This window comes from Microtus oregoni, unplaced genomic scaffold, assembly GCF_018167655.1.
Source record: "Microtus oregoni isolate MIOR12 unplaced genomic scaffold, Mior012 000008F_ref0000371, whole genome shotgun sequence".
Taxonomy (NCBI): domain Eukaryota; kingdom Metazoa; phylum Chordata; class Mammalia; order Rodentia; family Cricetidae; genus Microtus; species Microtus oregoni.
Window position 1 is genome coordinate 37,366,259 of NW_024543067.1, and position 139,806 is coordinate 37,506,064.

The 139,806-nt window shown below is 49.7% G+C and overlaps 7 protein-coding genes and 3 non-coding genes across 12 annotated transcripts; 5 read left to right on the forward strand and 5 right to left on the reverse strand.

The window, feature by feature from the left end:
* Positions 1–27,264: 27,264 nt before the first annotated feature.
* Positions 27,265–34,012, forward strand: Shfl (shiftless antiviral inhibitor of ribosomal frameshifting). Of its 3 annotated transcripts, none has more exons than XM_041657549.1 (9): positions 27,265–27,429; positions 27,803–27,926; positions 28,067–28,116; positions 29,920–29,958; positions 30,089–30,238; positions 31,343–31,446; positions 31,568–31,722; positions 32,058–32,309; positions 33,885–34,012. In XM_041657549.1, exons 1-8 carry the CDS (start codon positions 27,409–27,411, stop codon positions 32,273–32,275), a joined length of 861 nt encoding a protein of 286 aa, XP_041513483.1. In that variant the 5' UTR covers positions 27,265–27,408; the 3' UTR covers positions 32,276–32,309; positions 33,885–34,012. The 3 variants fall into 3 exon arrangements, with proteins under 3 accessions (XP_041513483.1, XP_041513482.1, XP_041513484.1); XM_041657548.1 differs by lacking the exon at positions 33,885–34,012 and adding an exon at positions 32,865–33,543; XM_041657550.1 differs by lacking the exon at positions 33,885–34,012 and having other exon boundaries at positions 27,289–27,429; positions 27,675–27,926; positions 32,058–32,275.
* Angptl6 (angiopoietin like 6) lies at positions 32,387–43,377 on the reverse strand. Its single transcript, XM_041657547.1, has 6 exons — positions 43,346–43,377; positions 42,050–42,595; positions 34,733–34,901; positions 33,878–34,065; positions 33,529–33,799; positions 32,387–32,577 (listed from the first exon to the last, which is right to left on the reverse strand). Exons 2-6 carry the CDS (start codon positions 42,587–42,589, stop codon positions 32,387–32,389), a joined length of 1,359 nt encoding a protein of 452 aa, XP_041513481.1. The 5' UTR covers positions 42,590–42,595; positions 43,346–43,377.
* Positions 43,378–48,243: 4,866 nt separating this feature from the next.
* LOC121451693 (suppressor of SWI4 1 homolog) lies at positions 48,244–52,037 on the forward strand. The gene is made up of 12 exons (XM_041657401.1): positions 48,244–48,342; positions 48,432–48,602; positions 49,177–49,278; positions 49,464–49,514; positions 49,613–49,783; positions 50,431–50,507; positions 50,691–50,798; positions 50,888–51,011; positions 51,098–51,176; positions 51,260–51,389; positions 51,465–51,631; positions 51,711–52,037. The coding sequence occupies exons 1-12, from the start codon at positions 48,325–48,327 to the stop codon at positions 51,908–51,910; spliced, it is 1,398 nt and encodes a 465-aa protein (XP_041513335.1). The 5' UTR covers positions 48,244–48,324; the 3' UTR covers positions 51,911–52,037.
* On the forward strand, positions 49,320–49,403 carry LOC121452023. Its single transcript, XR_005974765.1, has one exon. It is a non-coding gene; the product is annotated as a small nucleolar RNA SNORD105 (small nucleolar RNA).
* LOC121452027 lies at positions 50,542–50,620 on the forward strand. The gene has a single exon (XR_005974769.1). It is a non-coding gene; the product is annotated as a small nucleolar RNA U105B (small nucleolar RNA).
* A 673-nt stretch (positions 52,038–52,710) lies between the features above and the next one.
* On the forward strand, positions 52,711–53,802 carry P2ry11 (purinergic receptor P2Y11). Its single transcript, XM_041656823.1, has one exon. It carries the CDS (start codon positions 52,711–52,713, stop codon positions 53,800–53,802), a length of 1,092 nt encoding a protein of 363 aa, XP_041512757.1.
* Positions 53,803–53,981: 179 nt separating this feature from the next.
* Positions 53,982–57,657, reverse strand: Eif3g (eukaryotic translation initiation factor 3 subunit G). The gene is made up of 11 exons (XM_041657527.1): positions 57,568–57,657; positions 57,404–57,450; positions 57,189–57,272; positions 56,994–57,082; positions 56,801–56,860; positions 55,700–55,804; positions 55,416–55,605; positions 54,776–54,883; positions 54,513–54,649; positions 54,309–54,415; positions 53,982–54,074 (listed from the first exon to the last, which is right to left on the reverse strand). Exons 1-11 carry the CDS (start codon positions 57,585–57,587, stop codon positions 54,059–54,061), a joined length of 963 nt encoding a protein of 320 aa, XP_041513461.1. The 5' UTR covers positions 57,588–57,657; the 3' UTR covers positions 53,982–54,058.
* Positions 57,658–66,020: 8,363 nt separating this feature from the next.
* Positions 66,021–114,261, reverse strand: Dnmt1 (DNA methyltransferase 1). Its single transcript, XM_041657222.1, has 39 exons — positions 114,121–114,261; positions 103,470–103,506; positions 102,755–102,862; positions 102,460–102,664; positions 101,542–101,617; positions 98,907–98,982; positions 97,881–97,912; positions 97,442–97,520; positions 95,403–95,440; positions 93,022–93,109; positions 90,955–90,995; positions 90,576–90,654; positions 86,307–86,341; positions 85,982–86,027; positions 85,809–85,889; positions 85,623–85,732; positions 84,407–84,525; positions 84,068–84,160; positions 83,227–83,378; positions 82,707–82,894; positions 82,432–82,615; positions 80,342–80,439; positions 80,094–80,241; positions 78,328–78,443; positions 77,989–78,190; positions 77,775–77,914; positions 76,674–76,847; positions 75,128–75,346; positions 73,606–73,798; positions 71,758–71,842; positions 71,378–71,506; positions 70,992–71,274; positions 70,711–70,852; positions 69,299–69,465; positions 68,875–69,052; positions 67,887–68,082; positions 67,241–67,524; positions 66,540–66,630; positions 66,021–66,338 (listed from the first exon to the last, which is right to left on the reverse strand). Exons 1-39 carry the CDS (start codon positions 114,198–114,200, stop codon positions 66,301–66,303), a joined length of 4,830 nt encoding a protein of 1,609 aa, XP_041513156.1. The 5' UTR covers positions 114,201–114,261; the 3' UTR covers positions 66,021–66,300.
* Positions 114,262–127,008: 12,747 nt separating this feature from the next.
* Positions 127,009–127,112, reverse strand: LOC121452061. The gene has a single exon (XR_005974797.1). It is a non-coding gene; the product is annotated as a U6 spliceosomal RNA (small nuclear RNA).
* Positions 127,113–129,146: 2,034 nt separating this feature from the next.
* S1pr2 (sphingosine-1-phosphate receptor 2) lies at positions 129,147–139,128 on the reverse strand. The gene is made up of 2 exons (XM_041657328.1): positions 138,967–139,128; positions 129,147–131,745 (listed from the first exon to the last, which is right to left on the reverse strand). The coding sequence occupies exon 2, from the start codon at positions 131,703–131,705 to the stop codon at positions 130,647–130,649; it is 1,059 nt and encodes a 352-aa protein (XP_041513262.1). The 5' UTR covers positions 131,706–131,745; positions 138,967–139,128; the 3' UTR covers positions 129,147–130,646.
* Positions 139,129–139,806: the final 678 nt, after the last annotated feature.

Below are 139,806 nucleotides of genomic sequence, written 5' to 3' on the forward strand. Positions count from 1 at the left end.
CCTAAGTAAATAACCATCTATTATTCTCAGTTCCGAGCTAGTGTGGGATTTCTCTTAAGCGTCCATCTTTATCTAACCACCAAGCCTGTGGTTCAGTTGTTTCCATCAACGCAGAAGGCCCGTAACAGCCATGGAGATACTCCAGGGAAGCCAGCATGAAGACAGCAGCCCTTCAGGGTAGAGGCGAGCTTCAGAATGCTCACGCAGCAATACCGAAGGCAAAAATCCAAGCCAAGTTATCTCATGAACTCTGGCACTCGTGTGAAATGATGTGTTCATTCTAATGTTTATATAACAGCAAAAAAGCACCCTGGAGACAACCCATTGATCCGTCAGTAGCAAACCAGCCCCAGAAATGATTAGATAAGACGGAATGCATTGCAGGTTTGAAAGAGAATGAGGAAGCCCTGTTCGGGCTTCTGCAGAAAATGCTCCAAGATGCACAGTCAGGAAAAGAACTCAGCAGACTAGCAAGATGGCTTAGCAGGTAAAGGCACTCTCCACCGAGCCTGAGAGCCTGGGCTCAGTTCCTCGGACTCACACTGCAAATGGAGACAGCCAGCTCCTGCAGCTGCCCTATGACTGCGGTAGTCAAGGTGTAGCAGGCTCGCAGCCGCCTGCCCCCCACGCTAATAAACACACGTTTAAAAAGAAAAACACTGGTCTACAAGAGCTAGTTCCAGGACAGGAACCAAAAAGCTACAGAGAAACCCTGTCTCGAAAATCAAAAAAAAATAAAAAGAAAAACAAAGAAAGAAATTAAGTTCCAAACTCGGTGTATGGCATGCTGCTCTCAGTGAAAGGGTTTAAAAGAATGTATTTTTTCTTTCTTTTTTTTAAATATTTATTTATTATTTATACAATTTTCTGTCTGTGTGTATGTCTGCAGGCTAGAAGAGGGCACCAGACCCCATTACAGACGGTTGTGAGCCACCATGTGGTTGCTGGGAATTGAACTCAGGACCTTTGGAAGAGCAGGCGATGCTCTTAACCTCTGAGCCACCTCTCCAGCACCAAAAATGTATTTTTTCCATTAAAACATTCTCTCTTAATAATTCTGAAAATATGATAAAATATTCACAATGTAAAATTTACCCTCTTAATTTTCTTTTCTGAGTTCAGAGTCTCACGTAACTGAGGCTGGTCTCTAACCCCTGATCCTCCCACCCCTAGCTATATGTGCTAGGATTATAGGCCTGGGCTACCACACCCAGCTTTAGTCATTTTTTAAAAAGTGATTTATTTCTGTGTGCTGGTGTTTTGCCTGCATGTATGTCTGCATGATGGTATCTGATCCTGATCCCCGACAATGGAGTTACAGACAGTTGTAAGCTGCCACGTAGATGCTGGGAATTGAACCCAGGTCCTCTGGAAGAGCAGTCCGTGCTCTTAACTGGTGAGTCATCTCTCCAGTCCCCAGCTTTAGTCATTTGTAAAATTAAAAACAAAAGCTGGCGGTTAAAGCACTCATTGCTCTTACAGAAGACCAAGGTTGGTTTCCAAACACCCACGTTAGGCAACTCGGGATCATCTGTAATTTTAGCTTCAAGGGGACAGCACCACATGTATACACACTCAAACACACACACACACACACACATACACACTCACTCACTCACACACCACACACACACAGCCACACATACACAAATAAAAGAATCTTTTCTAAAAAAAAAAAAAGAATATCACAGAGTACAGTTACTTTCATTTATTTAGTTTTGGTTTTTGGTTGTGTGTAGTGATAGTTCATTTGTAATTTAATAAATAAAGCTTGCCTTAAGATTAGAGAGTAAGCACACGTCTTTAATCTCAGCACTAGGGAGGTAGAGGCAGGCGGATCTCTGTGAGTTCGAGGCCAACCTGGTCTACAAGAGCTAGTTCCAGGACAGGCTCCAAAGCTACAGAGAAACCTTGACTCGAAGAGAAAAAAAAAAGATTAGAGAGTTAGAGAGTAAAACAGCCACCCTGGTCAGCCTTACAGACCAGACAGTGGTGACACACACCTTTAAACCCAATAGCCACACTAGTTTGCCAAAGAAACAGGGTGGTAGTAATGCATGCTTTTAATCCCAGCCCTAGAAAGGAATATAAAATGGAGGAGACAGCTCTCCCTCACTCTCATTCTGAGATACCAGGAGGCAGAATCACCATTTCAGACTGAGGTCCAGGTAAGAGCTGGTGGCTGACTGTTTTGCTTTTCTGACCTTCAGGTTGAACCCCAATTTCTGTCTCTGGGTTTTTACTAATTGTGCTATAGGGGTGTGTGTGTGTGTATGTGTGTGTGTGTGTATGTGTGTGTGTGTGTGTGTGTGTGTGTCCTTATGCATGTGGAGGTCTCTCCTCTATTTCTGTCTTGTTGCTGTGGTGCTGCATACTCCCCGCTAGCTGCTCCTTGAACTTCTGGGCAATTCTCTAGTCTCCTCCGCCTTCCACCTCCATAGCCATACTGAGATGACAGATGAGCACCACCGTGTCTGGCTTTTCACAGGAACTCCGGGGACTGAACTTACTCTCTAGGCTTGTATGGCAAGTGCTTTTGCCCATGGAAGTATCTCCCTGGCCCTAGGGTTTTGGTTTTGGTTTGGTCTGGGTTTTTCTTTGGGGGGAGGTGTTTTCTGTTTTTGTTTTTTGAGAGAGTTTCTCTGTGTAACAGACCTGGTTGTCCTGGAACTCAGTTCAAGACTGGCCTTGAGCTCAGGGATGTGCTCCACCTCCCAAGGGCTGGGATTAAAGTGTGCACCACAAGGCTCAGCTTTTTTTTTTCTTTTGGCCTTAGGTTTGTTGGTGTTTGTTTGTCCATAGCCCAGGATGGCCTTGAAATGACTATATAGCTGAAGATGACCTTCCTGTCTCCATCTCCTAAGCGCCAGATCTAAGGTGGGCACGACCATGCCCGGTTTATTGAATACTATGAATAGAACCCGTTTTTTCAGATACACCAAGCAAGCACTCTGCCAACTAAGCCCCAGCCCCAGCTGTTCTAAGGCAGAGAGTCTCACTACGGATCTCAGGCTGGCCTCATTCTCATGGTGACCCACTCCAGCCTTTGCTCAAGTCTTTCCATTGGCAGTTACCTCAGTGAAATAAGAGCATCTTTCATCCCTCGCCAATGCCGTCGTTCCTTCAGTTGACACACATGTTAGCTTTTTAGCCTTTGTATGTATAAATGTGTGTGTATGTGTGTGTGTGCATTGTGTGTGTGTGTGTGTGTGTGTGTGTGTGTGTGTGTGTGTGTGGACTCCCAAGCACCACAACACACATGTGGAGGTCACTAGACAATCTTGGGTATCAGTCATCAGTTCCCATCTTGTTTGGGACAGTCTCTTGTTCACCACTGCCAATACCAGGCTGGCTCACCCTTGAGCCCCAGGGTTCCCCTGTCTCTAGCTCCACTTGGTATAGGAGTGCTGGCTACGGATAAGCTGGCTTCTTGTCGGTTCTGAGGGTCCAAGCTCAGGTCCTCACACCTGTGTGGCAAGCACTTCCCCATAAGCATCTCCTCATCCCTGAGATGTCTCCCAGCCCCCCAGCCCTCCTACCTTTTTTGGGGGGAGGGGGTGACAAGGCTTGTCTTGTGCATGTTGTCTAGGTTAGCCTCGGCCTTCCCAGAGAGCTCATGTGTGTCACTTGGCCTGCTGACCACTGTCTGATCCCAGCCTAAATGCTGCTTCCCCCAAGAGGTCTTTCTTGACTACCCAAGGTGCACCGAGCTGGCAGGCCCCTCCTGTTCCCACCGCTTTGTCCTCTGTCATCCTGACAGGTGTTCACACCCAGAAGGACAAAAGCTAGACAAAGTCAGTTCTGAATCTTCCGTCTCTCTCTCGGCAGCAGGTCAGTGTCCGCAGAGGTGAGGCAGCCAGACCAGCAGGCAAAGCCTTGAGAAAATTAAAGATGGTGATCAGATGCCCTCCGGGAACTGTGTGAGTTTGTGTTATCCCAGCAGTGGGAGCTGAGGCAGGAAGATTGTGAACCTGAAACCAGTCTGGGCTCCATAGTGAGTGTAAGGCCAGCCTAGACTACAAAATAAAAACAGAGCCATGGGGATGGCTCAGTGAGCATTTGCTGGAATCCCAGAGACCGGTGTGTAGAGCCCTGAACTCACACGATGCGGACACAGTAGGAGCAGAAACAACTGCAGTTCAGGGATGAAGCAAGCACAGGGGTCCATCCCAATACTCAGGAAGTAAAGGCAGGAGGGTCAGGAGTTCAGGGTCATCTTCAGCTAACAGAATGTCCTTGGAACCCACAGAGCATTCTTAATGGGGTCCACCTGGCAGAAACCATTCGCTGGGCAGTGGTGGCTCACGCCTTTAATCCCAGCACTCGGGAGGCAGAGGCAGGCGGATCTCTGTGAGTTCAAGGCCAGCCTGGTCTACAAGAGCTAGTTCTAGGACAGCCTCGAAAGCTACAGAGGAACCCTGTCTCAAAAAAAAAAAAAAAAAAAGACAAAATAAAATAAAATAAAAAGAAACCATGCCTTTCTGGCTTGCCTCAGTTCCTTATCTATAAGCTCAAGGCCTTGCAGGAAAGACTGAACCGGCTAGGTGGTTATCAGCCCTTGCCAATAACACGGATACTGGTAATATCTTCTGGCCTCCTGAAGCCTGCCTAGCCTTTTCCTGGGAAGCCCTGGGCTGAGCGCCCTGGAGGAGGCAGGCGGCCCCGGGTCACTCCCGTCTGCTCAGATAAATCCTTGCAAGGCCAATCCCCAGGTCCAGGGAGGGGAAGGCGAGCTGCAAGGCAGTCGCAGCAAGCAGCTGCTCAGGGCAGGAGGCCAGCACCGCCTCGCTCGCCAGCAGCATTCCTGCGGGATGCGGGAGCGAGGAGCCCTGCCAGTCATCGGCCCGCTCGCGCCCCCTCGTGGCCAGATGTGGACTTGACCATTTATAACTAGACCCCACCGCCAGTGGAGAGGTTGAGGCAGGAGGACTACTGCGAGTTCCAGTTCAGCTACCTAATGAGGCCTTGTCTCAAAAATCAAAACACCAGCAGTGGTGGCGCATGCCTTTAATCCCAGCACTTGGAAGGCAGACAGGCGGATCTCTGTGAGTTCGAGGCCAGCCCGGTCTACAAGAGCTAGTTCCAGGACAGGCTCCAAAGCCACAGAGAAACACTGTCTCGAAAACCAAAAAACAAAAAACAAAAAAAAAACAAAAAAAATCAATCAAAACACCAGCGAGTAGGTGTAGGGCTGTGACTCGGTTGGTAGGCAGCCTGCCTAGCAGGCCCGAAGTCCTGGGTTCCATGCCCAACGTCACATAAACAGCCTGGCGGCGCCAACCTGAAAATCCAGCATTTTCAGGTGAAGGCGAGGGGGGATCCGGAGTATAAGGCTAGCTTAAAATACATAAGACATATAGTGAGTTTGAGGACTCACATGGACTCTGTTTCAAAACAAAAACAAAAGCTGGTGAGTGGCCAAGGGGTGAGAGTGTCTACTGCCAGGCCTGAGGACCCGGGTTTGATCTCTGAAAGAAACAACTCCTGGATGCGCGTGCGTGTGCACGCACACATACACACACCAGGCAATTCTATACCAGCCCACAGCCCGGATTTCAAAATGACCCAGAGGAGCTACACCTTCCCCTCCCCTCCCCTGTGTGCGTCCCTGCCACCACCACCCCCCCCCCACCTCCCCAGCCCCCATCCCTCCCCCCATGTGCGTTCCCATCATGACGGACTGTACACTGTAAGAGTAAATAAACCCTTTGCTCCCGAAGTTGTTTTTGGTCCTGGTGACAGAAAACAAAGTAGGGCACCTGCCCACCTCGACTCTGTTCCCTCTTCAACCCAGGATCGGTAAGGATGCTGTGTGGCTCTGGGCATGATGATCAATCTGTCTGTGCCTTGTTCTTACATGCACAATTTATAGCAAATACTTTCTCTATTCTGGGACTCAGTTTTTCCTCATCTGTAAAATGGGTGAGTAACGATGTCCCCATTCATTAAGTTGCTGAAACAACTAAAAATGGAAAAATTAAAAGAGGGAGCCACGTCTGTGTCAGAAATACACAAGACCTGGTATTTCTGTCCTGTTCAGTGCTGTCCAATGATTCAAGGTTAGGTCTTGCTCACTTTTCCCATTGCTGTGATGAAACATCTGACAGGAACTGTCTGTCCTCTCTGTGCCTGTGTGAAGACATCACGACCAGACAGGGACTGTCTGTCACCTTTCTGTGGCCGTGTGAAGACATCACGACCAAGGCAATGGACAGAAGAGTTTGTTAGGGCCTCACAGTTCCAGTCCAGGACCACAACGGTGGAGTTAGCAATGCAGCAGACAGTAGCTGACAACTTACATTCCTAAGCACAAGGTGTGGTTCTTGAAACCTCAAAGCCTGCCCCCAATGACACACCCTTCCAGCAAGGCCACGCCCTTAATCCTCTCTAACTTTCTATCAGTTGTCAACCAAGCATTCAAATGAGGAAGGAGGGTTTACCTTGGCTCCAGCTCACAGAGACAGTCCATCAAGGCAGAGGGCGTGGCTCACAGAGACAGTCCATCAAGGCAGAGGGCGTGGCTCACAGAGATAGTCCATCAAGGCAGAGGGCGTGGCTCACAGATACAGCCCATCAAAGCAAAGGGCGTGGCTCACAGCTCACAGAGACAGTCCGTCAAGGCAGAGGGCGTGGCTGCAGAAGTAGGCGGCTGGTCACACTGCCCCCACAGTCAGGAAGTGGAGAGAGATGGGTGCTGATGCTGTTTGTCTCCTGACTGGGCTTGAACTCACAGAGTCCACCTGCCTCTGCCTCCTAAATCTCCTAAATGCTGGGATTAAAGGCCTGAGGCACCACTGCCCAGGGGTTTGTCTCCTCTTTTGTTCATTCTTAGCTCATGAAACGGTTCTGCCCACACTCAGCGTGGGCCTTCCCACCTCAGCAAGCCCAGTCTAGAAACTTTCTCAAGGTAGTGCCCAGAAGCTTATCTCCTAAATGATTCCAAATCCTGTCACAATGGGCTGACGAGGTGGTTCAGTAAATGGTGAGCCAAGTTTAACCCCCAGTTCCCACTTAAAGAGCTAGGCATGATGGTGCATGTTGTAACCCCAGCCTGGGGAAGCAGCGACAGGCAGTATTTGGCTGGCTGAGTTCTTGCCTACTTGGACAGGTGAGCCCCAGGCTAGTGAGAGACCCTGCCTCAAAGAGTAACGTGGAGACGAAAGGCGTGATGGTGGACACCTTTAACCTAGCTGGTTTTGTGTCATCAGAGAGGAAGGAGGCTCAGCTGAGGAAATGCCACCATGAGAGTCAGCTAAAGGAATTTTCTCAATTGGTGATCAGTGGGGGAGCGTCCATCCCATTGTGGGTGGTGCCATCCCTGGGCTGGTGGTCCTGGGTTCTATAAGAAAGCAGCCTGAGCAAGCCATAAGGAGCAAACCAATAAGCAGCACCCTCCATGGGCTCTGCATCATTTCCTGCTTCCAGGCTCCTGCCCTGCTTGAGTTCCTGTCCTGACTTCTTCATGATGAACAGCAATGTGGAGGTGTGAGCTGAATAAACTCTTTCCTCCCCTACTTGCTTTAGTCATGGTGTTTCATCACAGCAGAGAAAACCCTAACTAAACTGGGCATTGGTGAGCATGCCTTTAATCCCAGCACTCGGGAAGCAGAGTCAGGTGGATCTCTGTGAGTTTGAAGCCAGCCTGGTCTACAGAGCAAATTCAGGCCAGGCTCCAAAGCTACAGTAAAACCCTGTCTCAAAATTAAAAAATAAAAACAAAAAGAAACCCTAACTAAGGCACCAAGGGTAATTCCTTGAGAGCCTAGGACTGTCTGTCAATGGACACCAATGTTCTATAACCTTCCAGAGTAGAGTTTGACGTGCTTCAAACAATAAACAGTGCTCAAAATCCATGCGGAAGGAGAGAATGGGCCCCAGCCAGCTGTTCCCTGACCTGTACATGCATCAGGGGGGGGGGGAGAGAGAGAGAGAGAGAGACAGACAGAGAGACAGAGAGACAGAGAGACAGAGAGACAGAGAGAGCGCGCTAGCTCTGTGTGATAGCTCTCGCCTTTAATCCCAGCATCCAGAAGCCTGGAGTCGGAGGATCCTGAGCTGAAGGCCAGCCTGCTAGAGTCCACCTGGCTTCTTAGGATCTAACTTGCTGTGAAGATGTAATTTGGCAGAGAGCTGTTGAACCCCAGTTTCCCAAAGCTGCAGTTTGCTAGTTCATCTGTGCTGTCTCTGTGGAGTGTGCAGGAGTGTGCAGGTGTGTGCAGGTGTGTGCAGGTGTGTGCACATGTGCATCTATGTGGAGACCTGAAGAGACCAGAGGTTCCCAAATTGCACTCTGCTTTATTTTAAAGCTACATTTCTGCATGTGTTTATTTAGCATGCACACCTGGTGGAATTCGGCGGGCAGTTTGTGGGAGAGAGCTAAGGCTGTCAGTCTCGGCAGCAAACACCTCTACCCCTGAGCCTTATGATGGCCCACAACCACATGGAGATGAGAGAGGTACCTTCAAGAGCTGATTCTCTCCTTTCACCTCATGGGTCCCAGGGATCAAGTTCTTTAGTCTTGCTGACAAGTGGCTTTACCTATGAACCACCTCATTGGCCCTGGCCCAGCTTCTTCTTTTTTTTGTTTTTTTGTTTTTCGAGACAGGGTTTCACTGTAGATTTAGAGCCTGTCCTAGAACTTGCACTTGTAGACCAGCTGGCCTCGAACTCACAGAGATCCGCCTGCCTCTGCTTCCTGAGTGCTATGAATAAAGATGTGGGCCACACACAGCCCTGTCTGTCTGTCTGTTTCTTTGTTTTTAAAGAGGGACTTATGCAGCCCAGACTGGTCTTCTGTCTCTAGCTCCAGCGAGTGCTAGGATTATGGGCTTTTTTTTTTCCATATCAGCTCACTGTGAACTGTAAGATTTAAGGAGGAAAAATACATACCTTGGGCTTTTAAGTTCTCAAGAGATGTCCACACTCACAGGCGTGATTTCATTTGTCACATTCATGGCTGCATTCCTGTTGTGCTAAGCAGATCCAGAACCAAGAGAAAATTCTTCTGGGCAAATGTACACTAGAATTGTTTATGGCCATCAGACGCCATGCAAGAGGCAAGGCTGTTGGAGCTGAGACTGAGCCGACCCTCGGTTGGTAGTGACCCCCCCACCGTGCAGGGTTCCGCCCCCACCATGCGGGGTTCCGCCCCCTGCACTACATCAACCCTTTGTAGTGGACATGCCTGTAATCCCAGCACTTGGGATCAGGAGTTTAGGGTCATCCTTGGTTACATAGAGATTTCAAGAGTAGCCTGAGCTACATGATAGACGGTCTTAAAACTAAAATAATAATAATTTGTCCAAGCTGGCAGACAACACCTCAGAATTTCTCTGCAACTCCAGTTGTGTCCAAGTCAGATCAGTGAGGGTCTGGGTGTGGCTCAGTGGTAGAGCCCCTGCCTAGAATCCCCCAGTGAGGGGCTGGGGTGTGGCTCAGTGGCAGATGCCCTGTCTAGAATCTCCCAGTGAAGGGCTGGGGTGTGGCTCAGTGGTAGAGCCCCTGACTAGAATCCCCCAGTGAGGGGCTGGGAACACGGTTCTGAGATCCAGCACTTGACTAGTATGATGTTCTGGGTCTCATCCTGAGCACCATCAAATGAAAAAGGGGAAATAAAAATAAAAAATAAAAAGTTTCCATGTGAGAAAGACAGAAATGAAGAAACTCCGGGTTGGGGAAACAATCAAAGGCCTCTACCCCGTGAGGGCTTTTCTTTCCTCCATACTGACCTTTCCCTCAGTTCTAAGCTGAGGACGAACTACAGATCAAGGCCAGTGGCAGAGGCAAAGACACATCACCGCCATGTGATACCGCCACCCCTCAGAGTGCTCACTGCCATAGAGTGACCGTGATCTGAAGGTGAGCTCAGCACCACATACGTGCCCCAAATCCCTAGTGCACCCTGAAAGGCCTGCCTAACATTCATGAAGGCAACAAAGCAAAAACAACCCAACAAAACTGTCATAAACTTAGGAGGGTCGTTAACAGATCAGCATTCTCTTTAACACACACACACACCAGCCAGACTTTCTGAGCCAGAGCTCGGCTTCCAGGAGCGTGTCAAGTGTGCTCTCTTTTCCTCCCTGCCTTTAACATACATCATTCCCTTTCTGGGAAAGGAGGCTGACATAGGTCAGGAACAATGGACCTGATTTACCAAGAGCAGCCATTGCCCACAAGGAGGGGGAGCCTAGTGGACGCTTGTGGGTGCAGAAATTGAAGGCCAGCTCCGCAAGGGGCTGTGGGTGCACATGCATGCGCATAGACTTATGCCCTCTCTCCACCCTACTCTTTTTTGTGACAGCGTTTTTCTGTAGCCCTGGCTGTCCTGGAACTTTCTTGGTAGACCAAGCTGGTCTCAAACTCAGAGATCCGTCTGCTCAGATCTGGATTTCAGGATTATAATATGGCCTTTCTCATCAAGGATGATTTTACACCTTTAAAAGGTAGACCTGGAAGTTGGAGCTGCATCCCTCGAAAGGCCTACTAGAATTGATTTGATAGTGCTTCTTTTTCTTTTTTTTTTTAAATTTTCTTTTCTTTTTTTTTTATAAATATTTATTTATTTATTATGTATACAATATTCTGTGTGTATGCCTGAAGGCCAGAAGAGGGCGCCAGACCTCTTTACAGATGGTTGTGAGCCACCATGTGGTTGCTGGGAATTGAACTCAGGACCTTTGGTAGAGCAGGCAATGCTCTTAACCTCTGAGCCATCTCTCCAGCCCAGTGCTTCTTTTTCAAGACAGGATTCTTCTCTGTGTAGCAGCCCTAGCTGTCCTGGCACTAGCTCTGTAGAGCAGGCTGGCAATGAACTCAAAGAGATCCACCTGCCTCTGCCTCCCGAGTGCTGGTATTAAAGGCGTGTGCTACCACTCAGCAAGATAGGATAGTTAATGGGGTATTTTCTCTAAATTTGCCAAATATAAATAGACTGAACATTGTGAATGTAATTCTTACCTGATATTAATTATTCTTATTGTATATAGTTGTGCTATATTAGAGTTAAAATCTTTCCTTTTATCTAGGAAAAGGGGGGAAATGTGGAATAATATTTTTGTACAATGTGAAGATATAACTCTGATTAGTTTAATAAAAAGCTGAACAGCCAATAGTGAGGCAGGACTTCCAGGCATGGAAGACGCTGGAAGAAGGTGGAGTCACAAGTGGATGCAGAGGGAACAGACCTGCGGAAGGAGAAGTAAAAGCCACGAGTCACGTGACAATGTGTAGATGAGTAGAAATGGGTTTATTTAAGTTATAAGAGCTGGTGGGACAAGCTAAGCTATAGGCTGAGCTTTCATAATTAATAATAAGTGTCCACGTCATGATTTGGGAGCTGACTGACTGGCGGGACAGAGAAAGACCCAATACACCTTGGCCTTTCTCAAGGCTGCACTGCTACCAGGCAGCCTCCTGCCTCTACCACTCGAGTGCCGGAGTCACAGGCTCCTGCCTGTGCTGGTGAAGAATCCTAAGACTCCAAGCCTGCTAGACAAGTATGCCACCCACAGAGCCATATCCCAGTCCCAGGCTCATGTTCTGAATGGAGTGAGGTCCAAACATCACCCTCTGAAATCATGAGATCATAGGTCTCTCCAAGCCATCAAGAGATGATCTCCAGGTATGTCTTCAACAAGCCAGTGTATGGGCAGGAGCTGGCCATCTTCAGGGTCCGAGTGGATTCCCAGCAGATTCCACCCAGAGCTCTCTCTGAGGGTGGAAGTGACTGAGTCCTGACCTTCTCTGCCTCTATCTCATCTCAGCTCTTTAGCCATAGACCCTCTTCTCCCTGTCCTGACAGGCCAGGAGGCATGGGCTGACCCCTTGTAGGAGGACATACTGATTGCTGTGTTCCACGGTCCCAAAAAGAACTCCATCTGGGCTGGACAGTGATGGCTCACACCTTTAATCCCAGCTGGGTGTGAGGGCTAAAGCTGTAACTAAAGAGTTTGAAGCCTGAATTCTCCATGTACAAACTGTATTGAGCTTTGGTTCTTTAACCCTCAATTTCCTTATCAGATGTTGTTTTTTTTAATATTTATTTATTATTTATTGTGTATACAATATTCTGTGTGTATGCCTGCAGGCCAGAAGAGGGCACCAGACCCCAATACAGATGGTTGTGAGCCACCATGTGGTTGCTGGGAATTGAACTCAGGACCTTTGGAAGAGCAGGCAATGCTCTTAACCTCTGAGCCATCTCTCCAGCCCCCTCAGATGTTGTTTTGGGGAAGCTGTGAGACTGGATAGAGAGCTAGGGAGGAACCCAGGACCTCTACACATACTAGGTGTGGCAGTTTGAAAGAATATGACCCCCATGGGCTGGAGAGATGGCTCAGTGGTTAAGAGCCCTGACTGCTCTTCCAGAGGTCCTGAGTTCAATTCCCAGCAACCACATGGTGGCTCACAACCATCTGTAATGAGATCTGGTGCCCTCTTCTTGCCTGCAGGCAGGATACTGTATATGTAAATAAATAAATCTTTTTTTTTATTTTTTTTAATATTTATTTATTATGTATACAATATTCTGTCTGTATGCCTGAAGGCCAGAAGAGGGCGCCAGACCTCTTTACAGATGGTTGTGAGCCACCACGTGGTTGCTGGGAATTGAACTCAGAACCTTTGGAAGAGCAGGCAATGCTCTTAACCACTGAGCCATCTCTCCAGCCCCAATCTTTTTTTAAAAAAAAAAAAAAGAATATGACCCCCAAAGGGAGTGGCACTATTAGGAGGTGTGCCTTCATTGGAATAGGTATGGCCTTGTTGGAGGAAGTAAGACACTATTGGCAGTAGGCTTTGAGGTCTATGAGTAAGCTATGTCCAGTGATTCTGTTCATTTCTATTACCTGCAGATCAATATGTAGAACTCTCAGCTCCTTCTCCAGCACCATGTCCGCCTGCACACCACCATGTCCCACCAAGATGATAATGGACTAAACCTCTGAACTGTAAGCCACCCAACTAAATGCTTTTCTTTATAAGAATTACTATGATAGTCAGGCAGTGGGGGCACACATATTTAACCACAGCACTCGGAAGGCAGAGACAGGCAGATCTCTGTGAGTTCGAGGCCAGGCTGGACTGCAAGAGTTAGTTCCAGGAGAGGATCCAAAGCCACACAGCAAAACCCTGTCTCGAAAAAACAAAACAGCAATAAAAATCCTAACTAAAACAGAAGTTGGCACCAGGGACTGGGGTATTACTGTGATAGGCCTGACCATGATTTTATTTGAAGGAATATGGGCCTTGGGTCTGTAGATTAGAAAAGCAGTTGAAGCTGGGCAGTGGTGACGCACACCCTTAATCCCAGCACTCAGGAGGCAGGTGCAGGTGGATCTCCATGAGTTCAAGGCCAGCCTGGTCTACAAGAGCTAGTTCCAGGACAGGCTCCAAAAACTACAAAAAAAAAAAAAAACTGTCTCGAAAATTAAAAAAAAAAGCAGTTGAATGTCTTAAATGCTATTTATGGGACATCCTTGTAGGAGCATGCAAAACAGTGGTATTGAATAAGATTTGATGAACTGTGGGAGGGATTGCTAAAGACATCTCAGAGAAGGAGAATTTTTTTAGTATGTTGCCTAGAGATTGTTCTTGTGGTACTTTTTTTTGTTTTTGTTTTCAAGACAGGGTTTCTCTATAGCTTTGGAGCCTGTCCTGGAACTAGCTCTTGTAGACCAGGCTGGCCTCGAACTCACAGACATTCACCTGCCTCTGCCTCCCGAGTGCTGGTATTAAAGGCATGCGCCACCACCCATTGGGATAGCTCTAACTTCTTATTGGCTAACTCTTACATATTAGTTTAACCCATCTCCATTAATTTGTGTATCGCCACATGGCTGTGGCTTACTGGAGATTCTAACCAGCGTCCATCTCAGGCAGAGGATCCATGGCTTCTTTCTGACTCTGCCTTTCTTCCTACCCAGCATTCAGTTGTTTTCTCAGCCTACCTAAGTTCCTCCCTATCAACTAGGCCAAGACAGTTTCTTTATTCATTAACCAATGAAAGCAACACACAAACAGAAGGAACTCCTACACCAGGTTCTGGCTTTAAGGACAGAAGAAAGGGGGTATGGAAGATTCCTCCGCAGCTAAGGAAAGTTGCTGAGACCAGACATGTGTCAGGAGTGTCCCTGAATGGAGGCCTAGAGAGACAGACCATTGCATGGAGCTGTGAAGTTGAAGCCTGTATTACCTTGGAGAACCAAAGAAGCGGGAGATGCCAGAGTTGTGGGATACCTGCCAAGGAGAGTTGCAAACAGGACGTGGAACCAGCCCAAGAGAAAGAAGTGTGCTGCAGTCAACAAAGATGAAAAGAGTCGGAGATCTGAAGAGCGTTTCAACATCAGACGTGAAGATGCAAAGTTTGGAGTTAGCCCAGCTGGTTTTTGGTTCAGTATTTCCTCACTATGTTCCCTTTTCCACCTTTTGGAATGGCGATGTATATCCTGTGCCATTATATGTTGTAAGTATGTGATATTTTTTTACTTTGATTTTATAGGGGATTACAGTTAAGAGATTGCATGAAGCTTTAAAATATTTTTGAGGCTATTATAGACTATGGGGACTTTTGAAGTTGGACTGGATGCATCTTTACATTATGTTATGGCCACAAGTCTTTTGGGTCCAGGGAGTCAAATGTGGTGGTTTGAAATAAAATGGCTCCCAAAGAGAGTGGCACTATTAGGTGTGGCTTTGTTGGAGTAGGTGTGACCTTGTTGGAGGAAGTGTGTCACTGTGAAGGCAAGTTTTGAGGTCTCAGTTCACTTCCTATTGCCTGTGGGATCAAGATGTAAGAACTCTCGGCTCCTTCTCCAGCATCATGCGTGTCTGCCTGCATGTCCCTATGTCCCACCATGATAATGGACTGAACCTCTAAATTGTAAGGCATCCAATGAAATGCTTTCCTTTATAAGAGTTGCCATGGTCATGGTGTCACAGCAACAGAAAAAAACCCAAGACACTAGGCAAGTGCTCACCACTGAGCTACACATGCGTCAGCCATCAGCACTTTACTTAGAATACAGACCCCACCCAGACACACTCTGAGCAGCCCCTCTTCTTCTCTCCCTCCTTTTCTTCCCCTCTCACCATTTTGCCTCCAGTTATCCCATCCCAGCCCCATCTGGTGCCTGAGAACATTTCAAACTTCAGGTAAGCGTCTCTGGAATGCTCCAGGGACCACGTGTAAATCTCCACACACAGAAGGGATACCAAGGCTCAGAAGCAGACATGTCTCTCACAGCCTTCATTCTGATGGCCCTGAATGAAGGGATCAATTTGTGTGCCCAAAGATGGTGTAGGTGCAGATACTAGCCCCTCTGGGCCTTCTTTTCCCCTTGAGGGATCTCTTCTAACCTCCTCTTTCTGACTCTCTAGAATTTGATTGGCAGCATCCAAAGAGCCCATGGCTTCCTGGAGACACAGCTCCCCACCATTCCGATGGTATTTACTGCAGCTATAACCTCGTTCACACTGGTGCTCATCTACAATATCCCAGCCAACTACCACTTGGACGGCTTCACCAGCCGTATGGATGACTGACCACGCTAAAAGTCAACAGGGTGTGTACAAACATGGCCTCAAATACAGCAGAATGTGAGCTGCCAGTGTTTAGTGAGAAACTGATATGTGCCAACTCTTGAGCTCAGATGCCGAGAGACAAAGACGAGCAAGATAAGGGACTCGCCTACACACTAATGCAGGAGCTGCAGCTGAGTCTGCACAGTGAGACAAATGTTATCGTAGAGCAGTTGATTGACAAGCGGGAGCTAAGAGGTAGCTTTGCCAGGGACTGGGAATTAACCAAGGTGTTGACACACGCAGACTCGCGGCAAGGCGCAAGAGCTGTCCGAGGTCCTGAGTAAAGTCGCAAAGTGAGTGTTAAGGCAAGGTGCCCCGTGGGAGCTGTCCGTAGTGCTGACAATGATATTGAGAAAGAGGGACTAGCACACCCAGCCTTAACCTGAAGGAAGTTGCCCACAGTTCTGTACAGGACACTGAGTGGGGGCCTAGAGGAGCCTGGCTTTGGACACTGACAACCCGGCGGGGATCCATGTGCTGAGGACCTTGAGGAGAGGGGCAGGGTATGGTAGTGCTGGTGTATCTCGAAACTCACATGACTGTCTGTAGTGCTGAATGTGGCTTTGGGAAGTGGGGTTGAAGTTGCCAAACTGCTGAGGTTCCCAGTCCAATGCAAGGGTGTCTCTCCATGGTGCTGAACTGGGGAGCGCTAATATGGTGCTCATGTGACCCCAGGCCCAATACACACTGAGCCCTTGAGGATGCCTGAAAGAGGCATGGTAGGATGGGTCACTGTGGTACTGAGCAGCTGCCTGTGCTCCAACACTCAGACCCCCATGATGGTCCCTGAGGCCTTGATCCACTTCAGACAAGCTGTCCCCTTTGAAGGTGCTGAAATCAATGTCGGTGTCGAAATCAATGTCCCCAACAGAACCTTAAATGCTCAGTGGACCACTGATCACAAAAACTTCTACCAGCAGTGTTCTGGGGGATGAACATGCGCTCCACGAAAAGGTGGTACGGGATGGGGTGGGACAAGAGCAATGTCGCTGCCATCCTTCTACAATAAGAGGACAAACCATGTGCAATTTGACCACCTGTCAATATGTCAGTCACATCATGCACCCTGGTGGCACTTTCTGAGGCTCTGCTAAAGCCCTAATTTTGAAAATTCCCACAGCCCTTGCCAGCACAGAACATCCAACCTAGAAAGGCATTACAGTCCATTGTTAATAGATTCTATCTGAAGCATTCTGAACACAAGAACACGGGAATACGTGTGTAAAGGAGGAAATCATGTGGGTACAGGGAATAAGAGCACTTCCATGATCTGATTCCATGAAGCCTCAGCCATTGCCCAGTCTGGTGACAGGCCTGTCATCCCACCTATTTGGGAGACTGAGACAAAAGCATCACAAGTTCCAAGCCAGTCTTGGGTTCAAAGTGAGTTCAAGGCAACCCTGGGCAACTCAGTAAGACCTTGCTTCAAAATAAAAGAAGCTGGGGTGTGGCTCAGTGGTGGAGCCCCTGCCTAGTGAGGGACTGGGCTTTGGCTCAGTGGTAGAGCCCCTGTCTAGAATCCTGAAGTAATAGGGGCGGTGGGGCTTCGTCCACAGCACCCCGGCCGCCTGCTCGGCTAGCTTATGCCCCGAAATAACAACACACAAACTGTATTCATTTAATCACTGCTTGGCCCATTCTCTTCTAGGCTAATTCTCACATATTAATTTAGCCCATTTCTAATCATCTGTGTATGGCACAACAAGGTGCGCTTACCGGGGAGATTCTAGCCTATGTCCATCCTGGGTCGGAGCTTCATCCCGGGAGTGGGGCATGGTGTCTCTCTCAGGCGTCTGCTCCCGAGAGGAGAGCTGTCGAGACTCTGCGCTCACTTCCTCTTCCTCCCAGCGTTCTGTCCTGTTTTCTCCTCCCACCTATCCTCTAACCAATAAAATGGGCCAGGGCTGTGCCTTTATTAGCCAATGACCTTTCTCCATCAGAATCCCCCAGTGAGGGGCTGGGGTGTGGCTCAGTAATAGAGCCCCTGCCTAGAATCCCCCAGTGAGGGACTGGGGTGCGGCTCAGTGGTAGAGCCCCTGCCTAGAATCCCCCAGTGAGGGACTGGGGTGCAGCTCAGTGGTAGAGCCCCTGCCTAGAATCCCCCAGTGAGGGGCTGGGGTGCGGTTCAGTGGTAGAGCCCCTGCCTAGAATCCCCCAGTGAGGGACTGGGGTGCAGCTCAGTGGTAGAGCCCCTGCCTAGAATCCCCCAGTGAGGGACTGGGAACATGGTTCTGAAATCCAGCACTTGACTAGTATGATGTCCTGGGTCTGATCCTGAGCACCATCAAATGAAAAAGGGGAAATAAAAATAAAAACTAAAAAGTTTCCATGTGAGAAAGACAAAAATGAAGAAACTCCAGGTTGGGGAAACAATCAAAGGTCTCTACCCAGTGAGGGCTTTTCTTTCCTCCATACCTACCTTCCTTCAGTTCTAAGCTGAGGACGAACTACAGATCAAGGCCGGTGGCAGGGCAAAGACACATCACCGTCATGTGATACCGCCACCCCTCAGAGTGCTCACTGCCATAGAGTGACCGTGATCTGAAGGTGAGCTCAGCACCACATACGTGCCCCAAATCCCTAGTGCACCCTGAAAGGCCTGCCTAACATTCATGAAGGCAACAAAGCAAAAAACAACCAAACAAAACTGTCATAAACTTAGGAGGGTCGTTAACAGCAGGGTCTGTCCCCACTGTTCTGTAACAGGAGACCAAGCTGCAGGCATTGGCAGTCAGTACCTGTAAGGGTTTGCTCCTTCCTTCATAGATGCCTTCATTTTCTTTTCTTTTCTTTTTATCTTTTGATTTTTTTTTCCAGACAGGGTCTCATTATGTAGATTTGACTAGAACTTTCTCTGTAGTCTAGGCTGGCCTCAAGCTCACAGAGATCCTCCTGCCTCTGCCTCCCGAGTGCTGGGATTAAAGGTGTGTGCCACCATGTCTGGCTTTTTTTTCTCATATTCTTTTACTTTTTAGTATTTTACACGTGTGTGTGTGCGCGTTCACACATTTAGAGGTCAGAGTACAACTTCATGGAATTGGTTCTCTCCTTCCACCGTGTGAATTCCACAGATCAAATAGGTTTATGAGACTTGGTGGCAACACCATTATCCACTGAGCCTTCTCGCTGCCCCTGTATGGGTCTTCTGGATAATAGAGACTCTTGTAAGCTAGGGCTTGAGAGGAGCAGACTTTGAATCCCCACATGACTACAAACATGGGAAGTCAGGGAGGAAAGACAGTGAGCGAGGAACCTGACCCCTTCTGGCTGGTGGATCCTGACCATGGACTGTGCATACTCGGAGGCCTGGAAGGAGATGTGTGACCTGTTCTGGCCATGTTTGTCTCTGCGTCATGCCCCTGCCAGTGAGCTGTGGCCCCAGCATCCAGCTGCTGCTTTATTAGTTAACTGCTTCCCACTAGGCATAACCACAACTTTGCTCAGCCATTCAACCCACATTTATGAGCACAGGTTACGTGTTGGGCCATTTCTTGGTCATAGGAGCATGTCCGTGAGACAGAAAAATACCCCTCCTCATTGGACATGTTGTATGAGACACACACACACACGTAACTCACTCTGGAAGGGAACTAATGGCAGACCAAAGTAACAGTTTCACCAGGGTTATAACAGGAGTTTCGGTGAGAGGATACTCATATGGAACAGAAATGACTCAAACCAGCTACATCACCAACAACCCAACCCAACACAGCAATGGCTCTCGGTCGCTGCATCTGTGGAGCCCTGCACAATGTGCAGGCTGCTGCACAGGCCTGACAATCTTTTTTTCTGCTGCTTTGCTAGCTGGTCTCCTCCCCCAGCAGGTGTGTGCCACTTCCATGCCTTTGGAAGGACCCTCGTAAACCATGTACGTTTAATTTTTCCTAAATATGTGGTTTGTCTGCCCCTCCCCTGCCTGGAGGGGTAACTTCAGGTCAGGGGACACTGCTCTGCAGCATCACAGGGCAAATACCTGCAATTCCAGGTTGAAGCAGGGGGATCACTGAGAGTTCAGGCCAGCCTGAGCTGCATAGCGAGAGATCCTGTTTCAGCTGACAAGGGCTGTGCCACACAGCATGGCTGAGAGTCCACCCAGCCGCCATGTCACTGGCTTTCTTCTGTTGCAGAAAAGAAAAAACGTCCCACCTCTGGATAGAGACCAAGCTGGAGCCTGACCTGGGGCTGGCAAAAGGATTCCAAGATCTGCTACCCACCATCCTCCACCTTCCCCAGGTACTAAGAAGCAGGTGGAGTCCTGCAAATCTGCCTGCCCCACCCCTGTGCCCTCACCCTGCTTCTCCATCACAGCCGGTGTGCCTCATAGCCTCTCAGCCCCTGCTCCGGCAGCTCTTCCCTTGCTCTCCCGCAGCACATGCTCCTTCCCCCTCCAGATCTTCGTAGATTCCTCTCTTCCTCATGAGGTATCCTCATGAATACCTCAGAATGATCTCCAAAACATGCCCACTTCCCTGCCCAGTTCTTTCATCTTTAGTAGGAGTGCCATTCTTTTCTTTCTTTTCTTTTCTTTTTTTTTCTTTTCTTTTCTTTTTTTTTTTTTTTTTGAGACAGGGTTTCGCTGTAGTTTTGGAGCCTGTCCTGGAACTAGCTCTTGTAGACCAGGCTGGCCTCGAACTCACAGAAATCCACCTGCCTCTGCCTCCCAAGTGCTGGGATTAAAGGCGTGTGCCACCACCGCCCAGCTGGAGTGGCAGTCTTACTGTGTGCTGCAGTGCAGTGTGGAGGTCAGAGGTCAGCCCTGTGGAGTCAGTTCTCTTCCACCCTCACTGGGTTCCATCACTCAAAGCCATCTTGGCAACCTTGCTACAAGTGACTTTACCCACTGAAGTGTATTGATGGCCTCTCCGTGTTCTTCCTTGTCCAAGTCTGATCCCAAAGAAACATATGTTAAGAACCTACTGAATACCAGGCTCTGTCCTGTTCTAAGTGAGGCTCACTGCCTATCAGGAGAGAAAGGGACTGGGGTTGGGTCCTGGGGCTCACTTGGCAGAGCACTTGTCTAGCATGCCAAAACGCCATGGGTTACACCCCAGCACCAGATAAGCAGGGCATGATAGGCAGTGCACCCCTGACACCCTAGCACTTGTGAGGTGGAGGCAGAGAGATCAGAAACTCAAGGTCACCCTCAGCTACATAGTGAGTTCAATGCCAGCCTGTGCTCCATGAGGTCAAAAAGAAAAATGGGAGTGAGCCTTGCACAGCAATGGCCAGATCCGAAGATCTGAGAAGCAACGTGATTGGAAATGTGTAGAGAAGATGCAGAGGTGTGGGAGGAGGCCCTCCAGCCTGCCTGAGGAAGGGTGACAGCGATGTTTGGAGGAGCTCAGGTGGCTGCACGTGAGGTAAGAGCACACTTTGGTGAGTGTGGGTGGGCAGTATGACACAAACAGGCTCCCACCAGGCTCCCGCCTGCTGGCCAGACAGCAAAACCGTTCACCACTCTGTGCCTTTCCCTAGAGCAAAGGTCAAGTTGGAGGCTATGGAGACCCCTGCCTTGAACCCCTACATCTCTACATACTACAGCTCCAAGCCGTCCTCAATGCAAGTAGGTCCCACGTGATCCCCGTGTGGAGAGGACCATGCCAGCACTGTGTCCTGTCCAGGAGCAGAACTTGTCATGCCACGCCACCGGGAGAAATTCATCACTTCCGCCACCTGCGGGGGATCCCTAGGATTGCAGGAACAGGGCCTGCCATCACTTCAGTGGGAAAGCCAATCCCAGCCTGTAAAGGGCTTCCCTTCCCCAGCCCAGTCCTCAGTTCCATCTGTCAGCCACTGGACTGGGGTGCCAGTTCTGCCTGAAGTGCAGGCATAGGCTGTGCACTGGACAGCTCCAGGGGATCTCACACTGGTGGAGATGGTGTGTGGGTTAGGACTCAGTTATCCAGTAGAGAACAGTGAACAGGCAAAAGGGGGCATTTCCCCCAGATCTCCAGTCATAGGGGGTAGTAGCTGGGAGACCAAAGAGACCTTATAGTGGACATACTCCATGGGTGAGTTTCCTGTGTGCGTGTGTGTTTACACGTGTGTGGATCCCTGGAGCGGGGAGTACATGTGTCTTTGGAGGCCAGATGTCTATTCCTCTCCACTGGTACTCAGAGGTGGGACCTTACTGGTCCTGGCTAGTCCAGCGGGCCAACTTGTCCCCAGGATCCTACCCCTGCCTTCTGAGTTCTGAGATTCAAGGCAGCTGCCATGCCTACTTCACTTTTGAGTGGGTTGTGGGGATCCAGCCCTACAGTTTCCATGCCTACTTGACAAGCCTTTTACTGAGGGAGTAACCACTTCAGCCCACAGAGAAGCGGGACAGATTATCAGGGTGCAAAGGCCATCACGCTCTCCTTGCCTGCTCTCCCATCTCCCTGTCTCCCACCCACAGGTGCATTTACTTCTTGGACAAGAAGTTAATTCCTCACGCATTGGTCAACAAAGGGGATGCGGGACAGAGGCACTGTGGACCATCTCAGAATATGTGACCATGACAGAGGAAAATGGGGTCTCTCTTTGAGGCTCTTAGTCTCATTAATAAAAGAAAATTAAGGGGGCTGGAGAGATGGCTCAGTGGTTAAGAGCATTGCCTGTTCTTCCAAAGGTCCTGAGTTCAATTCCCGGAAACCACATGGTGGCTCACAACCATCTGTAATGAGATCTGGCGCCCTCTTCTGGTCTGTAGGCATACAGACAGAACATTGTATACTAAATAAATAAATATTTAAAAAAAAAAGAAGAAAAAAAAAGAAAATTAAGAGCTGGGCAGTGGGGCTGGAGAGATGGCTCAGAGGTTAAGAGCACTGGCTGCTCTTCCAGAGGTCCTAAGTTCAGTTCCCAGCAACCACATGGTGGCTCACAACCATCTATGATGAGATCTGGTGCCCTTATCTGGTGCGTGTGCAGGCATGCAGGCTTAAAAAAAAAAAAGCTGGGCAGTGGTAGTGTACACCTTTAATCTCAGCACTAGGGAAACAGAGGCAGGTGGATCTCTGTGAGTTCAAAGCCAGCCTGGTCTACAGAGTGATTCCCAGGACAGCCAGGATTGTGACACAGAAAAAACCTGTCTCAAAAAAAAAAAAGCAAAAAAAGGGGGGGGGGATTTAAGAATGGGCTCAAATGGGAGCCCAGGGCAGTTTGTGGGGAGAAGAACCCAGTGACAGTCAGCTGTGGCTCAGAGGAGGAGGCTGGAGGAGAGAGGAGGGAGCCTCAGAGGAAGTAAGGAAGATGCAAATATTGAGGGGAAACTCCAAGGTTCAGAAAAGCGTGTTGAGAAAAGACATAGAAGAAAGGTTACGGGCTGGAGAGATGGCTCAGAGGTTAAGAGCACTGACTGTTCTTCCAGAGATCCTGAGTTCAGTTCCCAGCAACCACATGGTGGCTCATGGCCATCTGTAATGAGATCTGGTGTCCTCTTCTGGCCAGCAAGTATACAGACAGAACACTGTATACATAATAAATAAATATTTTTTTTAAAAAAAAAAAGAAGAAAGGTTACATTTTTTGGAATAATCTAGAAAAATGGTGTCTTGATCACTGTTCTCTGGCTATGAAGAGACACCACGACCACGGCATCTCTCATGAAAGAAATCATTTTACTGGGGCTGGCTTCCAGCTTCAGAGCTTTAGTCTCTTCTCATCATGGTGGGGAGGGTGGCAGTGTACAGGTAGGCATGGTACTGGAGAAGTGGTCTCATCCTTAGGCAGAAGACAGAGACAGCAACACTGGGCCTGGCAGGGCCTTCTGAAACCTCAAAGCCCACCCCCAGAGACACACCTCCTCCTTCCCAAGAGCCCACTGGGAACAAAACAGGCAAATACATGAGCCTATGGGAACCAATATCACTCAAAGGGCCACAGCCGGCAGACTTGGGACCCTACGTGACTGCCTACATGAGCCCTAGCGGAAGGGATCCTGGGAAGGAAAAGTACTACCTGTCCCACGCACCTCTCTAGTGAGCCCACCTTCCTAGGTGTGGTCCCTCAGCCAAAGTGACTGAACCAAAGCAGCTGAAGTATTAGGTCTCCACCGAGGCCAGACTCTAATCCTGAGTCCTGAGACCAGGGAGGGAGGAGGAATTGGCTTGACCTTAAATAAAGAACACAACTGATACCACCCAGGGCAGACAGTCCACCCTGCCCCAGTTTTCAGTGGGTGTCAGGGATGGTGTGCCTGTCACCCACCTCTGTCTCACACCATCTGGACTTACCAGCCTCCTCTGTGTCCTTCCATCACCCCTATTGATTTCAGCCACAAACCCTTGCACTCACTGTCCCTCTGCCAGGTACACTTCTCAGCCCATTGCATCAGTGGGACTCTGCTCGAAGATCACCATGTCAAAGTCCTCTCTCCCTTTAAAATCTAGGGCCTCCGTGGTAGAGCCCCTGCCTAGAATCCCCCAGTGAAGGGCTGGGGTGTGGCTCAGTGGTAGAGCCCTACCTAGAATCCCCCAGTGAGGGGCTGGTGCATGGCTTACTACCTATGTAGCCTTTGTGAGGTCCTGGGTTTATACCCAGCCCTTTAAAGAAAATATAGGCCACACACACACACGGCATTCTTCCTCTCTGACACTGGATGTCTTGTGTGTTTTCTGCTGCTGATAACTCACTGGCAGAGACTTTCTAAGTTAGACCACAGATTTATTTTGGCATGGAGGTTCTGGTCCAAGGTCAAAGAGCAGGTGCCCATCTGGTGATGGACTCTCTGCTGGCTGGATTCCCTGGTGGCTGGGGCATGAACATGTGAGAGACAGCAAGAGGGCTTGGCAGGTAAAACTCCTCTGCCGGCCAGCCTGAGCACCTACACTCGAACCCTGAACCCCATGTGGTCCCCCAAGACATCCAGAGTCTCATACTCCTGCCATGGCACACTCACAACACAGTCAATGTTGAAAACAAAAACAAAAAACCTGGGTGATATGGCACACGTCTTTAATCCCAGCGCTCAGGAGGCAGAGGCAGGAGGATCTCTGTGAGTTTGAGGCCAGCCTGATCTACAGAGCAAGTTCCAGGACAGCCAGAGCTACACAGAGAAAACCCTATCTCAAAAAACAAAAAACAAAACAAAAAGACCACACATCAGAGACCAATTGATTCAAATACCTCACCTGCTATAAAATAACCCATTAATTCACACACTAATCCATGAAGATCATAAAAAGATTGTCCCACAGGGCCCTGATCCCTCCATCTTCTTCTCGTCCTTCCCAAAGATAAAGATTCTCACTGAGCAGGCTAGTTTTAAATGCTCCCCCCTCCCACTCAGACAGTTCAGTGCTGGGATGGGACCCAGGGCTCCATGCTACGCAAGGACTTCCCCACTGAGCCCAGTCCCAGCCTGAAGTTTCCATGTTCACCAAATTTACCTGAGGCCTGAACAGGTTCCTCCATCTCTGCCTGGAGATGCATTCTGAGAAAAGTTCGATGGAACAGAGTTGGCAAAATCCAAACCACAGATCTGTGTGCTACCAAGGTCATTTGGTGTGTGTCTAGTTCCCAAATCTAGTGTATTCTCTGAGGAACACAAATTAGATCCCTCCTTGGTTACTCCTCACCTCGTAAGCGTCATGGTCATAACATCATACTTGCTAATTTTCTCCTTTTTTTTTCCCTTTCTTTTATTTTTTGTTCTTATTTTTGTTTTTGTTTGTTTTTCGAGACAGGGTTTCTCTGTAGCCCTGGATGTTCTGGAACTCACTCTGTAGACCAGGTTGGCCTCAAATTCACAGAGATTCCTCTGCCTCTGCCTCTGCCTCCAGAGTGCCGGAATTAAAGACATGCTCAGCTAACCACTGCTCGGCTGATACTTGCTAATTCAAAAACCACTTGGATTTGTCTCATTGAGTTGTGCTAGCTCCAAACCGAGGAATGTCACGCAGAAGTCAGCTGACAGACATGTGCAGTGTGTGACTGGTGTGGCAATTCGTGCCTTGAGATCCCAGCACTGTGGAGGTGAGGCAGTAGGATGGGTGTTCAAGACTATCCTCTGCTACAGAGGGATGTCAAGGCCATCCCGGCTTACATGACACCCTGTCTCAAAGAAAAATAAAGACATAAAAATAAAATTTAAAAGATCATAAACTCAGCTGGGCAGTGGTGGCTTTAGTCCCAGCACTCGGGAGGCAGAGGCAGGTGGATCTCTGTGAGTTCGGGGTCAACCTGGTCTACAGAGTGAGTTTCAGGATGTCCAGGGCTACATAGAGAAACTCTGTCATGCAAAAAAAAATAAAATATTAAAAATAAAAGATCATGAGCTCCAAAAAGCAGAAAGAGTGATTGTTTTGAGACAAGCCCTCACCGTACAGCCTAGGGATCTCCAAATAAACAACACCCCTTATCCAAGGCACGGAGCTGTGACAGCCACCTGTGAGCCAATTATACTAATGTGTTGTGACTGCCTTGTTTATCACTTTTGTTTTTTTCTAGACAGGGTTTCTCTGTGTAGCCCCGGCTGTACTGGAACTCTCTCTATAAACCAAGGTGGCCTCAAACTCTGCCCCCTGAGTGCTGGGAGTAAAGGTGTGCACCACCGTCTGACTCTGATTTTTGTTTCTGACTGGCACATGACTCATATTTCTTGGGCTACAGCATAACGTTTTACCACCGTGAGTATAGACTAAGGATAGAAATGGAGTTCTAGCTTCACAACAAACAGATGTTTCTTCCTGTGAGTCTGTAGCCTCTTAGCTATTTTGAAACAGTAGTCAGCACGCTGGAATTTACTATGGCATGCTAAGGGCAACACTGTAACCCATCACCACTGCCCCCCTAGCTACAGTGTCTAGATCATTTCTTCAGCCTCCACTGACTGAACTCCAAGAGCTGATATACTTTGACATAATGTCCACCAGTCTTGTCCCTATTACAGCAAATAATAAGGCTTCCTCTTTTTTATGGGTGAGTAATATTCCATGGTGTGCACAAACCACATTTTCTTTACCCTTTACCTATTAATGGACATGTAGGTGGATTCCATATCATGGCTCTTGTGTTGTGAACAATGCCACAACACACACAGAAACAAGCATCGGGCTTGGGGGGGGGTGAGATCCAACCCCTGTACTAAAAAAGGCACAGAAGAGGGTTGCCGGAAGGAAGGGGTTTGAACCTGGGAAAAACCCAGGCTTCTCAAATCTGGGGCCCATTCTCTGCTCCAGAAGTCCATAAAGCTTGACAAAAAAGTTTGTTTTGTCCTGGGATATTTCCTTTTTTTGAAACAGGGTCCACGTGGGCCAGGACAGTCTTGAACTCCTGATCTTCCTCCCCCACCTTCCAAATGCTAGGGTGACAGGTGTGTGTCACCATGCCGGGCTTGCATGCCCATTGTACAGAGGAGGAAACTGAGGCTTGGGGGGAACCTAGGGAGAGACGCTGCAGGGGTCAGAGCTTCTGAGGAGAGCATAAGCGCCGCCGAGGTCCTAAGAAGCTTTGGATTCCGAGTGGGAGGAGCATCTTGGGAGCACCAAGACCCGCGTCCACGCAGTGCGGCCCCGCCCCCACGGGGGACGTGAAGACGCGGACCCCGCGCAGCGTGGGGACATGTGACCGACTGCAGAGGCCGCGCGCTGCATCCCCGGCCCGGTCGCGCTGCTGCGCAGGACGCGGGGAGGCGCGCGCCGAGGCCTGGGAGCACCGCCCGGGAGCACCGCGGGGCGCGCGAGCAGACGCACAGCCGGACGGCCGGGGCGGGGTCCCCGCGGGGTCCCCAGCTTCGCGCAGAAACGAAACCGAAAGAGGGGACCGAAGGAGGCGGAGCCGCGCCGGCGCCACCCAGCCCTGTGGGGCCCGGACCCGGGCGCGGCCAGGTGTGCAGCGGCCACCATGGCTCAGGACGGCGTGGAGGTAGGACAGCCGCGCCACCGGCGACAGGCCGCGCGGGGAGGGCTCCGGGGACACCCCGACCTCCCGGGCTGCCTCCCTCCTTCATCCCGGGCACAGCGGGGCTGCAGGGTCAGAGGTCAGAAGGAAAAGGGGTAACCTGGCCTGCATCCCGCCGGACCCCAGATTCGTACCCGGGAGTCTGGGACGCGCTGCAGTCCCCACCATCCCCCTACCCCCAATGCCTGGAGAACTTTGGATTTTTCCAGGAAATGGATTAAAGGGGGGGGGATGGGGATGCGGAGGCCAGAAGCCTGGGTCAAGTTGAGGAGAATGAAGGGACGGGCGCTGCTCCCCCGTCGCTCCGCACACCAGAGTTCACCCCCATCCGCCCCAGTTGGAGAAGAGCGTCAGGCGCCTCCGGGAGAAGTTTCATGGAAAAGTGTCCCCCAAGAAGGCAGGGGCTCTTATGAGGAAGTTTGGCAGCGACCACACCGGAGTAGGGCGCTCTATCGTGTACGGTGAGTCAACCCAAGGGAGAATACTGAGTGGGTGTGGTTTAAGAATCGCTGTAGCGACCCTGGCCCCCTAGACAGGAGGCTCTCCACCGCCTGGAACTCCTATACACCCTTCAAGAGACCCTCCCATATTTTCCCACTAGGTGTCAAGCAGAAAGACGGACAAGAGCTGAGCAACGATTTGGACGCTCAGGTAACCTGTCCTCCCTCTCTCCCCCACAGGAAGGGGAGAATCCCTTTTCTCTGCAGCAGAAGGAACAAAACCACAGCTGTGAGAACCCACCTCGCTATGTAGGCTCCTTCCTTTTCCCAAGCAGTAGGTGCTCATTCTGTGCGGGTTATCTCAAATGGAGGAGACTGGACAGTCAGAAAAGGAGATCCTGGCTGCTGAGGAAGGCTCAAGGGAACTCTGCCTTGCTCTAGAAGAAAGGCTGGGCCGGGCTGGGGAGGAAAGAGGCCCTGATGGAGAAGGGATGAACGGACAACTGAATCCACGCAGTCGCTTCCGTGGCTGGTATTCCGTGTATGAACTTGCTCGAAAGACATACTAGAGTTTTGTTTTGTTTGAGACAGGGTCTCACGATGAAGCCCAGGACACTGTCCTGAAACTCACTTTATAGGTTAGACTGGCTTTTCACTCACTGAGATCCACCTGCCTCTGCCTTCCAAGCTGGTAATCAAAGACCTGCACCACCATGCTGGGCACCTAAAAGTGTCTGACAGATCACATTCTTTAAGCTTCGGTCTATAAGCAATATGACATATTAATAATACTAGAAGGAAGTCACCTTCACGGAGAGTGCCCGAGGGACGGACCTCCAGGTTTTGGTTCATCCTCCTACCTCTCTGTCTTTCAGGGTCCCTGGAGGCAATCCTATTACACAGGGACAGCTCAGGGTCATGACTTTCACCAGGGTCTGGGGACCAGCATTTGGCTTCAGGGATTCAAACTCTATCCATGTGTAATGAAGTTTGGGCCCCAAGAGGCCCCTCTGTGAGGATCCACGAAGAGACCCATCTGGGAGCAAAAGAGCAGCCATTCAGACCTGCAGCCACGTGTCTGCAAGCCCCCAAACCCAGAACCTTCTAAAGCCTTGTGGCCAAGGAGCTGAGAGGTGGCTCAGCTGTTAAGAGCACTTGCTCTCTCACACAGGGGACTCTAGTTCCATTCCCAGCACTCACATGGACGGCTCACAACTTCTTCAGGTCCAGGGGACCTGACACCCTCTTCTGACCTCCATGGGGCACTGCACATGTGTCTATGTACACAGGGAGACACACATACATATTTAAAAACTTGAATCTTTAAAGCCAGGTGGCATCAGAGGTCAGGTGTCACGTGTGGCCTCTGCAGATCGAGGAGTCATACAGGGCTCTGAGTTGCATGGGCCACGATCACTGATTTCAGATTCTGGGCCATCTCAGAAATGAGACCAGCAAAAGTATTCACTTTTTTTTAAAAGATTTATTTATTATATATACAGTATTCTGCCTGCATGTGTGCCTGCAGGCCAAAAGAGGGCACCAGATCTTATTAAAATGGTTTTAATCCACCGTGTGGTTGCTGAGAATTGAACTCAGGACCTCTGGAAGAGCAGCCAGTGTGCTCTTAACCACTGAGCCATCTCTCCAGCCCCAAGTATTTACTTCTTAAGGATATTTGGGACATTGTTTGTGCTTTTGTCTAGGCTTCCTCTTGGGCCTTCATGCATTGTAGGCAATACTGAGCTATGCCCCAGCCTTCGATTACCTGTGGTTCTCCTTCCTTACCTTCCCAAGAACTTGAATGACTGGATTGTGCCACCAGACCCAGCTCCAGTGGCACAGAAAAGCTCTCAACACAGGCAATAATGTTTCATGTTGGCTGCATCTATATAGAGCCAGGATCCTGTCTCCGGTCCAGGAGCCCCATGCAGGCTCCTCCCCCATTAAACATGGGGATAGCACCCTGAGAGCCTTTCCAGTTTCTGCAGTCCCCTTCCGTGTCTCCCCTCAGGACCCGCCCGAGGACATGAAGCAAGACCGAGATATCCAGGTGCGTCGGTGGCTGGGCTGAGGCAGGGTGTGGACAGGGAGATGCTAGCTACCCATGGTGCAGCAGGGTGTTCACAGTGAGCTCCAGAGGCACAGGTGACCCTGTTTGTCCCCACTCATCCTTGTTGCAGGCAGTGGCCACCTCTCTGTTGCCCCTGACAGAAGCCAATCTTCGAATGTTCCAAAGAGCCCAAGACGACCTCATCCCTGCCGTGGACCGACAGTTTGCCTGCTCCTCCTGCGACCACGTGTGGTGGCGCCGTGTGCCCCAGAGGAAGGAGGTGCTGCCCAGACTTACCTTGATTCCCTCCTGATCTGTCCAGAAATGTGTGTGTGTGTGTGTGTGTGTGTGCCTGTCGAGACCAGAGTTTGGTGGTGGTGTCTTTCTCTGCTGCTCCACCCTATTTTTTGAGACAGGGTCTCTCAGTGAGCCCTGCGGCTCACCAGTCTGTTAAGGGGTTTGCTGCACGGCCCAGGAAGCCTCCTGTCTCAGCCTCCCCAGCACTAGGGTTGTGTGCATGCAGTTAGCCGTGCTGCCTCTTACATGGGTGCTGTGGGTTTGAACTCACGGGTAAAGCTCCACCTACTGAGCCAAATCTCCACCTTTTGCCTTCATTTTTAGTATTTTAGGTTTATTTTATGCATACTAGTATTTTGTTCACATATGTGTCCATGCACCACAGTGACACATGGGTGCTGGGAACTGAACCCGAGTCCTCTGCAGAAATAACAAATGCTCCTGACCGTTGAAGCACCTCCCAGCCCCCTTTTCTGCTCGTTGAGAGGGTCTCATGTAGCCCAGGCTGGTCTCAGACTCAGTGTGTAGCTAAGGATGACCTTGAATTCCTCACCCTCCTGCCTCCATACCTGGTTCACGCGGGGCTGGGGGCAGAACCAGGGGCATCACGCATGCTAGACAAGCCCAACTTCAATATCCCACTGAACTCATTCGAGTCATTGACTTGAGAAGTCAAACGTTTGACTTTGACAGCTGGGGCAGAAATCAACCCCAAATCTGGTTTCCTAACCTCTTTTCTTTTTTTCTGTAGACAGGGTCTCTCCATGTAGTTCTGGCTGGCCTGGAACTCTCACGACCCACCTGCCTCTGCCCAAGTGCTAGGATTAAAGGTGTGCACCACCACCATGCCCAGCTTGGCTTCCTAATATCTTGATTATTAGTATGCTTCTGATAAGGGCTGAGCTGCGGCTCCAGTAGTCTGAGCACTAGCAGCGCACTCCTGAAGCCCACGTACCAGACACAGGGATGCAGCCTGGCATTCCAGCTCTTGAGCGATGGAGACAGGAGGGTCAGGAGTTCAAAGCTAGCCTGGGCCACGTGAGACCCTGTCTCAGCCCTGCACGTTGGCCCTTCCCTGCCTTCTCAGGTGTCAAGGTGTCGCAAGTGTCGGAAACGTTATGACCCAGTGCCAGCCGATAAGATGTGGGGCCTGGCCGAGTTCCACTGCCCAAAGTGTCGACACAACTTCCGGTGAGGACCCTGTCCCACCCCAGCCCACCCTCGGCCCAGTCCCAGCCTCGTCCCTTCCTCCTGTCCCCTGGGGGAGGGCCCAGCTGGCCCCTCAGCCCCTCACGGCCCTGCTGGCCCCCAGGGGCTGGGCACAGATGGGGTCCCCATCACCCTGCTACGGGTGCGGCTTCCCTGTGTATCCCACTCGGATCCTGCCCCCACGCTGGGACCGTGACCTGGATCGGCGCAGCACACACACCCACTCCTGCTCAGCCGCAGATTGCTACAATCGGAGAGGTGAGGCCCTGGTGCTCGGCCTACATTCTGCGTCCCCTGTGCGCCAACCCCTGGCTGCTCCCTCCTTCCCTGGGTCCCCCATGGCTCCCTAGAGCTGACTGCTCCCCGACTCCACCCGTGGAGTTCCCAGCGGCTCCATAGTGCCCAGCCTATGAGTCCCATGGTCCCCACGACCTGTGAGTCTGTCTTTGTGGCCACATTCCCACCTCCCTAAAGAGTTTGAACACCTGTAAATTTTATGACGTCTGATCCCTGTGTCATACGGCCCCAGTGGGTCCCTGCAGAGCCACAGACCCCTCCCACCTCCAGAATCTCAGCAACTCTCCTTCCTCTAGAGCCCCATGTGCCTGGGACTTCCTGTGCCCACCCCAAAAGCCGTAAGCAGAACCACCTCCCCAGAGTGCTGCACCCCAGCAACCCCCACATCAGCAGCGGCTCCACGGTGGCCACGTGCCTGAGCCAAGGCGGCCTCCTGGATGACCTGGACCATCTCATCCTGGAAGACCTGAAGGAGGAGGAGGAGGACGAGGAGGATGGTGGGCCCCGAGAGTGACCCTGACCGGACGCACACAGGAACGACAGACACGGTGTGTGGACACCTTGTGTTGCTATAAGATACTGTCTCAAGGAGATAGAAATACCCTTGGGGGTACTAAAGGGACAGTCACAACCGCACAAGCCGGGTCAGCATAACAGCCTTCTTCAGAGAGTACGCCCCACCGCGGAACTCGGCCCAGTAGACCCCGTCCTGGTAGCGGCTCCGATAGTGACCTCCATGGTACCACACACCATTAAGGTTGGAGTGGGCACAGGCGTGGTACCACCAGCCCCCACGATGGTACAGGGCACAGTTACCTGAGGGTAGAGACAGAGTTTGTGTTCCCACCAAAATAAAAGTCTCTACCAGCACTTCTTTGTGCAAAGCTTTTGCAAGCATCCCTCAACCTTCCCTATCTTATTGAATAGAAGCCCTAATCCTCTATCTCCTCACCAAAATAAAAGGCTCTGGATTCTCACTTTCTTCTTCAGAGTAACAGCCTTAATTCCCTATCTCCTTACCAAAATAAGAGGCATGCTTTTCCCATATATTTTGCAAAGTAATCTGTTATTCATTCCTTTTGTGGGGGGGCTTCTGTTTCCAGATGGTTTATCCCAGGTGGACTGGCACACACCTGTAATCTCAACATGTGGGAGCCGAAGGAAGAGGGTCTAGAGTTTCAGACCAGCCTAGGCTCCACAGTGAGATCGTATCTCAAATGTGGACTAGGATATAGCTCAGTGGTAGTGTGCTTAGATTGCGGGGCGGGGGGAAGAGGGAGCAGCTCTGTCCCACTCCCCCCCCCAAAGAAGCTTAGCTTTCACTCAGCCCTTCTCACAGTGCAAGGTCCCTAGGTCTTAGTTAGCAGAGAAGGAATCGGGGCTCCCTGTGCCCCTGGTCTCCTTATGCTGAAGAACTTACCTTAGGGCACCCTGTAGCCCAGGCTGGCCTTGAACTCCCGCCCCTCTGGCCTCCATCTGCTAGAGCTGGGACTCCAGGCCTGTGCCACCACACCCAGCTCACCAGAAGGAAACCTGACACTTAGGTTTAGTGTAGGTACCCACAGAGGCTCGAAGTATGGATCCCCTGGGACTAGAGCTACCCAGTGTGGGTGCTGAGAACCGAAACCTGGAGGAATAGTTTGTGCTTCCAACTGCTGAGCCGTCTGCACCTCTCAGAAGGGAAAATTTGACTTTACCGCTTTTCACCCTAACCAGATTAGCGATCCCATCTTCCTGCCCTCCCACCAGAATAAAAATGCTCCCTACCAGAATAGGAGTCTCGGTCCCTGTCCACAGTGCTGAAAGGTTTGTCGTTGTGCCAGGAGAGGGAATCTCCGGCATCGCCGTGGTACTGGCCAAGCCGCAGACGGTAGTGGTCACTCTCAGGCTCCAAGGAGAAGCTGTCATAGTGGGCGCGTGCCCCACGGCCCCCCCAGTCCTCTAGGAGTACCAGCAGCTCATGGTCCCCACGGCTGGTCACCTGATGCACGGGTTCCAAGCCCAGCCAGTATTCCCCGTCTGGCCGCCCAAAGCCTGCCTGGAAGGGCGGGAGGAACAGGAGGTCAGGATGGGGTATCCTCAGCCAGCCTCCGGCACCCCCGCCACAAGCACCCACCTTGTAGTGCTGCCAGTTGGTGAAGAAATTGACTGAGCCATCTTGCCGCCGCTGGATAACAGTCCAGCCTCCACCTTCCCGCTGCTGCTCACACCACACAGACACCAGGCGACGGCCCAGCCGCAGCTCATACACTCCGCTCTGCCTGTGACCTGCCCTGTGAGCCTCTGCGCAGTCCCTCCATGGACCTGTGACAAGGTACAGCCTGAGCTACCCAGGCCCTTGCTGGATCAGGGCCCTGACTCACCAGTTCCCTTTCCCAGATAAAAGCCATCTTCTGTCTCCCTCTGAGGAAGAGCCATTTCTTACCGTTTCTTCTCTCAAAAGTCATGGTCCTATGAGCCAACTCCTCACCAAAGCAGAGTCCTAACCCGCATGCCCTCATAGAATACGTACCCATGCCTATTTTCTCTTCTTCCAATTTCTCACTATATTAGGAGGACTGGTTGGGGCTGGAGAGGTGGCTCAGTGGTTAAGAGCACTGGCTGCTCTTCCAGAGAACCCAGGTTCAATTCCCAGAACCCACGTGGCAGCTCACAACTGTCTGTGACTCCGAGATCTGACACCTTGACCCAGACATGCGTGCAGACAAAACACCAATAAACATAAAAAATAAATTGATTTTAAAAAAAAAGAGGACTGGTCTTGTTTTGTTTTCGTACTGCCAGGAGGCCATGGAAGACCTTGGTGCTCTGCCGGTGAGCCTCATCTCCCGGCTGTTGTTGTCACAGACTAGTTTCCTGTCCCCTCATCTCCCCTGGTCCCCACTACTCTAGAATTTCCATCTACCCAGATGGCACCGGAAGCCCTGGGTCATCATCTCACACACATCCCAGCAGGCCTGCCTCGACTTACCCACTGGCCTGGTGGAAACAGCAAGGTGCCCAGTAGGTGGGGGAGGAGACAGGAGCTCCTGCTGCCTCAAGTTCTGATCTCTCCAGTTCTCTGGGGTTCCGTCCAGCCTCCTGCTGGTGTTGCCAGCACTGCCCACTAGATTCAGAGGAACCAAAGGCAATGGCAGGACCTGGGACCATACAGTCAGACATAATTAACCCCTCAGCTGAGGAGGCCAGGCATCCCCTGGCATGGGGAGTCGGGGGACAGGCAGGGTCAGAAGAACAAATCTCCCACCCAGATAAACAAAATCAGGCAGGGCAGTGCCTCAGATTTATCACCGCCTACCAAAAGCCTAACTCTGGACTTCTGCTGGTGAGGCATATGCGCAAAACATGGAGGGCAGAGAAGGGCACTGGTCTCCTGTTCCATCATTCCCCCTGTTCCCTAGAGATGGGGTCTCTCACTGCACTTGAGTTGGCCTGGCATCCATCAAGCCCCAGTAAACCTTCATCTGCCCACAGCCCTGGGGCACACACACAGGCAGGCCCACCACAGCCCTGGAGCACACACACACATACACAGGCAGGCCCACCACAGCCCTGGAGCACACACACACATACACAGGCAGGCCCACCACAGCCCTGGAGCACACACACACATACACAGGCAGGCCCACCACAGCCCTGGAGCACACACACACATACACAGGCAGGCCCACCACAGCCCTGGGGCACACACACACACACATGCAGGCCCACCACAGCCCTGGAGCACACACACACATACACAGGCAGGCCCACCACAGCCCTGGAGCACACACACACATACACAGGCAGGCCCACCACAGCCCTGGAGCACACACACACATACACAGGCAGGCCCACCACAGCCCTGGGGCACACACACACACACATGCAGGCCCACCACAGTCCTGGGGCACACACATGCATGATGGAGGTGGGTCTTGTATCTTATCTGTTGCTTTTTTTTTTTTTTTTTTTTTGGTTTTTTTCGAGACAGGGTTTCTCTGTGGCTTTGGAGCCTGTCCTGGAACTAGCTCTGTAGACCAGGGTGGTCTCGAACTCACAGAGATCCGCCTGCCTCTGCCTCCCGAGTGCTGGGATTAAAGGCGTGCGCCACCATCGCCCAGCTTATCTGTTGCTTTCATTGGTTAACTAATAAAGAAAACTGCCTGGCCCAAATAGGACAGAAAATTAGGTAGGCGGAGTAGAAAGAAGCCGAGTCAGTGAGTCGCCATGATTCTCCCACTCCAGAAAGATGCAAGTTAAGATCTTTCCTGGTAAGCCAGCTTGTGGTGCTACACAGAATATTAGAAATGGGTTAGATCAATATGTAAGAGCTAGCCAATAAGAGGTTAAAACTAATGGGCCAAGCAGTGTTTAAAAGAATACAGTTTCTGTGTAATTATTTCTGTAAAGCTAGTAGTGCGGGCAGCCGGGTGCCAGGAACGTAGCCTGCTGCTCCTATTACAACAGAGTGGCACTCAACGTGATGGACTAAATCCACTTATAAACCTGAGAAGGCTTAAAAATAAGGAAAAGAGCCGGGCGGTGGTGGCGCACGCTTTTAATCCCAGCACTCGGGAGGCAGAGGCAGGCGGATCTCTGTGAGTTCGAGGCCAGCCTGGTCTACAAGAGCTAGTTCCAGGACAGGAACCAAAAGCTACGGAGAAACCCTGTCTCGAAAAATAAAAATAAAAAAAAATAAAATAAAAATAAGGAAAAGAGAGTTTAATGCAGCTTTTTGCTGTTTGTGGGTGGCGTGCAGCAGAGAGAAATTGCCCTGACTCAGCAGCAGGAAAAAACTGGCTGTTTTAAAATGCCGGCTTTCTGGGCTGTGCCACCATCGCGATCTCTGTCTGGCTCCTGCGGGAGACAGAGCTTTTGAATGGAGCATTTGGAGTAAAGTGTTACGATTTGTTTGATGGCAACTAGACTCGCTGTGTGCCCAAAAGAAGTCATTGCATGCTGCAGCTCAGAGGCACAAGCAGCTCCACCACGCTACTGGTGCAATGTGCAAGGATCAGAGGCACAAGCGGCTCCGCCATGTTGGACCGGGCGGGACAAGCAGGCAGTACCTGTTTTTGACCTAGGAATGTCACAGCTTAGATTCTTAAGAGCTCGTAGCGATTTAAAGGTGCAAATCAAAAGTACTCCTGGATAGTAAAAAATTACACATTCGCAATATTACAGATTCAGACCACTAAATGGATCACAATGTTGGATGATTGTATGTAGGCTTGAGAAAAAAAATAAAGAGAATAAAGTTAATGCCCTAAAAAAAAAGGGTAAAGTTTTTAAAGAGACAGAGTACAGATAGTTAAGAGATTAAAAGAAATAAAGAAAAATAAGCCACGTAACAATGGAAAATTCACAGAGAGTCTGGATTATGTACATTGTGTTTTCTTTAAATTTTTTGACTGTAAAGGAGCTAAGTACAGAGAGACATTTCATTATATGGGCTGCCAAGAATGGATATCATAAGGGTATTATGATTTCAGAATTTGGGTCTAAGGATATGATGCTTTGGAAAGGAGTTTCTTCTTTTGTTTTCACAGAGGATGAGACCCTGTGGATTTCTTCTATCCCAATATGGAATGATTGACCGCGCCCTCCTGAAAGGTTGTTGTGCTCAGCAGAGGAACTTCAAATGGCCAAAAGACACTTAAGGTCATGCTCAACTTCCTTAGCGATCAGGGAAATGCAAATCAAGACAACTTTAAGATACCATCTTACACCTGTCAGAATGGCTAAAATAAAAAACACCAATGATAGCCTTTGCTGGAGAGGTTGTGGAGAAAGGGGTACACTCATCCATTGCTGGTGGGAATGCAAACTTGTGCAACCACTTTGGAAAGCAGTGTGGCTGTTTCTCAGGAAATTAGGGATCAACTTACCCCTGGACCCAGCAATACCACTCTTGGGAATATACCCAAGAGAGGCCCTATCATACAACAAAAGTATATGCTCAACTATGTTCATAGCAGCATTGTTTGTAATAGCCAGAACCTGGAAACAACCGAGATGCCCTTCAATGGAAGAATGGATGAAGAAAGTATGGAATATATACATATTAGAGTATTACTCAGCAGTAAAAAACAAGGACTTCTTGAATTTTGCGTACAAATGGATGGAAATAGAAAACACTATCCTGAGTGAGGTAAGCCAGACCCAAAAAGAGGAACATGGGGTGTACTCACTCATATTTGGTTTCTAGCCATAAATAAAGGACATTGAGCTTATAATTCGCAATCCTAGAGAAGCTAAAGAAGAAGGTGAATCCAAAGACAAACATATAGGCATCCTCCTGAATATTAACCTTCATCAGCGATGAAAGGAGACAGAGACAGAGACCCACATTGGAGCACCAGACTGAAATCTCAAGGTCCAAATCAGGAGCAGAAGGAGAGGGAGCACGAGCAAGGAACTCAGGACTGCGAGGGGTACACCCACACACTGAGACAATGGGGATGTTCTATCAGGAATTCACCAAGGCCAGCTGGCCTGGGTCTGAAAAAGCATGGGATAAAACCGGACTTGCTGAACATAGCAGACAATGAGGACTACTGAGAACTCAAGAACAATGGCAGTGGGTTTTTGATCCTACTGCATGTACTGGCTTTGGGGGAGCCTAGGCAGTTTGGATGCTCACCTTACTAAACCTGGATGGAGGTGGGCGGTCCTTGGACTTCCCACAGGTCAGGGAACCCTGATTGCTCTTCAAGCTGATGAGGGAGAGGGACTTGATCGGGGGAGGGGGAGGGAAATGGGAGGCGGTGGCGGCGAGGAGGCAGAAATCCTTAATAAATAAATAAATTTAAATAAAAAAAACAAATAAAACAAATTTAAATTGAAAAAAAAAAAGAAAGGTTGCTGTGAACACCTTCAAAAAATTACTTCGCTCAACTGCCAACTGAGATGAACCTAGCACACAGGTTACACCATGAAAGATCTAAATAACGGTGCCCCCATTCAGCAGGAAGCAGTTTGAAGAAAAATAACTGTGCCCATATTACCAAATATTGTTTATAAAAGTTCTTTTACATTTAAAGGGGGATATGATATAGATATGAATAATTTGCATTTGTATGGATTATAAGGTCAATTTTGTTATATGTATATGTATTTCTGATATTAATAAGGTATTGTGGTTGTGTAGTTCATTTAAAAATGTAACGTATATAGGTTGTTAATGGATAATCATCAATAATAGTCAAGCTTGTAGTCATGTTAGTTAGATTTTCTAGATGTGCATAGATATAGTTCAGTAAGATAGGCATTCTTCATATCTTTCAAAGACTACAGAATATGGCATTTAATGTTTTAATAACTTAGGGTTTTTTATGACAATGAGACACGTCTGCTCCTGGCAGCACCAGCTACTTCAAGAGGAAGATGGGCATCGAAGAGGCTCCTTATGGAGTTGGTTAGCAATTTGGGCAAGAAACTGCTCTTGCCTGGACTGTCATGAAAGAGTATGTGAGACATTCTGCAGGACATAGCAGAAAATGACTGAACTGTCTTTGGAATTTCCTGCTTCATGGAAATGTCTGCTAGATACTATGGGCCTGTAGGCCGAAGATGGATGCCCCAACGGTACAGAGAAACTTTGGGTGACTGTCCAGGCAATGAGTTGTCTCTGTCATTTCTAGAGCTTTGGATTTCTTGTTTGCATAGGTAATATTATATCCTTCTGGAGTCTTTTTTTTAATATTTATTTATTTACTTATTATGTATACAGTGTTCTGTCTGCGTGTATGCCTGCAGGCCAGAAGAGGGCACCAGACCTCATTACAGATGGTTGTGAGCCACCATGTGGTTGCTGGGAATTGAACTCAGGACCTTTGGAAGAGCAGGCAATGCTCTTAACCACTGAGCCATCTCTCCAGCCCTCCTTCTGGAGTCTTTGATGGAGTTGAAGAATGAATAGATAGTTATAGTTTTCCTTAGTTATAAGAGATAAAATAGATATAAATATTGTAACTGTAATTCTTACTTAATAACTGTTTTGTTATATGTAATTTTACTATGTTAAAGTTAAAGCCTTTCTTTTTTGTTTAAACAGAAAAAGGGGAAATGATGGAGGTGGGTCTTGTATTTATCTGTTGCTTTCATTGGTTAATTAATAAAGAAAACTGCCTGGCCCTAATAGGACAGAAAATTAGGTAGGCAGAGTAAACAGAACAGAATTCTGGGAGAAAGAAGCTGAGTCAGTGAGTCGCCATGAGTCAGTGAGTGGCCATGATTCTCCCACTCCAGAAAGACGCAGGTTAAGATCTTTCCTGGTAAGCCAGCTTGTGGTGCTACACAGAATATTAGAAATGGGTTAGATCAATATGTAAGAGCTAGCCAATAAGAGGTTAAAACTAATGGGCCAAGCAGTGTTTAAAAGAATACAGTTTCCGTGTAATTATTTCTGTAAAGCTAGCCGTGCGGGCAGCTGGGTGCCAGGAATGCCCGCCACTCCTATTACAACACATGCAGGCCCACCACAGCCCTGGGGCACACACACACACACACACACAGGCAGGCCCCCACAGCCCTGGGGCACACACACAAGCCCACCACAGCCCTGGGGCACACACACACACAGACAGGCCCCCACAGCCCTGGGGCACACACACAGGCCCACGACAGCCTTGGGGCACACACACACACACACACACACGCCCCCACAGCCCTGGGGCACACATAGGCAGGCTCACCACAGCCCTGGGGTGTGCACACACACACACACACACACACACACAGGCAGGCCCCCACAGCCCTGGGGCACACACACAGGCCCACCACAGCCTTGGGGCACACACACACACACACACACACAGGCAGGCCCCCACAGCCCTGGGGCACACGCACAGGCCCACCACAGCCTTGGGGCACACACACACGCAGGCCCTCACAGACCTGGGACACATACACACACACACACACACACACATACGCAGGCCCTCTCAGACCTGGGGCACATACACACACACACACACACACACACACACACACAGGCAGGCCCAGGCTTTCTGTGGTTCTGAGGATGGGAGCTCAGGTGTGCATGCTCGCACAAAGCACTCTTCTGAACTGTTTCCCAATCCTGCTTTGTTGTGTTTTGGGTTTTGTTTCAGAAAGGGTCTCACTCCAACTGGCTGGCCTGGGACTTGCGACACCCTCTGAGTCCTGTCCTAGGGACAGCCCTCCAGCCTCCTGTTCTAGGGGTTACAGCTGTGTCCCACGCCTGCCTTTCCTCTGTGCTATTTCACTCAGAGAAAGCTGGACGAGTCCCACTCTGCTGTCGGTCACAGCTTCACTGCACAGATCTGCAGAGTTCCAGCACATGGACCCTAAACAATGTAGGAAAATCTGCAGAACCATCACGAATCCAAAATTGAGGGCCAAGTCTGGGGGTGTGGTTGGTTCAACTGTAGAGCAGTAAGTAGCCTCACGTGCAGGAGGCCGTGGACACAACAAAACCACCAGGAATGAAAACACAGCCCAAGCCAGGCCTGTGGTCAAACGTTTGTCAATCCAGCACTTAGGCGGGACATCCTCAGCTACCAAGAAGTTAGAACCCAGTCTGGGCTATGTCCATCTCACTTGATCTTAGCCAAAAGGCTGAGAAGCGATGAGAGTCCATCTCAAAAAAAGAAAAAAGAAAAGAAAAACAAAAAATCCTGATGACAGAAATAGCCCAAAGTTCAGAAGCCTCAAATAGTTACAGGAATATATTGTCTTGGGGGCTGGACGCTGGCTCAGCAGTTAAGAGCACTCGCTGCTCTTCCAGGGGACCCAGGTTCAATTCCCTGCACCCACATAGTGACTCACAGCTGTCTGTAACTCCAGTTCCAGATCACTTCTGGCCTGTCTGGACACTACACATCCCCACACGTGGTGCAGACATACATATGTGCAGGCAAAACACCCACACACATTAAAATGGAAATCTTTAAAAACAAGATCGGAAAAAAAAGGATCAAAAGCTAGGCGGTGGTGGCACACGCCTTTATTCCCAGCACTCGGGAGGGCACTCGGGAGGCAGAGGCAGGTGGATCTCTGTGAATTTGAGCCCAGCCTGGTCTACAGAGCGAGTTCCAGAACACACAGGGAGGGCTATGCAAAGAAATCCTGCCTCGGAAAACAAAACAAAACAAAACAATATGCTCTCCTTGTGTATGGTGACAGTGAGCATGAGCCTTAGCTCCTGCCAATATCTTTCTGTGGGGCGGAGGAGGCTCTCCCCAGCCGTTAGCCCGGAAAAGCAGTGGGTGGCGCCACAGGCACCGGTTCAGATTTAGGACCAGTGATCGCGCTCCGGAGGTACCTGCTGCTGGCCCCGATCCGGGTCGGCGCACGCGCGCTGCAGGCGGCCCAGGAGGCGGCTATGCTGGCTCACGAGCTGCGCATGCTCGCGGAGCTGCGCGTCCAGCTGCTGCAGGAGCGCCGCCGTCCGGCGCGCCTCGGCCTCGGCGTGCAGCGCGCGCTGCGCGAGCAGACTGAGCGCGGCAGCAGGCTCCGCCTCCGGGTCAGGCTCCGCCTCCGGCTGCAGTTGCGCGCGCAGCTGGCCCAGGCGCGCGTTCAGGCCGTGGCTCTGCTCACGCAGCGCGCGCACCTCGCCCGCGAGCGCGCCTCCCTCGGCCGCGCGCCTCTGCAGCGCGCGCAGCAGCTCCTCCTGGCGGCCCACGCGCATGCGCAGCGCGGCCAGCTCGCCGTCGTGGGAGGCGTCGGCGTTCCCGCAGACCGCGCCCGTCGCCTTCTGCGGGGACAGTACCAGTGTGACGCGACATCGCGCGGCACCTCCACGTGCCCGCCAAGCGCCCAGCAGGAGTAGCAGCTGCAGCATGCGCAGCCTGGCAGTGCCCATAGCCACCTGCAACGGAGAGGGAGGAGGCCTTTGTATTTTAGCCCAGACTGGTCCCAAAGCTCCCATGTACCGAGGAGGACCATGAAGTCCTGATCCCCGAGCCTCACCTCCCACGGTAGTGTGTGTGTGTAACCCTAGGCCTCACTCAGGCTGGGCAGCTCATTCCTAATTTGAGATGTAATATCACTATGTAGCCAAAGCTGGTTCCGAACTCGTTAGATGGCTGGTGTGTGCCGCCATGCCACGCTCCACACCGTGTCCACACCAGGTTAATATTCATGGCTCCCCATTCCTGCCCTGCAGAGCGCACACCAAGGTCCCCACGCAACCTCCCAAACACTGTCACACACACTTGCACCTGCTCAGAAGGTAGCAAGAGTGCAAAGACACTGGGGTTGGACCTCGTTTTCGATGCTCTGAAAAGAACACATCTCAAGGAGGCCTGTGAGGGTGGCATAGAAGGGAAAGAGAGTGAACAGGAAGCCGGAAAGCCGGGAGTGAAAGGCCTTGCTCTAAAGCACTGGGAAGAATGGAGTTTCTGAGCTAGAAACTGGGTGCCTGTGCTAGCTACAGCCCCTCATCATTCAGGAGCTCCTAAGCACTGGCCAGGGTCTTCTCTTTGTCTGGTACATGTGGCTACCTTCTCAGGCAAGCCTAGAGTTAAACAAGAGGCTGGGGACCCCCCACCCCATATCCACATCAAAACCAGGAGTCCAGACAAACAGCTACCCCTTACCGCTTCTACCCCGCTCTCACCTCTCACAACCCAGACGCTGACTTCAGTGAGGTCTGCAGCAAGCCCACAACATCTGAGAAGACCTGAACGACTAGGAGGACCTCTGAGCTGTGTGGATAGAGGAGGCTGGAGGGACAGAAGAGAAGGCTTGGAAACCACCCAGCCCCCAAGTCCAGGAGCACAACGAGTGTAAATATTTAGTATTTGTAGTGTGAGAACCCAGACAGAAAAGCCAGATCCCCTTGCCCAGGCCTCCAGAGTGTGATAACAGGGGCCACTGCCCTCCATGAATTTCCTCTTTTCAGAGGCTCACAGAGCATGGGAGGCCCTACACCCCAGTAGACCTGTGGGATCCAGACTCAAACAGCTATGACATACTAAAATGACAGCGATGGATATCAGTGAGCAACCTGCCTGGTGTTGGGGACACCCTTAGAGGATAAAGCTTGTTCCTCATTTAATCCTAGCAGCCAGGGTTGGGGTGTGACTCAACTGTAGAGCCCCTGCCTAGACTTGCCCAGTGAGGGGCTAGGGTGTGGCTCAGTGGTAGAGCCCCTGCCTAGAATCCCCAGTGAGGGGCTGGAGTGTGGCTCAGTGGTAGAGCCCTTGCCTAGAATCCCCCAGTGGGGCTGGGTGTGGCTCAGTGGTAGAGCCCCTGCCTAGAATCCCCAGTGAGGGGCTGGAGTGTGGCTCAGTGGTAGAGCCCCTGCCTAGACATGCCCAGTGAGGGACTGGGGTATGGCTCAGTGGTAGAGCGCTTGTAAGGTCCTGGGTTGGTACCCAGTACTGCAAGAAAGCAGAACCTCAAGATGCGGTCAGTGGGGCTTCATCAGTTTACGTGGGAGGCAGAGGCAGTTGGGTATCTGTGGGTTCCAAGCTGGTCAATGAGCCCCTATCTAAAAAAAGGGGAGGTGGATGTCAGGTCAGGATTGATGTGAGCCCAAAAGAAAGAGGAGGCCAGCCTCCATAGAAGCACACTGCCCTTACTGCGGAAGTGGAGGTTGCCAGGGGACAGGGGCTTGGGGTTTGGAGGCAGAGGAAAGACATAAGTTTTATCTGTGTTTGTAGTCTCGGGCCGAGAGATGCCAGCAGACGTTTATATCATGTGCTGACCTTGTCAGGTTTCTCCTGGCTCCTGACTGCAGATGTTCTCATCACTATGTAGGCTTTCTTGTCAGGCAAGGTGCTCTTACGGGTATGTGCAGTGAGCTCCCGGTGCTGTTATCGGTCTGAGCAGGGAATGTGTAAGCAATCTGGGGCTCTTTGCTTTAGATCATTGTCTATGAAGAGACACCATGACCAAGGCACTTACATAAGAAAGCATCTAATTGGAGGTTTGCTTACAGTTTCAGAGGCTGAGCCCATCATCATGGCAGGGAGCATGGTACCAGTCAGAGAGACATGATCCTGGAGCAGTAGCTAAGAACTCACACCTGGTTCACAAGCAGGAGTAGAGAGAAAAACACTGGGCCTAGAGCAGCCTTTTAAAACCTCAAAGCCCAGCCCCAGTGACACACCTTTTCCAACAAGGCCACACCTCCTAATCCTTCCCAAACTGTTCCAGTAACTGGGTACCAAACTTCAAATATATGAGCCTTATTCAAACCACCAATCATAAACTGGGCGGTGGTGGCGCATGCCTTTAATCCCAGCACTCGGGAGGCAGAGGCAGGCGGATCTATGTGAGTTTGAGGCCAGCCTGGTCTAAAAGAGCTAGTTCCAGGACAGGAACCAAAAGCTACGGAGAAACCCTGTCTCGAAAAATCCAAAAAAAAAAAAAAAACCCACCAATCATTAACTATTCACTGGGTGTGGTGGCACAAGTCTTTTATCCCACCACTCCAGAGGCTGTCAGGTGGATCTCTGTGTGTTCCAGGGTAGTCAGGTCCACATAGTGAGTGAAACCCTGTCTCAAAAAATAAAAAGAGAAGGATAGAATCACTCACACTCCTGCCCACACTGCACACCTTAAAAAGAAAATAGCGCCAGGAGGTGATGGTGCATACCTTTAATCCCAGCACTCAGGAGGCAGAGGCAGGCGGATCTCTGTAAGTTCCAGAACATCCTGGTCTACAGAGCGAGTTCCAGGATAGCTAGGGCTGTTACACAGAGAAACGCTGTCTCAGAGAGAGGAAGGAAGGAAGGAAGGAAGGAAGGAAGGAAGGGGAAGGGGAAGGGGAAGGGAAGGGAAGGGAAGGGAAGGAGGGAGGGAGGGAAGGAAGGAGACAGAAAATAGCTTGGGCCTGTGTAGCCGCACTTGCCTTAGTGCCATCCAGTCCAACACACACACTGCACAGCGCACACTGCACAACACACACTGCACAGTGCACACACTGAACAGCACACACACTGCGCAGCGCACACTGCACAGCGCACACTGCACAGCGCACACACTGAACAGCACACACACTGCACAGCGCACACTGCACAACACACACTGCACAGTGCACACACTGAACAGCACACACACTGCACAGCGCACGCACAGCACACACTGCACAGTGCACACACTGAACAGCACACACACTGCACAGCGCACACTGCACAGCGCACACACTGAACAGCACACATTGCACAGCGCACAATGCACAACACACACTGCACAGCGCACACACTGAACAGCACACACTGCACAGCGCATGCACAGCACACACTGCACAGAGCACACTGCACAGTGCACACTGCACAGCGCACACTGAACAGCGCATGCACAGCACACACTGCACAGAGCACACTGCACAGTGCACACTGCACAGCGCACACTGAACAGCACACACAGCACAGCACACACACTGCACAGTACAGACACTGCACAGCGCACACACTGAACAGCACACACTGCACAGCGCATGCACAGCACACACGCTGCACAGAGCACACTGCACAGTGCACACTGCACAGTGCACACTGAACAGCACACACAGCACAGCACACACACTGAACAGTACAGACACTGCACAGCGCACACACTAAACAGCACACACTGCACAGCGCACACTGCACAACACACACTGCACAGCACACACACTGAACAGCACACACTGCACAGCACACATGGCACAGCACACACACTGCACAGTACAGACACTGCACAGTGTTCACACTTCTCACTCCTACTACAAATTCTGTTTTTCTCTCACACAGTCACATATTCATGTCAAGCCATGCAGTGACAGACCAAGAGCAAAAAATCTACATGGTCAGTTTCTAGAGACAGATTCTACAGTCAGGACCCAGGATCCCCCACCAGACCCCCACTGAGCTAAGTGGCCTCTCCTTGCTTAGCAAGGTCCTAAGCTATCCCAACTGAGCACACTCCAGGGTCAAGAGAGGAAAAGACTGTTCCACACTAGAAAGCACCAGTCAGTTCTGGGCTACAGCAGGAACTGCACAGCCTCTTTGCTTCTCCATTACCAACAGAGAGAAGAAACCTCTGGAGTCACAGGAAAGGGGTAAAGGACCAGAGAGCTGAGGAGGCAGCAACAGGGCTGAGATGGATGGAGACAGGGACAGGAGAAAGAGGGAAATTTAGAGAAAATGAAAAGGGACAGTTGGCGATGCTGTTGTAAGGGGACGGGTAAAAATAGGACGCTGGATGAAGTGGAGAGGGAGAGCTAGATGCAGGTGCCTGGGAGAAGACAAGATGCTAAGCCTTAGGGTGAGTGTCCCTCCCTTCACTGAAAGGTTATTTGGGGACAAAGAGGAAGAAGTCAGAATCCCGAGGCTAAGATGGGGTGGGGGTAAAAATGGGGAGAGGGGCTGATCGAGATTCAGAATGCTTGGCTTCCAAAGGAAGCTTCCACACTTCCACCCATCTGCAGGGAGCAGAGGTGGCCCTCAGGATCTAGGAGACAGATGAGGGACCACTCAGTGCTCAATCCATTGACTGACTGAGCCCCACATGCTAGGGACCAGTATGCCAGGATCAGTATCGTATCTTTCTTTATTGAGGGCAGGGAGAGAGGACACTTAGTTAGGGGTCTGTTCGGAGCCTCGGAGTAGAGGAAATGGTTGTTAAAATACAACGGATGGGGAGATGGATGCCAGCAAGATGCCTTACTTGCAGGAGGATGCTGAGTGCAAGGCTAACTTGGGTTGCATGCTGAAAGAATGTGGAGGAGAAAGGAGAGACGGGAAGGAAGGAAATGGAGGAGGGAAGAAAGAGAAAATGAGGGAAGAGCCAACCTAAAGATGTAAGAAAAACCATAAGGGGATTAAGGCATGTACCACCACCACCCAGTTCACTTGTTCTTTTAGAGGATGCAGGTTCAATTCCCAGCACCCACATGGCAGTTCCCTCTTCAGGACGCCCTCTTCTGGCCTCCCCAGGTACCAACATGGAAATGGTACACAAACCTCAAATATGCCGGCAAAATGTCCATACACATAAAATAATAATAATTTAAAAGATTTTTAGCGATCTGGCAAGAGGACTCTGTGAGTAGAGGATCTCCACCAAGTCTGAATACCTGAATTCCATGTCCAGGCCTCACATGGTGGAAGAAGAGAACCAACTGTTACTAGTTACCCTCTGACCTCCCAATGTGCGCCTTGGCATATGTACCACCACAGGTAAATAAATGCAATGTATTTGGGAATGGAGCGGACATGGTGGCATACGCCATTAATCCCGGTGTTTGAAAGACAGAGGTCGGCGGACCTGTGTGAGTTGCTCGGCAGAGGCAAGCGGATCCAGAAGGAGGTAAAAAGAGAGAGAGTCGCACACCTGCAGAAACTTGCAAGATTGGGATTCGAACCCTAAATGCGGTCCCGCCCCGGCATGGTATCCCTATAGCCATCCACGTAAAGATTTCTGTCTTAACTCCCCTAAGAGACCTAGTACTAAAGCCCGGAGTGACGTCACCGGCGGGAGCGCCGGAAGTGGGAAGATACGAGCCACGCGGCGCCGGAAGTGGAACACACAGAGCGTCCCGCGTCGGAAGTGAGCAGTGTGCGCAGGAAGCAGCTTCAGAAGCAACCTCGTGGAGGAGCAGGCAGCATGGGGCAGTCGGGGCGGGTGAGACGCCGCGGCCCCGGCGGGCATGGGGCGCAGGTGGGGTCGCGACCGAGGCCGGAGCGCTCACCGCCCGCCTGTCGCCCCTGCAGTCCCGGCACCAGAAGCGCGCTCGCGCCCAGGCCCAGCTCCGCAACCTCGAGGCCTACGCCGCACAGCCGCACTCGTTCGTGTTCACGCGAGGCCGGGCGGGTCGCAGTGTCCAGCAGCTCAGCCTGGATGTGCGGCGGGTCATGGAGCCGCTCACCGCCTCTCGTCTACAGGTCTGCATCCCCTAGCTCTCCACACTCCAGTCCCGGGGTTCGACTTCGCGGCGGCCGGAGGTTGATAGTTAAATTCAGTGGCAGAATGCCTGCCTTCCACGTGGGAGGCCTCGGCTGTATCCCCAGCACCGCTTGAACAGGGCATGATGCACAGCCGAAAGCGCAGCGCTTGGGAAGAGAAGCGAGGGGGATCTTTCGTTGGAGGCCAGCCGTGGGTGTATAGTGAGGTCTAGTGTGTAAAAAACAAAGGTACAAGGCGTGGGGGCGCAGTCGAGAAATAACTCGGCAGCAAGGGGCTTGCTGCTAAGTCTGAGTTCGGGCCGCCTGACTCACGTGGTGAAGTGGGTGAACCAACTCCCGAAGGTTATCCTCCTGGCTCCACCTTTGCGCCCCTACACGATTGCACACAAAATAATACTTTTTAAAGTTATTTAAGTGCTGGGCTCAGGGATACAGTCAAGGCTCGGTACCCCTGGAAAGTTGGAGGTGTCAGAAATAACATCTTATAAGCCCCAGTTTAAGCTTCTTTGCTCCATAAGAACTATCTGTATCCATTCCTTTTTGTAATTATCAGGTTCGAAAGAAGAACTCACTGAAGGACTGTGTGGCAGTGGCCGGCCCCCTCGGGGTCACACACTTCCTTGTCTTGAGCAAAACAGACAACAGTGTGTACTTGGTGAGTGGACACCATGCCTTTCCCTCCCTTGGCCCCAGCTGCTCCTGTCTCGTGATGAACCCCCCTGCCCTGAGCAGTAGTGATGCTGGCTTCAAAGTAAACGCTCTGAAGCAATGGAGCAAGGCTTCTCCCTTGCCCTACCCCGAGCCAGAACCCTCCACCCTCACCTGTCCTTTCTCCGACAGAAGCTGATGCGCCTCCCAGGAGGCCCCACTTTGACCTTCCAGATCAACAAGGTGAGAGGGGTAGAGGTGTTAGGTGAGCTCAGCCTACCCGGGAGGGCCTTGGTCACACAGCACAGACGATCCTCAGCCTCTCTCTACTCTCCCTTCAGTACACACTGGTGCGGGATGTCATCTCCTCCCTGCGCCGCCACCGGATGCATGAGCAGCAGTTTAACCACCCACCCCTTCTGGTGCTCAACAGCTTTGGCGTCCAGGGCATGCACATCAAGCTCATGGCCACCATGTTCCAGAACCTGTTCCCGTCCCTCAACGTGCACACGGTGGGCCAGATCTGGGGCAGCTGCTGGGGGTGGGCAGTTGGGTGGGAAGACTCACTAACATGAAGTGACTAACTTTATCGTAAATTCAAAGGCAGAGCTGGGGTTGGAGTAAATCTGTTACTGAGACACAGGATCTTCTGTGTCTCAGGCTGGACTTGAACTTCTGGCCCTCCATCTCTTGCATGTACACCTTGAGTGATGTACAACTGGCTTTGGGTGTTGGTGATCAAACTTGGGCTTAGTGTATGGTAGGCAAGCACTCTACCAACTGAGCCACATCTTTGCCCATTTTTCTTAACACAAGGTCCTGTGTTAACTCAGGCTGGGCTTAGACTTGTAATCTTACTGCCTGAGCCGCCGAGCCAGCAGGGCTAGAGTTTCAGCTGCTAAGCCCTGGCCCCGGTGGGTCTCAGATTAAGTTCATTATAAGGTCCACTTAGAAATCTGAAGGTTGGTTTTGATGGCTCATGCACCCTTGACTTTCAGCCAGTGCTCCAGTCTGTAGACCCTAGTTACAGCCTCTAACACCTAGGGGCATCCCTGGTACTTGCCCTAAGTAACAGGCTGCTGGGGGGAATCAGTACTTGTTCCTGGCTGTAGCACTTGGCCCACGGGCAGCTCAGAGGTCCCCTCTCCCTGGCCCCCAGGTCAACCTCAACACCATTAAGCGCTGCCTCCTCATCAATTACAACCCGGACTCCCAAGAGCTGGACTTCCGGCACTAGTGAGTGGGGGGGGGGGGGACTCGCAGTGGGACACCCCATGCACCTGATGAGAGCTCTGCTGCTGAGACCTGTGATTGCTCAGACTCAAAGTAAACGCCCTGATGCATGCCAGCAGGGAGAGGGCAAGGAGCTGGCCTTGGACCCTGTGACCCTTCGCTCCTCCCTCTGTTCTCCCACTGCAGCAGCATCAAAGTGGTGCCTGTGGGTGCCAGCCGGGGCATGAAGAAGCTCTTACAGGAGAAGTTTCCCAACATGAGCCGCTTGCAGGATATCAGTGAGCTGCTGGCTACGTGAGAAAGGCTCTGGGTGGGTGGCAGTTTCAGCCCAGGGGTTTTAGAGCCGGCCTGTAGAGCACTCGAGGTAACCTGCTGTCGCACAGGGGTGTGGCGCTGTCGGAGAGTGAGGTGGAGCCAGATGGTGAGCACAATATCACAGAACTACCCCAGGCTGTGGCTGGCCGTGGCAACATGCAGGCTCAGCAGAGTGCCGTCCGACTCACAGAGGTGAGGAACAGCTCATGGCAGCTCCTACAGACACAGCCCTCGGTCTTGAGGCCAGCCGCCTGACTCTCCCATGCATGTATCTCCAGATTGGGCCCCGGATGACCCTGCAGCTCATTAAGATCCAGGAGGGTGTTGGGAACGGCAATGTCCTCTTCCACAGTTTTGGTAAGGGACAGGGTGAGGCCAGCCTTTGGGAGCAGTGCTCGGTCCCATTCTTATCTTGACACAATGTCTGGTCTTCCTCGCAGTGCACAAGACTGAGGCAGAACTGCAGGCCATCTTGGCAGCAAAGGAGGAGAAGCTACGACTCAAGGCCCAGCGTCAGAACCAGCAGGCTGAGAACTTACAACGCAAGCAGGAACTGCGCGAGGCCCACAAGTATGCAAAGGCCGTGGGCATAACGGTGGGTGGGCACCTGAGCAAGCCTAAACCCTTGTCACTTTTGTCCTCCAGGAAGAAGAGCCTGGCAGGCATGAAGCGAGCCCGGGCAGGGGCCGAAGGAGACAGCGATGCTGAGGACCCTGGGGCACCTCCAGAGGCAGCAGGAGCAAGCCGGAATGAGGAGGAGGAGGATGACGCCGAGTATTTTCGCCAAGCTGTGGGCGAGGAGCCTGACGAGGGTATGTGCAGGGGCCGTGCTGGGGACACCTGAGGCCCCTTATTTCTTGTTGACGACCCTGACAGTTTCTCTCTCTACAGACATGTTCCCCAGAGTGGGCAAGCGGAGGCGCCTGGGAGGACCTCTGGGCAAGAAGCAGCGAGGGAAGGAGCAGAGGCCTGGTTCAGGCAAGGGTCAGGGTGGCAACTGGCGGCCTCCGAAACCAAAGGGTAGATTCCAAGGAGTCAAGACCAAGCTGGGAGCCAGACGCCAGGACACGGGTCGACCATCAAGAACCTGAGGCTGCTTGGCAGTGGATGATCCATAGATGCCCCAGATTGGGGCCCGAGAGCTGCCCTGGGCTCCAGTGTAGCCCGGTTTCCTTTCATAAAGGAGCTATCCAGTTCTTACTTCCAATAAACTTGAACTTGGCACTTTTTGAGTCCACTTTCTGGTTAGGGTGGGGACAGGGCTAACAGTACTTAGTTGTGACTGGCCAAGAGACAGGCCCAGCCCAGATGGTACAAGGAGGAAGTGGGCTAGGTGGGAGGTGTCACCCTGACTGGCTGTGCAAGTTGAGATGGACCAGTGGCCACACTGCTGGGAACCCAGGAGGTGGCTGTGTAACCCAGAGCTGCTGCTGTGAGGACCATGGCTTCCCTCTCAGGTAAGCTAGCACTGGGCCACTTAAGAGACAGGTCTTTAAGCAATCGGGGTCTGCGGTAGGAGTTTGGGGTGGCACTGAGTATTTGAAGAGGCTGAGTGTGCAGGAACAGTGCAAGGCTCTGGGATTGGGCGGAGTTATTGGGAGATGGTAAAGCCGAGTGCAGCCCCTGACCAGGATCTGGGTACCCTCTGGTTGAACCACAGCTGGTTGGTGCCAGCAGGGCATTGTGAGAACAGCCCTGGGTGGTGATGGCAGGCTTCTGTGCAGACTCGGTACAGGTTCTTGGGGCTGCCCCAGTTTGTCTCAAAACCAGACTGAGCGTGACCCTGACCCATTCCACCTGAAGCTAGGCTGGCCCTTCCAGGTGGCTACAGGAACCTGCCAGGCTGCATTTGACAGTAGGCCCACACCTGCTTGCATCGGAACTGGTATGCATGCAAATGTTACTTCTGCCTACAGATACCAAGCCCTGCCTGGACAAATATGTGGAAGCTGCCGACCAACAGTACAGGCGCTTTCAGGAGGGCTACCTCTGGGCCATCCTGATGGCAGAGTTCCTGGTGGCGGCAGGGGGCAATGGCCTGGCCCTGTACCGCTTTATCACCAAAGAGCAAAGGCCCTGGCACCCAGCTGTGGTGTTCTCTGTACAGCTGGCAGTCAGCAACCTGTGCTATGCACTCACACTGCCTCCTCTGGCAGCCTACTTTTACCCACCAAAAAACTGGAGCTTCGGGGAGGTGGCCTGCCGTCTGGAGCGCTTTGTCTTCACCTGCAACCTGCTGGGGGGCATCTTCTTCATCACTTGCATCAGCCTCAGCAGATACATGGTGGTGGTACACCCTTTCTTTACACGGAGACACCTGCGACCCAAGCACGCCTGGGTTGTCACTGCTGCCAGCTGGGCCATGGCCATCCTGCTGGCGGCCCCTATGCTTGGCTTCTCCCACCAGAAGGAGCCCCAGTCAGACCTTGGGACATGTAGTAGGCTCAATCCTGAGGCCTGTGTCAAGTGCCTGGGGATGATGGAGGACAGCCAGCTAGGGGCCTTCAGAACCTACAGCTTGGTGCTGGCATGCCTGGGAGGCATCCTGCCTCTGCTGCTCACACTAATGGCCTACGGTGCACTGGGGTGGGTGGTACTGCGCAGCCCCGGTATGACCACAGCCCAGAAGCTGCATGTGGTAGTGCTGGTGACCAGTGGTGTGGCTCTCTATGCATGCTCCTATGTGCCCTACCACATCACACGAGTGATCCATGTGGACGCCATGTTGCACTGGACGGCTCGCTGCCCCAACTTTACCAGTGTGTCACAGGCTGTGGCGGAGCTGGACCTGAGGGCCTTCTTTGGCTACCAGACAACACGCATCCTTGTGCCCCTGGCTACATGCATGCACCCCCTGCTCTACATGGCAGTGGCACCCAGCCTGGACTGCCACCCATGCCACCGGAACCCTGAGGACAAGAGCCCTCGCCAAGACTTGCCTATAGCAAGTACAACCACTCCCCAAGGCCAGCTGAGCCCATGACCCATCTAACTGAAGCCTCCTCACCAGAAGATGGTTGCGACAACAGCCCTGAAGTAGCAAGGGTCCCCCCACAACCTCACCAGTGGAGGCTGCCTCCCACCCCTTTACAAGACCACAGCCTGAAGGAGGGGTGAGCTCCCCCCCACACACACAGAAGACCCATGAAAACAAGCAAGACATAGTGTGTTTGGTGTCTTTAATGGAAGCTTTCTGTCCCTGAGGGTCCGGGCAACAGCAGCAGGCAACAGGTGTCTTATTAGTTTGTTGATGGCCTGGAAAGAAGGGAGGTGGTAAGGATGCAGGTGGGGACCTGAGACTCCACACTCACACCAGGGAAGCCCAGGCCTTGCCCACCTAGGAACAGTTGCATCAAGTCTGGCAAAGTGTTTTCCCAGAGCACAATAAAGACCTTCCTTCAGACAGGCCTGGCAACCACATAACTAGGGCAGGACCCACAGTGGCTAAGGAGGATGTGGGAGCGGGGAGGGGCAGGGAGGATGTCTTACTTGGCCCATTCGACATTGAGGATGAGGTGGTCGTAGCCAAAGCCAGACACCCCTGCAATGGCGCGGGCAGCATCTTCCCGACGGTGAAAGCTGATAAAAGCAAAACCCTGGGGGCCAGGGGCAGAGAGTTGGGGGAGGAGGGTAAGAAGTGGGTCCCAGGACCCCTACTGTCCAGCTACCCATTCCCCAGACCAGTCCACCCACCTTAGACTGGCCAGTGGTCTTGTCCTTGGCCAAGTATATGCGAGAGATGGAGCCAAAAGGCCGGAAGAGTTCCTGGAGGTCAGTCTCACGTGTGTCCTCAGACAGGTTAGTAACACGAATGGTGGCATTGTCGTCGGCTTTGTGGGCAGGGCAGGGTGAGGTGGCAGTGAGAAGCATGCCATTAGACCCCACGCCCACAAGGCAGGATAATTACAGGGTGTCTCGTTGTCTACTTGCTACCCAGGCTATTCCTAGCCTCTTACCTCTGCGGTTCGGCTGCATGGACTCCCCACGGCGACTGGCCCCATCCCGGAGACTTGGGGGTACATACTTCCCGGTCTTATTCTGGGCGGCCTGCACAGGCTCCAGCTCTGGAAAGCAGTGGACCAAGTCACATTCACCCCAGCCCCAAGCTATAAGCATCCAGTCATCCTTTGGTGACCCAAAGGTTGCAGCCAGGAAGCTAGCAGCCTTCCAAGTCTCTGCTGACTGCATGGGTAAAGTGAACAAGCTGCAGGGCAGACGTGTTCCTGGCACCCACAGCCCAGCACTGCAGGCCTCGCTGCACAGACTGCAAGCTGATGGGACACAGACAAGAGAGCTCCATGCAAGTCACAGAGGCAGTTACTCAGACACATCAGATTTCAACCTCCAGAGTCACACTGAACCCAGCACATGGGTACTGCCTACACACACACACACACACACACACACACACACACACACACACACTGGCTAGAGTAAGTCACCAGCTGCACCTACATAGGAACACCATGCCCCAAGCAAACAAGATGTCTATGAGGGCGCCCAGACACAGGCTGCTAAAACCTGACCACGGAGAAAGAACATAGCATACTACAGAAGGAGTAGCTGAAGCCCCTCCCAGGTGTCCTAGGTCCACACCTCCCGGCAGCTTCTCCTTCTCCCCAGTGGACAGGCCCAGCTGCTCAGCCAGTTCCTTCTGCATGGGCCCCAGCGTGTCCTTGTAAGGGCAGCGGGTGGTCCAGTGGTCGCCCTTGCAGATGCGGCAGGACACAATCTTCTGGCCCTTGAGCTTGTTCATTGGGTCTTCCTCCTCCTGGCAGTTTAAGTCCTGGTGGGGAATAGGGAAGGGTGGCTCAGAGGGGGCTTCTGTGCCCACCCCACCCCCACTGCACTTCTGGGGCTCCAGCTTCAGCCATGCTCACCTCTTTGCTAGTGATAAAAGTCATGGAGACATCATCACTGACTGTGGTGGTGGCCACATTGGGCCCTGGTGGGTCAAACTCGGAGTTGCCAAACTTCTTCCAGTTCTGGGCTCACAAAAGGGTGGGAAGAAGTTAAGAACAAAGGAAGGCAAGACTCCACAGTGTACCCCAGACAGACAACCATGTCAAATCCTACACTGTGATAATGGTGACAATTCCCATCTCCTACCCAGGCATGGCGGCACATAACAGTCACCCCAAATCAAACACTCCAGGAGGCAGCAGGGGGATTCAGAGTGGGGCGACACACAACTGTGACACTGGCAGTTTCTGGACAGGCCCATGGGCCAGCTCCCCGAGGGATGAAGCTGGAGGATGCCCAGGAGTCGCGCAGATCACAGGAACCTTGAGCTAGCTAAACCCAAGACTCATCCACTTCTGTAAACAGGGACCACAAAGCTCCCTGCCTCCCTAGCCTGGCCTACACCTCGGGAAGCCAAGCTCTGCTAACTGCCTGGCATGGAGCCTTGCTCTCAGGGCGTTGCTGTCTTTCCTCCAGAAGCCCTTGGTTAAGTGGAGCCTGTTTGTTCGTTCCTTCAGGTAGACAGGACAAAGGACTAAGAACCTAAGTCAGGACCCAGGAGGCTGAGGCAGAAGCATTTAGAATTTGAAAACTACACAAGAGCCTCTCAAAAATAACAAGAAACAAAACAACAAACCCAAGAGGGCTGGCTATGTCTCAGTCAAGTAATTGTAATGAAAGTACCCTTTGGAGTCCACTCCCAAGCACCACAATGAAAAGCTGGCCAATGAGGCATGTCCTTCTAACCTCAGTGCTGGCCAGATAGGGGGCAGAGACGGCAGGATCCCCGCGGATAGTGGCCAGCTAGCCTAATCTAGTTCCTGACGACAGAGAACCATCACAAACCAGGAGGAATGATCTGGAGGAATGACACTCTACACAGGAGCACACAAAAACGGGGGGTGGGGAGGGTCTAACCTCATCTACTCCTGAGCCCTAAGGCTTAATTCCCAACTCCTCGAGTCAGTCCTGGGGACCCTCTCCCACACACACAACAAAACAAGACAGGAGGATCTTACCTTTCTCCTGGCCACAGCCTTTGATGCCTTCCGGGTCTCAATCCTGAAGGTTCTGACAATCTGAAGACGGAAAGAGGAGCACCTCCAGAATCTCAAGGCCTTCCTCGCCAGCCCAATCAACACTCATCCCTCATAACCAATCTGACCCTGAGGACGAAGGCACGCTGACCCTCAGAGGCCACCTGAACCTCACCTTGAACTTCTTGCCATCTTCATCTATCTTGTACTCAGTCACCGTCTTTATGTTTCCGTTGATGACTTCCTTGGGAGGTGGCAGTGGGTCTGTGGGCCGATGACAGAAACTGAGTCCTGGGAACTGGGGACTGGCTGGAAAAAGGCTTGAGGGTAGAAAGGGAGGAGGGAGATGGCAGGGATGGATGTCGCTCACCTCCGGGCAGTAACTCAGGCTCTGGACTGGTGTCACCGGTGGGCAGAGGGATCCCTTTCAGGAGCTCGCTGGTGACACACTTGTCTGTCAGAGAGAATGCAGGGAGTTGGAAAAGTGAGCCACGGGGCTGAAACTTTCAAGCCAAGGTGGGGGGACTTTGGAGACTCTGTCCACGCCGGAGACAGAGCGCGGGAGGGGCCCACACAAGCTCTCACCGTCCTCGCCTTCCTCTTCCACCTGGTCGGCCCAGCTGGGCTTCGAGCTGCGGGGACACGAGATCGGTAAGCGGGTCCCGGTCCCCGCGCCGCCCAGACCACCATACACCCAGAGCTGCCCCCGCACCGCCTCTCTGGAGAGCCCGGCACCACCCCATGCTCACTCAAAATCGCCAGTCGGCATCGCGAAGTCTAGATCCACGCAGCTCCCAGCCCGGGTAGAGAGCGGAAGCACTGGGAGAACGAAGCTTCCGGTGCCGCCGGTGCAGCCTAGAGCGGCCAGACCCCGGTAGCCACAGCGCCTCCCTGTGGACAAAGGTGCACACGCGCGTCTCATGCTCGCAAAGCTGGAAGAAGTCCAGGAGAGAGCATCCAGAATTTTTTTTGTTTGTATGTTTTTGTTTGTTTTTGGTTTTGGTTTTGGTTTTTTGAGACAGGGTTTCTCTGTAGCTTTGGAGCCTGTCCTGGAACTAGCTCTTGTAAGCCAGGCTGGTCTCGAACTCACAGAGATCCGCCTGCCTCTGCCTCCCGAGTGCTGGGATTAAAGGCGTGCACCACCGCCCGGCCTCCAGAACTTCTTAAAAAAAATTTTCGGGCTGGAGAGATGGCTCAGTGGTTAAGAGCATTGCCTGCTCTTCCAAAGGTCCTAAATTCATTTCTCGGCAACCACACGGTGGCTCACAACCATCTGTAATGACGTCTGATGCCCTCTTCTGGCCTGCAGACATACACACAGACAGAATATTGTATACATAATAATAAATAAATATTTAAAAAAAATTTTTCATCCTTTTTTTGGGTGATGGGACTAGAAGTTAGTGTCTCACTCTACAGCTAGGATAGCCAGTAATTCCCGCCAGTCTCCTGCCTCAACCTCCAAAGGGCCTCCTATAGGCCTGCACTCTACACCCAGATTGACCTTGAACCCGAGGCTTGCCTCAAACTCCTGGTGTACTGCAGCCAGGCACAAACTCCTAGCAATCTTTCCACCTCACCCTGGCAAGTGCTGGGAATACCAAAATGAAATTACCACATCCAAGCCGGGCAGGGGTGGCGCACGCCTTTAATCCCAGCACTCGGGAGGCAGAGGCAGGTGGATCTCTGTGAGTTTGAGACCAGCCTGGTCTACAAGAGCTAGTTCCAGGACAGGCTCCAAAACCACAGAGAAACCCTGTCTCGAAAAACCAAAAAAAAAAAAAAAAAAAAAAAAAGAAATTACCACATCCAAGGCAGGCTGGTTCTCTCCCTCCTCCAGTAGTGGGGTTTTCAGCCACCAGTAATCCTCAAAGTAGGGGAGGTGGAGGCAGGAAGATCCTGAGTTCAAGACCAGTTTCAGCCACCTCCTGGATTCCAGGCTAGACTTCTCTACATGAGACTCTGTCTCCAAAACTAAAACCCTGGAGTCTTGCTGTGTTGCCCAGCCTTGCCTCTGAACTCCTGAATGCGAGTAATTCCCAAATAGATGGGACCATGGTTGTGTGTCAAGAAGACTCTTGCCAGACATTGGTGGCCCAGGCCTTTAATCCCAGCACTAGGGAAGCAGAGGCAGGCAGATCTCTGTGAGTTCAAAGCCAGCCTGGTCTATAGAATGAGTTCCGGAACAGCCAGGACTGTTACACAGATGTGCACAGAGAAACCCTGTCAGGAAAAACAAAAAGAAAAGAAGAAGAAGGCTCTTGCTCCATACTGTTTGGAGGATGCCAACATTTTGGATTTGCTTTGGAAAAATCAGACTCAGACCGAACCCCTTTGTCTGTGTAGGGCATCACTCCTCTGGCCTCCTGGGCTACTCTGCTTTCTTTTCTCTGTAGCAACCTAGGTTTTGTTATATAATCTCTGTGTGTGTGCGCACATGTGTGGTTTGTAGACACCACACACAGGCTTGTGCCACAGCATACAAGTGGAGGTCAGAGGACAATTTACAGGAGATCTCTCTGTCCATTGTGTGGGTCCTGAGGATTAAGCCCAGGTCTTCAGGCTTGGCAACAGTCTCCTTAGCTGCAAAGACATCTTGCAAGCTCTACTAGTGTCATCTTCTTTTTTAAACTTTTTTTTTTTGGTTTTTCGAGACAGGGTTTCTCTGTAGCTTTGGAGCCTGTCCTGGAACTCCCTTTGTAGACCAGGCTGGCCTCCAACTCACAGAGATCCGCCTGCCTCTGCCTCCCGAGTGCTGGGATTATTTTTTAAACTTTTTTTTTAAAAAAAAGATTTATTATGTACACAGTATTCTGTTCTGTCTGCACATATGCCTGCAGGCCAGAAAAGGGCACCAGATCTCCTTACAGATGGTTGTGAGCCACTGTGTGGTTGCTAAGAATTGAACTCAGGACCTCTAGGGAGATCAGCCAGTACTCTTAACCACAGAGTCATCTCTCCAGCCCCTCTACTGGTGTCGTCTTAAACTATCTCCAGTGCTAAGCTCTTGTCCTTCCACGGGGCTACACCCTTAGAACTCTGGTATAATCTTCCTTTACTTGATCCTCTGCCTATAGGAACATGCTTTCCAAGAAGTTCTTTCTTTTTTTCTGATGCTAGTGGGGATGGACCGCAGGGAGTTGGGTGCACTAGTAATGACCTATATTCCCAGCATTTAGAGTTTGCATGTGTGTGTGAGTGTGTGAGAGTGTGTGTGTGTGTGTGTGTGTGAGTGTGTGTGTGTGTGTGTGTGTGTGAGTGTGTGTGTGTGTGGTCGCAGCAGTGCATGCTTTTAATCCCAGCCCTTGGGGAGACAGAGGCAGACAGATCTCTGAGTTTGAGGCCAGCCTGGTCTACAAAATGAGTTCAGGACAACCAGGGCTGTCACTGTGTAGACAAGGCTGGTCTCGAACTCATAGAGATCCACATTCCTTCTGAGTGCAGGAATAAATGTGTCTTCCACACCCTACCCTTAAAGGTTTGTTGTTGTTTTTTTAAACTTTTTTGTTTGTTTTTTATCTTGTGTGCTTTGTGTGGAGATCAGAAAACATGTTTCAGGAGCGGGTTCTCTTCTTCCATTGTCTGGGTACCAGAGCTCTAACTCAGGCCATTAGGATTGGCTGCGAGTGTGTTTAGCCACTGAGCCATCCTCTTCCATGGCCGCTGAAGGCCTTTCCCTTAACCCTGGCTGAAGCTCACCGTCATCTTGGCACTGTGATTTGTATTTGAGGAGGTAGATTTTGACTCCACGCCTGGCTGCCTTTTGAACCACGCTCTTTAGTTGGCGGGGGCAGGTGGAGGGGACACTCCAGAAGTGAAGGCAGGAAGATCAGGAATTCAAGGCCAGCCTCAGCTACCTAATGAGTCTGATAACAGCCTGGGCTACAGGAGACTTTATCTCAGAAGCAACATATAACTCTGCGGCATTTACAGGGGTTTTGATGATGTCTGGGATCCTGTGGATTCCACCCACTTCTAGGTATTTGCCTTAAGAAGCACCAGCTACGCTGGGCAGTTGTGACACATGCTTTAATCCCAGCACTCAAGAGGCAGAGGCAGGCAGATCTCTGTGAGTCTGAGGCCAGCCTGGTCTACAGAGCAAAGAGCAAGTTCCAGGACAGGAACCAAAGGTACAGAGAAATCCTGTCTTGAAAAAACAAAAGCCAAGAAACCCCCCCCAAAAAAAACAAAACACAAACAAAAAAACCCCAAAACAAAAACAAACAAACAAACAAAACAAAGAGGCTGCATCTGCTGGTGATGTTTTGCACAGTCCTCCGCCATACACTAGGTGAATCCTTTGGAACAGACAGAAACACACACCTGTAACCCCAGCACTGGAAGAGAGTCTGAGGCAGAAGGATTAATACCAGCTTGCGATCATCCTGGATTACACAAATGAACTCCAGGCTAGCCTGAGCTACAAAGTGAAACCTGTCTCAGAACACCATGACGATCTATCTCAGACCATTGCTCACACCAATGATCCCACACTCAGGTCAAAGGAGCAGGACATCTTCATGTTCAAGGCTCTTTGAACTCGCTACAGAATGAGACCCTGTCCCAAGAAAACAAAAGAGGCCTTGAGAGCACCTGACCTGGACAGTGGCGGGAGGCAGGTGCAGATCGAGGCTGCTCAGGATACTGAGACCAAGTGGTGGGTCATCCATAACCAGGCTTTCACGCCACTGAAATGAGGGCAGGAAAGAGTGTGCCAAGAAGAAGGCTGCAGTATGTCTTCAGGACAAGACAGGCATTGCAGACATGCAGACAAGCTCTCGGCAGCTTCCACAGCTAAGCTGCACAGGGCTGGCCTGGCCACAGTCAGCTGTGGATGAAGAGGAGCTCCTCTGCAGCCCTGCCCTTCCCGCGGAACTACTGGCAGATAGGGATTCTAGAAGTCACCAACTTGAGTTGTGTGCCCAAGGGTGAACCCACCAAGCTCCAGTGAATTGTCCCTGCTCTGGTGACAGAGATGGCCCAGGTTAAAACCTGTCACAAAACAGAAAGGCATGATGGTGGGCAGGAGAATGGGGGAGTCGTAACAAGGATGGGAGGCAGGCAACCTAGAACACATTATACATGTATAAAATGCTGAAGAGCAAACTTGAGGATCCCAGTTCAGCTCCCCAGCACCATGTAAAAATCTGGTCATGGCCTCCTGGACCTACAAACCCAGCACCAGGGGCAGGTATAGGAGGATCACTAAGACTTGCTGACTGCCAGTGTAGCAAAAACTACAGTGAGCTCTGGGCTCAGTGAGAGACTGTCTCAAGGAATGACGTGGCGAGTGACAGAGAACACTTCCGGCCTCTTCTGGCCTGCACATGCGCTCACAGATGTGCATACCTGCAGGCACACACATCATACATGTACAAACCAAAGAGAGATGGGGACAGCAGGCCATCCACAGCTGCACCGGAAATACTGCTCCACTGAGTGTCCTACCCCTTTATAAGTGACCGCCCCCCAAAAAGGAACAGTGTGAATCAGCAAACTTAGGGTGCAGTAGCAGGACATGCTGGTTATGTTAGCCAGGAGGTCCAGGCAGGAGGGGTAGAAGTTCAAGGCCAGTTTGGGCTGAAGGAGACCCTATCTCAAAGTATTTTGCCACACACACACACACACACACACACACACACACACACACACACACGAGTGCTATACTCAGAGAGGCCAGAAGAGGGCGCCAGATCCCTGGGACGAGAGTTACAGGTAGCTGTAATCCATCCTGTGGATGCTGACAAGCAAAAATGGGTCCTAAAAGAGCAGACAGTACTCTTAACTCCCGTGTTGTCTCTCCAGCCTCCACCTCTATGTTCAATAGTTTTGGTTGGTGGACACAAGTTTCCTCAAGAAGTATGATAAACAAGTTATACCTAGGGACAATTGGCAGGAAGGGTCAGGAAAGGGCTTGGCACTGTTCCTCTTTAAGGACCCCAAAGTAACTCTCACACTTCTCTAATGGTGAAGACGAGTTCACTGGTTCACAAAGACTATTCTCAAGCGGTCACGGTGACTCAGCCGCTAAGAGTTTGCCACTAAGCACAATGCCCCAGTTTGTGGTGGAAGGAGATTCTCCAGGTTGTCCTCTGAAGTCTCTATGTGCACCAGAGATCACAAGGACATGCTGGCACTAAATACGCTGCAACAGTTGAGCATGGTAACACAGACCTTTAGTCCCAGCACTTAGAGGGGAGAGGCAAACAGATCTGAGTTTGAGACCAGTCTGGTCTATATAGTGAGTTTCCAGGCTAGCCAGGGCTACATAGTGGGGCCCAGTTTCAACCCCTACCCCCCAAAATGCAATTAAAAACTGTCAGGTGTATAGCACATCTACTATGCTGTGCTTGGGAGGAAGGGGCTGGTGGATCTTCTGTGGCCAACCTGGTTTATACAGAGCTCCAGGCCAGCCAGGGTGCAGTGGTTTGAGAATGGACTCATATATTTGAATGCTTGGTCCCTAGCTGGTGGAACTGTCTGGAAAGGATTAGAAAGTGCAGGTTTATTGGAGGTATGTTGACAGAGGTTGCTTATTTGTTCCCGGCCACACAGACCCAAAATAATCACACATACTATTAAATGTAATACTGTTTGGCCAATATCTTAAGCATATTTCTAGCTAGCTCTTACATCTTAAATTAACCCATAATTTTTTTTTAAATATTTATTTATTATGTATACAATATTCTGTCTGTGTGTATGTCTGCAGGCCAGAAGAGGGCACCAGACCTCATTACAGATGGTTGTGAGCCACCATGTGGTTGCTGGGAATTGAACTCAGAACCTTTGGAAGATCAGGCAATGCTCTTTACCACTGAGCCATCTCTCCAGCCCCTTAACCCATAATTCTTGTCTGTGTTAGCCTCATGGCTTGGTACCCTTTATCAGTGAGGCATTCTCATCTTGCTTCCTCTGCATTTGGGTGACGACTGCAGACTCAGCCTTTCCTCTTCCCAGAATTCTCCTGTTCTGGTGGGTCCGCATATCCTTCCTGCCTGGCTACTAGAGAATCGAGTTTTATTAAACCAATACAAGTGGCAAGTCTACCATTTTCCCACAGGTGTGTCAGTGGAGGTGGGCTTTGATGTTTCAAAATGTCACTCCAGGTCTAGTGTCTGCCTCCTGCTGTGGCTCAAATATAAGTTCTCAGCTACCATTCCAGTACCATGCTTGCCTGCTGCCCTGCCATGATGTTCACAGACTCTGAAACTGGAAACAAGCCCCCAATTGAGTGTTCTGTAAGTGGCTTTGGTCATGATGCTGTCACCCTGTTAATAGGAAAGACAGACATGGGGCTACATAGTTAAGATAAAAACCCCCAAACAAAAAACCCTATTCTGGGGCAAGATAACTCTGTGGTTGAGTGCTTGATGTGCAAGCCTGGCAACTGAGTCCCTAGAGCCCACACACAGGTGGAAGAGTGTACTCTCAAAGTTGTCGAGGGTTTCTCTCTGTAGCTCTAGCTGTCCTGGCACTCACTCTGTAGACCAGGTTGGTCTTGAACTCAGATGTTTGCCTCTGCCTCCCAAATGCTGGAATTAAAGGTGTGCACCACCACCGCCCAGTTTAGCTGGGGATTTGGATCGGTTGGTAGTGTGCTTGCCCACCATGGGTTCTATCCCCAGTGCCCTGTAAGTTAAGAGGTGTTAGTGCAAGCAGGCTCAAAGCCAGCCCAAGCTATGACATTGCCAAACTCAAACTATCTAGCCCTGCTCTGAGCAGGGATCCTAGACTTCTGGTTTCTGTTCCTGGAAACAAAGCCTGAACACGAGCTCTGAAGGGAGGAATGTCCGGTGGTTCAGCCATGCAGCCCACCTGGGACTCTGCACGCCTGAGCTAGGCCAGTTATGTGTGGAAGAGGCAGCTTGTATCGTCCATTATAAGAAAGCAACACGGAGGTGACCCTTGCACCTTCACTTTCCAGGGAAAACGGCCCATGGAGTTGTTGAAAGACAGTAACAAGAGGCACTGGCTTCCACTCATACAGAATTGCACCACCTCAAAAGCCAGGCGATGGTGGCGCACGCCTTTAATCCCAGCACTTGGGAGGCAGAGGCAGGCGGAACTCTGTGAGTTCGAGACCAGCCTGGTCTACAGAGCTAGTTCCAGGACAGGCTCCAAAGCCACAGAGAAACCCTGTCTCGAAAAAAAAAAAAAAAAAAAAAAAAAAAAAAAAAAAAAGAATTGCACCACCTCCGATTATCCTAGCCGGGTGTGGGGAAGGTGAGGCAGGACTGAGCTCCAAACCAGCCTAGGCTACTTAGTGAGGCCTGAAGATTACTGCTGGATTTAGTACAGTACACCAGCACTACTTGGAAGGCAGAGGCAGAAGCACTGTCACGATTACTATGCCAGCCAGAGCTACACAGTGAACATAGTGGTCAGACATGGTTACAAAACCAAGAAAAACATATGCCCAGTGACCCGGCGTTTCCAGACATTTCTGAGCCAGATGAGAAGGGCTATAGGATGCTCTCACAAGTTCAGGTCATACTTGTTTGCTGCTGAGGGACTGAGTCACTTTGCCCCTTGGCACATTTGTGACTCATGAAGTGAAGGGTAAATATGATAAATATATTTGCATTTTACAGTTGACATTTCCTAAGGATAAACTGAAGTTCTGTTCACGTAGAATCAGTACATCAAGTCAGACCACCAAGGCAGGTCTTAAGCCAACTGGAGCTCTGCCTAAGGATAGACACAATGTCCTCATGACCACAGAACACCTGTGCATTACCAGACACCACAGTCAACGTCAACTCCGAAACAAAAGGATAAAGTAGCCATGAAGATCAGATTTATTTATTTACAGGCTCCAAAGCTACACAGAAACCCTGTCTCGAAAAACAAAAACAAAAAACAAAAACGATTTATTTATTATGTATACAGTGTTCTGCCTGCATGTGTGCCTGCATGCCAGAAGAGCACAAGATTTCACTATGGATAGTTGAGTCACCATGTGGTCGCTAGGAACAGTACTCTCAAACTCTGAGTCACCTCCCAAGCCCCCAAGACCATTTTCTTAAGAGGCTTTCTGGAAAGCTTTATTAGAAAGTTCCATTTGCCTCTCACTGTCCAAAACTGAGTCACAGAAATGTATCCCGTGAGGTAGATGCACCTCCACGTATGCCTTCAAGCCAGAGGTCCTTTCCCCTCTTGTTGGTGGGGAAGCAGTGAGAGACACCAGTCACTACCTGGGTGCTTTATAGAAGCGCTTTATTTGAAGAAATATTACAACATATAAAAACTACATCAAGTCTTGTTTGCCACCTGCAGTGGCAGATCTGATAGAATACGGAATTAAAAACCAAAAAACTTTAAAATCCAGAATGCACAAAGTACTGCACGGCTTGGTCACAAAGCAACCTCACAAACAGCTTAGTGTCGCCATGGCCACAGACGCTGTGCACGACATTTCAAATGCTGGGGCTCGACAGGTAAAAACATCAGTGCATACGGGGCTCTGGGCGAGAGCAGGACTATTCCATCGTGGGAGTCTCCTCCTTCTTAACTGCAGCTGAAAAGAGGAAAGCAGAAGTCACCCTGAGCACACAGTGTCATGCAAGCTCACGGCTGGAGAACTTGCAACAGCTGATGGCAGTTCCTGCACCCTGGAGGCTGCTGACCATGTCGGTCAGCCCTCCCTTCCACTACTCTGCCCTCATGTGGAGCTGGGGCTGTGCCCAAGTCCCAGGGCCTAGAGGAAGGTGGCACCTACCTGAGGCCATCTCCTGAGCTCTGGCCAACATACAGAGCTTAATCTCAAGGCCAATGGCTTTGGCCAGTGGTGGTGGCACGGCGTTACCCACCTGTGGGAAGGAAAGAGGCAACACCAGATTGTCACTGGGTGTCACTGTCCTGCCTCAGCTCTGACTAAGGCAGGACAGTGACCTGGACATTGGGGACTCAGTCTACTCAAGTGGCACAGGCCTTCTACTGTGATGCCCTCAGACCCACAGATCACTAACAGGGAGTTCTTTGTTTACTCTGTTTCAAGACGAGTCTCTCTAAACAGACCAAGCTGGCTGGGAACTCACATCAACCTGCTTCTGCCTCTCCAGTGCTGGGATTAAAGGTGTGAGCCACCACACCTAGCCGACAGTAAGCTTTCAAAAGGCTTTAGGAAAATCTGGAAGCAAAACACAGAGACTCCCAAGCCCACTTTGATTCCCACTATGAGCCAAACAAGGGCCTGAGGGAGCATGGGGCTGGTCTGTATGGAGCCCAGCCCAGGCCAGGATTTCTGCTGTACCTTCTAACTAGGGACAGCCAGCTGGGGAATGACATTTGTGCTATTGTACTATTGTGTTGCTGCTGCTGACCCACGCTCTCAGTGACACAGCTGGACTCAAGCCCTGGGCCCCACTCCCTACATGAGAGCTGAGGCCGCTTGGCAACAAGCTCTGGTGCTGGGCTAACCTGCCGGTGTCTGTCCAGGATGTTGCCGAAGAACCGGTAGGTGTCCGGAAAGCCCTGGGAGCGGGCACACTCCCGCACGCTCACCACCCGGTGCTGCTCTGGGTGGAGCACACGGCCCTGCTTGCCCATGGGCTCAGGGTTGGTGACAGTGGTGCTGAAGAAGCCATCCCACTCCAGGCGCCCATAGAGGCCGGCCCAGTGGTTGTGCCGGTTTCCAGTGTGCGGCAGGCACCAGGGGATGAGGGTGTTGAACTGCCTGGCCGTGGGGTCGCAGGACTTGCCAGCTGCAACAGAATACTGTGCTATAGCCAGGGCTGGTGCCAGGCCACAGGGAGACTCAGACTCTCTGGGGCACTCACCTCTGCAAAGGGGCTTCCCGGGGGGGAGGGAGGGGCTCTGATGGCTGCCTAATCCAGGCCCAGAGCACCTGGTACCCCTTTGCTGAGGCAAAACTGTTTAACCCACCCATTTAGTTAGTAGCACCCGGTGTGGCCAGGGCCTCTGGGTTAACAAGCAGATTGTCAAGTGGGGACTGCTAGGGAGCCCTAGGAAGCTAAGCGGCCAGACCACACAGGGCTGTAGTCATGGAATCCACGTTTGTGGAGATAGTGAGTGAAAGTGGGATGACCAAAGCCTGGGGTCCCACCTTCTGCACAGGAACAGACCCCACGCATTGCACCAGTGCTGCTGCGGCCATTCTTCTTGTCGTGGAAGGTGTAGCGCAGCTTCTTGGTGGTAGTGCCATCTGTCAGCAGCACTTCTATATTGGGCAGGTCACGCCAATCCGATCCTGGGAACAGTGGAATGTTCCGCATGCGGGCAGCCACCAATGGGCTCATGTCCTAGAACACAGGGAATCCCAGCTGATATCCAGGTCAGGAAGCACAAAAGGGAACCAGAGGCTCAGATCCTATCAGGAGGAGACAGCTACCCAGCCCTAGCTCTAAGAGCCGACCAGATAATGGAGCCAAGGGCATGCCTAGAGGGGCATCTGAGAAAAACGCATAAGGCAAGGGTCCAGTGTGAGGTCAGCCAGGGAAGCACACAAAGGTGCAGCCCAGTGTACTAGCACATACGAAAGAGCGATTAGAGGGTGTATTGGGGGAGGCACTCGGATGCTTGCTGCTCCAGTGCCACCTGAAGATGACACTCCTGGCCACCGGGGTGGGAGACCCGAGATGTTGAGCCTGCAGTAAGCCCAGAGAGAAGCTGGGCCAGGCAAGACCCCAGGAAGCACCAGACTCAGGGTGGTGTGGGAGGTTCATGTATGTTTTATGTAATTTTACTATGCTAAAGCTAAAACCTTCCTTTTCATTTAAACAGAAAAGGGGAGGTGATGTGGGATTACCATTAATGAATAAAGAAACTGCTTTGGACCTACAGCAGGGCAGAATTTAGGTAGGTGGAGAAGACGGAACTGGGAGCTGGGAGGAAGGGCGGAATCAGAGATAGACGCTGGGAACTTTAGCTGGTAAGCCACAGCCACATGGCGATACACAGATTAATAGAAATGGGTTAAATTAATATGAGTTAGCCAATAAGAAGCTAGAGCTAATGGGCCAAGCAGTTGATTTAATTAATAGTTTGTGTGATTATTTCGTGTTTAAGCTAGCTGGGCAGCTAGGAACCGCTACCTTGCAGATATGATCCCTGAGGATGGGCTGGTAGTGTGAGCCCCGCAGCTGCCTCTGGAACCAGGACTGTGGCTCTCCATTGTAGGAAATCTCAGGTGCCGAGGCTCCATTCTGGATCTCAGGGAGGTCGGACATGGTATCCCGCACCGTGATGGTTCGGAAGGGGCCCGAGTTCAACCTGCAGCAGAGGGTGCCTTCTTAGATATCATGCGGGCAGTCTCTGCTGGATTTCAGGATGTGAAGGGCAGCTGTAGTATGTGCTCTACTCAAGCCAGCTGCCTGCAACAAGGCAGAACTTGAGGCTGGAATGCATAGACTTGCAATAGCACTGAGCTTCCACATAGAGCCTGGCACAAACCCCAGTGACCCAGGAGTCATGACCTCCTGCCAGTCCCGCACTTGGTGTGCCAAGTTCAGCTCCTACCTAGTGATGTTGCTAACAAACTTCTTGTCATCCACCACAACACTCAGCTGGCAAGCACGGGGTGCAAACACATGCAGAGGCTCTGGAAACAGAGGCAGCTTCTCTCCTGGGGCTGCAGCCAAGATGATGGCCCGTCTCCGCGTCTGGGCCACACCATACTGTCCAGCCTTTAAGAGGGGAATGGAGACAGGTGGCGTCAGGCAGAGCGTCTGCCTAGCTGGTCTCTGTGCCGAGAACCATCTACAACTGACCAACTGACCAACAAGAGCAGCGCTCGCTTGTCAGCCAGGGCCACGCCATTTGCAAAATTCCCAATCCTTAAGACTACAATAATATGAATTTCCAGAATTAGTCACTCGTCTTTGTAAGCTCCCTGCCACCCCAATTCTGTCAAACCCAGGCCCCCAAAAAAATTGACCCACCACCTGTTTTTGTCTTTCCCCTCTTCTCACAGCAACTCATGGGTTTGAAGGGGATGGCAAGATCTCTGGGTAACCAACTGGAAAGCCCCAATCCCAAGTTTGCATTGGATTCTCAGAATCTCAGGTTCTGCTGTGGGGCCACTTTTATCTTTCACTGACAGCTCCTTAGGGAACACTGCAGAAGTGGTAAGGACAATGGGGAGCTGGGTGCCCCCCACTCCCTGACAGTCACAGGAAAGGGGAGGGAATGCAGCACTTGCCCCATGCAGGCTCTTGTGACTTCAGCATCCATTGGATGTTTGAGTTGGTAGCCCAGGCTACCCACTGCCTACCTGTTGGGATGACAGGTGTGTGCGACCATATTTGGGCTAGTGGTGATGGGAAAGGAACCCAGGCTTACTGAAGGTTACTAAGTGTGCTACCAACTGGGCCCCAGCCAACCCTGCTTACTTTTGGCAAATGTGCAGTTACCAATGTGTTACTTGTGAGTGCGCTACACTTAGCTACAACCCAGCTCTTAATCTTTAGACATTGGCCTTGAACCCATGATCGTCTACTTCAGCCTTTTAAGACCGGAATGACAGGCCTGTGCCACCATACCTGGTTACCCCATGTTTTTTCTTCTTTTAAGACAGGGTTTCTTAGGCTGGGCAGTGGTGGTACAACGTCTTTAATCCCAGCACTTGGAAGGCAGAGGCAGGCAGATCTCTGAGTTTGAGGCCAGTCTGGTCTACAAGAGCTAGTTCCAGGACAGGCTCCAAAGCCACAGAGAAACCCTGTCTTGGGGGGCGGGGGGGGAGAAGGTAGGGTTTCTTTGCAGCTCTAGCTGTGCTAGAAATCGCTCTGTAGATCAGGCTGGTGGTGTCAAACTCAGATTTACTATCCTCACCAACACACTAGTGATCACACAGCCCTCTGCTACCCAGCAGGCCTGAACACTCTCCCGGTTAGGGAGCCACTTCTGCCCTCTGCCTGCTGTGTGATGCCCACCTGCAGCACACCGAAGGTGCACTGGTAGCCCATGCGGACCAGGCAGCGCAGCGTGAGCTTCAGCACCATGGAGCGCTTGAAGGACACAAAGTTCCTGACGTTCTCCAGCAGGAAGAACCGTGGCCGGTAGTAGTCGCAGTAGCTGTGGGGCAGGAAGGACAAAGGTCAGTCTCTCACAGACCCTAGGCATCTCCCACCAGAGAGGGGCTCCCTCCCACAAAGCTATATCTGGCCGAGAGTCGCCCCCAGACAGCAAATGACAGAGGGCTGTCCATGCTTACCTGAGGAAGGAGACTACCAGGGAGTTTTTGAACTTGGAGTAAGTACGGGAGTTGAAACGGTTCATGCCGCTGAAACCTTGGCACGGTGGTCCACCACAGAGCATCTCCACATCGCCCTTCTGCGGCAGCCTCTGGCCCAGGGAGTTGGTCACCTGGCCAGACATGACCAACTTAAGCAGCACATTGCAGTCCTCTGTGAACACCGTGGTGCTGGGGTTGTTCAGCCGGAATGCCTGGGCTGCTGGGTCCCACATCTCAATGGCCCACAGTGTCTCAGAGATGCCTGGGGGACAGAGAGCAGAGGTTTGTTGTTTTCATTTGCTCAGACATACCATGGCCGCCTCGCCTTGCCCAGACAGGCCAGAGTCAGCACAACTAGTACCCACCTGCTTGGTGGAATCCTTCTGACAACCCTCCACAGCCAGAAAACACATCCAGAGTTCGGAGCTTGGGCAACTTGATGGCTGTCTCGGGCTCTCTGGGCTCCGACACCTGACTCTTTGCCTTCCCTTTCCCTGAAGGAGGAATAGGGCATCAGCTGTGAGAAGGGCCCACCAGATAGCTCTCCTCAGAGGCTTTTTTCAGGAGACCTTGTCTTTGTGCCTTAAGAGCAGCCTCTTGGGAGACCTTCCCGATTCAGCCTCCCAAACATGGGCAGAATTTGAGAGTTGAGGCAGAAAATTTCAGGGTTCTGGGCTAGCAAGGACAACATGCAACCTTGTCTCATGAAAACCATACATATAGTGGAGTAACAGATGGGACACACCTTTCCCCTTCCCTTTCCCTTTATTTCCAGGGTTGCGGGCGTGGTTTGGAGGGTCTTCGAAGCTTTTGCTCTTTGCATTGTAGGCCTGCACAGAGATGAGCCATATTAGTTAAGAAGAAATGCATGGACACCCCCCCCACACACACACAGAGCTTAAGAACTTGGTCTGATAATCTGATTCCCTAGGAGGATCACAGCCAATCTTATTATTGGAAAGAGACAAGACTGTAGCCAGCTGGTCATGGTGCTGAGGCTGAGGCCACTCCACACTACAGAGGCTGTCTAAAATCACTTCTATTAACCCTCTCATGGTCTGCACCAACATCTGCTACTTAAAGCACCCAGAGCATACATTCGATGGAAAGGGAGAGCATTATGGGAGCCTGCTGTCCAATGTCACATAAACATGCACACAAAACATTGAAGAGCCAAGCTCCAGGTACTCAAATGGGTCTAGTACAAGAGGATCTTGGATCCTTTCTCAAAACCATGGCCACTACCTGGTCACAAGAGACAGAGTGTACTCTTCCCAAAGAGAGGGACCTTTCCAACATATACCAAGACCCTAGGTGTGGTTGGTAGAGGCCTTCAAAACAGTCCGTCAGATAAATTTTAATGGTGTTAGTAAAATGTTACACCAATTTTTACTCTTAAAACTAGAGCAGCCAGGGCTACAAATAACTTTTATAAATATTTATTTATTATGTATACAATATTCTGTGTATGTATGCCTGCAGGCTAGAAGAGGGCACCAGACCCCATTACAGATGGTTGTGAGCCACCATGTGGTTGCTGGGAATTGAACTCAGGACCTTTGGAAGAGCAGGCAATGCTCTTAACCTCTGAGCCATCTCTCCAGCCCCCTACAAAGAAAAAATTCTATCTCAAAAACAACAAAAACAAAGCTGGGCAGTAGTGGTACATGGCTTTAACCTCAGCAGTCGGGAGGCAGAGACAGGTGGCACTGTGTGAGCTCGAGGCCAGCCTGGACTATATAGTGAGTTCCAGGATGGTCAGGACTTATATACAAAAATCTTGTCTTGGAAAACAAAACAAAAAAACCCAAACCAAACCCAGAAAAGCAAAAGCTAAGCACTGAACTCCAGAACCACCTGCTATCACAGGCCTGTGTCATGTGCTGACATGGGTATGCAGCTCTGTTAAGTAATGTGCCCTATGCCTTGGGCATCCAACACCAATCTTCTTCTGAACACCCAATCCTGCCTCCCAACCCAGGGCTTTGTGCATGTTAGGCAAGAGTTCTACTGGATCAAGCCATATCTCCAGCTGCCTTGTTTTCTTTCAAAGTCAAAATCCTACTCCTAAGGATCTACATAGAAGTCAGGTGGTGGTGGCACATGCCTTTAATCCCAGCGAGTTAGAGGCAGGTGGGTTTCTAAGTTCGAGGCCAGCCCTGTCTACAGAAACAGTTCAGGGATACACAGAGAAATCCTATCTTGAAAAACCAAAAGACTATATAGGTTGGGTGGGGCGGGTACCACAAGCCTTTAATCTCAGCACTTGGAAGGAAAAGGCGGGTGGATCTGCCAGTTCAGGGCCAGTTTGGTCTACAGATGGAGTTTCAGGGGTATATAAATGTATAGTGAGACCCTAGCTCAAAACAGACAAAAACCAAACCCACTGCGTACCAGCTGCTTCCTTAGTCTACCTCGTATCTCCTATCCCAAGAAAAACCCAGGACCAGGTCTAGCACTATCCAGCCTATCACTGAGCTCCACCCAGGACCAGGTCTAGCCCTATCCAGCCTATCACTGAGCTCCACCCCAGACTGAGCTGCTTTCTTGGGCACCCCACTCTCGCACATTTGCCCCTCAAGTCTGGCTCCACCTCAAGGAAGTAGAAGCGGTCAGGGCCTCCCTGTGAGTAATCCTGGATGCTTTCAAGCAGGTCTTCCCCGTACTCCACAGTACAGCGGCCTTGCACATCACTGAAGTCCACCACAGCTTCCTCGTCACTCCAGTACAGCAGGTTGATGTCTGAATGGTAGGTTGCTGAGGTGGATTTGTGGGTGTTCTCAGGCCTGTAAGGCGGACACCAGGTAAGTATTATTTTACCACAAGTTTATAATCACAGGTCAAAGCACCCTCATCTGCAATGCCTGGAACCAGCAATTGGGGAGCTGAGTGGGACAATAGGGATCTTGTCAGTCTTGTACACCTCATACCTCAAGGCCTTTATTTTTTGAGACAGTGCTTCCCAGGCTGACCTCCAGCTCAGCGATTCTCCTTCCACAACACCTCAAGTGCTGGGACTACAGACAACTACCAACCCAGTCTCCACAGGACATCTTAGATAGCATTTTAAAAAGGATTTATTCATTCTTATTCAGTGTGTATGGGCGCTCTGCTGGCTTGTATGTCAGTGCAACAGGTGAGTACAGTGGCCATGGAGGCCAGAAGGGGGCATCGAATCCCGTGGAACTGGAGTTAGACAATTTTGAGTCACCATGTGTTTAAGTGCTGGGAATTAAACTTATCAAATCTGAAGCACTGAGCCATCTCTCCAGCCCTTACATGGCATTAAGTAACATTGAGGTAGTCTGTAAGAGAGGTCAGCTGTATAATTTGAGTACTTGGTTTGGTTTGGCTCAACCTATAAACAGCATCACGGAAAGATCACACATCCCAGTTCCATCAGCATGGTGACCACCACCCTTACTTGGACCCAACCCCACAGCAGGAATGGAATTTCAGGGAACCAGATCAGGGATGTTCTGCTTCATCCTGCCCATCAACGCTGAGTGACCCGTTCTTTTCTAACCACGTTGATCATTACAAAGACTCCAGAAAAATCAGGTGTAGTAAGAGGTGCCTATTATCCTAGTACGTGGGATGCTGATACAGGGGGATCTCAAGTTCTAGGTATGCTGGTAAAACAAGCACATACAGGTCATCTGGGCCAGTTTTCTTTCACCGTAGCCCCCTTTTTACTGCCTGTCTTCAAACAAAGAAGCCATACTTTCATGAGTGCATGCACAAGTACCTAAAGTGTATGTGGAGTGTTTAGTAAAGCCAAGGGCTGGAAACAAACAAACCCAGAACCAGTAAAGGTGCAGAACAGAGGGATTGAGAGTGGTGGGAGACCAGAACAGGAGACTGGTTTGGGCAAAGCACTGAGACAAACCAGGACACACTACCTGCCACTCTGCAGCTTTTGTTTCTTGCAGGTTGAATTGGAGCCCACAGTACCCCACATGCTAGACACAGGCTCCCAACTTAGCCACACCTACACCCCCCCACCAAGGCCACAAGTATGTAATACACCCATGCCCCCAGGATAACCAGAAGCAGCCATCTCTACCAGCAGAGCCCTCTTGGAGGGCCTCCCAGCAAGCAGAACCCACACGGACCTGTAGAACTTGTTGAGCCTGATCTTGATGTCTGCTTCGTTGGCCTTGCCATTCTTCTTGCCACAGTGGATTGCTTTGATCCGGCCGATGCGATAGGGCTCAGGAGCATCCAGGTTGCTGCCTTTGATATAGTCAGAATACTTGCGGTAATGCTCAGGGTACAGGCTCTCGTCCACAGGCTCCTTCTTTGAACGCTTTAAGGGGCTAGCTAGTTTGATGCTGCAGAGAGGAAGGAAGGGTATAACTGAGCACGAGGCCTTAGAGTCCAGACGACAGGTTGGAGTGAGCCGATTCCTCATGAGTTGGTACAGCCTAGTACCATTAATGAAAGATATTTCAAATGAAATTTGTTTAAAATATCACTCAGCTCCCAGAGCTCAGGGGGCTGTGGCTACACATGCTTGTCATCCCAGGATTTGGGAAACAAACTGACTGAAACAGGAGGCTCGGGAGTTCCAGGTAAGCTTGAGCTGCCAATTAAATTTTAGGCCAACCCGGAGGTACCTCCCAGCCACGTAGCACCATGTACTACTGACTGTATGTGACAAGGTCCTGTCAGCAAACACAAGTTGAAATGTTATAGGAGGGGACATTGCACTAGGGGAAACAGCAGCTTCTAAGACGGCACAGATACCATCTCCCCAGGTGTCAGCCAAAAGCACAGCCACTGTGCTGAGGAGCCCCGGGCCTCGAGCACTCGCTGCGACATGTCACTTCCACCGATGCAAATGTGATGTGAAGGATGGAGTCTGAGAAAGCTCGAATTTGGCCCAACTCATGGCAAAGCTACTCTACCCACAAGGACATAGGAGGTGATCTTCCAAGGTGGCTCCCACTCTGGCTAGAGTCCTAGAGGCACCCCTGAGTGCTTATGTGTGGCCTAATTGGTGTGCTTCTATGTGGTAGATGACACCACAGGGAATAACCTACAGGACACCAAAGATGAGCATTTCAAGATTGGGTAAAATACCCAACACCATCAATGAAGTATCCACTCATTCCTTAGTTCCATGGGTCACAGCAACTAAGCCAAATTTGGGGACTTAAGGTTTCACCAGACACTAGGAAAATGGATCCTCCAACTATAGATACTGAGCTATGTTTGGAAACATGAGCGGCAATTCCAACTTGTTCTAGCGCTTAGGATGTAGAATGGATGAAAGGTGGAGATGATGCCCTGACTTCCGACATGGAGTCTGATGTAGTCCTGTTCACAGATCTCATCCAACAGTCCCTGGGTAGAGCACTGGAGTTCTGGCAGGGAGATCCCATTAGCTTCAAAGAGAAAAAGACTCGGGGAGGAAGCCTATGCCAAGACCTCAGAGCTGCTCAGGTGCGGAGCTGAGCCAAGACCTGACTGTCCAGCATTGCAGGTCTCAGCCAGACACACAGCACAGATGGTGAAAGGCCCGAGGCAGTGTGCCTGGAGCACGACCAGCACGTGACAGAACCTTCACGAGGAGAGGCCTAAACACTAGCTTAAGGGGAGCAGCTGGAAAGATCACCAAGCCAACTGACGGGTATGGACCATGGACGGGGCACTCACTTGAAGGTAAAGGCCTCAGGAGGCAGGTATACACTGTCGCCTAGTCTGTAGACAACACCATTCTTGGTGATACAGCTGCAGTAGAGCCGGCCATCCACCTCATCAAGCTGCTCCAGGACCTTGGGCATTTCTTTCTGTCTCAGCTCACCCAGCCGGATACAGGATAGGCAGAACCTGTAGAAGCCAAGGGCAGAAACTCAAGGCTCTGAGGTAAAAGTATCTGCAGATATCTGGGAGAATTGCCCCCTTTGACCACAGCTCAAAGACAGAAATTAATACTAGCCTAGCAAATAAGCCAGGGGCCGTGTATATCAACAGCAGGGTCCTCGGCCAGCAAATGCCCAAGGCCCAGGACTACATACAACCTAGCACCACAAATGAGTATTTTCCCCCTTTCTCTCTGAGTCAAGGTTTCTCTATATAGCACTGCTGTCCTGGAACTCATGCTGAAGACCAGGCTGGCCTCGAACACATATCTGCCTACCTCTGCCTCCCACCTCCCAAGTGCTGGTATTAAAAGCATGCACTACCACTGCCCAGCAGAAATGACTATTTTTAAACAGATGGCTATGCTTGCCTATGACAAGCCCCAGATAGTCCATGCTTTTTTTTAAAAACAGGGTTTCTCTGTAACGGTCCTGGCTGTCCTGGAACCCACTCTGTAGATCAGGCTGGCCTCGAACTCAGATCTGCCTGATTCTGCCTCCCGAGTGCAGGAATTAAAGGTGTGCACCACCACCTGGCCAGGTCCACACATTTTAAACACATCCATGATGTCAGGCCTCTTTGGTCAGCAAAGAACACAACTGGGGCTGGGCGGTGGTGGCACACGCCTTTAATCCCAGCACTCGGAAGGGAGAGGCAGGCAGATCTCTGAGTTCGAGGCCAGCCTGGTCTACAAGAGCTACTGCCAGGACAGGCTCCAAAGCTACAGAGAAACCCTGTCTCGAAAAAAACAAAAACACCCCAAAAACAAAAACAAAAAACCCAAAGAACACAGCTGGGGAATAAGTAAACGTTTCCCTGGAAACCTGAGAGAATGGAAGGACTCCCAGAGCAGGATGGGGGCAGAGAAGGCCTACAGCTGGTGCACACACTCACTTGTGCTTGTTGTCCTCTGTCGGCTGGGTCGTGGGAGGGGATTCAAACCTTGCATAGTCCTGGTTGTACCACAGCTGGTAGAAATAGGTCTTTCCATCATCCTCAGCCCTTGGCAGCATGGTCTCGGGATCCATGCCGCCCTGTGGAAACAAAACATGGTCAGCCTTGGCTCCTAATGGTCGGGTGGAGCATGGAGAGGAGAGGAGGCGCTCACCTCCATGGCCCAGTTCTCAGAGGGCGCTCTGTAGACGACCTTGACCTTGCTATGGATGTAGGAGAGCTGCATATTCTCACACTCGCCCACCAGGAACAGCTCCAGCGGGTCGGAGGTGGCTCCAAGGACTGTGTCTGTCCCAGCACAGAACCAGTGCGCATGGAACATCTGCCCGTTCTTGTCTTCCCACAGTGCCGTGACCCTGCAGCCACAAGACGGGACAGGGAATAGATATCTCATGTAACCAGCAGAATTGGACCACACAAACCCTTGGTATCTTTTGGTTTCAGTCAGACATGAAAAAGCAGGCACTCAAATTTGGCAGGAGGACACACACACCTGGCTAGATATAGCGGCTTGGAGGAATCATCTGGAATGACAGAGACGCAGTCCCCCACCTCCAGTGTCTCTTCATCGATGCACACCTTCTGATAGTAAGTTCTCTTCTCTTCAACCTGAAACCAATCTGAGCTTGGGTGAGGGTCATGTCCAACATTTCCCCTAACTTTCTGTGAAATTAACTTGGGACTAGGGGTGTGGTCAGCAGTGCAAAGAGCACTGACCAGATGCAAGGCTTTGGGCTCCACCCCAGACGCCCTAAAAAAGTGGAAACACGACTTATTTGATAAGTCATGGGGGCTAACAAGATGGCTCAGTGGATAAAATTTTGTCACTAAGTCTGACCTGAGTTTGATCCCTGAGACCCACTCTATGGAGAAGGGACTCACGTAGGTTGTCTTCAGAGTCACACATGCTGTGGCATGTGTGTACATCCACAAATAAACGTAATGAAATCAAGAAAGCCGGGTGTAATGGTACACACCTTTAATCCTAGCAGGCCTACCTAGACTACATTAGGTCCAGGCCAGTCAGAGTTACACGGTAAAACCCTAACTCAAAGAAAAAAGGCGTGAGTTGCTGGGATTGTCAGCACATGCCTGTAATCCCAACACTTGAAAGGCTGAAAAAAGCAAAGGATCAAGAGGTCCAGGGTTCAGCAGTGAAAAGTACTTTTTGATGTTAGAGAACCTGGGTTCAGTTCCTAGCACCCACAGTGGCTCACAACCATTCATAACTCCAATTGCAGGGGATTCCATACCTTCTTTTGACCTCTGTGGGTACTAGGCATGCACATGGTACATGAACATACATATAGGCAAAAAAAAAAAAATCTACACGCGATAAATCTGAAAAAATTGATAAAAAATAAAATTTAAGTTCTAACCCAACCTGGGCTATAAAGTGAGAGCCTATCTTTAAAACAAACCAAACCTAGACTTCTGAATGAATGCCTTTTTCTGTATAACCTTGGCTGTCCTAGAACTCACTCTATAGACCAGGCTGGCCTAAAACACAGAGATCTACCTGCTTCTGTGTCCCAAGTACACCACCATGTGTATGTATGTATGTATGTATATATATATATGTATATATATATACATATATATATACATATATTAATTTTTGCTTGTTTTTTGAGATAGTCTCTCTCTGTATCTCTGATTGTTCTGAAACTCGTTTTGTAGATCAGGCAGGCCTCAAACTCAGATCTGCCTACCATCCAAGTGCTGGGATTACAGGCATGTGCCACCACAGTCCATTTTAATAATTTCTATTAAACTTGGCACGGTGTTGCACGCCTGTAATCCCAGCACTCAGGAAGCAAGCAGATCTGCCTTAGAAGCTAGCCTGGTCTACATGGGGAGTTCCAGGACAGTTAGAGAAACCCCGTCTTAAACTAAAACAAAACAATAACAACAATAACAAAAAACAAAAACAAAAAACCAACCTAAGGCTGACATGGTGGCACATGTCTGTAACCTTAGCAATTGGGAGGTTGAAATGGAATAGTGTAAAGTGTAGAAGTATATGGGTTGCCTGGGCTACAGTCATCTCAGGATTTACCAGTGAGGCTGAGGTGTGGCTCAGTTGTAGAGCTCCAGCCTAGAGTGCCTGAGGCCTTGCATTCTACTCCTAAGTACGGGAAAAGGGGGGGACGGGACAGCAGCTGGGTTGCAGCTTGCCTCTCACAGGTGAGCTTGCGGCTTCCTGGCTGCAGGGCTAGGCTCAGGCGTGCAGCAGCACGTAAGAGGAAGAGGCCTCACCTTCAAGGGCTGTCCAAGCCAGGAGATGCGATCCTTGTTCTGTTTCTTTTTCTTCCCTTGATGCATCTTTTTGGGTGATGGCACCTCTGGGATGTCATCATCAACTTCCTCGTCGTCATCTGCCTCCTTCACGGCCAAGTTTGGACACCTGCAGAACACACTCCGCCGTCAACCCCCGGGAAAGCATCCTGTCAGCCCCACACCATGTCGTTGCCTCTGCCACCAGAACAGAACATAGCAAAGCCTACCTCCTCTTGAGGCAAGCCTGTTTACTCCGCCCAGTGCCTCCAAACTTAACCATATCCTTGCAGGCTTTGCACTTCCCACACTCAGGCTGCTGACAGACCTGAAAAATAAAAGGGTGGATCAACCAGCCATTCATAGGGAGGAACTTTTTTTTTTTTTAAGATTTATTTATTTATTATGTATACAACATTCCTTCCATGAAGGCCTGCACACCAGAAGGGGGCACCAGATCTCATTACAGATGGTTGTGAGCCACCATGTGGTTGCTGGGAATTGAACTCAAGACCTCTGGAAGAACAGTCAGGGCTCTTAACCTCTGAGCCATCTCTCCAGCTCAGGAACTTTTTTTTTGTTTGGTTTGTTTTGAGACAAGGTCTCTCTACATAGCTCTGGCTGGATCTCAAACTCACAGAGATCCACCTGCCTCTGCAGACAAATGCTGGGTGGGAATTAAGGCATTCATCATCACACCAGGCCAGAACTTTCAAAACTATGCCTGCTCAGGGTCAGCGAGATGTTTGGTGGGTAAAAGTACCAAGCTTCCTAAGCTTACTTCAATACCCACAGCAAGACTAAAACGCCAAAGTTACTTCCAACCTCCATGTACACACTGCAGCCTTTGCGCACACCCTCAACTAGTAAGTGTGAAAGCACACCGCATCTGTGCTGAGCACTTCAGACTTTTCCCATGCATGCCCTGCTTGACAACTACTCAGACTTAACCTGTGTCAGGTATCAGGTCATCCAGCTATGACTAAGGTCCTGTAACAGATACGCACAGGTGACACATACTGTACCCTGAGAAGGGGCCTCTGCGTCTGAGTATGTGGAGGCACACAGGGTGCTGAGCATTCCCTAGAAACTCACAAGCAGTCAGTGGGGACAGTCACTAACAAAACACAACAGCACGAGAACAAGGTAACCAAAAGGAACCAAGTACCCAGCTCCCTTGTTCAGAAACAGACAACAACAACTTTAAAAGGAATTAACATCAAATACAAGGGCATGGAGAAAAAGTCAAGTAAAGGTGAGGACGGGCATCCCGAGGAGGCCTATACCATGAGAAAAGGACGGATACTACTGTGGGCAAAGGATCAGCGAGGCTCTACTACACCCAGGGAAAGTCAAAACAGTAAACTGCAAAAACACACCCGAGTGTGTCACACGGTTAAGGTGACTTCATCTAAAGAAGAACCCAGCAGTCCCTTGTGTACTAAGAATAGCACGTAACAGTCTTCTCTTCTCACTCAGAGCTCTCAAGACACTTAAGTTCCTTTGATAGCATAAAATAGGGCATGTCCCGTAAGCTGGTGTTGGGACAACTGATCTCACAGGACTGGGCATGCAGCACAACACCCAGACGCTCAGCTCTCAGGAGGCAGGGGAAGGAGCACCAGCAGGTTCAGGACAGCCTTGCCTACAAAGCTGCCTCAGAATACACACGCACATGCAGGCCATGGTTCAGTATATGGTCTGTAGCCCAGGCTGACCTCAAACTCACTATAACTGAGAATGACCTTGAAATCCTGATCCTCACTGCCTTCACTGCGGGATTGGCTCGTGCCTCCAGCTTAACCACATCATTTGAGGTTTTGGTTTTTTTTGTTTTTAATTTGGGTTTTGTGTTAATGACACAGGTTGATTCCAAGACCATTGATACAAAAGTACTCACAAGAGCCAGCCATGGTGGCGCAGGTCTATAAACCCAGTTTTTGGAAGAATGCGGTAGGATAGAGACTTCCAGGCCAGCCTGAGCCTCATATCAAGAGGCCTTCTGCAGCCACAGATCTAAGCTGAGAGAAACATGTACTTCTGCAGAAGCTCTAGCAGAATTCCAGAGTGTAATGTGGCCTGAGGGGCGACTCTGGCTCTTGGGCCAGTCCTCTCTCAGCACCCACAGAACATGGAGGTAGAGCTGACGTCTCTCAGGAAACCAGGCTATGTAGCCAATGGCACCCACCTAAAAGGCCCTGGACACTCTTGTTGACTTCAACCCCACCCGTCCGGAAAGGCAGACAGCTCCCCTAGAGTACTGACTCCTAAACATCTAAGAAGAGCCAAGGATGGCTCACGGTGTGGCTAGCCTGCTCACCTCGCAGACGCCACAGCGGCGGCGCTTGCAGGCATTCTCCTTGTCTTCCTTGTCGTCCTTCTCGATCTGCTCTGAGAAGAACGTGTCAAAGATCTGGTAGACCAACTTGGTGGTGGTGGCTTTTGTGGGCCCTTTGTCCTTCTCCTTAGTAGAATCTTTGAGGTTATAGCGTCTCTCTGCTCGCCTGAGACAGATGGCCACCATTTTAGGGAACCAGACATAAGACTGCCTTCTCTGGTCTCAAGTCTCCCATCCGATTCTTGCTACATCCTTACCTCTGTCCCAGAGTGACCCCAGCCAGCTTGATCAGGGCTCTCATGCAGGGAGTCAAGAAGATGGGTGTCTCATCACTGTCCTTGGCATCATCGTAACTCTCTACCTGGTTCACCACAAACTGGGCATGGCGCAGCAGGGAGTCCTCTGTGAACCGGTTCAGGTTAATGGCAGAAGGAGGGACAGTGGTCTTTGATTTGGGGGGGAGAGGAAGAAAAAAAAAACAAAACAAAACAAAACAAAAATGATCAGATGTTTCTAATGTTTTGCCTCCTTGTAAGGCTGGGTGAGAGGACCCTAGTATTTCATATATGCTAGACAAGCAATGTACCAAAAGTTGCGCACCTAGGCCCCCATTGGGGATTCTAGACAGGGGCACTACGAGTAAGCCACGCCCCCAGGCCTGTTGCATTAATCTTCTAGTGGTAGTGGAAGGTTCTGATTCTGAACAGTCTTCTCTAGCATCAACCATGCTGTGTACATGTGGATCCAAACCCTTCCTAGAGAAGGTAAAGCTCTCACCTCGATCTTATTTATTAGGTCTTCATAGACGGCGTGAGGATTGCTTTGCAGGAACTCAACCACAATCTTACTGATGTAAATTTTCTCCTGCATCAACCCAAATATTGGTGCATAGTCTGGGCTGGGTTCCATCAGAATGTATTCCGCAAATGCTGGAAGAACATATGACTTGGTTTTTAAAGATAGTCCAATTAGGGTGATTATGAGCATTTCAAGCTCCTCCAGCACCTACCATTTATGCAGATGGCTATTTGGTTTATTTAACGGGGTCCTGTCACGTTGCCTAGGCTAGCCCCAACTCCTCAATTTCCTGAGTAGCTAGGACAGCAGTTGTCTGCTATGTCCAGCAGGTACTACATTTTAAGAACATGTTTCAGAGCCAGTAAAATGGCTCAGCAGATAAGGGCACTTTCCTACAAGCTTGACAACTTGAGTTTGATCCAGGGCCTCACATGGTAGAGGGAGAGAATCAATTACTACTATCCCATAAGTATGCTGTGGTGCACACACTCACACACAAAGAAAAATTTAAAGTCATCTCAATCTGATGGCCTTCAGGCTGAACACGGGCAAGTATATGTCTTCCAAGCTTCCAGAACAATCTAAAATTTAAAACTCCACAACCTAACCCACAAGAATCCAACTTCTCTATTCGCTAAGGTCCACCTGGACTTGCAGGAGCCAGGTGGAAATGAGTCAGCTGAGGTCAGCACTCATCTGAGTTGTAAACACCTGATTGTCATACAACTGGAGGATCAGCTTTCAGGCCAGTAAAGATGAACACAGGTCACGAGGTCCTCCCTGTGCCTGATGAAACCCTTGTGACTAGGCAGAAACTTACGGGTGCTGAAGCCAATGAGAGCCTTTTCTCCGCCATCAAAGCCAGTGATCCACCACTCATTGATCGGCCCCAGGTTTTTGCAATTAACACCACCTGTGGAAAAAAGTCCCGCTAAGAAACAGACTAGACACGGTGACTTCACAGCTCTCTCTCCAGCTAGAAAACCCAGCCAGCATGCAGCCTCTTCACTTTGCTCAGTTAATGGCAGGACTTTGAGCTCTCCTCTCAAAGCAGTACTTCCCACGGGTTCTATCTTGCCTCCCCTATCTTGCCTCCCATGTTTTGCTCGCTTCTTTAATAACCCTTGAACATTGCACATACCTTTACCAGTACACGTACCTTCCACAGATGGATTTTCATCATAAATTGCTTTGGCACAACCAGCAAAGTAGAGTTCAATGTTCTTCTCAATAAGACCAGTGTCAACAGGACACAGATGACCTCTATTGCAATATACACTACACAGGCAACAAACATTACTTCACCACCCAGCTCCGCACCGATGACCATAAATCTCCGTCAGACTCAAGGTACCCAGACTAAGTGAGGGTTCTGGACTCAGCAATATCCGCCACCCAACAGTGTCTCACACCACTCTTGTGTGACAAATACCACACACCACATGCTGGAGTTATAATTGGCTGGTTGTGAGCTGCCTACACAGGTATCAGCAGCTGGAGTTGACTGCCGATTTCTCTCTCCAGACTAAAAAGAACTGGAGTACCAGTACTGATCCTGCATAAGGCCTGTTCAGTGGCCACACTCAGTCAAGGTCTGCACGCCCTCAGCCATCTTTCCCCACCAGAAAAAGGCTATGTAACTGAGCGAAGGAGAAGCCTGGCTTCAGTTCTCTCCTGAGGATGCCACAGTGGGATTTACAGCTGACTGCTATCTACAAACAATTTCTAACTGGCCCCACAGGTCTACTGCCTATTAGGGCAAAGCCCTGTAGATCACTGACAGATCTACCATGTCAGTGGTAGGGAGAGAGATATAGCCACTAACCAACATGCAGGGAGTATTGCCACAGCCACACCCAGGGATCTTGACCCAATGGTCCCAAAAACGCCAACCCATGGTGGGCTCAATATCTAAGAGCACTCAGGAATGATGGGTGCTCCTGAGGGGACCCCTTCCACCACATAACCCAGAAGGACTTGTGGGTTCAGCCTCATCACATCTGGTCCTGCTTCTCCAAAGCCAGGGCTGGAAACATGGCTCAGCTGTGAAGGGCTTGCCTGATGTAAATGAAGCTCTGGTTTGCACAGAGCACTACACATCTGGGAATGTTAGCACAGAAGGCCAGGAATTCAAGGTCATCCTGACTACTTATCAAGTTTGAGGCTGGCCCAGGCTGCAAAAGAACCCCAGAAAACAAACAGCAATAATAAAATTTTATTTGTGGCTGAAGTCTATTCAACCTTAATTGGCTTCTTAGCTATTGTCAAAAGGAGGGCAGCTTGAGAAGCCCTATGATTAGAAGTAATGACTACACTTAGATGCCTTGAACACAGGTGTCCACCAGCAGAACACACCCACAGGGCATGGCAGTTACCTGAAGCAGGTCACCCTGTGCTGGGGAGATGACTCGTAGCTTTCAAATCCAGACGAGTTGGATTCATAGATGGACAGTTTCTCACTGACCAACATTTGGAGTTCGTCCACCTGAAGGACAGGGGACAGTGACATGGGCACACCAGGAGGCAGGAGAGGACAGGGTGAAGGTAGAACATGAACTCACAGCATCTGGAAGGTGTTGCTGGTACTTCAGATCAGGGTCATCTAGGAACTGGCCGCACTGGGGGCACCGTGGTGAATCCGTCTGTGGGAAGAACAGGTACGGCCTCAGGGCAGCTCTCCAACATCTAGGAACTCCTGTGCTGTTGCTGGCCAAGTTCCTGGAGGTGTCCTTACCTTTGGGATCACGGCCGATTTGGTTCGAGCCGCCTTTTTCTCCACTCTGGAAGAAGCACAAGGTTGCTGGCATTTCATCAAACTGGAATACGCTACCCACCATCAGCCCTGCACCAACTCTTCCTAAGCTAGCCCAGGCATGCTGATGCCAATATCCACAGTGACCATCATGGTACTGAGGCTGCCCGGCAGAAGCAAAGTGCCTGCTTTCACCCGATCCACAGAAGGTTAACTGGTGCAGCAGTTCGCTGAACAGCCTCCTCTCACCCTCTCTAGAGCTGCCTAACAGCATCACCTGCTTTGTGAGGGAAAGTGAAGTGCTTACGGTTCTTTGAGTGTCATTTTTCGTCTCTTTTCTTCCTAAACAGGAGCAAGAAGAACAGAGAGTCAGGATACCTTAGGCCTGAATGGCACTTTAGATTAAGAACTTGCTATATACCAGATAGTGGTGGTGCACACCTTTATCTCAGCACTCAGGAGGCGGAAGCAGGTGGACCTGAGTTTGAGGCCAACCTGGTCTACAAAACGAGTTCCAGGACACCCAATAGACAGACCACCCTCTCTCCCGGGGGGGAGGGGGAGGACACGGACGGACCTTCCTATATGTGATTGTCACAAATCTCAGGAAGAAAGCTGGTAAAGGGTCAGGTACTAAGGCCCAAATTACACCAATGTCCAAATCCCATGAAAAACCTGCCCTAACCCAGTACTCAGAAACCTAAGGCAGGAGGACCATGAGCTGGAGGTCATCCTCGGATACTTGGCAAGACCCAATCTCAAAAAAAAAAAAAAAAAAAAGAAAAAAAGAAAAGAGCTAGGTGGTGGTGGCATGCGCCTTTAATCCTAGCATTTGGGACGCAAAGGCAGGCAGATCTCTTGAGTTTGAAGCCAGCCAGGCAGGGATACACAGAGAAACTGTTCTGAAAAACCAAAATGAATGAATGAACCAATAAAAAGCAAAAAACAAAAAAGGCCCCAACAGAAGGTGCTGACACAAAAGACATGCCATTTTTATAAGGAGGACAGTAGAGTCCAGTCTCTCCTTGTGCTACACAAAGCTACGCGAGGGCATAGCAACACTGAGGTGCTCTGGGAGCCAGAGCAGTCTCTCTAACAGCTAACTGTAGGGTCCTCCTAAACATGGACGTCTTGAAACCACAAGCTTCAAAAACTACATGCATTACTGGAGATGCCTATCGCAGAAAAGCAACATAGAGAATCACTTCCATTCAAAAGGACTTTCAAACTGCAAAAAGGAAAGTCATGTTGCTACTTTATTTTGAGATAGGATCTCACTATGTAGCCCTAGCTGGCCTGGAAATAAGTCCCTCTATAGTCCAGGCTGGCCTCAAACTGAAGAGATCTGCCTGCCTCCTGCCTCTTGAGCATAGGGTTGTGGCTACTCTGTAGGTCAGAACGGCAACTGTAAGTAAAGGAGCTGGAGTAAACTCTGGTGCCTCCTCCCATACAATGTCAAACCTGTTCGAGCCAAGGTCCCACATTGCTCTGCCATCCCTAAGCATCCTAGCTCCAGAGCACTGATACTCTGGATTATGGTTTCCATAGAATCACTTGGAAGCAGCACTATTCTTCTCCGACACCTAAATGTGCTCCTTGTCTAGGAAAGGTTAGGTTAGTTGATGTGTGCGCTTCAAACCAACCTCTCATGAAACTGTCAAGTCTTCAATTAAATATTTTTTTTTCCAAGATTGTCTGACTATGTATAGCTCAGGCTGACATTGAATTCTAGATCCTTCAGCCTCAGCCTCCTGATGCTGGGATTATGGGTATGAGCCACCTTTCCCTGCTTCCCCTGTGCCATTTTTACAGTTCAAATCAGGACCTATACAAGAGAGACAATGCACTATGACAGTACCTTCAGATGGTACTGACAGGTTTGTGACCCACTACTTACTGATCAAGTGTTATGTAACCTATGTGTGATGGAGGAAGGTCATTGGTTAAATAAAAAAACTGCTTGGCTCTCATTGGTTAGAAGATAGGTGGGAGGAGTAAACAGAACAGAACGCTGGGAGGAAGAGGAAGTGACTCCACAGCTCTCCTCTCGGGAGCAAACGCCTGAGAGAGACGCCATGTCCCGCTCCTGGGCAAACACACGCCATGAAGCTCCGACCCAGGATGGACATAGGCTAGAATCTTCCTGGTAAGACCGGTGCCCACAGATTATTAGAGATGGGTTGATCGGGATATCAGAATTAGCCAGTAAGGGCTAGAGCTAAAGGGCCAAGCAGTGTTTAAATGAATACAGTTTGTGTGTTGTTGTTTCGGGGCATAAGCTAGCCGAGCAGGCGGCCGGGGTGCTGGGAACGCAGCCCCGCCGCTCTTATTACTACATATGTGTTTCAACTATGTAGTCCTAACTTGTGGAAGGCAGTCTGGTTTCCCAGGTTCTGGATCTGGCCAGTCCTGTCTCCTGCAGATACAGAGCTGTTGGCTGTTTTGTTGGAACTTGGAAGGTGGCACCATCTGGAAACACAGTGACCAGAGGCTGTGGGTATGTCTTACTGGCTAACTGGGAGCTTAAAGTGACCCTGTCTTTGCCCCTAAGTGCTTTGAAAGTAGTCATAGCTCCACGTCTGGCTCCCTCTCAACCTTTCACTTTCCTTTTGCAGAGCTGGGTAGGGAATCCAGAGCCTTGTACAGGCTACATGGTCACCGGAGTGGCCTCACTAGCAACCATGGAGGTTTGACCCCAGACACCAACTATCTCAAGCAGCGAGAAAATATGGCTCCAGTTGCCAAGACAGACTACGCACAAAGAAAGCAGTTTCAAATGAGCTCCCATAAACAAGCAAAAGAGAATCGGCTTCTTGCACTCGGCAACTTCTACTCAGTCTTAGACAACACTAAGACACTAGGTGAAGCAAGTATGATGGTTCATGTATACATCCCAGCAGTCAGATTGACACGGGATTGAGGTAAACCTGGACTACAGAATAAAAACCTTGTTTCAAAAAACCAAAAATAAAAACACGGGGTTAGAACTGACAGTGTGGCTCAAGTTGCAGAGCAGACACAGACTTGGCTCTCATTCCAATACTCAAAGACAAATGATATGAGCAGCTGAAAGGATGGACACTACACTGGACAAAGTCCACAGGGCCAAAGCCTGGGCTACAAACCTCATCACAGGGGGCCACTGGCTCAGCACACCTCCAGAGTTCCTAGAGAGCAGCCAACAGCAAGAAACAGGCCAAAGAGACAACTAAGAAGCTCGGAAAACCCAGGACACTTTCCACAAATTGGAGCCTGTGCTGAGATCTTCTAACATTATTTGTAACAAACCTGAGCCACATAACGATTCTCTGATCAGCTATGGACCATCTAGAAGATGATACATGATCTGTGACTATATAGCAATCTGCAGCATCTTTGCTTTTGTTAACTACATAAATTAAAGTTTAACTTCTTTAGACAAAGTTACCTAATGGCTAATTTCCTGGAACACATTGAGGTCATTAGGTAGCATGAAATTCACTGCATATAGTTTAGATCGTTTTTCTTTTTCCTCCCCAAAGACAGGGTCTGGTATAGCCTTGGCTGTCCTGGAACTTGCTCTGTAGATCCAAGTACTAAGATCAAAGGTGGGCATCACCACTGCCCAGCTTTTGTTTTTCTTGGTTTAATGTAGGTCACAGCTCAGGCTGTAAAAAAAAGCAGACAGGAAGCAAGTCGACATGCACACGCCTGAGTTCAACACCGGGGGTGCCAGGCCATGTTTATAAGAATACCTTGTCTCAACAATACAAGTAAACCCTGCAAGACTACGATCCTAGCAGACTAGACACGTGCTGGGGTTTTATTCACTGTGTACTGTGGTTCTATTCACAACAAGTCCTTCCCTCTTAGAGATTTCAAAATTACATTTGTCTATCTTGTGTGTGTGTGTGTGTGTGTGTGTGTATTATGTGTGGGTGTTCATGTGTCATGGTATGCATGTAGCAACCAGAGGATGACTTCTGGTGTCTGAGTCAGCCTGGGCTACACATGTAGATTCTGATTCTAAACAAATGTGAGGCTGAAGAGTTGTCTCAGTGGTTAAGAATACTGTCTGTTCTTTCAGAGGACCCAGGTACAAGTCCTAGTATCCACACCCAGTTTCAGGTGAAATGACACCCTCTCCTGGCTTCTGTGACCACTGAACAAACACGGTATACAGATATACAAGCAGGCAAAATACCTATACATGTACAATTTTTTTTTTTTTTGTTTTTCGAGACAGGGTTTCCCTGTGGCTTTGGAGCCTGTCCTGGAACTAGCTCTGTAGACCAGGCTGGTCTCGAACTCACAGAGATCCGCCAGCCTCTGCCTCCCGAGTGCTGGGATTAAAGGCGTACGCCACCATTGCCCGGCTACAATTATTTTTGTTTTGTTTTTCAAGGCAGAGTTTCTCTGTGTAACAGCTCTGGCTCTCCTGGAACTTGCTTTGTAGACCAGGCTGGCCTCAGACTCAGATCTGCCTGCCTCTGCACCACCACTGCCCAGCCTTTCTCTCTCTCTCTCCCTCTCCCTCTCTCTCTCCCTCCCTTTCTTTTAAGAAAGTTAAGAAACAGAATAGCCAGGCTCTTCTTACCCTTTCCTCTTCATCTCCTTCCTCAGACTCTGAAGCTATCTGCTCTGATTCTGTTTCCTCGGGTCTTCGTTTGGTGGCTCTGTGAACAAGGAACATTAGCTTTGACAACCCAACTCCAGCATTCTGGAAATGACAGATGAACACCTCCCCCATGAGACACAGTTAAACACTCCCAAGCCTCAAACCAAAAAGTCATGAAGACTCTCAAGGCAGAATTCCTTTGAAGGGTCTGCAGATGGCCCAGGAGACCCCCACGGATTAATGAGCAAGGTGATGGAGCTAATCCCCACACAGCTGAGCAGGTCAGTTCTGTACTTCTCCCTAACAGAGCCTTTCATAGTTAACACGACAGCAAGACACAAGCACTTTTGACACTTACAGATCTCTGGGTTGACTTCTGGGCCTGGGCCTTCTTTTATCCTGACAGTAAGAAAATGGAGGAGAGGAGGGGAAACAACATTACTTCAGAGGCTAAGCAGGGTGACTTCAAGCTCAAGTGTGCAGGGTCAGCATCTTGGTTCTGAACATCAGGAGACATTCTCTCCTGGGACCAGAGGCTAAGACTGTGTCCCCCATTTCCCCAATACTGCAAATCAGCAGGCACTAAAGAACCTTCTAAAGAACTCTGTAACCTAACACTTGGAGGAAAAGCAGGAGCCTCCTTATGCCCAAGTCAACACGGACCTTGCCTTAAAACAGAAACAGAAGAACCACAGCTGAGAGCAGTGGCATCCACCTTTAATCATATATATCACTTGAGAGGCAGACACAGGTGATCTCTGAATTTGAAGCCACCCTGGTTAACACATGAGTTAGTCTAGGCCAGCTAGGACTACATAGTGAGATTCTGTCTCAAAAACAAACAGGGTCTGAAACTCAGTGAGTCAAGTGCCTGCCAAGCATGCAAGATGTCCTGGATTCCACCCTCAGCTCAGTATGAGCTGGGAGTGGTGGCACAGACCTGTGATCCCATCACTGAGGGCTGCAGTGGGGGACAGGTGAACCAAGAGTTCAAGGTGACCCTTGGCTACATATTGAGACTGTTTAAAATAGAACAAAAAGCAAAACAGAAAGTACACATCTAGACACAGTCTAGCAATTTCTGAGCACGTAGAGTGCACCTCACTGATGTACTCATCAGGGTGAGTGGGTCTAGCACATCAACCAAGTGTTAACCTTAGCCCGCCCTTTCCACAGGGCAGCTGTGAGGCACTCTGGGCTAGGGACACGCAAGCTTGAAGTCATTCTGGTCCCATAGCGAGAACCCATCACAAAGCTAAGCCAACAAGATGACTTGGCATTCACACATAAACCCAACAATCTCAGGGCTCCATACAGTGGACAAAAAAAACCAATTCCTACAAGCTGTCCTCTTGATGTCTACAAGCACCCACACACAGAGAAAATAAAATGAATATAAACAAGAGCTCCTTGACATGAGGCAAGCCCTGACAGTGGGCAAAGAAAGGGAGGTACGGAAGCATTACTACACCCTGGGGTGATACGAGAACAGCACTGAGAACACTCACACTGGTTCAGTCTCCACTCTAAATCTCAGTGGAGGAAACCAGGTGGACAGTTCTCAGACATCTCCTAAGGTGGAGACCCAAGACATGAGTATGTGACCTCATCTACTGCTCTAGAGTTCCATAAAGCAGGAATCCATAAACTGAGTGTTGTACCCTATCAGAGGCCTTGGTACCTCGAGCAATCAAGTCTTCCATGTCTTGGAGATTCAACCAATTGCAGGTGCAAAAGGCTCACAAAACTATCCTCAGCCCACACAGACTGTCCTTGCTATGTTCCATAAACAATACTGTAATAGTAAAGTAAACAGCATTCTGAGTACTAGGGAACACACATGCACTAGAGGAGGTTGTGGAAGTCATGAGGACCCAGACAAACCCTGGGCTGCTCACACAGCAACCTCAATACATGTTACAGAGAACCCTTGCACCACCCTCCAACTGTATGCTTTAACCTTGAATGGAGGAACAGTCTCCAATAGCCTAGGCTGGCCTTGATCCTCATCTTTAGCTAAGGAGATGAAATTCCTACTCCTGTCTCTACCCTTCTGATGCTAAGATTACAAGTGTGCACCATTTTCCCAGACTTGTTTAGGTTGTGAGGGTGCTCTCAGGTAAGCAAGTTGGGGGGAGTCAAGAATTGCACTTAGGACTTAAGGGACAGGGCTTGCTGAACTAAAAACTCAAAAACTTCAACTCTAGGTGGACCAGGTCTCCACAGAAACGGACTTCACAAGCACCTTGGTCCAGGCAAACAGGCTCAGACATGCAGTGACAACCAACACCCAAGGGAGACCAGGCAAGTCCAGAGTAACAAGTGAGATGGATGATTTTGCACCCAGAAGCCTGCCCAGTATCATCTCTACCAATCCAGTAGGAGCACACAGACAAAGCTCATTTAAGTTAGATAAGGACTCTGCCTTTTCATCTTCGTCATCGTCCATTTCCTCGTGAGTTCCTGGTCTTGCTTCTCTGTCCGGCTCCTCCCTTGATCTCCGTCTTGATGATCTGCCACATAAAACAAAAGAAAAACTCATATGAACACTGGTGACCAAGACTCTAGGCACCATCCAAGCAGGGATGGCTTAAGTGACAACCTCTCAGAGTTCAAGAAGAGGGGATCTTTCCTATCCTCCACCTGTTTATCCTTTATATGACTTTATATTATATATTTTTGCAGAACTGGAGCTCAAACCTAGTTCATCATGAACTGATGGCAAGTACTCAATTGGGACCAACAAGATGGCTAAACAGATAAAGGATTTGACACATAAGCCTGATGATCTTAGTGATCCCCGTAATCCACCATGGTAGCTATGAACTGAATCTGGAGAGCAGCCCTCTTACCTCTGCAGGCAACCTGTAGCATGAATACATGCATGAGTGCCCTGGATCTATGAGTCACACCCCTTAGTTCTTTAGATTAAGACGAAATCATCAGTAGGGCTCCACTGGCACTCTGGGGCCTGAAAGGACTGTCTGCACCTGCCCTGTGAACACTGCTGAGATGAAAGGACTTGGAGCGTGGTCAGCATCAGCAAGCACAAAGGCTGGCCTCACAGAGTAGCAACCCCGCCCTCAGGTCAGATATTTTGCTGTCCTCTGGACCTGGGACTTCAATATTTGCATCGCTCAAGTGGGTATTAACAGAAGCTTTAAAAACAAAAACAAGATCTAATCTACATGGGTAGTAGAAAAAGACAAGATCTCCTGAGTAAATTGGGAGCATGGGACCTTGGGAGAGGGTTGAAGGGGAGGGGAGAGACAGGGAGGGGAGCAAAGAAAAATGTAAAGCTCAATAAAAATGATTAAGAAAAATTCACACACAAAAAATAAATTAAAAAAATTGAATTAAAAAAAAAACAAAAATTAAAAAAAAAAACCCAACCCTATCTCTGAGGTTAGGAAAATAGCTCAGATATGGACTAGAGTTCAAATTGCCCAATACACTACGTAAACACTGGTTGTGTAGGACCCATGGTTTTAGCGTTTAGAAGGCTGTGGCGGGGAAACCCCAGAGCAAGTTGGCTCATTAAGGTTAGTCCTACCAGTGACCCCTAGACTCAATCAAGAGCTCCTGCCTGAATGAACAGGTGCAATGAGGAAGCTGCTTATGTTGTCAAAGAAAAAGGATCACCTCTATTTGGATCTAGTGGAACCGGCTTGCAATCCCTGCATTCCAGATGCTGAGGCAGGAGGATCAAGTCTGGGCCAGGCTGGGATACACAGGAGAGCCTATCTATTAAAAACATCCAAACAAATTCACAACGAACAAATACGAAAAGACCAGCACTACTCGCCTGTGCCTATCCACTACCACAATAATATGCTCAGGTGACAATTAAGTCAGCCCACTGTCCCCGCCAGGATCAGCAGCCAGCTAGCAAGCCTCCAGTGAACTCAATGAATGCTTAGCTTTAAGCTACTGAGCTCTGGGACTATCAGCCAGCACCCTGAGTACAAGCTAACTTATATAACCACTCAGTGTGACCAGGGAGGCAAGAAGTCAGAAGGTCAAAGGCGACTATGTCAGTTTTGCTAGGGTAGTCAGACTTTTTGTTGTTGAGACATGGAGTCTATGTAGTTCTGACTGACCTGAAACTTGCAGAGATCCACTTGTCTCTGAGTGCTAGAATGAAAGGCATGTACCACATGCTCCAATTTTTTCTTTTTTTTTTCTCTTTTCTTTTTGAGACAGTGTCTCACTCTGTAGCTCAGATGGCCTCGAATTCATGGCAACCTTCCTGCCTTAGCTTCCAGTCTCCCACGATGAGATTACAGATGTGTCCCACTATGCCCAGCTTCATTTAACTTTAGTTATCTGTATAATGCGAGTGTAGACACATATGGAAGTCAGAAGACAACTTTCAGGAGTGGGTCTCTTTCTATTGTGTGGGTTCCAGGGATTGAACTCAAAATTGTCAGACATATTACAAGTACTTAGCCAGATGAGCCATCTCACTGTGCCTCGGTCTGTTTCTCAGCTATTAATATATTAGGCATGTGGGTATTTTGTCAACATGTATCTGAGGCCAGAAGAGGGTGTCTGATCCCCTGGAATCTGGAGTTAAAGGCAGTTGTTAGCTTCCAGGTGGTTATCAGGAACAGAACCCAGACCCTCCAGAAGACTAGCTAATGTTCTTAACGGTGGAGTCATCTCTCCAGCAGACCTTGTTCTGGCTTTTCTCAGAACTTTCTACAGACCACCAAAATACAACAGTGCTCAGCACCAGCCATCACTTGCAGCTGTGACACTACAGCTGAGCATCACTAAGGGCAGAGGCATGCCAGCTGCACTTACAGTTCTCTGGTTTGACGCCGGAGTCTCCTGTCAGGTTCCTAAAAGAGAATAAAAGAGTTAATAAAAAAAGCCAGTCTGGTCTACAAACTGAGTTCTGGTCAGCCAGATATACAGCATACACAGCGAGACACTGGCACCACCACCACGAAAAATGCCCATTCCCCAAGCTATGGAATTAACACACCTGCAGTAATCCTAGCGGACTCCAGTTGGTGAAGTTGGTAAGATGAACACTTACCAAGACCACTGTTTAGGGCGGCTCTCCCTGGAGTCCAGACCACACTTAAGACTTGTCTTACTCTGTGACTGAGTAGTTATACCCAGGCTCTAAGGTGGTGTTTTTCTCTCAGCCCTCACATTAATCCCACATTAAAGTATCTTTAATTCTGCTTCCTTAAAAATAAGACTGCACTCATGCTCTCCCCTGAAAAAGTAAAAAAAACTTAATAAATAAATAAATAAATAAATAAATAAAAGTCCAGCTGGGTGTCAGTGGCACATGCCTTTAATCCTAGCACTCGGGAGGCAGAGGCAGATCTCTGAGTTCAAGCCCAGACTGGTCTACAGAGCTAGTTCCAGGACAGCTAAGGCTGTACAGAGAAATCCTGCCTCAAAAAACCAAAGTAAAATAAAGCAAGAAACAACTGTCTTTTCTTTTGGTGGAGTCAGCAGACAGTGAAGACATTCTGATGAGATAAACCCTGGAGGGGAGGGAAAAAAAACTAAAGCAAATCCTGACTGGGGAGGTGCCCACACACACACACAAAAGTAAGTATTTTTACAAGGCTAAGGAAATATCTCAGCAACTAAAAGGCCTGTCACCCAGGCCTAATGACCCGAGTTGGAGTTCTCTGAACACAAGAAAGCCAAACCCAGGGTCAGTGAGATGGCTCAGTGCTAAAAGCACTTGTTTGTCTTGCTTGATGACCCAAGTTTGATATCTGGGTCCCACATGAAAGAGAATTAACGCATACAAGTTGTCTTTTGATTTTTGATATTCACATGATGTGTAGTCCCACAAACACAATAATAAGTGTAAAAAAATTATTTTTGGTTTTGCTTTTTGCTTTTTTGAGATAGTGTCATATAGCCCACGCTGGCCTTGAACTTACCATGTAACAAAGAATGACCTCTTCTTCCCAAGTACTAAAGAGTATAATTGTGCCTGGAAATTTTCTGTCGTTCTTGGGAATGATGAAACCCAAGGCTGCACGCAGGCCAGGCAAGTACTCCAACAAAGCTATATCCCCAGTCTTACCCATGTCTTACTGCTAAGCAAAGGATATGTGCAGCTCAGACCCTTCACCACTATTTTCTCCCAGTGCTGGCTAGAAAGAAGGGTCTCATTCCAGCCAGGGGGGAATGTGGAGAGGCTTTCTTTTTGTTTATGAGACTGAAGGATTGATGGAGGAAAGTCATTGGTTAATAAACTGCCTTGGCCCATTTGATAGGCCAGCCCTTAGGTGGGTGGAGTAGAAAGAACAGAATGCTGGGAGGAAGTGAGGCAGATGCCATGCCTCTCCTCTCCAGGGCAGACACGATGAAGCTCCAGCCCAAGATGGATGTACACTAGAATCTTCTTGGTAAGACACCACCTCGTGGTGCTACACAGATTATTAGAGATGGGTTAATCAACATATGAGAATTAGCCATTAAGAGGCTGGAACTAATGGGCCAAGCAGTGTTTAAAAGAATACAATTTGTGTATAATTTTGGGTGTAAAGCTAGCCGTGCGGGAGCCGGGAAGGACGAAAAGCAGGCCTACCTGCAGCTCCTTCTTCAAAGGATGGACCCAGAACCTCAAGCATGCTATGCCAAAACTCTGCCACTGAACCAAGACCCAGCCCAGGAGGGTGGCTTTGTATTTGGATGGTGCTATGGAACCTCCAGCATTTCCTATTGCTCAAAAAGGAGACCTCCACAGAGACTCAGTCAAGGCTTCCTACATCAGCTGAAATTCACTGTTGCTCTCCCCCACTCCACCTCATTCCGGAAACCAGAGACATGCTCAGGGAAAGAAGGTGGTAAAGGGGCTTTACCTGGTCACCTTGCTTTTCCCGACACGTGGGGGTTCCTGGTGTTACACTTTCCGGTTCCACTACAGAAACTCCAGCATCACTGTCAGGCAAAGTAGACTATTATATAGGCAGGAACCAAGCAGCTCAGTCTCCAGAAGCAGATTCATGAGCCCAGCTTCCTACACCAAGAGTAATCGCCACCCCAGGACAGTAGACAGTCAAGTGTTGTTTCACCATCGAATACTGAGGGAGACCTTTCAACTCAGGTCTCATACCAGGAGACCTCAACTCCTTCTGGGATGAGGGAGAATTCTACATGAATTAAAAGATTAATAGTTTACAAATTCAGCATCCTTAACAGGATTATAGTTGCCAAGGAAACTTACTACAGAACTCTAGCTTTCAGAAAATAATTTCTGTAACTGAGACAAATCAAAGAGGAGATTATAAGGATGCTTACCGCTCTGTGCTTGTAACTCTGCGTCTCTTATCCTGGGCAGAGGGAAGAATAGAAATTAAGACAATGTTGGTTTGAAAAGTAGATCGGGGCTGGGGATTCAGCTCAGGGGTAGAGTGATTGCCTAGCAAGTGCAAGGCCCTGGGTTCTGTCCTCAGCTCAAAACAAAAACAAAAACCAAACCAAAAACAACAACAAAAACAGATCAACCCCCCCAACCACAGTTAAGCAGAGTGGGTAGAGGTGGTAGAGTCATGTATGCTAGCCCACACCTACAACCCAGCACTCAGGCAATTGAGGCAGGGCAATCACCATAAGGTCAAGGCCAGCCTCAGCTAGTTTCAGGGTAGCCTGGATTATCCAGTGATGGCCTGTCTCAAAAGAGAGCAGGATGCATGAGAGATGGCTCACTCACTAAGAGTGCACTCTGTTCTTCCAGAGGACCAGAATTCACTTCCCAGGACCCATGTCCGTGGATCACCACCCCAGGAACTAGCTCCAGTGATCTGGCACGTCTGGCTTCCTTGGGCACCTACATGCATGTGCACATACCCACACACAAGAACCACAAACATACACATAAAAATCCCAACCATCTGGGATAGTGGTGTAAATATGTCATCCTAGCACTTGGGAGGTGGAGGCAGGAAGACCAAGACTTCAAGTCCAGGCTCAAGTACACACAGTTCAAGCCTACCCCGGGCTATACAATACTGTCTCAATATATTTGTGTATATCAAACACAGGGATCCTGTGTGTAGTTGAGTAGTGCAGTGCTTACATGGGTGAAGCCCTAGGTTTGAATCCAACATTGAAAAAAATAGAACTGCCTCCCGATGCCTTCAGACCAGAGCCACAGCATCCGCTGTTATACTCCGGTCTGCTGGGCACTAGCACAAGAGAACACTGCAGCAGCAGCCCTGTCCCACAGCACTGAACACCCCTACTACAAGGAATCTGTTTAGACAGACCAGCTTTTGCCAACAAACACATCCAAGTTAAATGTCCAGAGTCAACAGGATGGCCCACCTGGTCTCTCTCCTCGGCAACTGACTCCTCTAGGATTCTCTTCTCGGATTCTTCCTTGGGTTTCTGTTTCGTGGTGCTGTCACACGGTAAGGAGACGTTAGTTCTGAGACACACACACAAAGCCATCAAGTGGCCTTCAATAACTTTTCTTTTACAAAAGAACCTCTTGAAGGCACAGTTTGTCTTCCCCGCCAGGAGGTGCCCATCTTTCCAGGACTGAAGAGTTTCTTTTAAAGTTACGTGTATGATTTGAAGTTTTGTGCATGTACTCTTGGAGGTTAGGAGAGTATCAGGTACTCTGGAGCTGAAGTTACAGGTAGTTGTGAACACACCAGTGCTCAACATCCATATATTTGTTTTTAAAATCTTTTCATTTCATGTGTACAAATGCTTTGCCTGCATTTTTTTTTTTTTTTAAAGACAGGGTTTCTCTGGGTTGCTTTGGAGCCTGTCTTAGAACTAGCTCTTGTAGACCAGGCTGGTCTCGAACTCAGAGAGCCACCTGCCTCTGCCTCCTGAGTGCTGGGATTAAAGGTGTGCACCACCACCACCTGGCTGTTTTGCCTGCATTTGTGTCTATGCATCACACTGGGTAGTGCCTGTAGAAGAACGGAGACAGTGCTAGATCCCCTGGAACTGGAATTACCAAAGGTTGTGAGCTGGGTGCTGGGCCCTGAACCCTGACCCTCTGCAAGAGAATCAGATGCCCTTAAGGACTGAGCCATCTCTCCAGCCCCACACATGTATTCATATACATTTATAGTTTATATATGTTATATGCATGCATTTCTGCAATGTGATTACCCATTTTGGATTGGATAAAGCTGTCCTGCTTTTTGTGAGACAGTCTCTCACTGATCATAGAGCTCACCAGCTTAACTGGACTATCTGGACAGCCAGGGCCCAGAACCTGTCTCCGCCCTCTCCGTGCTTAGACCTGGCTTTTAACATGGTGTTGGGGATCTAAAAATAGGTTCTTGTGCTTGCAGAGCAAGCAAGCACTTTGCCTGCTAGATCTCACTATCTCCAGCTTTATACTTAAAATTTTTTTAGCGTGTATGAGTGTTTTGCTTGCATGTATGTCTGTGCACTACGTGTGCCTGGTACTTGCAGAAGCCAGAAGAGGATATCGGATCCCTGAGTTAAAGATGGTTATGAGCCACTATGTAGGTGCTAGAAATTAAAACCAGATCTGGAAAAGCAGTTGCTCAGCTTTGTATTTTCTGAGGCTGATTCAAAGGACAGAGTCACCTTTGTCAAAAATCTGTTATCTCTTTGTAAAAAGCAAAGCCAGCGGGGTGGTGGTGGCACACGCCTTTAATTCTAGCACTCAGGAGGCAGAGGCAGGCAGATATCTGTGAATTCAAGGCCAGCCTGGTCTACACAAGAGCTAGTTCCACGACAGCTACAGCTAGAGAAACCCTGTCTCAAAAAAAAAAAAAAAAAAAAAGCCATTGTTGTCTAGACCCATTGCTCTGAGACTTACAAAGTAGCAGGCAAAATTCTAATGTTTCAGAGAAACACTGTATGCTGTAGAGATGGTTCAGCAATTAAGACCACCCAGTGCTCTTGAAGGCTTTTGAGTTCAACCTAGGCCCTGGCTGTCCAGTTGGGTGATCATGTTGAATAAAGGCATACACATAACATATATATACACTATGAATGTACACAAGATATGTATGAAGCTGGAGAGATGGCACCTGCTCCTCTTACAGAGAACCTGGGTTCAGGGCCCAGCACCCAGTGGCTCAGAACAATTAGCAACTCCAGTTCCAGGGGATCAGCACCCTTTCCTGACTTCTGCAGGTACTACACAATGTGGTACACAGACACACATGCAAAATACTCGCATACATAAATCTTAAAAACAAAACCATAACAAAACATGGATATGTCTATATAAATATGTCCATATGAAACTGGTTGGTATAGCTTTGTGAAGGTTCCAGTACTGGAAAAAACAAAAAGTTCATAAAAGTCATGGAAACAGTATTATGCTTTATTTTCCTATTAACGGGTGATGAGTACGAGGGTTCTTTGTTGTTTTGTTCTTTAAGTTTTATGTGTATGGATGTTTTGTCTACATGTATCTGTGCACCACATGCTTACAGTACGTAAGAAGGCTGGAAGAGGACATCATATTGTCAGGGCTGGAGTTACAGATGGCCATGAGCTATCACGTTCATGATATCAGGAAATCAAATCTAGGTCCTTCACAAAAGCAGCCAGTGCTCTTATCTGCTAAACCATCTCTCCAGCACTGAGCACTAAGGGTTCTTATACTATATACTAGAGTTTTATGTATGCTTTAAGTTTTCTCAAAATGTGAAAAAAGACGAAGTGTTTACAAGCAATGTTTGACAATGTCTATAGAACAAAACCTGCAAAATAGATAATATATGTAGGGTTGCAGCTCAGTGGGAAATCCTCTGCCAGAAATCCCTATGGGGGTAGGGACACGGCTCAGAGGTTCCTAATGTGAACCGGACCCTGGATTCTATCCTCAGTACTAAAATAAAGGTAAAAAAAAAAAAAAAAAAAAAAAAAAAGGAAATGAATTTTGAAAGCCATTCATATTTTTCAAAAATTACCAGACCCCAAGAAGTGGCTAATAGCCCCTTCATTACATACTGACCCCTTCATGAAGTGAGATGTGATGGTGGTCTGCCTAGTGATTCTTCTCACAGCCATGGAGCTGGATGAAGCTTCAGCTGTTTAAAAACCAACAAGAAAAAGGACATGGCATTCTTCAATGAGAACAAATGACTACAGAAGCCAAGGACTGCACGAATATACACTTCTTGGCTTTCAAACTAGACTAAATTGCGTACCAGCTTGCACATGTCAACAGACAGTCCCTTAGAGCTGCCATTGTCCAGTACCTGACGATAGCATACAACCCAGGGAAAGGAAGCCCAGAATCCAAGAATGATTAATGGTGACAAAGCACCATGTCAAACCATTATAAATATAAAATCCCTAAACTGAAACCTCACGTGGGGTCCATCTATGAGAGTCTAAGGTAGGTAGAGGTGCACAGAAAATAAACCAGAGGCTCGGTGCAGCTCCGTGACAAAGAACCTGTACAGCATGCACATTGCTCTGGGCTCCATCAACACCACCATCATTCCCCCCCCCCCCCCAAGAGAACAGAACAGCTGGGGCTTGCTAGTTGTGCCCTTCCCTAGCACACTGCAGGTCTTAGGTTTCATCCCTGGCACTGCAAAAGACAGAGACAGACAGGACAACAGATAGAGGAAGGAAAGTTAAAAAACTTAACCAGAGAATAAGGGTGCAGCTGAATGTCAGCATGTTCTCAAGTGTTCACAGGGCCTTAGGCTTCCTTCTCAGCGCCAGAAACTAACAGAAACAACTAAAATACATGCATGCGGTGCATGCTCATAGGCTCAAGATGGAAACATCCCAGCACTCAGGAGGCTGAAGTAGGAGGGCAGAGTTTACAGTCAGCCTACGCTATAGACAGGCACTGTCTCAAAACAGCCAGAAACCCAAAATAAGCAAACAACTAAGTCACTATGCCACGTGTCCTTACAACTGGCCTCACTGTCCCACTTGCTTCTCCTGGGTGTCCGAGGCTTGGGCTTGGAGGATTGTTTTGAATCTGCCATTTCTGCTTTCCGGCTTGGCCGGCTCCCGTTGGCTGGACAATCGTTGGCTTTCCGAGTGAGAGAGTGAGTTCCGTTCTCCAAGGACAAATCTTTATTTAAAAGGGATTTCACTTTAGCCAGGTAGCCCTCCTACAACAGCAAAGAAATATTTAGTAGGAAGACATCAGAGTGAGACAAACAGGAGTCTCTGCCTCCCTAAAAACTGGGAAACAAACTTACCTCAGACAATTCTTCTTTATGTAATTTGGTTTCCAAGTCATATAACTGGCTCTTGATTTCTGTTTGCAGGAATTCATGCAACAGGTTCAATTTCTCTTTCACACACTCCTGTGGAAGGACACAGCTGAGGAACCCCCAGTCTCCCAAGACAGCAATTAACAAACTCAGATAAGCTGCACCTGGCCATCCCAATGGCTGGGTGCTGACAGCCCTGGCTCAGCCAAAACAAATATCACGCTAGGCATAGTGTAGGATGCCTGAGATCTCAACACTCGGGAAGCTTAAACAAGGAGGGTTGCCAGTTTAATCTGAGGTCAGTTTAACTATCTACTAAGTTCAGGGTCAGCCCAAGCTATGGATCAAAACCCTGCCTCAGAAATGAACTAGGGTCTGGGGCGATAACTTTGTCATTAAAGCACTTGTCATGCAAGCACAAAGACCAGAGATCAGATCTCCTGTACTGGCATAAAAGCTTGGCAGAATTCAGTACTCAGTAGGCAGGAAGGGGATTCCTAGGCCAAGCTTGGCTACTTAAGACTGGTTGAACCATGAGTTCCAGTGGACAGTGATAAAGAAAAACATCTGACGTCAACCTCTGGTCTCTACATGCACATGCATGCTCCTGACTGCATATGGGCACCCACATATATGCGAACACATGCACAGGCACACATACATATACAAGTGAATATTTGAAGGAAGAGAGAGCAATTACCTTTTCTGTTAAACCATCTCTTTCCAAGTCTTTGAGCCTGAGTAAAAAAAGTGATACAAAAATAAAATAAGCAACTTCGTTTACCTCTGAGAAGCAGAAGGGGCTGGAGGAGCAAGAACTCAAAGCCATCTCTGGTTATACATTGTGAGCTTGAGGCTAGCTTGGACTACAGGAAACCCCGTCTCAAAGCAGAGGGGCAGAAAGTACAAGAAAGCAAATTGGGAACAGGCCATAGTCAGGGTCTTTCCTAGATGACCTACAACTGTTTTCCCAGCTGGGTCTGCCACAGCATGAATGATGTCGGCATGGGTCATGGCTACACTGTGAGGACCAGCCACGGATAAAATGAGGAAAATGAGGTGTCCAGGGCATCAGGCATGCCCACTTACAGAGACGTTGAGATGAAATCTGATAGGTCAGATTGGTGAGCTGAGAATGCAGCTCAGGCGGCCTTGGATTTCATCCCTAGCACCACAGGGAGGGGGGCACGGACACGACACGACAACAAAGCAAGCCAAGATCTCAAAGAGCTCAACCTCCAGAATGTGTACCTAAGTTTGGAAGTACAGAATTCTCTTGGACTTGTCTGAGAGAGTTGTTGTCAGATTACTGATTACCTTACCTCTCTGGTCAGGGACCACTAGAAGAATGAAAAGCCACAGAAGTGGTAGCCTGTGACCAAGCTTGGGGACAGTGGAGGGTGAACAGGTCTAACTGCCATGGACAGGAGCCAGGCCTGTGCCAACTCTGCCCCATTCCAGCAGCCCTGAAGTCTGGGTGCTCAGTTTTCGGTAGCTAGAGGGTAGATTCAGTATTTCCAGTGGCTGCTGGACCAGAGGCACCGTGGTTACTCCACAGCTACTGGCAGACCCTACTTTGTTCTTGGTCAGAAGCTGGGTAAGTGGACTAATATCAGCAAAGGGGTTTTCCCTTAGAAAAGACGTTCGATACCAAGCCAACGAAACTTACAGTTACAGTTAACTACAGTACAACAGGGACTCTAGCTCTGGAGAGCTGGGGCCTTGAGAATGCTTGTCCAATATGCATATTCTGGGTTCCATCCCAGTACCCAGTAACCCAGGAATGATGATGCATATCTGTGAGCCCAGATCTTAGGGTGTAGGGAGGAGGTTCAGGAGTTCAAGGCCAGCCTAGGCTAAAAAATGAATTTTTTTTTTTTTGGTTTTTCGAGACAGGGTTTCGCTGTGGCTTTGGAGCCTGTCCTGGAACTAGCTCTGTAGACCAGGCTGGTCTCGAACTCACAGAGATCCGCCTGCCTCTGCCTCCCGAGTGCTGGGATTAAAGGCGTGCGCCACCACCGCCCGGCTAAGCCTAGGCTCCAGTAAACTAAAGAAAAAGGCTCTGGAATGGCTGTTTTTCCAAAGCAGACTGGAGTGTGGCAGAGTGCTGCCTAACACATAAAAAGCCCCAAGTTCTACTACAGCACCCAAAGGAAAACAAAATTCCCTCCAGGCTCAGAGTCTCACGCGGACAAAAGTCATCCCACCCTACAGTCATTTGGCCCAAGGCAAGACTCGGAGAAAGGCAGCTGCACAGGTGGACATTTATAGCCAGAGGCATAAACACAGCTGCTTCAGCTGTGCCTGTAACTGTCGCTTTGGTGCCCCACCAGATGCTGGGATGGAACCCAGCACAAGATCTACCTCGAATCACACTCCCTCAAAATGAAGCTAGGACACAGCGGCTGTGGCCAGCTCAACAGCCCTAGATCTGAGATTCTACCAGGTAAGACTCAATCAAGCTTGATGGTTCAGGCCTGGAATCCTAGCACACTGGATGGAAGAGTTCATAGGATCAAGTTCAAGGCTACCCTGTGCAACAGAAAGCAGTAGGTCTCAAAAAGAATGAGAAAGTCCAAGTGGAGAACTCGAAACCTCCTTCACCCCATGTTGACCAAGACAGGCCATGATCCATTCCTAACTACTTCCAAGAGTTTAGCCACCTAGGGAAGATAAAATACACATAAACCTTTGAAAAAGTAGGCCGACATAGCCAGGAACAGCAGCACTGAACTGCAATCCCAACACTTCAAAGGTAGAGGTAGGAGGATGGCAAGTTCCAGGCCAGCCTGGATTTTAAGGCTCCATTCTGTCTCAAACATAATGTAGGGCCCCAGTGGAAGGTTCAGTGGATAAAGGCACTTCTGCAAGTCTGACCGAAGTTCGACTCCTCCAAGTGGAAGGAGAGAACCAACTCCTGAAATTGTCCTGACCTCCACCTACATTCTCCACACAAGTCACACACAATAAACCTAATTTTTAAAAAAATCTAATATAGCCAGGCAGTGGTGGCACACACCTTTAATTCCAGCACTCAGGAGGCAGAGGCAGGTGGACCTGTGAGTTCTAGCAGAGGAAGCCTCCTGAGCAGAGTCTCAGTAGGACAGCTGCTTCAGGGGATACCCAAGAAACAGCCATTAGCAGTGCCAGACAGAAAGAAGTCTGGAGAGGACCCAACAACGAAAGCTCAGCAGCATACCATTAGAAGAGCCATGGAAAGACAGGACCACATTGGAACCACGATTTTAGAAAAAAAAAAAAATCAGTCCAACAGAAACATGAACTACATAGGAGTTTGCAAAGGTTAAGTTATTTCAACATTCTAAACCAGAAATGCTGGTCTGAGATACAATTTGGCAGCAGAGTAGAGCCTACAAAACAAGCCCAAAGTTCTAGAACCCCACCTTTTCTGTCTGTTGCTGGGGATGAAAGCCAGGGCCTTGAAATGTGCTAAAGACATAATTCTCCCACTGAGCTATACCCCCTAGTCTCTGGCTAAGCAAATGGGGTGAGGCCATCTGATGATAGATAGCATCTTGGGTAGCAAAATGATGTCTCTCTCACAAGATGCTGCTGCACTGACCCCAGGACCTGTGACTCTTATGTGGCAAGAGCAACTCTGAAAATGTGACTAAGATGCTCGAGCTTCTGATGGAAAGATGGGAAGATTATCAGGGCTTAGTCTAAACTCCATCAGCACAGAGCTTTCCACTGCATTGCAGGTCAGAGACAAGGACATGGCCCAAGAGGTTGACTTTGGGGGGTGGAGGTGGGATGGGAGTCAACAGACAGTTTCAGAAGCTGGAGACAGTCTTCAGTTTAGCACACCTGTAATCCCAGCATTTAAAAGGCCCAGGCAGGGACATCACAATGTCCAGGTACCCCAGCTACATCACAAGTCTGGAGCAGGCTGATGAGATGACTTAGCAAGGACCCAAGTTAGGGGCCCAGAACCCATGTAAAAAAACTGATGACAGCCGGGCGATGGTGGCGCACACCTTTAATCCCAGCACTCAGGAGGCAGAGGCAGGCGGATCTCTGTGAGTTCGAGACCAGCCTGGTCTACAGAGCTAGTTCCAGGACAGGCTCCAAAGCCACAGAGAAACCCTGTCTCGGGGGGGGGGGGGGGGGGGGGGGGGGACACAAAACTGATGAGAGCCGGGTGGTGGTGCCCACGCCTTTAATCCCACCACTCGGGAGGCAGAGGCAGGCGGATCTCTCTGAGTTCGAGGCCAGCCTGGGCTACAAGAGCTAGTTCCAGGACAGGAACCAAAAAAAAAAAAAGCTACGGAGAAGCCCTGTCTCAAAAAATCCAAAAAAAAAAAAAAAAACAAACCACACAACAAAACTGATGAGAAAAACAACACTAGGTCACCAAATCTAGTCAAAGGTGAGCTTTAGGCTCAGTGAAAGACCTGTCTCAACAGGGTGGAGACAATTTTGAAAAGACAACCAACAGTGACCCCTGGCCTGCCACATAAGCCTGAAATCTTAAGTTTGATCCCCCAGAATCCATACAGAGGTGGAAAGAGCATCAACGCTAACAACCTGACCTCTGCCTTTCATGTACATACCAAGACAGCATAGCACCCCCAGACTCACTATTGTAACTGTAACTTCAAGTTTTTCTAAATCACAAGTAAAAATTAAAATAGTCCTGGGATGTCTATACCGGTACAGCTGCATTCATACATATATACACACACAATAAAGAGAACTAGCCAGGTGTAATAGTACCTATCACAGTAAGCACAAGGTTGGAGTAGGAAAACTAAGTTCAAGATCAGCCTGAGGTATAGAATGGGACCCTGTTTTAAAACTTAAACTACAGGGCTGAAGAGATGGCTCAGAGGTTAAAAGAACTGACCGCTGTTCTGGAGGTCCTGAGTTCAATTCCCAGCAAGCACATGAAGGCTCATACACATGTATGAGATCTGGTGCCCAGAACACTATATATGTAATAAATAAATTTAAGGAAAAAACAAATTTAAACTGCAAGAGCTAGTTTCAGGAAGGCTCCAAAGCTACAGAGAAACCCTGTCTCAAAAAAAAAAAAAAAAAAAGCCGGGCGGTGGTGGTGCACGCCTTTAATCCCAGCACTTAGGAGGCAGAGGCAGGCGGATCTCTGTGCGTTCGAGACCAGCCTGATCTACAACCAGGACAGGCTCAAAAACCACAGAGAAACCCTGTCTCGAAAAACCACCAAAAAAAAAAACAGACACAAAAAAAATAATCAAGTACCCCAGACTTACAATAGTCATAAACTAAATTGCCAGCTCCCCAGAGAGAGGACACATTCCTGCCTATGTGTGTCCAGAAAGGACCCCAAGCTAGGAACATCCTGGTTTCTACTCCATACCTCCCTCATTTCTGACCCTCACCACACAAGAGACTGATACTCTTTGGTCCAAGGTGTGGTTCAAAGGCATAGCACTTGCCTAGCACAAATCTACATCCAGTACTAAAAGAAGATATAAGAAAATGAATAGGGGCTGGAGAGATGGCTCAGAGGTTAAGAGCATTGCCTGCTCTTCCAAAGGTCCTGAGTTCAATTCCCAGCAACCACATGGTGGCTCACAACCATCTGTAATGAGGTCTGGTGCCCTCTTCTGGCCTGCAGACATACACACAGACAGAATATTGTATACATAATAAATAAATAAATAAATATTAAAAAAAAAAAAAAGAAAATGAATAGTTCACTTCAACACCAGAGAGAAAGATCTAAAACTAAACCAGTCTTGGCAGCTCATGCCAAGAATCCCAACAGCACTCAGAGGCTGAGGCAGGAAAAGGAATTCAAAGATAGTTTCAAACAGAGGGTTAACAGGTCCAGACAAACAAAATCTAGGCAAATCATAGAAAGAAAAAGCCTAGAGCATCCCACAAGCCTGGCATAAAAAGACAACCCAGCTGAGGGCAGTGTACTTGAATAGACTAGCACCTGGAAGGCAGAAGCTCCCTGCTCCCTGCTGTGATGGCCCAGGGTGGAGGCCTCCAGACTGCTGCTCTAACTCACTCCCACCAGGAGTGGTCAGCCTCATTTCTTAAATGGCACATTAAACGATAAAATATCTGCCCTGGGTTCTATGCCCAGTGCCCCCCCCCCCAAAAACAGATGGGGAGCCCTGGAGATAGGGCTTGGTGGTCAACAGCATGTACTGCTCTTACAGAGGACCTAAGTTCCCCACCTGGGTCAGGTGGCTTGCAATGTCCCCTCCTTAATTCAAGTTCCAAGGGGTTTGACACCTTGTAGTCTCTATGGGCACCTGCATGCGCATGACACACACACACACGTGAGTAAAAATAAGTCTTTAAAAACTAGACACAGATAGGGCACTAAGATTAAGATGACGACCACACAGCTGTAAGGGACAGAACCAAGGACTTAACAAAACACCTGTCAACCAAGTGACAGTGTTCCAGACCTGTGGTGAGCTACACCCCCTCTAGCATAGAGCTGATAGACACACAGAGGTCTGGGTTCAACTTCAGCACAGCAAAAATAAAAATTACAGGGCTGGAGAGATGGCTCAACGGTTAAGAGCATTGCCTGCTCTTCCAAAGGTCCTAAGTTCAATTCCCAGCAACCACATGGTGGCTCACAACCATCTGTAATGAGGTCTGGTGTTCTCTTCTGGCCAGCAGGCACACATGTAAACAGAATATTGTATACATAATAAATAAATATTAAAAAAAAATAAAAATTACAGAACTCAAAACTTCCTACTTAAATGAAGCCAGGCTGTATCATCTTTCTGAGGAGTGAACTTAATGCATAGAAGAGGAAAGTCAGTGAGTAAACTGCTTGCTAGAACACTTGAGGCTCTCAGTTCCATTCCCAGCACCGCATAACCTGCACACATGGATACAGGCACCTGGAAGTGGAGGCAGGAGGGTCAAGAATCCAGGTCATCTTAAGCTACACAGGGTGGCTGAGGCTAGCCTGGGCTACCCAATTGTCTGAAAAAACTCAAAAAGGACTGGGGCAACCTATGCTGGAGAAGATGTGGGGTAAAGGGAACACTTCTGCATTGCTGGTGGGAGTGCAAACTGGTACAGCCACTTTGGGAATCAGTATGGTGATTTCTCAGAAAATTAGGAAACAACCCACTTTAAGACCCAGCAATACCTCTTTTGGTTATATATCCAAAGGACGCTCAATTGTGCCACAAGGACATGTGCTCAACTATGTTCATAGCAGCTTTGTCATAGCTGAACCTGGAAACAACCTAAATGTCTCTCGACTGAAGAATGGATGAGGAAAATGTGGTACATTTGCATAATGGAGTATTACACAGTGGAAAAAATAATGACATCTTGAAATTTGCAGGAAAAGGGATGAATCTAGAAAACATATTGAGTGAGGTAACCCAGACCCAGAAAGACAATTATATGGACTCACTCATAACTGACTTTCAGACATAAAGAAAAACCACCCACAATTCACAATCCCAGAGAACCTAGACAACAAAGAGGACCCTAAGAGACACATACATGGATCTAATCTACATGGAAAGTAGAAAAAGACAAGATCTCCTGAGGAAATTGGGAGCATGGGATCATAGGAGAGGATAGAAGGGGAGGAGGAAGGAAAGAAGAGGAGAAAAAATATATAGCTCAATAAAAACAAAAAAAATGACTGTCATACTACAACATAAACCCGAGTTTGAATCCCAATACCCACAGAAAGCCAAACATGGATGGAGAAAGGACCTCTGGGTTTGCAGGCCAGTCAGACTAGCTCAATCAGTGAGTTCCAAGGTTATGAGCAATCGGTCTCAACGAAAAGGTTAATTATCCCCATACTCAGATACAAGTAGGAGAGTCTAGAGTTCCAGGTAGGACTAGTTTACATATTAAGTTCTAGAATAGCCAGGGTTATGAAGGAAAACTTTGTCTCAAAATATATAAGATTGAAAGCAAAAATCCAGCCCCAGGGATCCACTGCCCTCTTCTGGCTTCCTTAGGCACCAGGCATATAAACTGTACAGATATACTCACAGGCAAAACACCTGTTATCTACCTACCCCCGCCCCCTGCTCACTCAGCATAAGGTAGAGAAGGCAAGAAACCAATTCAAAAAGTTCAAATGTAATAAATTGGGCATGGTTGCACATGCCGTCTTTAATCCCAGTATTTCAAACCTGGCGGTGGTGGTGCACGCCTTTAATCCCAACACTCGGGAGGCAAAGGCAGGCAGATCTCCGAGTTCGAGGCCAGCCTGATCTTCAAGAGCTAGTTCCAGGACAGGAACCAACCAAAAGCTACGGAGAAACCCTGTCTCGAAAATTAAAAGAAAAAATCCCAGCATTTGGGAGGCAAAGGCAAGTAGATAGGAGTTTCAGGGCAGTTTGGCCTTCAAAGAGTTCCAGCCTACCAAAGGCTACATAGTGAGACTCTGTCTCAGAAGAAAAAAAAATTTAAAAGTCAGATGAGATGGCCCATGAGTAAAAGCACTCGTTGCCAAGTCTGACTTTCAACTCCAGGAGCCCCGAGAACTGCCTCAGGAAAGACCTTCACATGTGCGCACAGACACAGCAAACACTGACTTGGTGAGAAGGATCGGTGGGTCTGAAAGTTCAGTTTGAGCCCAAATCCACATAAAGGTGGATGATGGTATAAACAAGTCTAACTGCCACACTCATGCTGTGGTACGTGTGCATATGAGATTATGCCCGCCCCTATGCTGTGGCACATGCACATTAGACACACACCGTTCACACACAAGTTTAAAAAAATAAGAGCAGGACAGGCATGTAAAGCACACCTGTCAGTACTCAGGAGGAACAAGCATCGTTAAGTTCAAGACCAGCTGAACTACAGAGACTCTCTCTGCCTTGAAAAAAATTTATAAAGCTGAAAGAAATTAGAACCCCGAGTCAATAAGGAGGGCTCAGCTACGGGAAAGACACCACCTTGTTCAGGAAAAGAAGTACCTCATCCTGAAAGGAATGAGTTTTTGAAACAAGGCTTTGGTTGAATTCTAACTAGTGGCCCTCCTGCTTATGCCCTCTAAGGGCTTAGGTCACAGACCACGTGCCACCACACCTGACTAAGACGACCGGCTCCGGCAGAGTGCCCTCTGACTTCCACAGGCAAGCGGTAGCATGTACCCACATACATATAAAAGTTAAGACTTGGACTGGAGAGATGGCTCAGAGGTTAAGAGCATTGCCTGCTCTTCCAAAGGTCCTGAGTTCAATTCCCAGCAACCACATGGTGGCTCACAACCATCTGTAATGGGGTCTGGTGCCCTCTTCTGGCCTGCAGGCATACACACAGACAGAATATTGTATACATAAGTAAATAAATAAATATAAAAAAAAAGTTAAGACTTAGAATCCAAATATCGAAAACACTTTATTTTATATGTCTGGCAGAACTACGCAAACAAATTGTCATTTAGGCAGGTGCCATTTAAATACAGACCAGCAGTATGGACAGAAGCTGCCCCAAGGCCTAATTCAGCTCCTGACTATCCTACCAGAGAGACACTTCTTCGCACTGTAGATTATACTTTGCTACTACATTTTCCTAAACCAAGCAAAGTTAAGCCAGGTGTGGTGTCAACGGTCCTATAATCCCAGCACTTGGGAAGCAGATACAAGAAGATCAAGGCTAGCCCGAGCTATACAAACCAGCCTGAAGCTAGCCTACCTGGGAAACAAAACCACAAGTGAGCAAATGAACAAAGACAGGAAAGACAGTAAGGGAGGTCATTTCACTGTCTAAAGAGCCATCAAGGGCTTTAACTATGTATTTTTGGTAGAAAGGTTAAATTGTAAAAGAAAAAACTGTTGAGGGGTGTCACAAAAGCTGCCTGTTTTTATCTCTATAACAGTCAAAAACATATTCAAAACCTAAACCATCATGGTAGCACATGCCAGTAATCCCAACATTGAGACAGAGGCAGGAAGATGGAGAGTTCCAGGCCAGCCTGGGGAACTCGCTAAGAATCCTGTCCTCTCCCCACCACCCAAAAGAGAAAGGGCTGGAGGTGTAGCTCAGTGACAGAAAACTTGCATGCACAAAGCTTGGGAGCAAGCTGGGGTGGGGGCGTCTGACAGGAAGGGGAATTTCAGTTATGCTCCTTTCTCCAAAGCTCGACTAGGAACTGGCCTGGCATGACCGGTGTAAACAAAACCCATGGAAAGAGACAGCAGAAGTAGGTCGGGTTGGAATACGTCCAGAGCTGGTCCGGGCACCCCATGACCAAGGCACAGCGGCACGTGGGACAAGTTTTCAGAAATGAACTGACTAATGATGTCCTTCTGGAACAGGAAGCGGGATCCAGCGTTCCCGCCAATGCCTGCGCACAGAAACACCCAGGGTCCCTCACTGCCAGTGACACACACACACTGGACCGCAGGGAGGAGTGGGGGGAGATTCACATGCACTAAAATGGGGGGTGGGGTTACCTGCCATCCCTCACTCCTAAAGAAAAGGCACTCGGAGTACGGAATAGGCACACGGGACAACGTAAAAAGCTTCCTCAGTGGTGCCAGGATCAAATGAATTGTTTCACAGGGTTAAGCCATGGGGCGGGAGCCAAGACAGCTCACTAACGTTACCATCCATCTCTCCCTCCCCATGACACACACTCTGGACAGGGTCAAAAATTCCCTCGATTGCTCTGGGATCTCAGGACCTGGTTTATGTCACTGCAAAAGTAGAGGGCCCATTCCGCACCATCCCTCTCCTGGCAGTCTCTTTGATGGCTCCAGGATCGCAGGGGCTCCTTTACTTTAGGGTAACAGCAAAACAAAAACCCACGTGGGCTGCAAGCTGCCCAGGCCCAGTGCTGCACCGGGAAAGAGCAGCTCTGAGGACTTGACAGCCGGGCACGGAAAGAGGGGGGACGCCGAGGCAGCGCGCCTGCACCCGGGCCTCCGCGCCTGCACCAGGGCCTCCGGAGGACCCTGCGGAACGACCCTGGGGTGGGCACGGCGAGACCCACTGGGCACCGGAAGTGGAGGCCGGAGCAGGGGGGGAGTGTGGGGGTGTCCACAAGCCGCGGGGAGGGGGACATTTCCTACAAACCCAGGAGCCTGGCTGACCAAACAGGCGGCACCCTGGAGGTGCCCCAAGCCTGCACCTCCACGAGGCTAGGAGATACTCTGGCCTTTCTCCCTCCGGTTTCCCAGTCAGTGGACTGGCCAGCAAACCGGCCCCCACCCATTTTGGCGCCAAGAGCCTGGAGGACTCCCGACCGGAAGCGCGGCCCGCGCCAAGCACTGCCCCGCGCATGCGCGCCCCGGCTGTCAGCGGCCGCAGGGCACCCTGAGATGCCTCCACAAACGCCACGGCATCGGTGTAGCCCCTCAACCCCCACCCCGCGTGGCACCTACCGCCTGCGGACATGGTCGGGCAGCGAGCCTGCCGGGGAGGCGAGCGCGGGCACTCGGGCCGGGGCTGTTCGTGCTGGCATCTCGCAGGTCGCAGCCGACAGGACAGCTCTGAACGAGACCCCGGCTTTTTCGCGCGCGGAAACCAACTGGGAGGGGGCGGCGCAAGCGGAAGCAGCGTGTACCACGGGCTGAAGGAGCGGGGGGAAGAGCGCGCGGGGCGGAGCGGGCGCGCATGCGCAGGACGGGCGCCCCGCACACCTCCTGGCTACAGTGGTCTCTTCCGCACCTCGGCTGGCACCCCCACCTTTGCTTTCCCCGGAGAGGTAGCTCAGCCCTTGATAGCGGGGAGAGATTCCTGGGTTGGGTTGCTTCACCCACATCCAACCACTCAAAGCCACTGTAACTCCTCTTCCAAGGGATCCTACGCCCTCTTCTGGCTTCTGTGGGCACTGCACTCACAGGCGCATACACAAACACAAAGTTAAAATCTTTAACAAAAGGCCTCACAGTTAACCCAGTCTTCACCCCTTACCCTCTAAAATGACCTTGAGTACACCATCTGGACTTATCCTATGTCCTTATCTGCCAACCAGGCCTGAAAGCAGTGCCTTGAAAATGGAGTTCACAAGAGACTTAAGTTATATGCCAAGGATGTAGCATAGTGGAGAGACCAGGAATCATGTCCATAGGCTACCTTGAATAAAATAACAGAACACAGGGAAATGATAATCTCTTCTATTGACCTTCCACATGCTGTGAAAAGGTCGGGAATATATAGCCTAGGAATACTTACCTAGCAAACCCCAGAGCCCTGAGATCCATCCCTACCACCAGATGAACAAATAACAGAATGAATAGGAGGAGCTGGAAAATGGCTAAGAGAATTGATTCTGACCCTTATCAGTCTTCCTCCGACTATATATGCACTTTGACATCATACATACACACAAAAATAAATTTAAAATGTTTATTTTTAAACTTTATTTAACTTTATTTCATGCACATTCGTATAATGATGTCAGATTCTCTTGAATTGGAGCTACAAACAGCTGCGAGCTGCCATGTGGGTGCTGGGAATTGAACCCCGTCCTCTGGAGGAGCAGTCAGTGCTCTTAACCACTGAGCCATCTCACCAGCCCCAATTTAAAGTTTTTATAGATTTTTTTTTTTTACAACAAAGTTAGCAAATTTATTTACTTTTGGGTTTTTCAAGACAGGGCTTCTCTGTGTAGCAGCTCTGGCTGTACTGGAACTTGCTTTGTAGACCAGGCTAGGCTCAAACTTACTGAGATCCACCTTCCTCTGTCTCCCCAGTGCTGGGATTAAAGGTACACACTACAACATCCAGCCAAAGTTAATTTTAAAAATCCTGAGGCAGCCAGGTGGGTCTCTGAGTTCAAGGCCAGTCTGGTCTACTAGAGCTAGTTCCAGGACAGGCTCCAAAGCTACACAGAAACCCTGTCTCAAAAAAAAAAAAAAAAGAGAGAGAGAGAGAGAGAGAAAAGCAAAGAAATAAAGAAAATCTGTTTAGCTCCAACATGATGAACCTTAAGGACACTGAGCTGTGGGAGCTGGAGAGATGGCTCAGCAGGCTAAGAGCCTGGACTGATCTTCCAGAGGACCTGGGTTTAGTTCTCAGCACCCACATGGCAGCTCACAACTGTCTAACTCCAGCTCCAGTGGATCCGACACCCTCACAGACATACAGGCAGGCAAAACACCAATGCACATAAAATAAATTTAAAACTTAAAAATAACAAAGAAAACTGAGCTAAGTGAAGTAGAAAAAGGACAAATACATGCGGCTACATCAGTGAACTTCCAGGGTAGCGAGACTCTTAGAACAAAGATGCGCGAGAGGGGGGAACTAGTGCAAGGCCTACAGTGTCCATCTCAGAAGATGAGAAGTTCCAGAAACTGTTAAATACCACAGAACCACACATTCAATCATAAAATACACAGAAAACTAAGCACACACCTTCTCCCCAGGCTTGAGTAACTTGTCCAAGTCAGAAATCCAGAGGTAGCCAAGTCCCTTGGAGTACACTGGGCAGAGCCACCTCTCCCTTGAGAGCCCCTTGAGCAACCCCAGAACTCTGGCGTCATAAATACTGACTCCAGCATCTGCCAGTTTTATATCAAAGAGCCCCTGAGTCAGCTGGCACACTGCCCCTCCAGGTGCCCTCCCCATCCCTAGGCTCCTAGCCTTCCCACTGATGCCAGCATGGAGGAAGCTGTGAAAAGCCATATGCAGAATATCTGCCCTTCCTTACTGCCCCTGAACGACTTCTCAGAGCGCAATCACCCCCTCCGCTCCACGGCAACCCACAGACCGGATTAAAAAGCTAGCTACAGCCTATAGTCAGCACGCCTCCCAATTCAGCGATGGGCCTGTGGGGACAGAAGGGGCTAAAGAGACGCTTCACCCTGTGATCGTAAGAGGTTCAACTGCCCAAGCTCATTAGTGATCACAGAAACAAACCTCAATGTGTCCCCTCCCCTCAAACACACAACACACGCACGCACGCACCCGAGAATATGTCAAAGAGGAATATTTCAGTGTTAACACATCAGAACACTTCCTTAGCCCTGCAGGAAGTCAAAATCCAGTATAGCTGGGCAAGTGAGAAGGCTTGGCAGAGTAGGAGCACTTGCCACAGGTGCCTACATTTGAGCCCTGGGACTCAAGTCAGGTGGAAACAATACACATACAATTAAAAAGTGAGGACCAGCAAGACAGCTCAGCACATAAAGGTGCTTGCTGCCTAGCATAAAGATCTGAGTTCAATCCCTGGGACCCGCAAGATGGAAAGAGAACCGACTCCCTTCTGCTTGTGTCCTCGGACCTATACACACACCATGACGTGTATTTACATGCACACATGTACACTGACAAAGTGTGATCAAATTTTTTTAACTGAAAATTTTTTTGGTTTTTTTTTTTTTTTTTTGAGACAGGGTTTCTCTGTAGCTTTTGGAGCCTTGGAGCCTGTCCTGGAACTAGCTCTTGTAGACCAGGCTGGCCTCGAACTCAGAGATCCTCCTGCCTCTGCCTCCGAGTGCTGTGATTAAAGGCATGTGCCACCACCGCCCAGCAGTGAAAATTTTAATGAGCTACTTTGGAAGCTGGTTTGGTAACATCTGCTAATGTTCAGTGTGCTCCCACCCCAGGACCCAGCAATTACACGCCTGGAGTACTTGCATACTAACTGGATGATACATGCAAAAATGTTCAAAGAAGTCTCCTTACGACAGTCCCAACCCCAAGACGATAGTTTCATTGAGATACGGAATGTGGTATCTCAGAGTGGTGATAGGCTGTTCCTTCAGCAGCAAAGGGAAACCTGGAACTCGCCATGTAAGATGCTATACAGCCAACGGTGAGCCTCCCACCTCCCCCTCCCCTGTGCTTCGATGATAGGCATGCGCCACCATGCCTGGCTGATACAGTTCTGAGGGGGGGACCCCAAACTTTGTGCATTCTAGGCAAGCGCCTTACCCACTGATCATAGGCCCAGCCCCACAAAATTTTTCACAAACGGAGTAAGCAGCAAGTAATTTACAATGCGCAGGTCCCACAGGTGGTGTTACAGATACTAACTCTGCCTGTGAAGACTCCAGAGCCCTGGAGGAGAGAGGGCTATGTGCCAATCAAGTTCTTCGTAAGCACCCAAACCTGCCTTCTGTGCCATCCCCAGGTGTCTTACGTGAGTGTGGCAGGACAGCCAGAACACACAAAGAAACCCTATCTTGGGCTGGAGAGATGGCCCAGTGGTTAAGAGCATTGCCTGCTCTTCCAAAGGTCCTGAGTTCAATTCCCAGCAACCACATGGTGGCTCACAACCATCTGTAAAGAGGTTTGGCACCCTCTTCTGGCCTTCAGGCATACAGACAGAATATTGTAAACATAATAAATAAATAAATATTAAAAAAAAAAAGAAAGAAACCCTATCTTGAGGGGGGGCAGAAAGTCATTCTTGACTAAATTGGGAGTTCTAGGCCATCTCAGGTTATAAGCTAAAGTGGAATTAACCCATGGATAGAAGTTTGACAATCCCCCTGCAGGAGTGGGTTACAGCTTCAATCAAAAGCACGAACTGGAGACACAGCTCTGGGGGCACAGCTCAGCACTTACCTAGCACATAGGAAACCTTGATGGCAGAAATCAGAGAAAAGACACAGTCAAGATTTATGGTGTTCAGGGAGAAGTTAGGACCAAGCGCACGCCCCCGAACTGCATTTCTGTAAGTCTCCAACACTGACCCCCCAAGGTTTCCTCACCCACTTTAAGCGTGGCATTCCTTCCTACTTACACAGGGATGTTCTCTCAACACTTGGACCCAGAGCCACGGCCCTTGCCCACTTACAGCCCTAGACAACAGCAGCCATAGAGTGCTCAGAGTGGCCCACCTTCTGGAAGACGAAAGACACGTAGCAGGTCTGGTTATGAACAGCAAAGAGTGATCGCAGTAGGAGAGCTCTGCCGTGGAGATATAAAGCCTCCTCCGCCCTGGCCATCAAAGTAGAGGGCTTCCATCTGCTGGGCCCAATCATTGAAATATATGGCGCAGGAGAGATGATACTCTCCAATCAGGGCATTGGGGTTGTTTCTAGAAGTTTTCTCCACTATTTTTCCTCCACAATTCCAATCTTGGCTTGGGAACCCTAGATCATGAGAGCAGACAGAGATAGTATGGGGGCTGGAGATGCCCTTTGAAGGAGGGCTTGCCTGGAATCCCCAGGGCCATGTGTTCCACCCTCAGCACCGCTTGGGGATGCATGTCACCCCAACACTGAGAAGGGGAGACTGGCAAAGAATTGGAAGGCATTCACAGTAACATAGTAAACTTGAGATCAGCCTGGGCTACGTAAAATTGGAGTGGGGCTGGAGAGATGGCTCAGCTGTTAAAGGCTAGGCTCACAACCTGAGGGTGCCATGTGGGGTGATGCACAGGGGATGGGGAACACAACAAACTAAGATAAGCATGACAGTTCACACCTGTCCTCCTATCATTTAGGAGGCAGAGGCAGGAGGATTATGGGTTCAAGGCCAACATAGCAAAACTGTCTAAAAAGGGGGGGGGGGTGCATTGTCAGGTGGCCTGCCTGAAACCCACTTCGGTTGTGAGAGGCTGTAGGCAGTCTCACAGCACAAATGGCTACTAGGAATGAATCACATGAGACCAGCTTCCTAAAGGTTAGAGAACAACTTTTGAGAGCTGGTTCTCTCCTTCCACCATGTGGGTCTAGACATCAAACTTAGGTTGTCTTCCTTGGTGGTTACTTTACCTGATGAGCTGCTTCAACTGACCCATGCTAGGTTTATTCAGAGCTGGGGATTGAATCCAGAGCCTTGTGCATTTAAGATAAACTCTATCAGCTGAGGTACCTGCTCCTCCTACCTCTGCCTACCAAGAACTTGGATTACAGGTGTGTGGCCAGCACACCCAGCTCTGTTTTATTTTCTGATTTTCAATTAATTTTTATTTTATGTGTTTGAGGGCTTTGCCTGCACATATGTCTGTGTATCACATTCATGCCTGGTGCCCAAAGGGGCCAAAAGATGGCATCATATCTCCTGGAACTGGAGTTACAGCCAGTTGTAGGCTACCATGTGGGTGCTGGGACTACATCCCAGACCTCTGGAAGATGGTTTTTTTTAAAGATTTATTTATTTATTATGTATACAGTGTTCTGCCTGTGTGCATACCTGCACCCCAGAAGAGGGCACCAGATCTCAGTACAGATGGTTGTGAGCCACTATGTGGTTGCTGGGAATTGAACTCAGGACCTCTGGAAGAGCAGCCAGAGCTCTTAACCTCTGAGCCATCTCTCCAGCCCCCTCTGGAAGATGTCTTAACCATGGAGCCATCTCTCCAGCTCCTTCCAGTTCCTGGTTTTGACAGGGCAAGTAATCCCTAATAAGACTCCGAGGGAGCTATGTGGTGGTGGCTCAGGCCTTTAATCCCAGCACTCGGGAGGCAGAGGCAAGTGGATCTCTGAGTTTGAGGCCAGCCTGGTCTGTAGAGCAAGTTCCAAAACAGCCAGAGCTACACAGAGAAACCCTGTTTCAGAAAAACAAAACAAAGAAAACAAAACTTTGGAGTGAAAATGGCAGTGTTAGTGATCTAAATTTTAGGATTTTTAACCTTTGTGATCAAGTGGGGACTGACCAGGATGCTAATCACATGCTGCTAATTACATAATAACCAAGAAATTCACAAATCCAGAAAATGCACATTATAGATGATCGACCGAGAGGTAAGATTCAAATGAAAAACTGACGGAGAGGGCTAGGAAGGTGGCCCAATGCTAATGGCACTTGCCAAGACTGAGGGCCTGAGTCCAATTCTCGGAACCCACAAGTTGTCTTCTGACCACACACATACATATGCACACACGTATGCATACAAAATTAAAAAAAATGACAGGCCTCTGAAACTCTTGGGTCAGTCATAGTTATCATTACAGGGGGTAGACAAATAGACATCAATACCTTCTAAAAATGTTTCCAGAACCATCTATAATAAACTGAAGCCCAAAATAATATCTGGTCCTAACGCTGCTTAGAGGGCTAAAAGTAAACTAAATGGCATAAGGGATTGCTGTTGGACAGGTTCTAAACTATGGCAAAGTCTCAAATTAACCTAGTCATTCCACAAATTAATTACAAGACTAGAGGGATGGTTGAATGGTCAGGAGTGTTAACTGCTCCTTCCAGAGAACCTGGGTTCCCCCTCCAGCACCCACAGAGCAGCCCACAGCCATGTACAACCCAAGTTCCAGGTCTTCTTCTGACCTCTAGGACACTAGACACCTGGCCAGCTATTCATGCATGCAACACACACAAACACATAAAATTAAACACACACACACACACACACACACACACACACACATACACACACACACACTAATCACAAAGCAGGAGGAGCTGGAAGATCCCAGGAGTTACAGGTTAAACAGAGTCCTTGAATAAATGCTTTGTGAAGACCTTGTTTGAATTCTGGTTTGGTTGGTTGGTTTTTTGTTTGTTTGTTTGTTTGTTTTTCAAATTCAAATCTAAAGAAAAGAAGTGGAAACCAGAACAGATGTGACGTCTCAAGCTACGTTCTCAATGGTTGTGAGGCTGGAGCAGGGGGATCAGGAGTTCAAGGCTAGCTTGGGCTACTTTTTTTTTTTTTTTGGTTTTTCGAGACAGGGTTTCTCTGTGGTTTTGGAGCCTGTCCTGGAACTAGCTCTTGTAGACTAGGCTGGTCTCGAACTCACAGAGATCCGCCTGCCTCTGCCTCCCAAGTGCTGGGATTAAAGGCATGCGCCACCACCGCCCGGCTGTTTTGTTTTTGAGACAGGGTTTCTCTGTGTAGCCCTGGTTGGCCTGGAACTTGATTTGTAGACCAGGCTAGCCTGGAACTTACAGAGATATGCCTGCCTTTGCCTCCCAAGTGCTGGGATTAAAGGTTTGCACTATATGGCCCAGGAAAGCCTGGGCTACTTAATAAGAGACCCTGAATCACGAGAGAGAAATGGGGAAAGGAACCTGACACACATGAGAGCAACTTAAACTTTTTGGGTTTTTTTTTTAATTTATTATTCTTTGGAAATTCCCCTATGCATAAATGTTATTTGATCTGTGACCCCCTGAGACCTTCTCTTTTCCTTCCCGTTCCTGCTTGGTCCTCCTTCCCAACAAGTCCACATGGCGGCTTTTAATTCTGATACTTTAAAAAGAAATTTAACTAGGACTAAAGTGGTAGCACAAGCCTTTAATCCCAGCACTTCAGAGACAGGTGGATCTCTATGAGTTTGAGGCCAGCCTGACCTACACAGTGAGCTTTAGGACAGTCAAGGTTACACAGAGAAACCCTGTTTCATAGAAAAAACAAACAACATTTTAATTAGGTTATTTATTGTGGGAGGCCATGGAGATCAGAGGAGACCCCATAGAGTCAATTCTCTCCTGTAGCACGTGGGTTTTAAGGATGGAACTTTGACAAGTGCCCTCACCAGTCAGGTGAGTCATCTCAGTTCAGTTCTTACACACACACTACTCTTCCTTTCTTGTTCTTGTTCTTCTTCTTTTTTTTTTTGGTTTTGTTTTCAAGACAGGGTTTTTCCGTGTAGCCTTGATGACCTGGAACTCCCCTGTAGACCAGTCTGGCCTCAAACTCAGAGCTCTGCCTGCCTCCCGAGAGCTAGGATTAAGGGCATGTGCCATGCTTGGCCAATTCTTATACCCTTGATAAGCATAACGATGGTATTGCGGTTAACTTCATGTCCCCACTGCATTGATATAAAGCAAACTATTGAAAAATAAACGATCTCCCTTCTCATGTTTGCTTCCGAATAATGAGGAAGACTAGGCCTAAGCAAGAGCTGGTGAGAAAGGGTGAGAGTGAGCTGAGTCATATAGGAAGTTGCACCCTAAGGAGATTTCACCGCAGGACCCTTCACAGTTATGAACAAGGAAATAGCAGCCCCAAAGGGGAGAAGACAGACAGACAGACAGACAGACATTGGCTCAGCTGAATGATCAGAAGAAATCGGTTTTTCTGGTGCCGAGGATGGCGAAGGATGGCAGTGTATAAGGCCAGTGATGGGGCTGTCAGCTGGGGCCTCTTGAGCGAGCATGGGACACAACCAGGAACTAACAGACTTCTGTTTTTCCAATGCGTCAAGGCCGTGAAAGACAAGAGGACAGTGATACTTCCAACTGAAAGAGACCCTGGAAAAGGAAGGTGACCTGCTCAGTAGAGGAATCATGGGTGAAATCTGATGTGGTCTGCAGATTGCTGCTCTTTAGAGCTATTGGGGTTTTGTAGAAGAGTATTTACATTGAATGAATAGTTGGGTGGGTGGACGGCTGGCTGGCTAGATGGATGGGTGGATGGATGGGTAGAAGGATGGATGAACGGTTAAATGTGCAGGGGGAGGATACAAGAATGGATAGACTGATTGGAGGTGCATGGATGGATATGGAAGGAAGGATGTGTGGGTGGATGGGTGAAGAGAGGATAAAATTGTTAGTACTTTGAATCTCTTTTAAGTATGAGAAAACTCACTTTTCCTGTCATTGAACCCAGGAGGATTTCCATCAATAATTGTCAGTGTCTAATTTAGATGCCACTGAGAAAAAGAACTAACCTCTGAATCATGAAGCAAAATTCAGAAATTACTATGTCATCATAATCATAGCGATAGGTGTGATAGACTCCTGTTGCTATGGTAATACAATGCCAAAAGACACTTGGTCCAAAGATCTATGAATTTCAATACACGGGTAAACGTTGCAGGTGCAAGGCCCTGAGTTCCATCCTAGAGCCCCAATGTTGCACCAGCCAGATGGCTCAATGGGTAAAGGCCCTTGCTGCCAACTCCAGCAACCTGATTCTACTCCCCAGAGCCACTGCTAGCTTTCCTTTGACCTCCCCCCATGCCATGGCGGCACACATGTGTTTGTTCACTTATCTAAACAAGTAGATGGGTGAAAAACATAAGACAACAAAAAATCTGATACAAATGCCCACACATGCTAATTTAAATTAGTTAGAGTTAGCAGGAGGCTGGGAGAATAGCTCGGCAGAGCACTTGCCTCGCACGCCTAGCCCCTAAATACAACTGTCAGCACCAACACATGTGCACACACACACACACACTGCTTGACGTATAACGTGTAATCTCAGTACTTGAGAGGCTGATACAGGAGGATTTCTGGGAGTTTGAGACCAACCTGGGCTACATAGTAAGTTCTAGGCTAGTCTGTGATACGGAATAATAGTCTGTTTCAAAAAAGAAATTTAAAAAGATAATTGCAATTTAAAATTCAACCTTTGCTTTGTACTAATCACACTTTAAGGATCCTTGAACCACATTGCTCAGGACTAAAGAATGTTTGTATTTGTTATTTTATGTGTATGAGTCTTTTGCAGTATATATATCATGTGCATGCCTGGTGCTTTTGGAAGGCAGAAGTTGCCAGATTCCCTAGAACTAGAGTTACAAATGGTTGTGAACTATCATGTGGGTACTAGGAACCAAAACTAGCTCCTCTGAAGCCCTTCCCACACCCTGCCACCTCGTGCTAGCAATGGACCCTGGGGCCTTGTGTGTGCTCAGGGAGAGCTGTGTTATGGAACTGGAGCCCAGTCCAAGATCAATTACGGGAGGGGCTATTATGGTTAAAGACACTTTTATAGATCATAGATCCATCTATCTTTCTCTTCCTTCCTTTCTTCCTTCCTTCCTTTTCTTTTCCCCCCTGAGACAGGGTTTCTCTGTGTAGCTTTGGAGCCTGTCCTGGAACTTGCTCTGTAGACCAGGCTGGCCTCGAACTCAAGAGATCCACCTGCCTCTGCCTCCCAAGTGCTGGGATTAAAGACATGCACCACCATGTCTGGCAAATGTCTTAGCTGGGTAGTGGCCTTTAATCCCAGCACTCAGGGGAGGCAGAGGTAGATGGATCTCTGAGAATTCAAGGCCAGCCTGGTCTACAGAGTGAGTTCCAGGACAGCCAGGACCACCAGAAAGGAAAAAAAGTGTGACACTTTTAAATGTATAATATTATTTATTCAGTTTGTGTGTGCGCAGGATCAAGTTTGTTAACGCACACTGAAGTCAGAGGACTGCTCATGGAAGTCTGTTCTCTCATTCCACCATGTGGGTCATGGGATTCACGCCAATCACCTTCACCTACTGAGCCATATCCCTGGAATGTGTGTTTTATTTATTTATTTATTTATTTATTTATTTTATTTTATTTTTCCCTAGGCAGGGTTTCTCTGTGTCGTCCTAGAACTAGTTCTGTAGACCAGGCTGGCCTTGAACTCACTTCTGCCTTCTGAGGGTAGGGACTGCAGGCATGGGCCACACTACTGGGTTGATGTGTTTGTTTTCACGTGTATAGATGTTTTGCCGGCACGCACGTCTGTGAACCACGTAGGTGACTGGTGCCCATGGTGGCTAGAAGAGGGTTTCCGATCCCCTGCGACTGGAGTAACAGACAGTTATGAGTCATCATATGGGTATTGGTAATCAAAATCTGCGTCCTCTGGAAGAGCAGTTGGTGCTTAGTCACTGAGTCAGCCCTCAGGCCTGCCTTTTAAACTTATTTGGAATGTTTGGTGAAAGCATGTTTGTGGGTCAACTCAGAGCTTCTGGATCTGAAATTCTTCCTGCAAGAGTCTAAGAATCTATGGTTGTAAGCTGGGCGTGGTGGCGCACACCTTTAATCCTAGCATTCTGGAGGCAGAGGCAGGTAATCTCTTTGAGTCTTAGGCCAGCTTGGTTTACAAAGTGAGTTCCAGCTATGGCTATTACACAGAGAAACCCTATCTTGAAGCAAGCAAACAAAAGAATCTACATTTTTTTTGTTTTGAGGTACAGCCTTAAGTAGCTCAAGATAGCTACTCACTAAGTAGCTGAGGCTGGCCTTGACCATCTGATCTTCTTGCTGCCACCGCCTGAGTTCTGCAACTAGAGGCCACCATGGCCAGTATACACAGTGCTGGGGATGGAGGACCACGGCTGGCATTCTGCAAACTGAGCCGCATCTGAGACAATGCCATCAGCTAAGGATCCAGCTCAGATCCTGCTGCTTGAATAACAAGCGCTTTGCTGAGCCGCCTCTCCACCCCAGCTACTCCTGTTCTAATGGGAGAGACAAGCAGAGGAGGGTATGTATGTGTACTAAGTGCAAAGCCCTGGGCTTGATTCCAAGCACGAGAGAGAGAGAGAGAGAGAGAGAGAGAGAGAGAGAGAGAGAGATCTTTAGTGAGGATTCTAGCTGGAGGCTAGAGACCCACCCAGCATACAAATGCAGCCAGTGGAAGGAAAGACAGGACAGCCACGTACAACCTGCTGGCTGCATGTATTTCCAGGTAGCTACGAATGTAGACCTACGCAAAATCAGAAACAGGCCTGGAAAGATGGCTCAGTGGTTAAGAGCACTTGCTGTTCCCGCAGAGGACATGGGCTCAATTCCCAGCACCCACGTCAGGCAACTCACAACCACCTATTAACCCCAGCTCCCACACGATCTGATATCTCTGCACATTCATATACTCTTTCAAACACACCAAGAAAAGAAAAAAAAAGCTTTAAAAAGAAAAAAATTTCAAAATCAGAAACTTACTTAAAACATATTTTCTTTTTCTTTGGATTTTTGAGACAAAGTTTCTCTGAGTAGCCCTGACTGTCCTGGAACTCATTCTGTAGACCATGCTGACCTCAAATTCTTTTTTTTTTTTAATTTATTTATTTATTATGTATGCAATATTCTGTGTGTGTGTATGGCCAGAAGAGGGCATTACAGATGGTTGTGAGCCACCATGTGGCTTCCGGGAATTGAACTCAGGACCTTCGGAAGAGCAGGCAATGCTCTTAACCTCTGAGCCATCTCTCCAGCCCTGACCTCGAATTCTTAAGAGATCCACCTGCCTCTCTGCTTACCCCCAAGTGCTGGGATAAAAGGCATAAGCTACAGCCGCCTGTCTTATTTTGCATTTTTTGACAAGTTGTTGGTTTGGTTCTAGTTCATGAACTCCGGCAACTGTCTGTCGCAATGTCAGAAGGCTAGACAAATCTGCAGGAGGACAGAGGCCACAAGCCTGCAGCCTACTGGAATTTCCCCTCTCTGGACAATTTAGAGATGACTACTGTTGGGCAACCAGGACCTTGTCTGGAACTGGAGTTGTGTTAAAGGCCAGGCTGGAGAGCCTTTCTGTGTGCGCAGGCCTGCGCCGAAGTGCTCACGTGCAGGTCAGAGGACAATTTTCCACTGTCGGGCCCCAGGGAGTAAAACTCAGGTCGTCAGGCTTGGCAGCAAGGCCTTCACCTACTGAGCAAGCTCGCCAGTCCCCGTTGGTTTTTGTTTCTTCCTTGAACTATTTTGAAAACACAGAACACTTTATAAATGTTCCTGCCATCCTCAAGCAGGAGCCATGCGAATCTCTTTATTGTTCCAATCTTAGTACATGTGCTGCTGAAGTGGACACACACATATGCACGTCTTAAACAGGATCTTGGTATGTAACTCAGGTCAGCCTGGAACTCAGTATGCAATCTGGGATGGACTCAAAACTCCGAATTCTCCTGCCTTCATCTTCCCAGTGCAGGATTCTAGGTGTGAATAACCCACATCTAATTTAGATTCTCCCCCCCGCCCCGTGTGTGTGTGTGTGCGCGCGTCTGCATACACCTGAGTTCACAGGTGCAGGTGTGTGTGTAGAGGCCAGAGGTTGACTTGGGGTGTCTTCTCCATCCCTCTCCTCTTTATTTACTCAAACCAGGTTCCTATCACAATCCAGAGCTCACAGGCTAGGCTGGTCTGGATTAGCTAGCTTGGTTCCCCACCCCCCACCTCCAAAACGTCTGCCTCTACTCCCCAGTGTAGAGAGATTAGAGGCAGCTTCCTAGCCCACCTGGCCCTTATTACCATGTCGGTCCTAGAGATGCAAACTCAGGAGCAGCAGCGGCTGAGCCTCACCTCAGCCCCAGATCCAGGTCTTAGAGAGCCTTGCCTCTGGCGGTGGAGGAAAGATCATCCCCTGAGCCATTTAGGGAAAGAGAAAAAAAAAAAAAAACCCCACACACACAGAACTAGACGATTGAGGCTGCAGTGGACGCAGCTGATGGAGCAATGCTTACCATGCGGGAAGCCCTGGGTTCCATCCTTAGTAGAACATAAACCAGGTTTGTGGTGTAACTCCAGTTTGGGAGGTAGAGGCAAGAGGACCGTAATTTCAAGGTCAACCTCAGCTCTTAAGTAGTGAATTTAAGGTCAGCCTGAGCTACAGAAGACTCAGGAGGAGAGACAGGTGGATCTCTGTGAGTTCAAGGCCAGCCTGGTCTACAAGAGCTAGAATAGGCTCCAAAGCTACAGAGAAAACTTGTCTTGAAAACAAAACAAAACAAAAAACAACACACACACATATATATTTCTCACATCACAGTGGTAGACTGCTTGGCCAACAGGTTTAATATCCCAAGCAGCAAGGGAAGGAGGAATGAAAGGGGCTGAAGAGGTGGCTCCAAGGTTAAGAGCACTTCCTGCTCTTCTAAAGAACCTTAGTTCTGCCAGGCGGTGGTGGCGCACGCCTTTAATCCCAGCACTTGGGAGGCAGAGGCAGGCGGATCTCTGTGAGTTCGAGGCCAGCCTGGTCTATAAGAGCTAGTTCCAGGACAGGAACCAACCAAAAGCTATGGAGAAACCCTGTCTAGAAAATAAAATAATTAAAAAAAAAAAAAAAAAAGAACATAGCATCCACAACAGGCCGATTACAAGCAACTGTAATTATAGCACTAGAACATCCAATATTGCTGGCCTGCTCAGACACTACATGCACATTTAAATACTAATAATCTCCACAAACACACACACAATTTAAAATAAATCTTATAATAAGAAGTGTTGAGTGGTGCACACCTTTATCCCAGAACTCAGGAGGCAGAGGCAGGTGAATCTCTGTGAGTTGGAGGCCAGCCTGCCCTATAGAGCAAGTTCCAGAAGACAGTCAGAGCTGTTACACAGAGAAACCCTACCTTAAAGAATTAAAAGGAGAAGAAAGAGGTGAGGTGGCGGTGGCGGTTGGTCAGACTTGGGAAGTAGGAGTGGCTGGGCTCCTAAACCACCTCTCCAATTCCGCAGGCTGTGTGTGCACAGACTTAGAAGGGAGAACAGCCCCATCTCACCTGCTAAGGTGTGCCTTTGAAGGAAACCATGGAGGCCCTGGGCCTAATGAATCACTGTGAGGAGTAAGACAACCTCCCAAACAGCCTCAGGGAAAAGGTCAAGGCAGGTTCCTGAGTTCTCAGAAGTCATGGAATACGATTCCAGCTCAGCTGGAGCTAAGAGTTGGGATGGGGGTACGGAATAGAGAAATGGAAGAGGCTGAGGTGCCTAGGCCATGGACACCGAGAGGAAGAAAAGGTTCTCTCTCTCTCTCTCTCTCTCTCTCTCTCTCAAAAACACACACACACACACACACACACACACAAAACCCATAACTGCCAGCAGCAAGAGAAACGGAACTGTTTATTGGCCCCGATCTGGGTCTCCAGCACAAGGGGGATATCTGGGAAACCAATGAGGGGAGACACACTCCCAACTGGCTCCTTGCATCCCAAATTTCCCTTCTCAGCCTTTTCTTTCACAGATTTCTTTGAGGCAGAGATATCTATGTGTGGAAGAGATGAACCAGCAATCCCCAAGGGGCCTGCACATGGCCAGACACCCCCACCCCATCTCTCTGGCAGTTTCAACCTGGATGTGAAAATGAGATGTCAGACAGCACCCACCATGGGACAGGTCACAGACCCCACACACTGGCACAAAGACATATATAAATACAGTTTGTACCGCATTGGACTTTCTATTTCTCCACAGGATTTAGCAAAGTCCTTCAAGGGAAGGTTACATATGAGTACTTGGGAATGTCCTTGGCCACCTCACATAGTCTCTGTTAACTATGTTATTCACGATAACTTGCAAGACAGGTGCTGGTGGTGCACCCCCATGATTCCAGCACTCAGGAAGTACAGACAGGAGGATCCGAAGTCCAAAGCCTTGGCTACACGGCGAATTGGAGGCCAGCCTGGGCTATATGAGACCCTGTCACAATTTTTAAAATGACAAAGACAATTTACAAGTGGTCACACTGGTTCAGGCTGCCCTGCCTTAAGGGACCTGGTACATGGGGTAGGAAGAAAGTGGGAAGGTGGGAAAAGTTTGTGGGGAGGAAGGCTAGATTTGGGGATAGGAGTTCCAAGAATGACCAATACCTCCCCTAGAGTTTTCTCACTTGAAGACCAAAACCTCCTGCTCCACATTGATTTCCCCAGCCCTCAACTGATCCGACCCCTCTGTGTGCTCCAATAAAGTAGCCAGTGAGGTCTGAGGATGGAGGCTGGGATTCCAGGCTCCTCCCCCCTGCCACCACAGTGGTTTCCTTTCCCCGAACATGAAAGGAAAGGGAAGAGACAACTGAGTTGGTGAAATTGGGGAAGCTGTGGATTCAGACCTCAGACAGGGAGGAACCCTTGGGTCCCCTGGGGACAGTGTTTCCACAAGTGGCCTAAGGTTATCTATGGAAGGTGGCTGGAGCTGGGTGTGGTGGTACACAGCTTTAAAATCCCAGCACTCAGAAGGCAGAGACGGGTGACCTCTCTGAGTTCCAAGCCAGCCTGGTCTGAATAGCAAGTTCTAGGCCAACCAGGGCAACATAGAGTGGCCCTATTTGAAAAGGAGGCAGGAAGGGAGCCAGGTAGCTGGAAGGTAGGACAGGATGTTGACACCCTTTGTACCAAGTGGCAAATGCTCCAGCCCTAATCCAGCCTGCTGTCCCCCTAGACCCTTAACAGTCCCCAGTCACGGTGCTGCAACCTGTTTAGTCAGCGCCTCCGCTGGCACCTGACCTATGAGCCGTGGTCAGTTGCACTAGGCCTGTGGTGCTGAGGGACACACGAGGTCACCTGGTCTCTCCTCACAGAGCTCTCTGTAGCTTGCTTATCTGTCAGTTTACCCCTTCCCTTCAGACCACTGTGTTGCCCTCCAGAAACGTGGGTGACGTAGGCATGTGCAAGCCCCTCTCCAGGGAGCTGGAGCTGCGGAGGGGCAGGAGCCGGTGACCTGGGGTCCCACCTCGACGACCTGTCATCCCCTTCCTCCGCCGCCAGCACTGCAGGGGCCTCAGCACCTCCCTCCGAAGGTCCCGGCTACACCACGTATAGATGACAGGGTTGAGTAGCGAGTTGAGGGTGGCAAAGGCAAAAAAATAATGGGCTTTGTAGAGGATAGGACAGGCCCGGACGGGACAGGTGAAGTCTAAAAGAAGAATGCTAAAGGCTGGGAGCCAGCAGATGATGAAAACACCTAGTACGATGGTGACCGTCTTGAGCAGGGCCAGTGTCTGGGGACCAGCAATATCGGCATGGCTGGAACGGACGACAAAGTAGATTCGAACATACAGTGCCACGATAGCCAATAAGATGACCGAAAAGATGGTGACCACACAGAGCACATACTGCTTGGCATAGAGAGGCAGGACAGTGGAGCAGGCCTCCAGATGGTCCAGACAATTCCAGCCCAGGATGGGCAAGCCACCCAGAATCAGCGACATCAGCCAAGAGGCCCCAATGAGCATCAACATTCGACAGCTTTTGTCACTGCCATAAAGCTTGACCTTGGCGATGGCCACGTGTCTCTCAATGGCAATAGCCAGGAGGCTGAAGACCGAGGCAGAGAGAGTGATGAAGGCTGAACCCTCTCGGGCGAACCACTGCAAAGGAGTCAGTGACAGAGTGACAGGGCCCGAGAGCAAGGTGTTGGCCACGAAGGCCACACCTGCCAGCAGGTCGGAGGCAGCCAGGTTGCCAAGAAACAGGTACATTGCTGAGTGTAACTTGCTGTTCCTTGCCACTGCGATCAGCACCAGAAGGTTCTCCACCACGATGGCACAGCAGAGAAGGATGATGAAGGCCGAGGCCACCTTGCGGGAGGATGTCTCCTGCATGTCCAGCGTCTCTTTGGTGTAATTGTAGTGTTCCACAACCTTCTCAGAATTGAGGTACTCTGAGTATAAGCCACCCATGGTGGGGCTCAGTGGCCGGCTGGGGCCATGGGGATGAGAACTGCAGAGAAGAGGGACAGAAAAGGGATAACAGGTTAGAGCTGTGGCTTGGACTACAGAGGCTCAGGGTCTAGCTGAGTCCTCAGAGTGACGCCAGGAAAGCTGCAATCGTTACTGTCCCCCGCCTCCATGTGACAGATAGGATGCTTAGAGAAGTTAGTTCATTTTTTCTTTTTGTGTGTGTTTTGTTGTTGCTTTCCTTTCGAGACAGGGTTTCTTTGTGTAGCCCTGGTTGTAGACCAGGCTGGCCTTGAACTCACAGAGATCCACCCATCTCTGCCTCCCAAATTCTGGGATTAAAGAAGGCGCGCACCACCAATGCCAATCAATTTATTTTTTTTAAGGTCACCAAGCTTGCAAGTATTAGGTCCACAGCCAATAAGTCCTGAGCAATGTTTCCCTGCTTCCGTTGTTGCCTTTGCTGTTTTGCTTTAAGACAGGGTTTCACTGTATAGTCCTGCTGGCCTGGAACTCACAGAGCTCTGCTTTACCTGCCTCTGTCTCCCAGCCTGGGATCAAAGGTCTGTTATACCATGCAAGGTCTACATAGTGAGATTCTGTCTCAAAACAAAAAACCAAGTGTTAGAGTTGTAGCTCACTTACCTAATGTGAATGAAACCCAGGGTTCTGTCCCCAGCAGGGCATAAGCAAAACATGGTGGTTCACACCTGCAATTCCATCGAGTAGGAGATAGAGGCAGGACCGAGGCATTGGTCATCTTTGACTACATAATGAAGCCAGTTCGGAAAGACAGTCTGGGTTACAAGATGAATCTCGAAAACAACCCCACAAGTAGGATTGGTGTGGGTATGCACACCTTTAAGCACAGATCTCTGAGTTTGAGGCCAGTCTGGTCTACATAGTGAGTTCCAGGCCAGTTGGCCAGAGATACACAGTAAAATACTAAAAGAAAGAAAGAAAGAAAGGAAGGAAGCCAGCCAATACCAAGAGGTCAATCATGATATCATATTCATTATTTTCCTTTTTTTTCTTTCTTTTTCTCTTTCTGAGACAGGGTTTCTCTGTGTAGCCCTGACTGTCCTGGATCAGGTTAGCCTTGAATTCAAAGACTCGCCTGCCTCTGCCTCCCAAGTGCTAGGATTAAAGGTATGCGCCACCATGTATAGCCTGAAATCATATTCATACAAGTAACATTATCTGGACTGAACAGGTGGTGTTTATATATTTAGGAATATATATAGAGAGAAGAGAAAAAGAAATAGAGGCCATGAATTTGAAAGAGAAGAGGGTGGTTGCAAGGGATGGAGGGATGATGGGAAGGGGGAAAATGATATAACTTTTTATTTAAATTAATAAAAACTTACTTTAAAAACTTTTTAAAAAGTCAGGCATAGTAGTGCGCTCAGGAGGCAGAGACAGCCAGCCTGGGGTATATTACAAGACCTTATCTCAAGAAGAAAGAAAGGAACCGATAGAAGATTCTGGGGACTTCTAGCAACCTCTCTGCCTTCTATAGAGCAAGCCTGAGGTAGGGCTTGGGCAGCTTGTCACTTCTGTCCTACACACAGGCGCCTCAGGCTTCTTGCCACCTACTGACCTGGGTCAGCGAGATTCTTACTACCAGCAGCACCAATCCCTGGCCATTACCACCCACTGCCTGATTCCAGGATGGCTCTAAGCCTTGAAGCCATGGGCACACCCAAAGATAAGGACTTGGGGAGACACCCTGAAGTCCAAGCCTCCCAGAGCTGCACTATCTTGAAGGACATAGACTTCGATGGCAAAACAGAGTTCATCTGTTCCCACTCCAATTCTGACTGTTGAGACTGAGCAGCTGAAGGCTCAGCCTCTTGATCTCTACATATCAGCAATGGATACCAAAAGGACCCTTTCATAAGGGATGGGGAAATCCTTTTCAAGGGTGTGTGAGAACTGGGTGGTGATGTGCACCTGTAATCACAGCACCTAGGGGCTAAGGTGGGGGAATGGCTTAGAGCCTAAGAGTTCACCACCAGCCTGGGCAAGAGCAAGATCAGACAGGACGCTGGGGACATGCAAAATGGCTGAATGGGTAGAGACACTTGCAGAGCAAGCCTGACACCCTAAGTTGGATTCCCCAAAGTCATGGTAGAAGAAGAGAACTGACTCCCCAAAATTATACTCTGACCTTCTTCTTGGGTGCCTGTGGCATGGGTGTGCCCACACACATATACATTATCCCCCCCCCCATAATAATAAACATAAGAAACTTTAAAAAGAAAAGGCAAGAAGGGTAAAAAAGAGAAGGAGAAAAAAGTGAAAGTTGCACAGGGGCTGGTGGGTAAAGCGCATGCCTCCTAGCCATGAAGACCTGAGCTTGATTGCCGTGTTAAATAAAGACAGCAACAGGACAGGTGGATCCCCCTGAAAGCTCAAAGAAACTCCAGCACCCACAAAAAAAAAAAAAAAAAAAGCCAAGGGCAATGGCTCAGACTTGTAACCCCAGCAGCACTGGGCAAGCAGACAGGAAGATCCCCGGGGGTCCACTGGTTGGTCATTCAGCCTAAACTGCCCAGAGAGTTTCAAGCCATTGAGAGATCTCTCTTAAAAACAAAGAAAACAGGGTGGGATGTAATCTGAGGAGCAATAGGTGAACTCGTCCTATGCTCCCCCGTGCATAGGTGTACATGTACCTGCACACACAACACATATAGGAAATATCAAACAAGCTTTGGCTAATGTCTTCAGCGGCCCCTTTCCCAGCACACACAAGCTTTGGGGCTGCCTCCCTCTACTCCATATTCTGAAAAAGGATGCTGACTTAGCCCCGCCCCCCACCAAAAGCCCCACTCCCACAGCCGGTTCCCATCACCAACTCACAATACCCAAGGACACTAGGTCCAGGGGGGTGGGCAGAGCGCTGGCACTCCCTCCAGTGCCAAGATGCAATCCAGATGTGTCAAGCCCCGGGAACAAACATTGAGGAGCCCTATCATATCCGCTGTGGACAAGTCTGGGGGTGGGAATGGAGAGAATGAGGGTCTCGGAGGTCCTGGCCAAGATGAGGCAGCTGCTGAAGTCACGTGAACTGTGAAAAGCCCCCACCCCCCGCCCCACAGCAGCCTCTGCAGAGGGGCCGGGAGGGGGGTTAGAAACTTGTTTCCATGAAAGTCTGAGTCACCCACCCCTCCTCTCAGGAAAATTGAGCTGAGCCGGGGAAGGGATAGGGGAGGGGACCTGTGTGGGCAGAGAACATGAGATGCTGAGCACACCGCGGCCAGTTGAGAGCGGTAGGGGGAATCTAGGAGGGGCTGGCTCAGTGTACAGAGAAGGCTCCCTTCCTTGGTTACAGGGAGGGGCCACATGCTAAGAACTCTCCCAAGTCTAGGCTTGGAAAGAGGCCTGACAAGGGCCACGTGTTTCCCAGAAAGAGCACCGTTCCAGAAGCTGGCTGGTAGAGCCGGTTCCTAGTGAGCTCTGAGGATGATGAGGGTCTTCCGGGGTCTCCAGGATGCCCCATCGGTGGGACACCCTGGCCTGTGAAGGGGGTTTACAGACACAGCTGCTCCCCACCCCCTAAGGCGAGGGGACATCCGTCCTACTTTGGGAACAGAGAAGAGCTTGTACGTGTCCTCGGGGACAGCTGCCCCACCCTGATCTTCACACAGAGGCCCCTTGTTTCCCCTGCCTGGACAGAGCCCCGGGTGCCCCAATGCCCTCAGCTCGTCGCAGCCGGTCCCAAGCCAGTTTGGCCCAGGCCACAGCCTTTTTACCGAGCCAGGTCTTCAGGCCAAGGCAACCCGGAACCTGATTGGCTCATTTTCAATCCCAGGGTGCATCCTCGGCATCCGATTGGTCCAGCTGGGGGCGCTCTGGGACGAATCTTACAGTGATTCCCTTTTAAAAGCTACTAGGACTTGCTCTTCCAGAGTGATAGTCCCCGTGGGGCTAATTTGAACCAAAGCCTAACCGCTGGGTCACCCTCCCTCAGACGCCTCCGGGCTGCCCTGATCATATGGGCCCCTCTTGGGGTTCATCATTGAGAATCAACCCCCCTTCCAATTGCCAGGCTAGTGGGCGAGAAGCCCAGGGTGTGCTCCTTATCCCCCCTTTCAGACTCCCAAGGATGGCCACCACCCCTTCTCCAGTCTGGCAGTGTAGAAGAGAAAGAATTACGGCCGTTTCCTGCAGAAATAAATGTGACCAGCCCCGCCCGAACACCCCAGGGACTGACCAGAATGTCTATCTTCCCGGGGGCGGAAGACACTGAGTGCTATACTCGCAGCTGTGCAGAGGCTAAGACTGCACACATGAATACACATACACACAGAGACACACACACACATGCACTGTCCTAGTAAGGAGGGGGAAAAGGGGTTCAGGCTGTCTCCCCAGTGTCCTCTTCCCTTCTAGAACCTTTCTAACCAAAGAGTTTAAGCGGATTAAGGACTCCCTGAAAGAGGAAGCTGGGTCCAAGGGCTGGAGCCTTGGAGGAAGAGACACTCTCCAGGCGGATAGAAGTTGGCTTGGCCTCCTCCCTTTGTTCAAACTCCACGAACCAGCTAAACCCTCAAGTCTATTCTCCTGTCCCCCTCCACCACAGCGGTTCAGACTGCTTCTCAGGAACAGGGGAAGATGCCACTAGTCTCTGAACTGAAAATGAACCTGACCAGGTGGTTCACACCTATAATCCCAGCCACACAGGAAGCTGAGGAAGAAAGCTGGAGAGTTCAAGACCAGCCTAGGCTACATAACATGATGAAGATTAGCTTGGGTAGCATAGGGAGAGGACTGGGAGATGCTGAGATAGCTCATTGGCTAAAGGTACCTGTCACCAAGCTTGAAGACTTGATCCAGCCCCAGGACCCACACAGTGGGAGAAAGGACTGCCTCCCAAAAGTTATCTTCTGCCTCCACACTCATGCCATGAAGCATACATGCCCATACAGACACACCCACCAAATAAATACATGTAACCTTTAAAATGTATGCATATTAAAAAGCCTGGTGTGGCATTTTTAATCCTAGGATTTGGGAGAAAGAGGCAGGTGGATTTCTGTGAGGCCAGCATGATCTACAGAGTGAGTTTCAGGACAGCCAGGACTACATAGTGAGACTCTGTCTATAAATAAATAAAATTAAGAAAGGGAGCTCTGTGTAAGCCAGGGGCACAACCTCATTTTGAAGCCCTGAGTTCACACAAGAACAAAGAACACACAAGGAAGAGGGGCAAGCGAGAGGCTTTGGGGAGAGGGAAGAGGGCTGTCCGGACACGGATACTACTGCTTAGCTACAGATTAGGGGAAAGGAAGGCTAGAGGAAGGCCTGGTGGCTCTGCGGCTCTGCTCCTCTCCCTCCCAGCTCCATTCCTCCCCAGCAGGCACTCACCTTTTCTTTCTCTTGGTTGCTGTGTGGTTGTAGCCCCTTGCACACTGCTGCTGCCCACCATGCCTGCAGGGGAGAACTGGCTAAACTGAGACCTTCATCTTCTCCCCCCCCCCCCAACCCTAGACATTCTAAGGCTCCCTGAGGCCCCAGTGATGTAGCTCCTGCCCCCAGGGATATGCCTCACTAGCCTCCCAAGGACCATTTGAGTCTCTACCTCAGGCCCTTCCCGTAATTTGGTAGTTTTCATTGGTATATCCCACAGACACCACCCTCGTACATACGTACACATACACACACACACACACACTTTTTCCGGCAAACTATCTCATCTTTAGATTTCATTTGAAAATCACTTTCTAGGTCTTCAGGAACTCCTCTTTTGGTTTTGTTTTTAAGACAGAGTCTTAACTGCGTATCCCAGACTGACCAGGAACTCACTATGTAGATCAGTCTGGCCTCAAACTAGCAAGAATATTCCTACCTCAGTCTCTAGAGTGTTGGGATTAAAGGCATGGGGCATCGTGTCCAGTCCAGCCCACCTCCGAATCCTTTCTATTAGAGCATCTGACTTTATCATCAGAAATTATCTTGTTTTCTGTACCCCATGAGGCTAGCTATCAAGTTCGCGCTCAGCCTCTTCTCCAGATGCAAAGTAGGCAGGCGCAAGAATGAATGAAAGGGCCGCAAGTTGGAGGGCTCCCATGCGAGTTTGGGGACATCTTAGTCCCCTAGCAGCACCCCAACTCAACCACTAGGCGAAGAAGCCAGGCCCGTCTCCATAGCGACGGTGGTAAGACCCGCCCGGCCCAGGCAGCACTCTCCAGCTCCTTATCAGGCCGAGGAATGCGCGGTATCCACACTCTCTCGCTCTGGGGCGGCGCCATCTCTCTCCCGAGACCCCGACACGCGCTGCAGGATGCTCCCTTCCCCGCACCAGGCAACAGGGGGAGGCGACACCTCTGCATCCCAGCAGAGGGCCCCCACACCTAGATTCCCCGGGCACTGGGAGAGGGAAAGACCCAAGCTGCAGCAGCTGCATTCCCCGCCACCACCACCACCACCCGCAGTGATGCTTCGCGTCCCCGCCACAGGAGACCATGGGCTCAGAGAGTGTCGCCTTGGGCACCTAACAAGGATAGAAATAGGGGTGAAGAGGGGAGGTGGAAATCCCCGGATGAGTCAACCGGTGCCCGAGAAGGGGGCGAGGTCCCAATGCTCTGTAGCCGGCGACAATGTGGACTCCACACCACGCGTGCCTTCCTTTATCCCACGCCCCATTCCTGGACTAGGATAGAAGAGGAGGCGCCTGGACTATTTACTACTGTTCCTTTCCTTCTGAAACAAAACAATGCTCCGGAAAGGGAGACCAGAGGAGAGGGGCAACTCAGGGAAACTGAGGCAATAAACTAACCTCACAGGTGGTGGGGCGACGGCCTACCCTGGGGACCCCGCCCATGAACTCCGAGCGTCCGCTGCTCGTACGTAGCACCTTTAGATCTAGCTCAAGCCGGAGACGAGAAGGATGCTGTACCTCTCCCCAACAATCCCACTGCCCCAAAGCCTGCCTCCTGAGAACCCCATCCTGTCTTGCAAAGTCGCCAACCCAAAGCACTCGGATTCCGCCTTTCTCTTCAGCACCAACTTCCTGCCCCAGGAAGGCAGGGAGCTCGGTCTGGGGGTGCGTCACTGAGTAGGTGGGAGGCTGCCTGGAGTGGTGGATGGACACGGGCGCACAGTGGGTGATCGGTCCCCTCGGTGCAACAGAGCCTGGAGCAGCGCGTGCAACGCCGGCATGAACGCCTGACCCCGGGCTGGGCCCCCAGCTCGAATCCCCGCAGTCTCAGTGGACCGCGGCCCGCCCAGATCGCAACCTCCGCTTGCCCCGCGAGCTCACCTGGCTAGGCCGGCCGGGGTCCCTGCCCTGGCCTGAGTGGCCTTGGCGTCTGCGCCCCGGGACAGCCAGTGGCTGGATTTGGAGGCTGCTGGCTGGGCTCGGTCTACGTCCCGTAGTTGGGGACCCAGGACAAGAGGGAGGCGGGCAGAGCCGCCGCCTCCGGCCCCCACTCCCTGCTCGCCCCGCCCTTCTCTCCTCCTCTTTCCGGCGGCGACTTGCAATGAATTCCAGATGTGGCCCGCCAGTCAGCCAGGGCGCGCGCTAGGGAAGCGCAGGGCCCCTTTGTCCGCACCCCCCCCCCCGCCCCTCCCAGCCCCCACCCGTGAGAACCGCCGCTACATGATGTCACGGCCGCGTGACGTCACAGCTCCCTTAACTCAGGTGACCTAGACCTGAAACAACTGTGTTCCATTTGGAAGTCACTCAAGGCTTTGCTCCAGGCTCATGCCTGGGACCTGGAAATGGAGGAAATCGTGCTTACTGTGCGAACTGGGCAGTTCAGGATTAAGCACCTACTATGTGTTCCTACAAGAAACAAATTCCTACTTTGTGTCATGCGCAGCCCCCCAAAAAGAACTGTTCCATTGGCTTGGTAAGAACCCCAAACCCCAACCGTGCCATACGGTGGCACCTGGAAGGTGGGAGGTAGGAGGATCTGGAAGTTCAGGCTTGACCTCGACGCCTTAGCCAGGACAGCCTTTCTGGAAAAACGACAGGCTGCGATGTGGATTCAGGTGGTAGAGTGCTTGCCTACCATGCTCAAAGCCCTGGGTTCTGTCCTCAGCACTGCCTAAGCAGGGCATGGTGGCTTGGGCCTCTAATCCCAGCGCTTGGAAGTAG

What these genes read in the sequence shown, in the direction of transcription:
- Shfl (XM_041657549.1), top strand. Translation starts at nt 27,409, where the DNA reads ATGGCTCAGGACGGCGTGGAG. An exon ending in AGCAAGACCGAGATATCCAG is followed by an intron (nt 29,959 to 30,088) that starts GTGCGTCGGTGG and finishes TCCTTGTTGCAG; the next exon opens with GCAGTGGCCACCTCTCTGTT. An exon ending in GTGTGCCCCAGAGGAAGGAG is followed by an intron (nt 30,239 to 31,342) that starts GTGCTGCCCAGA and finishes CTGCCTTCTCAG; the next exon opens with GTGTCAAGGTGTCGCAAGTG.
- Angptl6 (XM_041657547.1), bottom strand. Translation starts at nt 42,589, where the DNA reads ATGGGCACTGCCAGGCTGCGCATGCTGCAGCTGCTACTCCTGCTGGGC. An exon ending in CGGATCGGGGCCAGCAGCAG is followed by an intron (nt 34,902 to 42,049) that starts GTACCTCCGGAG and finishes GTATGGTCCCAG; the next exon opens with GTCCTGCCATTGCCTTTGGT. An exon ending in GGACCGAGACTCCTATTCTG is followed by an intron (nt 32,578 to 33,528) that starts GTAGGGAGCATT and finishes CTCTACCCTCAG; the next exon opens with GTAACTGTGCCCTGTACCAT.
- LOC121451693 (XM_041657401.1), top strand. An exon ending in ATCAGTGAGCTGCTGGCTAC is followed by an intron (nt 50,799 to 50,887) that starts GTGAGAAAGGCT and finishes GCTGTCGCACAG; the next exon opens with GGGTGTGGCGCTGTCGGAGA. An exon ending in TGTCCTCTTCCACAGTTTTG is followed by an intron (nt 51,177 to 51,259) that starts GTAAGGGACAGG and finishes TCTTCCTCGCAG; the next exon opens with TGCACAAGACTGAGGCAGAA.
- P2ry11 (XM_041656823.1), top strand. Translation starts at nt 52,711, where the DNA reads ATGCAAATGTTACTTCTGCCTACAGATACCAAGCCCTGCCTGGACAAA.
- Eif3g (XM_041657527.1), bottom strand. Translation starts at nt 57,587, where the DNA reads ATGCCGACTGGCGATTTTGA. An exon ending in AAGATGGCAAGAAGTTCAAG is followed by an intron (nt 56,861 to 56,993) that starts GTGAGGTTCAGG and finishes TTCCGTCTTCAG; the next exon opens with ATTGTCAGAACCTTCAGGAT. An exon ending in AGGCTGTGGCCAGGAGAAAG is followed by an intron (nt 55,805 to 56,800) that starts GTAAGATCCTCC and finishes TTGTGAGCCCAG; the next exon opens with AACTGGAAGAAGTTTGGCAA.
- Dnmt1 (XM_041657222.1), bottom strand. Translation starts at nt 114,200, where the DNA reads ATGCCAGCACGAACAGCCCCGGCCCGAGTGCCCGCGCTCGCCTCCCCG. An exon ending in AGAAGTCAACCCAGAGATCT is followed by an intron (nt 90,655 to 90,954) that starts GTAAGTGTCAAA and finishes CCTTGTTCACAG; the next exon opens with AGCCACCAAACGAAGACCCG. An exon ending in GCCGCTGTGGCGTCTGCGAG is followed by an intron (nt 80,440 to 82,431) that starts GTGAGCAGGCTA and finishes TTTATTTTTCAG; the next exon opens with GTCTGTCAGCAGCCTGAGTG.
- S1pr2 (XM_041657328.1), bottom strand. Translation starts at nt 131,705, where the DNA reads ATGGGTGGCTTATACTCAGAGTACCTCAATTCTGAGAAGGTTGTGGAA.